The 144,179-nt window shown below is 45.1% G+C and overlaps 2 protein-coding genes across 3 annotated transcripts; one reads left to right on the forward strand and one right to left on the reverse strand.

Moving 5' to 3' along the window:
• Window positions 1-1,528: 1,528 nt before the first annotated feature.
• On the reverse strand, window positions 1,529-27,750 carry epdr1 (ependymin related 1). 2 transcript variants are annotated; one of them, XM_041190071.1, is made up of 3 exons: window positions 27,385-27,750; window positions 5,304-5,512; window positions 1,529-1,796 (listed from the first exon to the last, which is right to left on the reverse strand). In XM_041190071.1, exons 1-3 carry the CDS (start codon window positions 27,669-27,671, stop codon window positions 1,756-1,758), a joined length of 537 nt encoding a protein of 178 aa, XP_041046005.1. In that variant the 5' UTR covers window positions 27,672-27,750; the 3' UTR covers window positions 1,529-1,755. The 2 variants fall into 2 exon arrangements, with proteins under 2 accessions (XP_041046005.1, XP_041046004.1); XM_041190070.1 differs by having other exon boundaries at window positions 1,529-2,551.
• A 29,262-nt stretch (window positions 27,751-57,012) lies between these two features.
• On the forward strand, window positions 57,013-114,450 carry LOC121279198 (secreted frizzled-related protein 4-like). The gene is given in 7 exon segments (XM_041190220.1): window positions 57,013-57,045; window positions 57,613-58,054; window positions 58,376-58,447; window positions 59,361-59,426; window positions 61,408-61,606; window positions 71,953-72,016; window positions 113,559-114,450. Coding segments are annotated over 7 exon segments (1,050 nt in total). The 3' UTR covers window positions 113,733-114,450.
• The last annotated feature ends 29,729 nt before the right edge of the window (window positions 114,451-144,179 follow it).

Consider the following 144,179-nt stretch of genomic DNA (forward strand, 5'->3'; position numbering starts at 1 on the left):
CAGGTAGTAGCCCACGGCACTGTCTGCATTCGAGGGAAATTGACATATCTGCACAGCACCGCTTGAAATGCCGTGACGCAAATTTCCCCCTTTTTAATAATTAATGTACAGCATTCAAGCTGCAAATGCAATTTTTTACATTGAAAAACAACTAAATATCTATTCTCCCTCAAGCAAGAAAAAGGCCAGAGATTTCATTTGTCCCTCAAGGCTAAAAGGATTTTTTTGTTTGAATGAAAGCTTTACCCTTTCCAAATATAGCCGTTTGGTAGTACAGAATTTGAGTATTGCTGTAAAAAGACATTTTGAAGTTTTTTTGTCTTGCACTCATCAGGGCAATCGCAAGAATACCAATGTCAGGGAAAGCAACAACTATATACCGTATGAGAAGAGAGCTGATTGGTTGGCAAGTGGACTCTGATTGGCAGAGGCGTTGCCATGGAGAATGCACTAGTTAATAGTGACTGACAGTTAACTGCCAAATCTTGTTTGAAATTTTAAACCAGGCAGCTCGGCTGATCAGTCAAGTTATTGCCCAGAGGAATGAACCAGTGAACGCCTCTCTCTTATTTTGTTTTAGTTGCAATGTGTACACGTTATTTCTGTCTGCAAAGCACATGGCCCTGTGTATTAATATATGTAGCTTCCAGTACACGTAAATGCAGCACTCTGTGAGCCTGACTGAATCTTAAATTGGTTGTCACCATGCAAGCTTGATGCTGAAATAGGGCACAAAGACATCCTGCGGGATTACAGCTACCCTGATCAGATCATATCATGCTGTATATCATGCAAACTCACGAATGGGCTTAAAGTAATCACTTTCGGTCCTGAAAAGTACCCAGTCTACCTCCAATTACCCTGGAAGGGCAAGGTACCTCAAAAACATGAGCAACAGGTGAAGCTGTTTCACGCTGCTACTGTACAGTAATAATGAGTGGTATTCCCCACTAACAGGATGCTGCCGTCAAGCCAAAAAGACGTTCTGCCTATCATACAAACGATTAATGTGGTATATGAATGTCACTGCCATTGTGATGCTAGGTATGTCGGTCGTACATCCCAAAGACCGATGGATAACATCAAACAGCATGCCCCTTCTGCTGTTCACAACAGGCAAGGTACAGACCATACCCAAACAGTGCATGTTTGCAAAACTCAAAAGACAGGTGTCCAACATTAAATGTGATTCTGTGACTGGACAACATTTGCTAAGTAATCCTCACTGTGCGAAAAATTACACTGACAACCAATTTAGGATAGTCAGTCTGGCTCATAGTGTAGTGCACTTGCTTGTACTGAAAGCTACGCATATTAATGCACAGGATCCTGTTCTTTGCAGACAGAAAGAACATGCATACACATTGCACCTGTTTCAGCTAAACAAAATAAGAGAGAGGCGTTCGCTGGTCATTCCTCTGGGCAATAACTTGACTGATCAGCCAACCTGCCTGGTTTAAAATTTCAAACAAGGTTTAGCAGTTAACTGTCAGTCACCATTAACTGGTGCATACTCTATGGCAATGCCTCTACCACTCTTGTCATACAGTATAAAATTGTTGCTTCCCCTGACATTGGTATTTGTGAGATTGCCCTGATGAGTGCAAGATTAAAAAGCTTTTAAAAAATGCCTTATTCCAGCAATACTTTCTAAATGTACTAAAACAGTGCTTGTAATACACCCAAATGCTACAAGACCACCTCAGGCAATATATATTGACATTCATTCATCTGTGAATAAGTAGATAGGACAATTTACACAAAGTGCTGGAAAGCATCAGCAGTTCTGGCACCATCTGTGGAGAGAGTAACAGAGTTAATGTTTTGAGTACAATATGAATCTTCTTCGGAGTTATATTGGATATGAAACAAACTCTTTCTCTCGCCCAGATGCTAATAGACCTGCTGACATTTTCTGACTGTTTTTATTTCAGATCTCCAACCTCTGCAGTATTTTGCTTTTATTTTAGGGCTATTTGTAACCGGTTACTTTTCCTTGGGATTAATGCTTGCCCAAAAAATTAAAAGGATATAAAGAGACAACTATATTTAGTAACTTGTAGAAGTCTGCAGCAGTGCTGTTATTATGTGGCAGATAATTAAGATAGATTTAGCCATGCTAATCACTAAGGCATGTTTACACACAAACGACAGAAGCTGCAGGCAGAAACTTTTTTTTCCTTGGAAGCAACACATCAATCAGCAGACATATGGAGGAACTCCAACTCCCACAGAGGGAAGTGAACTGAAAGCTTCCTGAGACACCAAAAAGAGGTGACAACTCTTAAAAAAGAGAAAAGGTTGTTAGTGGCAGGTGCACTTGATAACCAATGTTGTGTTCCCTAAGCCAGCACCTACAGTTAGCAGTCGCTGCTCTTCTCTTCTGAGCTGGCTACCTGACAGGTGCTGGGTGGGGTGAACACAGATGGGTCACTGATCCCCAGCTGCAGATCAAAAAACCGTGTGGATGTTGTTACGTTATAGCTTTTCGTGTATGTCTCTTGCACTGGATAACAATCCTTAACTGTGTAGACTCCAACCCATCTTTCAACTGTGAAAAAAGCAGAAATAAATATGAAAATGTTCCCAGGGTGGAGAAAGATTACTCAATTTGCCCATTAAAAATTGAAATTTGAGGATAACACAGCAATCATGAAATTATAAATAGGATTAAAATACTGGATGTTACTTTGCACTGTTTCAGTAATGGTAATTTGGAGCTCCTAAAAATTTATTGGTAAAGTATTTGGTCCTGCTCTGCTGGCAGAGGTACATTGACAGAGGTGAGGTGCTGAAAGGAGAAGGTGCCAAAGGAGTTGGGGAAGAGAGACCAAGTTGAGATTTGGTGATAAGGGTCGTAGTTTGTAACTAGTGGGTTGGGGCTGGTGGTACCCATTATGCAGGGAGAGTTGACTAAAGGGCAAGCTGGAATCATCTCTTTGAGAAGGCCATGCAATCTTCCACAATAAGGTCACAATGACAAGGGTCTTGTTCTTGATCCACCATCAGAGTTCAAGGGATGAGCAGCGGGAGATCAGCAAAAAGGGAGGATGAGGCAGTTAGGGCTGCTGCTTGTAACAAGCCAGTGACAAGTACCCCAATAGATTTGGAGAATATCAGAAAGCAGAGGGAGGCTGTGGGCTTCACCAGAGCAATTGAAGCCAGGGAAAGCAGCAAGGGAATTTGATGATAGAGGAATAATGAAGAATTGAGGTAGGAAATAGGGAATACAAACTTTTATTTATTTGTTCATGTGATGTGGGCATCACCAGCTAGGCCAGCATTTGTTGCCCATTCCTAACTGCCCCCAGATTGTGAGCTGCTTTCTTGAACTGCGGCAGTCGATGTGGTGTAGGTACACCCACAGTGTTGATAGTCACCGAGTGCTGTTAGGGAGGGAGTTCCAGGATTTTGACCCAGCAATAGTGAAGGAACAATAAATTTCCAAGTCAGGATGCTGAGTGGCTTGGAGGGGAACTTTCAAGTGTTGGTGTTCCCATGCATCTGCATGGCCTTGTCCTTCTAGATGGTAGCAGTCATGGGTTTGGAAGGTGCTGTCGAAGGAGCCTTGGCGAGTTACTGCAGCGCATCTTGTAGTGATACACACTGCTCTCGATGCAAGTCGGTGGTGGAGGGAGTGAATATTTAAGGTGGTAGATGTGATGCCAATCAAGCAGGCTACTTTGCCCTGGATGGTATCAGGCTTGAGTGTTGTGTGAGCTGCACTCATCCAGGAAAGTGGGGAGTATTCCATCACACTCCTGACTTGTGCCTTTAGATAGTGGACAGGCTTTGAGAAGTCAGGTGGTGAGTTACTCACTGTAGAATTCCCTGCTTCTGACTTGCTCTTGTAGCCACAGTATTTATATGGCTGGTCCAGTTCAGTTTCTGGTCAATGGTAACACCCCCATATGTTGATAGTGGGGCATTCAGTGATGTTAATACCATTGAATGTCACGGGGAGATGGTTAGATTCTGCCTTGTTGGGAGATGGAAATTGCTTAGCACTTGTGGCGTGAAGGTTACTAGCCACTTATCAGCCCAAACCTGAACGTTGTCCAGGTCTTACTGCATTCGGACATGTGCTGCTTCAGCATCTGAGTCGTGAATGGTGCTGAACGTTGCACAATCATCAGCGAACATCCCCACTTCTGGCCTTATGACGGAAGGAAGATCATTGATGAAGCAGCTGAAGATGGTTCAGCCTAGGACACTATTCTGAGGAATTCCTGCAGCAATCCAGTGAGTTCTGGAATATTTCGACCAATGCCTTCACTATCTCTGCAGCTACTTCCTTTAAACCTTTTGGATGCAGGCCATCAGGTCCTGGCGGCTTGTCTGCCTTTAGTTCCATTAGTTTGTCACATACTTTGTCCCTCGTGATAGAGACTGTTACAAGATCTTTTCTCCCATTAGCTCCTTGCTTATCTGATACCTTTGGGATGTTTATATAGTGTCCTCCACTGTGAAGACTGATGCAAGATTGGTTTATGCTATCCACCGTTTCCCGGTTATCAATTCTCCATCCGAATCCTCCAAGGGACTCACGCTCACTTTAGCCACGCTCTTTTTATGAACCCATAGAAGCTCTTGATGTTTGTTTGTATATTCCTTGCCAATTTTCTTTCATAATCAATTTCCTCCCTCTTTATTAGCTTTTTAATCTTCCGGTGCTGGTTCCTAAAAAATTCCCAATCCTCTGGCCTACTACTAGTTTTTGCCACTTTGTATGCCTTCGTTTTTGTTGGTGTTAAATGATAAGGTGTTAACCCGGTTCCTACTTGTAAAACAAAATTGTATTGTGACTGGAGAAATCCATAGCTCAGCAACTTTTTAAAAAATTAATTTCCAGAATGTGTGCATCGCTAGTAAACCAACATTTGTTGCCCATTTTTAATTGCCTTTGAGAAAATGGTGGTGAGCCACTATCTTGCATACAACTGAATGGCTTGCTGGGCCAAGAGTCAACCACATTTCTCTAGATCTAAAGTCACAAATACCAGGCCAAGTAAGGATGGCAGTTTTCCCTTCCTAAAGGGCATTAGTGAACAAGATGGGTTTTTATGACAATCCAGCAGTTACATGGTAACCGTTACTCACATTTTACTCCAGATTGATTTAATTAATTGAAATTAAACTCCCCAGCTGCTGTGAGAGATTTGAACGCATGACTCCAGATTAAATGTAACATTACCACTTTGCTACCATACCCTAAAACTAAGTGCCCTTCATACTTCTGCACTGTATAAATCAGATTGAGTCATAACATTTTATTGCAACTGTACAAAATGTATGCTACTTACATTTACGAGCAGGTTTTCGATCTGACCATTCTTGGACCTTAATCTGATCTCCTGGTCCACCAATGTTGTACTCATCTTCATAGGTAGAGTTGTCAGGGATGTCATATGGATCCCATGGCTGAATGAGGGGTAGTTTGGAGCAATGCTTTGTCACTTGCTCAATCTTGAAAAGGACTGGATTTTTAAATAGATAAATGTATTCATAAAATCTAGAAGGAACGAAAGAATGGAATATAATATAACCAGATCTCTGTAACTTAGTAAAAAAAAGAATTTTCATCTATATACCACCTTAAACATAACTCTTACTTTACTCAGCCCCTCCACTGCCTCTGTTTTGTCAGTCTGACATATAGGCCTGGATAATGTGCAACTTCCTCCAGTTAATATAAATCATTATCTTTAGCTGCTACCACAACATCTGGTCCCCTGTTACCAATGCCATCTCACTCCTGGCTACATTCTCAGGCTGAATCAGACTGCTCACAACCTCAGCATTTTACTTGACCCTGAACTGAGCTTCCATTCCATAATCTCCTAATCACAAAGACTGACATGTCCGTCATAAAATTCCTTCCTGTCTCAGCCCATCCATTACTCAAATATTCAAATATGCATTTCTATGCCAGACTTGATTATCCCAATGCTCCCCGACCTGTCTCCTTTTCCCACTCACCAATAATTTAAGCTCATCCTAAATTTTGCTATCTGCGTTTTAACCACACCATGTCCCTTTTCACTCATCACCCCTGTGCTCATTGACCTAGATTCATTCCTGGTTCACCATCACCTAGATTTAAAAATTCTTTCCCTTGTGTTCAAATATTTCTGTGGTGCTGTGGTACTTGTTCCCGTGTTGACCTTTCAGCCCATGGCCTGCTACAGTGTTCCGGTGAAACTCAACGCAAGCTCAAGGAACAGCACCATATCTTTTGACTCGGCACTTTATAACCTTCTGGGCTCAACATGGAGTTCAACAACTTCAGATCATAGCCTCTGCCGTCATCTTGCTCTGTGTTTTTTTTCTCTCACTGTTTTGTTGTGTTGGTCTTGTCTTGTTTCTTTCTTCACTACAGAACAGTCAGTTTAACTTCAGTAGTGGGGAAACTTACAAACATACGAATTAGGAGCAGGAGTAGCTCACTCAGCCCCTCCAGCCTGCTCTGCCATTCAATCAGAACCTCAACTCCACTTTCCTACCTACTCCCTGTAAGCTTTCACATCCTTGCTTATCAAGAATCTATCTACTTCTAGAAACTGTAATTTGGGACAGCATTCTTCGTCACATGGACAAATGAGAGTTCAATCATGAGAGCAGCATGGATCTCTTAAGGGAAAATCATGCTTAACTAACTTGGAGTTTTTTGAAGAGGTAACAGAGAGGGTTGATGCGGGAAATGCTGATGTGGTGTACATGGACTTCCAAAGAAATTTGATACAGTGCTGCACAACAGACTATAGAGAAGTTATAGCTCATGGAATAAAAGGAGCAGTAGCAACATGGATACAAAACTGGCTGAATGACAGAAAACAGAGTAATGGTTAATGGATGTTTTTCGGGCTGGAGGAGGATTTGTAGTGGAGTTTAATGATCTAGACTTGGTGTACAGGGAACAATTTCAAAATTTGCAGATGATACAAAACTTGGAAGCATTGTAAACTGCAAGGAGGACAGTGTAGAACTTCAAAAGGACATAGCCAAGTTGGTGGAATGGGCGGATAGGTGGCAGATGAAGTTCAATGTGGAGAAACATGAGGTGATACATTTTGGTAGGAAGAACATGGAGAGATAGTATAAAGGGTATGACTCTAAAGGGGGTGCAGGAGCAGAGGGACCTGGGTGCATATATGCATAAGTCTTTTAAGGTGGCAAGATAGGTTGAGTGTGGTTAAAAAAGCATATAGTACCAAGGCTTTATAATCAGGGACAGAGTACGAGATCTCAGCTGGAGTACTGCATAAAAGGTCTGGGCATCTCATTTTAGGAAAGATGTAAAGGCATTGAAAAATGCGCAAAGAGGTTTACGTGAATAATTGCACGAATAGGAAACTTCAGTTTTTAAGATAGATTGGAGAAGTTGGGACTCCTTTCCTTGGAGAAAAGAAAGCTGGGAGGAGATTAGATAGAAGTATTCAAAATCATGAAGGGCCTGGAGAGCGTACACAATGTTCTCATTGGTGGAAGGGTCCAGGACCAGAGGGCACAGATTTAAGGTGCTTGTTTGGAGAGCCGGTGCAAACATGATGGTCTGAATTGCCTCCTTCTGAGCTGTAACAATTCTGTGATTATCCCTTCATGTTGCATCCCTCCATGTAACAATTCACACCGCATTTGGGTGCAACCTTCGTTTCTTTACTAAACCCATTGTAAAGAACATATCTTTTTATTTGTGCTGGACTGTGGACTAAAATTACAATGGCTGCAGTTTGAAAGACATGTCTACTGGAACAGTGAGGGATATATATACAATGTTGTTGTCCTGGAACAGAGTGTGTCATGAAAGACAGGATGGTGCCGGAGGAAGAGTCTGGTCTAATGGGAAACTGCCTGGCAACAATGTTTTAATTGGCTCCTGACCAGGTGATCAGGGTTGGTGAGAACAGTGCAGGAGAACAGCTCCTGACCTGAAAGGCAAAAGAGCTAAAACCTCTCTCTCTTCTGTGTAAAATTCCAGTAATTCTACAATAATAGCTAGCTGACTTTTTCTCCTCATAACTCTATAACCTACCCTCTCTCAGGAAACCCCTGTCAAGAGGCAAAGGGGAAAATCACTGTTAGAGACATTAAAAGGCAAGTGCTCAACCAGTGAACTAAAGACAAGGTGCTGGAAAACCACCTTGTGTCATCAACAAAGAACTGAAAGGAATTTGGGAAGACATCGATCAAAATCAACCCATCAAATCTTGTACTCCGGAATTGGTGCTATTGAACTGTTTTTTTCCACCCTTAAAATCCATGTTTTTGTGTGCCTTATGTGTCTTGTATGTATAGGGATTTAAGAAGGGGGTACTGTAAAAGTTAGTGTTAGAAATTAGCAATTCATATTTGGTTACAACAGTTTGTTCAATAAACAGCTACCTATTAAGTTTACAAATCTGATGCTCGTATTCTGTTAACCTAAATTAAACAATTAGGTAGATTGCTCAAACTTTTTCACATTTGTCGCAGTTCTGGGAACAGTGGGGCTTGATATTGCAGCATACTATCCCAGTCAGTTGTGACACCATTACCATTCTTTGGCTGTTGCCTCATGAAATATTGTTGTTATTTAATCCTTTCTGCCCTCCATCATATCACAGAGCTTCTTTTTTGTTCTTCCTGCCACCAACCCCAACCTTTCTATTGGCTTAAAAACTCTTACATTTCTATCTTTCTTCACTTCTGATAAAAAGCTCACTCGACCTGAAAGATGACTTTTGTTTTTCTCCATAGATGCTGCTGACCTGCTGAGCTCTTCCAAGTTTTTCTTTTATTTCAGATTTCCAGCAAGTGCAGTGCTTTGCTTTTGTACTTCTGTGGTCCCACTTCTGTCTCTGTATCCTTCTCTAACCCCAAAATCCTCCCAAAAACTCCAAAGTTCCAACTCTGCCCTCTTAGATCAGAGAGAGTAAACATGATTTTATGAAAGGGAAATGGTGTTTGTTTGATAAGAAGTTAATACACAAAGGATTACAGAATTGGGGCAATATATTTGCATAGATGGAGGAATGGTTACCAGGCAGGAAGCATAGACTAGGGTTTGAATCATTGGTCACAGCACAAGAGGCCATTTGACCCATCGTATCCGTTCCAGCTCTCTGCAAGAGCAACTTACCTAGTCCCACTCACCCATCTTTCCCTGTAAGCCTACAAATGTCTTATCTTTAGATAAATGTCCAATTCTCTTTCAAAAGTCAGGAATAAATCTGTCTTCACCACTCTCAGGCAGTGCATTCCAGATTCTAACCACGTGCTGTGTAAAATCTTTTTCCTCATGTCACTGTTTCTTCTTCTGGTTCTCCAGCCACTAATGGGAACATTTTCTCTCTCTCTGCTCTGTCTGGGCCTCTTATGATTTTGGACACCTCTACCAAACCCCTTCTTAATATTGTCTTCTCTAAGGAGGTCAGCCCTAACTTCTCCAATTTACCCATGTAACTGAAGTTTCTCATCCTGAAACCATTCTTGTGTATCTTTTCTGCACTCTTTCTAATGATTGTGCCCAGACTGGGCACAATACCCCAGTTGAGGCAGAGTCATTGTTTCATACAAACTTCGCATATCTTCCTTGTTTCTGTACTCTATGCCCTACTTATAAAGCCCAGGATCTTGTAAGCTTTACTAACTGCTTTCTCGACCTGCCCTGCCACCTTCATTGATTTGTGCATATATAGCCCCAGTGCCAATGCTTTTTCGAGTTGGCAGGCAGTAACTAATGGAGTGCCGCAAAGATCAGTGTTGAGACCTCATCCATTTCAAATCTACGTTAATGACTTAGGTGAAGAGACTAAGGGTAACATATCCAAGTTTGCTGACAATACAAAGCTAGGTGGCTGTGAGGACTTAAAGAGGCTGCAAAAAGATATAGACAAGTTAAATGATTCAACAACAGGGTGGCAGATGGAGTATAATGTGGGGAAATGTAAGGTTATCCACTTTGGTAGAAGAATAGGAATATTTGATTGTATTCCTACAAGGAAAACAGAAAGTTAGCATGGAGGCACAGTAAGCAATTTAGATGATAAATGGCATGCAGATCTTTATTGCAAGGGAATTGGGGTACATGAATAAGGGAGTTTTGCTACTATTGCACAGGAATTTCCCTGGAGAAAGTGTGCACTGTTTTGGTTTCCGTGTTTAAGGAAGGCAGTACAGTGAATGTCTACTAGACTGCCTGTGGGATGAAGCTCTGAGGAAATTGGTCCTATACTCTTTGGAGTTTAGAAGTTTGAGAAGTGATCTCAATGACAGGTAAAAGATTCTGAAGGGCCCTGACAGGGTAGACACTGAAAGGCTGTTTCCCCTTGCTGAGAAATCTACAACACTTGAATTTTTTTTATATAGAGTATTTTAATTTAACTTAATTCTTAATTATGCAATTATCTGGCTTTAAATTAATCCAATAAAATCCAATAAATGTCCTGGTTCAAACAAGACATAACTGTAAGGCGAAGATGGACTCGAGTAGCAAATTAGAAGAGAAAGTTTATTTTAAAACGAAAAATAGACCTTACAGCTTCAAATGATCAGGTCATTGCAGTCGTAGGTTGTCCTCCAGTTCCTTCATTGGCAGCAATTCTTCAAATTCTGCCTCAGGAGCTAGCAAAGATGTTGTTCATAGCCTTTACTTTTATCCCCCTAAATTATCAATACTTTATCTCAGACCATGTCTGTGTAATTTCATAATTGGCTAATTTAATTATTCGTTTGTTCAAATTGCAGTTTGACTACCTACATGCATTATCCTTTCAAAGGGACAATATTTCTTTCTCAATGTTTTTGGTTATTTCACTTTGCACAATTGTCTATTGTCCATTTTGGTCAAGGCTTACACTGAGCTTAGCACAAAATATCTGATTTTATACTCATCCAAAGCAGAAATCTTACAGCCGCTTTTAAAACCAGCCTTAACATAACTACTTGATTAATTACTATTTCTTCAATTATGACTTAGTTGACGTAGACTACTTTGGCAATCATCTGTTTCTGGCTAGTTCCTGATTATATAATAATCAATCAAATTAATTGAGGGTTATCAAAGTAAGGGAGCTCAAAATGGCTTATCTCATTGTTAGCACAAAACTGCATTTTGACCTTGTTAGCTTATTAGAATGAATTTAACATGAAGTTAATCTAACAATGTCAAGTTACATTAAAACCTACTACCCAGGTCTACTTACACACTAGGCCACAATCTCAGTATAGAGAGTCAGTAATGAAAAAAATTCTCTTCATCTCAGTCCTAAATTGAGGATTGTAAGTCTTGGAATTCCCTACACCAGAGAGTCCTGGATGCTCTATCGGTGAGCATATTTAAGGCTGGGATAGACAGATTTTGGGTCTCCCAGAGAATCAAGGGATTTGGGGAGCGGGTAAGAAAGTGGATTTGAGGCTGAGAATCAGCCATGGTCGTGTTGAATGGCATAGCAGACTCAAGAGGCCACATGGTTTACTTCTGCATCTATTTATTATGCATCATTCCCTTCACCCAACCACTGGCATCCATGTCTTCATAGCCATCTTGGCCCAATGTTCTAATTCCTCCCTAACTCTCTCCATTCCTCCCTTCTCCTTTAAGGCCCTGCTTAAAACCTACTTCTTTAAACAAGCTTTTAATCAATAGTCAATAGCTTCTTCTTTGGTGGGGTTTCCAATTCTAATGATTTAGTGAATGCTTTGCAATGGAAAATGCCTGTGTGGACAGAGGGAGAGCAGGATTAAACCTAACTCCGATGTCATGCATGCATTAAACAATATTTAGGCCAGATGAAGGCTTTCTAACTGATCAACTGGGTTTTAGATTAGAATGGTAACAAGATGCCAGATCATATCCATCTTTTTTGTCTTATATTTCTCAAGAGCCCTGTTCTATCTGAAAACATTGGCCTGTTCAGTATCAGTACTGTTTGAAAGGTGGCTTAATTACTAATAGTATCAGGAAACCTGATTATTTATTGTGTGTGTGTGTGTGTGAGAGAGAGTGTGTGTGTGAGAGAGAGAAAAAAAGAGAAGGAAGGATAATACTTTTAAAATCGGTGTTGTTGAATTGGAAGCTAATGTAGGTCCGTGAGCTAATGGGTGAATGGGGGGCAACAATGGAAAAGGGTGATCAATAGATGTCAAGGGATTTGGGGATAGTGCAGGAAAATGGCGTTGAGGTAGAAGATCAGCCACGATCTGGTTGAATGACAGAAGCAGGCTCAAGGGCTGAATGGCCTACTCCTGCTCCAATTTTGCCTCATTATGCTCCTGCAAAGCATCTTGGGATATTTTCCTATAATAAAGAAGCTAGATAAATGTAAATTGCTGTTTGATACAAGGCTGCTCGGCAATTCAATTACTCTGCCTAGACTGGATATTTTCAGCCATTAGAGACATATGTCTCTAGAAGCAAGATGTTGCTCCAATCATTTATAAACAAAGCCTCCCCAAACATATTTGCTTATTTAACAATGAGTGTCTTTTGTCAAATAAGCCTTCAGCGATGCTGTGACTGACAAGGGCGTATATATCTATCTATCTATCTATCTATCAAGGGCAAAACAGTATTCAGAAGGGCATGACTTAAAATAATATTGGTACAAAAATATAACATTGTCACTGTTGAGAATTTTCCATTGCAGAGGAAAAAGGTCACTGCAATTTTAGATTACCCCATACTGCTAAAAACGGGACAAAAATAAGCGTGGTGTTCGTCTTTGATGTGAATCAGTGCAAAGTCTTTAGCTGACAGGTAGGAAACAAAAAGGATATTTTTAATCACAACCCTTTGGTAAGTGGCCTCCCCCACTCAAAACGATCTGGAATAGCTTCTAGTGCTACTATCCAATAACAGTGAAAAATTATCACACTGATTCCGATTTAAAACAATTACAAACTTTGATGTCTACAATATATAAATAAATCTTGGTTATACAACCTTGCAATATCTCCCTGTGGTAAATAATTTATAATTGTTTGCGACCATGATCAAGAGGAATCTAATTAGAAGCACCCTAAAAGGCATAAATAGCTGCATCCAAGTCAGTGCCTCCAAATAATAAAAAACAATGCAAGGACTTATTTGAGTATATCCTTGACCACATTGTTTAAATTTGAAAATCTCATCTTAAGAGGCATATTAATTAATTATAATTCCATAAACAGATATGATCATTACAAACATCTTTGCAAAATGTGCTTTCATCTTAGCAGCGTAGTAAACACTGTTCATGCAAACGTGTCTTGTGTCTACTTGCCTGGTAATAAAATACTTATTCCAGCAACAGCAACATAAGTGGTCTGCACAAGAGACTGCAAGGGTATGAGAAATCACAATGGAAGGAGGAGATACTGAAAGCTCGAAAAGTATGTCTTAGGCCCTTTTGCACTAGGCTGCTGCCACCAAGTAGCAAAAAGGTATGAGTAACGGTCTGGAGTTGCTTTAGTGCAGTTCAAAGAGTAAAGATGTAAACTAAGCTAACAAAAATGCTTCTACTTTGATGTTTAGCTGTACAAAGGGCAGATATCAAATTAAATTTAGTTATGAAAAGAGCGAACAACAGGAAAGAAAGTAGTGAATTAGAATCAAGTTAGATACAGGAAGTAAGACAGAGGGGAAAAACAGATTGGATCGAGAGCAATGTTCCCGCTAAGCTGCAGGGGAGAGAGAGGCTGCACAGCAGCCTTTCAGGTACCATGCAGGCCTTGTTCCTTGATAAATAATGCATATACATGGTTGCACAAAACAAAATTCAAAGGGACCATGCACAGAAAAAAAAAACTGGCAACACACTATACCCAAATTTTGAAGGGAACATTGATTCAGAGGGGATAAAGAGAGACAAAAAGGAAGGTAAGGAGAAAAATGTATAATTAAAATTTAAAAAGTCTCTAAGAGCAAATTACTACCTGCAGAGTTAAGACACCAGTTTCATTATTTTCTTTCTGGGCCTCCAAGGTTCAGTTTCATGACAGGATCATAGTGTCATTTTTAGAGTCCTTACAACACCAATCCTAAAGGTCTGCGACAAAATTCATTCATATTTACAGTGCAAATCTAGAAATTTTTTTGAAACTTGTGGGGTTCACCAGCGAGCTCCTGTTTTGCTGGTGGAAGGTGCATTTCACCCAACAATTTGTGGAGATTCACAACTCGTGGTGTATCTCTATTGGCACAAATTGCTGTTTCTCTTCATACATTAATAGGATACATCGCGAGCTTGCTATTACTTTTGCTCCAATTTCTAGATCTTGTAATTTTATCTGAGTTTCATCACATTAAGGGTTACAAATCTGGTGTCCTATTCATATTTGATCTTCCTAATATGTTTTGGCTTCATTCTGATCAATAGCACAAGCTGTTTGTTTGAAAGACAGTCAATACACATACGTTAGACTAAAAGGCACACTTTTGCTCTAGTACGAATTACCATAAAACCCAAATTGATTTTATTTGATTCTATTTTTTGTCAAGAATATTTGGACATTCCATAACCAGGTTACAGAGGCCGGTGCTGAACTGTTAGAAGGAGATGGAAGTATGAAACAAACGGGTGAGAGAATTCTAAATATGAAAAACAGACAAAACAAAGACTGATGGAAAAACAGATGGATAAGATTAATGGGTGAAACCTGGGTGATTGTCTTGTAACCTGTGGTCAGCTCAAATATCAAGTAGTGCTTTATTTAAGTGTGGGGGTGGGTTCATAAACAGAAAGGCATGTAGAAGTATTTTAAATTCCCACACAGCCAATTAATTGCAGCTGATAAACAGGCATTAGTTTCATATTTTGTATAGTAAATTTCTATTTACATATATAACCAGATGCAGACTTTGAAACTGAACATTAATGATAAACTTAAGACAAAACATATTTCAGCTAATTAAACTTCGAATTTTCTATGCAATTAAAAATCATTGTCTAAAGTCTTGCATAATATTGGCATTTTCAATTCAGTCATTATACATAAATGGCTGAAACCATGTACAGAAATCAGGTACCATCTTATTGTTGATATAACTGTATCAAGTTAAGTGGGTTCATGCAAACATACGAATTAGGAGCAGGAATCGGCCACTCGGCCCTTCGAGCCCGGTCCACCATTCAATAAGATCATGGCTGATCTGATTGTAACTTTAAATCCACATTTCCACCTACCACTGATATCCTTTCACATCCTTATGCATATATACACCCTCAGCTCCTGCGCCTCCATTAGAGTAGTACCCTTTCTTTATTTTACACTGTTTTTCCATGTTCTTCCTACTAAAATCTATCACGTTTCTCCACATTGAACTTCATCTGCCACCTATCTGCCCATCTCAACAACTTGTCTGTGTCCCTTTTAAGTTCTACACTGCCGTCCTCTCAGTTTACAATGCTTCCAAGTTTTGTATCATCTGCAAATTTTGAAATTGCTCCCTGTACACCAAGTCTAGATCATTAATTTAGATCAGGAAAAAAGTGAGGGCCCCAGTATCAATCCCTGGGGAACTCCACTACAACCCTTCCTCCAACCCAAAAAACATCCATTAACCATTACTTTATTTCCTGTCACTCAGCTAGTTCTGTATCCATGTTGCTACTGTCCTTTTTATTCCATGAGCTAGAATTTTTCTAAAGTCTGTTTTGCAGCAAGTATCAAATGCCTTTGGAAGTCCATGCACATCAGCATTTGCCTCATCAACCCTCTCTGTTACCTCTTCAAAAAGCTCCAGCAAGTTAGTTAAACATGATATTCCCTTAAGAAATCCATGCTGGCTCTCTTATTTAACCCACATTTGTTCATATGACAATGAATGCTGTCCCAAATTATAGTTTCTAGACGGAGATAGATTCTTAATAAGGATGTCAAAGGTTATTGGGGGTAGGCAGGGAAGCGGAGTTGAGGTTAAAATCAGATCAGCCATGATCTGATTGAATGGCAGAGCAGGCTCGAGGGACTAAGTGACATACTCCTGCTCCTAATTCATATGTTGCATCTTGCCAACCAGAAAAAGACCTATTTATGGCTACCCTCTGTTTTCAGTTAGCTAGCCAATCTTCTATCCATGCCAATATGTTACCCCCTACATGATGAGCCTTTATTTTTTGCAGTAACATTTGACGTGGCACCTAATCAAATGTTTTCTGGAATTCTAAGTACGGTACATCAACGGTTTCCCTTTATCCACAGCACGTTACTTTTTCAAAGAACTCCAATCAATTGGTCAAACATGATTTCTCTTTCACAAAACCACGTTGACTCTGCCTGATTATCTTGAATTTTTCCCAAGTGCCCTGCTATAACGTCTTTAATAATAGCTAACATTTTCCCTAAGACAGATGTTAAGCTAACTGGCCTGTAATTTCCTGTTTTTTGCTTCTCTCCCTTTATGAATAAAGGAGTTACATTTGCTATTTTCCAATCTAATGGAATCTGCCCAGAATCTAGGGAATTTTCAGAAATTAAAACAAACGCATCAACCATCTCACTAGCCACTTCTTTTAAGACCCTAGGGTGAAGTCCATCAGGACCCTGGGACCTATCAGCCCACAGTTCCAACAATTTGTTCAGTACCACTTCCCTGTTGATTGTATTTTTTTTTTGAGTTCCTCTTTCCTATTTCCTGATTTGTAGCCATTTCTAGAATGTTACTTGTATCCTCTATAGTGAAGACTGATGCAAAATACCTGTTCAGTTCATCTGCCATCTCTTCCTTTTCCCTTATTAATTCCCAGACTCACTTTCTATAGGACCAATGCTCACTTTGTTAATTATAGTTTCTATAGATATTTTAAAAATATCTGTCCTTATATTTCTAGCTAGCTTTCTTTCATATTCTGATTCTTCCCTCCTTATCAATCTTTGAGTCATTCTTTGCTGTTTTTTGCATTCTGTCCAAACTTCTGACCTGCTGCCCATCTTTGCATAATTATATGCTTTTGCTTTAAGTTTGATACTAACTTTTTTTTTTAAGTGAAGCATGGATGTTGGGTCCTCCCCTTGGAATTTTTCTTTGCTGAAATATATCCATTCTGTGTATTCTGAAAGATCCCAGTAATGTCTGCCACCATCTCTATTGACCTATCCCTTAACCTACTTTGCTAGTTCACTCTAGCTAGCTCTGCTTTCATGCCCTCATAATTGCTCTTATTTAAGTTTAAAATACCAGCCTTAGACAGTCTTCTCTCCCTCAAACAGAATGTAAAATTCAACCATATTATGATCTCTGCCACTTCAGGGAACCTTCGCTATGAGGTAATCAATTAATCCCATCTCAATACCAGGTCTAGTATAAGCCTGCTCTCTGGTTGGCTCCAGATCTTAAATACTCAACTGGCGACAATTTGCATTGGACCTTCTAAAATGAAGATCAATAAATTTACTTTTTTTGCATTTTATTTTTATGCCCAGTTAACTATATTTTTCTACCAAGGGCCTTCCGGTTACACCATTTATTTACCATATGCATAAAAATCTGGATTTAGAAATTGCTGACACCATTAAATTAGGAGTATGGCCAATCGTGTCGAAGATTTGTAAAAGTATGCCAGATGTAGACAGGCTAATATCCTAATCAATATCCCTTCCATTTCATTATGAAACTGAAATGGTAGAAAGACTTATATTTTCTATGCATCTGAAGAGCTACTAAAGTAGAAATGATAACAGAAGATGTCAAGAAAGATACGGCAACCAGGTAAAAGGAAAGGAGATACAAGATAAACTAGGCAAACCTGAGGACAAACTCCCAGGACAAGATGGACTGCAGCACCAAATAAACTGAGGAAATAATAGCAGAAGTACTAGTATATTTGTATAAAAATAATCAACAGGAAAAGCAATAGTGTCAGAGGATTGGTGAGCAGATTTAACTCCTACCTTCATAAGGGGAGTTACAAATAATTGAAGGAACCACACACCAGTTAACTCAGTGGAAAAGTATAATAAAAATAATCAGCAAGAATTTCTAATAGGAAGGTCATGCTTAATCAAATCTATTAGGACTTCTTCCAAAGAATTCAAAGAGTAGACAAAGGTAATGCTGTGGATTTGGTAAACATGGGGCAGCATCTTCCAGTCGGCGAGCAGGGGGCGGGGCCTGCTTGCCAACATGTAAAATGATGCAGGGATACGTCGGGCATGCATCCTGACGTCACCCTGCGTCATTTAGATTTTCAGTTCGGTGGGCGCGCGGCTGAACATTCAACGGCCTATTAAGGCCGTTAAAAAACTAATTAAGATGATTAATGAACCTGTCTGTCCAACCTTAAAGTTGGCAGGCAGGCTGGGAGCCCAGACGGACTTTGGAAAAAATATGAAACCTCATCCATTCGGGATGAAGTTTTATGAGGGTATTTAAATTTTTATGAAGTGTTTCAATAAAAGTTATGGACATGTCCCAACTCATGTGACAGTGTCATCACATGAGGGGACAAGGCAGGGAAATTTTTTAAAATTCACCTTTGTTTGAAGTTTTCAATTGGATCCAATCTCCCCAAGGCAGCACTATGCCTCAGGTAGTTGTGTGTGCTCTTTCTAATGCACGAAAGAGCAAACTCCCAGCTGAGGGAATTCTCTCCCCACACACCACCCCCCACCCCTTCCTGGCGGACGTCATGCTTGGCAGGCCTTAATTGGCCCACCCACGTAAAATGGCAGCACCCCCCCGACCAGAAGGCTGCCCACCCGCTCCCGCACATCCCCCCTTGATGGTTGGGGGGGGGACGTTACCCATGGATTTTCAACAAAGGTGCCATATGGTGTAAGGAGTCAAGGGGTAGATAGCCACCTTGCACTCTATTCCGCTGTGAAACAAAAAAATAGGGGTAAAAATGGCAGGAAGTAGGAAGTGGTGTAATACAAGGACCTGCACTAGTATCAATGTCGTTGACCATGTACATAAATGATTTGGAATCATGAATCAGGTGTATGGTGTTGAAATTTGGGGAGCAACTAATAATAAAAGGACTATACTAAAATACTGTAAAATGTAAAAGGCTTGCACAGTATATGGCTAAATGCCAAATAAAATTCAGCATAATTAAGTGTGAGGTGATTTCTTTTTTGGTAGAAAATGTCATTTATGCCGTGGAATTTTAAGAAACCAAATGGGATTATGAAGCAGAGGTCCAGGAATAAACCGTGAAATGTTTCCCCTTTTTTCTACATGCAGCAAATGGCAATTCTTTTATTTTATCCTCCTCCCAATGTCCCTGCCATTGATCCTCAAAGTTTTAGCCACAAATTATTTGGCACCATCACTGGTCATTTTTTTTTGTTAATAGTACTAAATTAATTGGGAAGTCTTTCCTAAAATCTGAATATACTCTAGGTTTTGGTTCAAAAATGGACAAAAGAGCTGAACTCCAGATAGGTGGTGAGAGTGACTGCCCTCAACATCAAGGCAGCATTTGACCAAATATGGCATCAAGGAGCCCTAGCAAAACTAAGTCAATGGGAATCAGATGAAAATCTCTGCTGGGTGGCGTCATACCCAGCACAAAGGAAGATGGTTGTGGTTGCTGGAGGTCAATCATCTCAGCTCCAGGACATCACTGCAGGGGTTCCTCAGGGTAGTGTCCTCAGCCCAACCATCTTCAGCTGCTTCATCGATATCTTCCTTCCATCATAAGGTCACAAGTGGGGATGTTCGCTGATAATTGCATAATGCTCAACACCATTCGTGACTCCTCAGATACTGAAGCAATCCATATCCAAATACAGCAAGACCTGGACAATATCCAGGCTGCGGCTGACAAGTGGCAAGTAATATTCGTGCCATGCAAGTGCCAGGCAATGACCATCTCCAACAAGAGAGAATCTAACCATTAGCCCTTGACATTCAATGGCATTAGCATCACTGAATCTCCCACTATCCTGGGGGCTTTCCATTAACCAGAAAATGAACTGGACTAACCATATAAATACCGTGGCTACAACAGCAGGTCAGAGGCTCGGAATAGTGTGTGAGTAAGTCATCTCCTGACTCCCCAAAGCCTGTCCATCATCCATAAGGCACAAGTCAGGAGCGTGATAGAATACTCTCCTGCAATCTCCTCCCTTGCCTCACAGAGCAGGGTCAAAATCCTGTAAGTCCCTCCCCAACAGCTCTGAGGGTGTACCGCCACCACATAGGCTGCAGCAGTTCAAGAAGGCAGCTCACCACCACCTTCCTAAGGTCAATAAAAATGCTGGGCCAGCCAGTGACGCCCACATACCATGAATGAATTAAAAAAAAAATACATACCCCGTAGCTAAACCTCACCGGTGGAAATCCTGTTGCTACAATGAAAGGCCATTCAACGTGGAAGCATGCATTTAAACACTGTCTGGCAGCAAACTGGGGTGCAAGCAGACATTTTAATCTTGATAATCAGGGAGGAACATACGAGTTAGACGCAGGAGTAGGCCATTCGGCCCTTCAAGCCTGCTCTGCCATTCAATAGGATCATGGCTGATCTGACTGTACCCTCGGTCTGTCCCCCAATAACCTTTCATCCTATCGTTTATCAAGAATCTGTCTACCTCGGTCGTTAAAACATTCAAAGACTCTGCTTCTGCTGCTCTTTGAGGAAGGGAGTTCCAAAGACACTCTGCCCTCAGAAAAAATGTCTTCCTTATCTCTGACCTAATTGGGTGGCCCCTTATTTTTAAACAGTGACCCCTAGATCTTGATTCTCCCACAAGAGGGAATATCTTCTCCACATCCACCCTGTCAATACCCCTGAGGATCTTAAAGATTTGGATCAAGTTGCTACTTACTCCAGCGCGTACAAGCCTAGCCTGCCCAAACTTTCTTCATAAAACAACCCACCCACTCCTGGTATTAGTTTAGTAAACCTTCTCTGAACTGCTTCGAATGCATTTACATCCTTCCTTAAATAAGGAGACCAATACTGTACACAGTATTCCAGATGTAGTCTCACCAGTGCCCTCTACAACTGAAGCATAACCTCTCTTTTATATTCCATTTCTCTCACAATAAACTGTTAGCTTTGCTAATTACTTGCTGCACCTGCATACTAATCTTTTGCAATTCATGCACTAGGACACCCAGATCCCTCTGCATCTCAGCTCTGCAATCTTTCACCATTTAGATAACATGCTTTTTTATTCTTCCTTCAAAAATGGACAATTTCACGTTTCCCACATTATACTCCATTTGCCAGAGATTTGCCCACCCAAATAACCTATACCCCTTCGTAGCTTTATGTTCTCTTCACAATTTCCTACCTATCTTTATGTCATGAGCAAATTTAGCAACCATATCTTCAGTCCTTTCACCTAAGTCTTTTATATAAATTGTAAAAGTTGAGGCCCCAGAACTGATCCTGTGGCACACCACTTGTTCCATCTTGCCAGCCAGAAAAAGACCCACTTAGGACTAACCTGCTTCCTGTTAGCTAGCCAATCTTCTATCCATACCAATGTGTCACCTCCTACACCATGAGCTTTTATTTTCTGCAAGGCTCCTTATACAGCACCTTCCAAACCCACAACCGTTACCATCCAGAAGGACAAGGGCAGCAGACACATGGGAACACCATGATCTGAAAGTTCCCCTCCAAGCCACACACCATCCTGACTTGGAAATATATCGCTGTTACTGGGTCAAAATCCTGGAACTCCCTCCCTCCCTAACAGCACTGTGGGTGTACCTACACCACATGGACTGAAGCGGTTCAACAAGGCAGTTCACGACCACCACCTTCTCAAGGGCATTTAGGGGTGGGCAATAAATGCTGGCCTAGCCAGTAATGCCACACCTCATGAATGAATAAAAAACAAGCATTTGATGTGACACCTTACCAAATGCTTTCTGGAAATCTATGTACAGTGCTTTGTAAAGAATATGCCTTTTTAGTTTCTGTTGGATTGTGGATTAAAATTACAATGGCTGCAGGTTGAAAGCCATGTCCACTGGGACAGGATAAGGGATATATACAATGTTGCAGTCCTGGAACGGAGTGTGCCACAAAAGACAGGATGGTGCCAGAAAGGAGTCCTGGACCAAGGGAGCTACCTGACAACAGCATTTTAATTGGCTCCTGACCAGGTTTTTTGTGCAAGGGCAGTGCAGCTGAACAGCTAGCCTGAAAGGAACAAGACCTAAAACCTCTCTCTCCCGTGTGTGGAAGATTCCAGTAATTCCACAATAGCAGCTAGCTGGCTTTTTCTTCTCATATCTCTTTAACTTGCTCTCTCTGAAAACCCCTGTCAAGAGGCAAAGGGGAAAATCATTGTTAGAGACATTGAAAGGCAAGTACTCAACCAGTGAACTAAATACTGAAAGTGCTGGAAGACCACCTCGTGTCATCAACAAAGGATTGCAAGGAATTTAGAAGACATGGATGAAAAATCAACCCATCGAATCCTGTACTCCGGAATTGGTGCTATTGAACTATTTTATCCCACCCTTAAAATCCATGTTTTTGTGTCTTATGTGTCTTGTATGTGTGTATAGGGATTTAAGAAGGGGGTAGAGTTTAAGTCATAGTGTTAGTAATTAGCAGGTCATATTTCTTTCTTTTGTCACTGGTAACAACTGTTTGTTCAATGAACAGTTATTTACTTATTTAGTTTACAAACCTGGTGCTCATATTCTGTTAACCTAAATTAAAGTTAGGTAGAATTGGAACAATCTGGTGGTTTGATCAAACTTTTTCACATTTGTCATGGCTCGGGGAACAGTGGGGCTTGGTATTACAGCGCACTATCCCCAGTGAGTCGTGACAACATCCACCAGTTCCCCTTTATCCACAGCAACATGTTACTTCTGCAAAGAATGCCAATAAATTGGTTACACATGATTTCCCTTTCACAAAACCACCTTGACTCTATCTGACTACCTTGAATTTTTTCAAGTGCCCTGCTATAATGTCCTTAATAATAGCTCTTAACATTTTCCCTAAGACAGATGTTAAGCTAACTGGCCCATAGTTTCCTGCTTTCTGTCTCCCTCCCTTTTTGAATAAAGGAGTTACATTTGCTATTTTTGAAACCAATGGAACCTTCTCCAAATCTCAGGAATTTTGATAATTAAAACCAATGCATCAATTTTCTCACTAGTCACTTCTTTTAAGACCCTAGGGTGAAGTCCTTCAAGACCCGGGGACTTGTTAGCCTGCAGCTCCACTTCCTGGTGACTGTAATTTTCTTGAGTTCTTCACTCCCTTCCATTTCCTGTGTTACGACCGGGATGGGAGGAGTGTGAGAATTATCAAGCCCCACTACTCTTCAGGCTTACCATAAATTTAAATGTTTTTCACATCAAAATGACCAACTGTGCACCTACACCTCCAGTACCCAGAAGAAAAGATACTCTGACCAGACTTTCAAAAATTCAATGATTAACTTATTTTAAAACAAAACTTCTTTTAGGGTCACGAGGACTCGAAACTTCAACTCTTTTCTTCTCCGCCGATGTTGCCAGACCTGCTGAGTTTTTCCAGGTAATTCTACTTCTTTTATCAAGTTGTAAGTACTGGTTAACACACAATTCTAATCCAGAAGTATATCTATCTATCTCTTCCTAAAGAATTCCCCCAGCACACACACAGACAAACAAAGGACAAACAGGTAGAATCTCTCTCCAGAGATGGACTTTGAGGGATTGGCGTTATAAAAAAGGATAAAGTCTGCAGGGTCTCGACGCAGTCGATCTGGAATTCTCTCGTGTAAAGGCAGGCAGCTGGTCCATGCGGATGTCTGAAAGTTCTCACCACTGGTCTAAGCTTTGCAGGTCCAAATTCAGACTAATCACACTCAGATGAGGGTTCTCTGGCTACACAATTTTAGGCAAGGAAGAGAGAGGGAGCCAGTCAAGGCAGCCCTCTTTCCTCAGCTTGTTTTCCAGCCAAGACTGCCTTCAAAACAAGCAGGTTCACAACCTTAAGTTTTTTTCCTCTGCCATGTGACTGCCTTTTTTTGTCTGCCAGCTTTTCATTAAGTAAGAAGCTTTGCAGTTCAACACAAACAACTCCTTCAAGTACCATATAGGTCATTTGAGTTCCAAGGTTAACTTATGACCTTTTAAAAAAAAAAATCCCAGTTTAGCATCCAGATGACCAGATCATTCCAGGTCCTTCCATTTTGTAAAACAAAAATTCAGTCATGGGAGATATGATTCTAACACCTGACTTACAGCTATTTCTTGCATGTTACTTATATTTTCTATAGCGAGGACCAGGGGATGTTGTTTGACTGATTAGTAGTAAATCCACTGTTTCTGTGGTCTTAACAAAACTATTTTATCATCTCAACTTTGGAAGCCTCCAGCATTGCATTTAGTAACAAAGTACTTGCTGTATGGTTTCTTCAAAGAAATATCCTCCACACAACATGTACTAATCATGCCAGCCCTCAGGTCTTATAAGGGAGAGCCATTTTTGTTCCCAAGTCTCTTCTATGTCAAAATAAACTAGGGCATAGGGAAGGTCACATATTTTATTTGATGCAATGAGTTGAGGGGAAATTCAGGGAAAACAAGGGTTTTTCAGCTTTAAGAGGTTTCTGTGAAGATCTTGGAGGACAAGAGTGTTAAGGTAATGGATATGGTAAATCCAGGATATTACTTTAAAACTGAGAACAGGACAAAGGGACACAGGTTTCTGGAATCAGACAATAGTATAGCACAGAAGGAAACTATTTGGCTTGTCGAATCTCAACTCGAACTTTCAAGGATCAAACCAGTTAGTCCCATTCACCCTATATTCCTGCATTTTTTCTCTTTCAAGTATTTATTCAATTTCCATTTGAAGGCTACTATTGACTCTTTATCCACCACCCTTGCAGGCTGTGCATTCAAAATCCTAACCATTTATTGCGTAATAAAATTTTTCCTCATGTTGTCTCTGGTTCTTTGGCCAAACACTTTAAATCTGTGCCTTTTGGACTCTTCAGCTACTGTAAACAGTTTTTGTTTGTTTAGTCTATCTAAACATGTCATGATTTTGACCATTATCAAATCTACTCTTAGCCTTCTCTGATGTATGCAGAACAAGACCAGCTTCTTCAAGCTGTCCATGTACCTGTAATTCCTCATCCATGGAACCATTCTAGTAAATCACTTTTATAACCCCTCCAAAGCCTTCATGTCCCTCCTAAATTGAAACTGGACATAATACACCAACTAGGGTCAAATCAGTGTTCTATGTAGGTTTAGTATACTTTCCTGACTTTTGCACTCATAGCTTCTACTTGTAAGGCTCAGGATTCCATATTTTTTTTTAAACAAAAGCTTTGTTAAACTGTCCTGGCACTTTTAAACATTTGCGCACAAACATCTCTAGATCTCTCTCTCTTCTTGCACCCTCTTGAAAATTATATCATTCAGCATGTCTTGTCGCTCCTCATTCTTTTATACCAAAATGTATCATCTCGCACTGATATAAAAAATAGCCATTTAAGCAATTTTTCCCCTCTCTCGGTGCAGTGATCAATGTGTGGAATGGCTCACAAGGATTTTGGGTGTGTGTGTGTGGGGGGGTGGTGAGGAATTAAAATCTACAATAATTTGAGAAAGTATTGGATGCTGCAGTAAGGGGAATGCGGGATTACTCTAGGAGGACAGGAACATAGCAAAAGGAATAGAACATTTAGTGCCTTCAGCCTGTTCTGTCATTCAGTGAAGTGATCTGCAACCTAACTTCATATACTGTCACCTTTTTGGCTAACAAAAATCAATTTTAAAATTAACAGATCCAGCATCAACTGTTATTCACAGAAGAGAGTTCCAAACTTCTGCCACATCTTGCATGAAGAAATGTTTCCTCATTAATCTCCCAAAAGGTCTTCAATTCTTTTGGAAAATATAGGACTTGGGGGCATAGCTAAATCAGTGAAAACAGTTTCTCTTTATCTATTCCCCTTAATATCATGAAAACTTTGATCAAATCACCTTTGACTTTCTAAATCCTTATTTGTGTGAACTCTCTTCATAACTTAACCCCTTGAAAGTCCAGGTAACTTCTATTAACCCCCTCCAAGGCTAATATTCCCTTTCTAAAGCAAAACCAAAAATTGCTAGAAAAACTCAGTAGGTCTGACAGCATCTGTGCAAAGGAAGACAGTTAATGTTTTGAGTCTGTATGACTCTTCATTAGAAGATGATTTTTGTTTCAGATTTCCAGCAGCCGCAGTATTTTGCTTTTACCCTTTCTAAGGTGTGGTGTCTAGAACTCTAGGTGTACTTGAACCAGGGCTTTGTATAGCTGAAACAAGACTTCTACCCCCATGAATCCTTGTCCTCCAGATATAAAAGCCAGCATTTCATTAACCTCCTTGATTATTTCCTGCATCCGTTCATGACATTTTAATGATCTTTGTACCTGGACACCCCACCCAATTTTCTTTATACTTCCATTATTTCTAACTATTCACAATTTCAAAAGTACCCTGTTCTATCAGTTTTTAGTCCAAAGTGAATGACTTCACATTTGCTCACAGGTTTGGCCATTCACTTAATCTTAACATCTCCAATGTTATGGTTCCTCCTGTGCTGCCTAAAAAATTGCTGTGTCATCAGCAAACTTAGATATAGGGCTCTCTCTCTCTCTATCCTCATCTGAGTCATCCCTTCATAGCAAATAGTTGAGGCTGAACTAAAATGGAGCAAATGGCCTTCCTGGATTTGTAATATCAGGATATTTATTGAGAGAGTGTGTGTGTGTGTGTGTGTGTGTGTGTGGGTAAGAGGGTGGGGGGGTAGAGGGTGGGGGTAGAGGGCGGGGGGTGTGGGGGTAGGGGGTAGAGGGTGGGGGCTGGGGGGGTGGGGTAGAGGGTGGGGGGTAGAGGTTGGAGGTTGCGGGGTCGGGGATAGAGGGTGAGGGGGGTAGAGGGTGAGGGGGGTAGAGGGTGAGGGGGGTAGAGGGTGAGGGGGGTAGAGGGTGAGGGGGGGTAGAGGGTGAGGGGGGTAGAGGGTGAGGGGGGTAGAGGGTGAGGGGGGTAGAGGGTGAGGGGGGTAGAGGGTGAGGGGGGTAGAGGGTGAGGGGGGGTAGAGGGTGAGGGGGGTAGAGGGTGAGGGGGGTAGAGGGTGAGGGGGGTAAAGGGTGAGGGGGGTAAAGGGTGGGGGGTAAAGGGTGGGGGGTAAAGGGTGGGGGGTTAGAGGGTGGGGGGTTAGAGGGTGGGGGGTTAGAGGGTGGGGGGTTAGAGGGTGGGGGGTTAGAGGGTGGGGGAGTAGAGGGTGGGGGAGTAGAGGGTGGGGGAGTAGAGGGTGGGGGAGTAGAGGGTGGGGGGGCTAGAGGGTGGGGGGGCTAGAGGGTGGGTAGAGGGTGGGGGGGCTAGAGGGTGGGGGGGCTAGAGGGTGGGGGGTAAAGGGTGGGGGTGGGGGGGGGGGGTAGAGGGTGAGGGAAATAGAAACCGGAGGAGGAGGCGGCGCCTGCAAACCGCAATAGGGAGGGAGTCAGCACCTACTTTTTGCAGGGGATGTGTCCTTTCTTCTCCTCCAGCACTCGGACCCGCTGGTTGTGGCCGTCGTACGAGAGGAGCACCCTGCTGTTCCTGCCCGTGCTGTGCTCGTACACCACGGCCCTGCCCTCCCACTGCTCGGGGGCCCGGCACGGCTTGGGCTGGAGGGAGAGCTCCCAGTCCCGGGCGATGCCGAAGACCGGGGCAAGGCAACAGCAGAGCAGCGGCAGGAACCGCACCGAGAGCGGGCCCGGGCCCGGGCCCGGACCCGAGCCTGTGCCGACAGCCGCCATCACCGACCGTTAGCCTCCAAAATCCCCCACCGGCTTCCCAATCCAACGGCCGCCCCGCGTGACCCGCGTCACCGGCCGCCCCGCGTGACCGGGGCCACGCGCCAGGTGGAGACGGTTGGCAGCTGAGGGCGGGAGGCTGACGGAGTCAGGGCGGCACTGGGCTGCTCTGAGGCAACGCGGTCTTTCCCTCTTAAATCTACCTTGGACCACTCCCAAATAATGGGCCATTCTTCTAATCACGATGTTTAATTCAAAGTAAATTTAAAAAACTCCCCCCTCCCCCCCCCCCCCCCCCCCCCCCCCCACAATTCCGATAACAATCTCATCTAACTTGTGTTTATTCATTCTCGGCGACTGAGTGTCAAGGACAACACTGGGTGTGGATTACCTGTCCCCCTGGCTGCCCCTTGAGAAAGTGGTGATGAGCTCCCGTGCGATGAAGGCTGCAGCTACATGATTAAAAAAAAAAACCTGCATCATATTATTAAACACCTTTTAGGTAAGGAGTTCCAGGATGTTGACCCAGTGATGTTGAAGGGATGGTGATAGATGCCCACATTGGGATACAGTGAAATTTAAGGTGGTGCTATTACCAAGTATTGGTGGCTGTTGTTGTTCATGGGCTTGGGTGGTCCAGTCAAGAAAGCTTAGCCGTTTTCTCCATTGCACTCTGTGTGTCCTGCTCATTGCAGTGGAGGGGGTGGATGTTGAGGCTAATAGATGAAGTGCTGGTCAAGCGGTCTGATTTTTTTTTTTTTTCCCTGGCTGGTGTCGAGCTTCCGGAGGGTTTTTGAAGCTGCATCCATTCTCCCAAGTGGATAGTGTTTCATCACACTCCTGACATGCTTTGCAGTGTTGTCGGAGAGGCTTTGGGGAATCAAGAGGTGAGTCACTCACCACAGAATGTCCAGCCTCTGACCTTACCTAATAGCCACAGTATTTACCGTAAATGCAGCATACGACCTAGCATAGAAGCCATTTTCCTGACTCCAAAAATTGTGTTTTTGCATATATTCAACATATAAGTCGACCCCCTCTTTGCGGCCAGTACATGGAATACTCACATTCGTAGTCAGTTTCAATTTTGCACTCCACAAATGCATGTTTTAATTCTGGTTATAACTGGGTACAAGTGATCAAGCAGGTGTTGTGAAGATACACGGGAGTTTAAGATGTGCCTGCATGGACTGCAGCGGTTCAAGACGGCAGCTCATCGTCACCTTCTCGAGGGCAACTAGGGATGAGCTAGAAATGCCCACCCAGCCAGCGAAGCCCACATCTTGTGAATGAATGAAAAAAAAACACAGAATAGACGCTGTGTGGCAACAATGAAGAGAAATAAGTCTTTCAACAAAATGAATGAAGCTGGCTTAAAACTAAAAGTTGTAACAGTTGGTCAAGTAACTGTGCTACAGTGAGGGGATTCATGGTAGTTAAAAACTGGTGTGAAAATGGAAGAAGGGATCTTCCCTGAAGAGGATCAAAGACCAAATCTGCCATGTGACCAGGGACCAGCCACTGATCTGATCTTGAGAAGAATGTTCTGGAATGGGTCCTGGAAAATCGTTAGAATGGTTTCATTGTCACCAAAAATGTAATGCATTTATATGAACTAAAGTGAGCCAAATCAAACCCTGAGTCCAACAAAGATTTCAGAGCAATAGCTAGTTGGTGGTTCCTCAGCTAGCTTACTTTATGGAATGAAAATATCTAGTTTTGCGGAAGTAAACAAAGATTGCTCACAGACTACCGGAAGACCTTGCCAAAATGATCAGTTTTCAGCAATTCGTCATCAGACAGCGACAAAAAACATGAGTACCCATCATACCACATCAACAGCATTGATGAAACGTTCATGAATTTTGGTATGCCCAGCAACTGAACTGTGGAGTGGAAAGGTTTCAAAACTGTTCTAGAGAAAACCACAGGACATGAGAAGACAAGATTCATGGTGACACTAGCCTGTATGGCCGATGGAACAAAATTAAATGGTCATTTTCAAACATAAAACCATACTGAAAATCATGTTCCTTGCAGGAATTGTTGTGCATAACCATGACAACAGTTGGCTAGATGAGGGTGGAGTGAAGTTATGGATCAATAATGTGTGGAATAGGCTCCTGGTGGTCTACATGAAGAATGCAGCTTATTAGTGTGGGACATGTTAGCTGATGAGATCAAGAGGCGCCTGTGAAGAAATAATACCCACATTGCAGTTATACCAGGGGGTCTAACATCCACAATTTAACCTTTAGATGTGTACCTCAACAAGCCATTCAGGGATCATGTTTGTGTCAAATGAAATAGGTTGATGATTGATAGAGAAAAAAACCTTTAGAAAGAGTGGAAATATGCACACTGCCTGGGCCTGGCTTGATGTTTTGTGTGATTTCATCATCAAATCATGGGAATGCTATTAGTGCACAAACTGTTGTCAGATCATTCAAAAAATGCAGAATATCCATTTCAATGGATGGAGAAGAAGATGATTTGTGATGTAGAGAGGATTCTGAAAGTGAAAGCACTCCCTTTGATCCAGAGTGCGATCTTTAGGATGATGCCATAGTCAAAGTGATTCAGAATTAATTCAATGAGCTCTTTGTGTCAGATGCCGAAGACAATGAATTTGACAGTTGTAAAACTCTTTGTGGTTACGAGTATCTTTTTACGATTAACTTATTCGATATACTGAGCCATGTTAATTTAGTATGAACTACTGATTTTTTTTTTACATATTTCAAAATGGTGACCACCTACACCTGTTGTTCACATTTGATACATAGCATATAAGTCGACCCCCATTTTTGGAATGATTTTTGGAGGCTTCAAAGGTCAACTTATACACCAACATCTACATTATGTAGCTGGTCCTGTTTTCTCATTTCTATAAAATCCAGTCAGACACCTCGTTTCCAGGCTCAAAATCCAAATTTCTCGAATTTTTCCACATTATTCAGTCTTTTGACTTGAAGGACCACCAAGGATCAACCTAGGTGCTTTTTTCCTCCATTCTTTGGTCTTTTCATCAACCTGAACTGAAATGTAAATATTTACAACACAGAATGAGGTGATCATGGCTGTGCACTCTTTGCTAAAGCAATCCAAAATGAATCCCAATGTACCACTCCCCATAGCCTTGTATCTTTCTCTGCTTAAAATATTTATCCAATTTTCCTTTAAAAGATGCAATGGTTTTTGCCTGACCCACTTCTGTTGTACTATATTTTGTGGTTCAGCACCCCTATGTGTAAAGAAAATTTTCCTGGCCTGCCTTGCTATTTTCTTAGAATTGGAAATTCATGGCTCCCCAACTTGAGAACATAGTTTATCCCTATTTACTCTCTCAAAACTCTTCCATAATTTAAAAACCCTCAATTTAAATTTCTCCTTAGCCTCTTCTGGTCCAGTGGAAATAGTGCCAGTGTTTTGAATCTCTCCTCATAATTATATTTCCCCATCCCTAGCATAATCCTGGTGAATCTATGCTTAATTTGTTTTAAGGTTTTTATAACCTTAAGTTGAAACCACAACCAGATCGGCCATAATCTTATTGAATGGTAGAGCAGGCTTGAAGGGCTGAATGGCCTACTCCAGCTCGTAAGTCCTATGTTCCTTTTTTTTCTGTAATGGCAGGCCAAATACTGTACACGGTACTCAGTTACCTAACCAAGGTTTTGGGCATGATATTAAGAGCATGCATCAAAGAATAGGGTTTCATGGATAAGTATAGAGATTAAAACTAAACTAAAATTTCAATGTAGGCATAAAAATAGGGCTAGTGGTAGGGTAAAAATCTTATGCATGCAGTTACTTCATAAACTTGTGGCAAAAGAACCTTAATGTACATAAATGTGATGTAGAATGGTTACAATGCAGAAGGAGGCCATTCAACCTGTTTTATCCATGCCAGCTCTGGAAGAGCAACTCAGCGAGTTGCACCCTTCCACCCTTTCCCTGTAGCACAATTTGTTCTTCTTAAGAGAATTATTGAATTCCTTTTTGAAAGCCGTAATTGAATCTGCCTCCACCACACTCCCAGACGCTGAATTTCAGATCCTAATCATGCACCGTGTAAAAAGGTTTTTCCTTATGTCTCCTTTCCTTCTTTTGCCATTCACCTTAAAGCTGCCCTTCCAGCAATGGGAACAGCTCCTCATTATCTGTCCAGACCCCTAGTGCAAAGACCAGGGGCAAATGTTGATGCTCCCTTGCAGGTCCTGGCAGCCTGCCCTAGGTATGGTCATGAAAGCACTCGCACAATTTGGGCAAGGGTCCTTAGTAGGCTTTATAGGCAGTTGGGAGATACCTTCCACCCCACCTCTGCAGAGTGGGCTTCCCCAAATTTCTTTGCCTGTTTTTTTTTTGGAGCTACCCTTGCTGGGAATGTTGGCAATTTGGCAGCACACCAGATCAATAAATATATATATATTGAAATGAATGGGTGTACTTTGGTAAGAAAAATAGAAATATAACCTATATCTTTGAAAATAAGCAACTGAATGAATAGCAGAACAAAGGGATCTAGCAATGCAAGTGAACAAATCAATTAAAAGCAACATCATTGAGCATCAAAGCAATTAAAAATATTATTAATGCACTGGGATTTATTTCTATGGTATAGAATACAAAAGTATGAAGTCATGTTAAACTTATGTAGGATCCTAATGAGGCTGCACGGTTCCGGTCTCCATACTATAAAAAGGACAGAAACACTGGAGAAAGTGATGCTGATAGGGTCTTTAAAATTATAAATGGATTGGACAAGGTTGATGTGAAGAGAATGTTTCCTCTTGTGGGAAAATCCAAAACCAGGGGCCATAAATACAAGATAATTATTAATAAAGCCAATACGAAAATAAGGAGAAATATCTTTTACTCAGTAATTTGGCTGTGGAACTCACTGCCACAATAAGTGGTTGAGGCAAATAATTTAGATGCATTTAAAGTGATATTAAATGAGCACGTGAGAGAAAAGGGAATACCAGGGTAAGCTAAAGGCTGAAATTAGGCAGATTGAATTGGGAGGTCTAATGTGGAGTATAAACACAAACACAGGCAAGTTACATTGAATGGCCTATTTCTGTGCTGTACAATCTATGTGATTATATGTTTAAAAAAAAATCAATGTAAGTTTGTCACTTGCTATTTACATCCTCCTATTAGTAACGAAACTTCCTACCTCCTCAACCTGCAGAGAAATGCTTCTGCTACAACCAGTTCTGTTGTTCAGATTGCCATAGCTTTTGCTATTGAACTATAAATAACATAGAACTTGCATTAATATAGCACCTCTCATGCTCTGAGGATGTCTCAAAGCACTCGAAAGCCAATTAATTACTTTTGAAGTATAATCACTTAGCAGAATTAGCAGTTTATTTGTTTTTCATGGGCCGGGATTTTCATGCTTGCTGGCGTCAGGCGTGTTTGGTGGCATCAGTGGACAATATGGCATGATTGGTTTCACAGTGGCGTGAAACCAGTTAGCGATCGTCTGCTCAGCCCACTGATGGCAAGCTGGATTTCCTGCCATCGGACGTTGGGAACCTCATTGTAATGCAACTGCATACCACTATTAGGCCAGCCTGCTGGAATCATTCCCCCCACCCCCGCTGGATCACGCGTCCACCTGTTTCACAACAGCACATAAAAGGCGTGCACTTGGTGGGCTGCACTTTGAGGGGAACTTGGAGGTGAGTACACAGCAATGATGTGCAGCACTCGTCAGGGTTGCTGGTTGGACTTCAAGCTTAAGGAGCATTATGGGGGGTGTCAAGGGCAGCCCTGCCGTTGAGGTGACTTGGAGGGCGGGGGTGGGGTGCAAGGGCTGCCTTGCGGTTGAATGCACAAGCATTCGGGGGGTGGTGGGGGCTGGGGGGGGGGGGGGGGGGGGGTTGCGGTGGGGGCGTGGTAGGGTGGTCGAGGAGCCATGCATTCGGTTAATCTGTATAAAGTGACCATTCCTCTGCAGCTGAGACAGTTCAGACACAGCCACATTGATACGATTGGAGTCAGGCTTCTAGCTTATCTGCTCACTCAAGCAACGCAGAGGCATCAAAGTGCCCCCAAGTGCTCCAAAGCCTTTCACCCCTCCCCAGCACAGACTGCAAAGTCATGAGCTTTTTAGTGGACTGCAGAACAGTTGGATGACCGCACACATTGTGCAATTTCCTTGCTAAAGCTGGCCATGGAGCAGTCACTGCTGGAGGCACTCACAACCCCTTGCTATGTCATCACCCCGGTTTGGACCAGTCTCCCCGATGATTCAAGCTAGCAGTGCAGCCTTGCAGCATGGGTTAGGAGAATACCTGTACCTGAGCTGAAAGCACAACATGCAGTTCAATGGGCAAAGCTGCCGCCAATTGGTCGGGTGGAGTGGGGCAGAGGTGGGTGGGGTTTCAGAGAGCCATGCAGTGCACTAAACTGTGGCCATCCAACTGGTAGCCAGCACGCTCCAGAAAGCGTTTAAGGCCTTCAGACATAACCAGGACAGGTTCTTAGTACACCCATGCTAACCACGTGTCTAACTTTCATCCTGCAGAAGGAGTATATCAGAATCATGGAGCCTGGTGAACTAGCTGTATACCTGATGGCCTGCAGAGAGCGAAGATGATGGAGGAGAGAGCGACTGGGGTGCCTGGCTGCGCAGAGGCAGGAGCAGCAAGCTTAGGAAGAAGGGGTAACCGGGCTTCTGCACATGCCACCAAAGGGTCACAGTGAGCTGTCGCTGGTCAGCGCCTAGCAACACCCAGGGTCTATAGGCGCCGCCTTTCATTCCTGCAGATGACCAAGAACCAGTATCGCCGAAAACTGCGCATGTCTAAGGAACTGGTTGGTCCCATCAGCTACTGCAGGATTTGGCGCCATGGAGGGCATCCATCGCTAGTGGCCATGAAAGTTACTGCGGCGCTCAATTTTTACGCCAGTGGCTCCTTTCAGGGTTCCACAGGTGACCTCTGGGATCTCACAGGCCTCCACCCACAAATGCATCCATGAGATCATGGATGTCATCTTTGCGAGGGCACACAACTTTGTGCACTTCGCCTGGGACCTGGACATCTAGGATGCAAGAGTGATTGGATTTGCCCAGATCTCGGGTTTCCCACAGGTGCAGGGAGCAATTGACTGCACTGATGTGGCTCTCAGATCTCTGTCGCAACAGCTGGTGTGCGACCACCAGAAACACATCCTGCAGGTGTGCGCAGTTTCCAGGGAGTGTCCACGACTCCTACATCCTCAGTTGGTCACAGATCCCTGAAGTCTTCCAGGGTCCGCAGAAGCTGCAGGGTTGGCTCCTTGGGGACAAGGGCTACCCGCAGAGGCCGTGGCTGATGACAGCCGTGCGGCGGCCTCAGACTGCAGCGGAGCACCGCTATAATGAGGCTCATACAGCAGCTCACAACTTGGTGGAGCAGACCATCGGGATGCTGAAGATGTGGTTCCGGTGCCTGGACTGGTCTGGTGGAGCCCTGTAATACAGTCTGCAGAGGGTGTCACGCATCATCATCGTCTGCTGCACCATTTACAACCTAGTGCTGCAACGGAGAGAGGAGCTGGATGAGGACAAGATGGGGGAGCTGCACGTCTCCTCCGATAAGGATGCCGACGGGGATGAGGGTGAGTAGGTCCTCGGAGGCGACGATGATAGGAATGAGGCCCTTGCTCTGGCTAGATGAGGCATGCGTGCTCAGGAGGCCCTCATAACTGCTAGATTTGTGGAGAATGATGACGACATGCAGTGAGGTGGCCCCATAAATCCTCACATTGTATCTGTGAACGTTTGACTCCAGTCTGGCTTATTGCAGCGCAAATACCCCATGTTAAAATGCTCCTGTCATGGAGATGCAGTGGAGACCCTAATGGTCGCTCGATTGTGGGAGGATTATGATGACATGCAGTGAGGACACTCCATTGACCTTCATATAGCCTCTGAGAATGTCTGACTCCTGTCTGGCCAAGGGCAGCTTGCTTGCACTCTGTGATCAGAATCATATCATAGAAACACAGCCATGAAACTTTAGAAGCATCTGATCCTGTGTCTGCCTTCAGCACCTGAACCCTTAAGGAGCACAGTGTCACTGGTCACAGATGCTGAAGAGATGGGGGCCAACTCCATCTTAAAGGAACTGAGAGCGCACAGAGAGAATGACAGAACTCTGTAACGCCTGCCCGTTACATCCTGGCAGCAATGACAAGCACCATCAGGTGCAGACATCAGTAATGTGTCCAGGGAACCTGAGGCCGGACCTTCACTTTGGTCTGAAGACCACACAGAGAACAGGGAAGAGGCACCTGCCTTTATCTTATGCAGAAAGGTTTCACACCTGAGTGACAAGAACACTGCTCATCAGAACAAGGAGCCATAGGCAGGGAGACATTCTTGGGAGTTTATTGACAATAGTGAATAGTATGTACAATTGATTAACACCCGTGCCCAGGCTGTTCAACTACATTTTCTTAACTTTCCTAACCCTGCCGCTACATCTTGGTACTCCCCGAACATCCAGAGCAGAGATGGAGGCAGCCTGCTGACTGCTACGCCCAGTCTGTGATGACCTTGGTGTGCGTTCTCTGGCGGGCTGAGCCTTGGAGGGCTCTGGCCTGTTTTTGCAGTCCCGCTGTGTGGCAGTGATACCCTCCTCGGCCTGTGAAGCTGTATCTGCTGGGTTGCAGGAAGAGGAGATTCGGATGGGCTAGACACTCATGGAGTCACCTGGATGGATGGCCCTGGGGGTGTGCACCTGCTGATCCTCCTCCCTATGGGTGCCCAAGGGCCCCTGGCTGACTCCTTGAGGAGAAGGGGCAGCTGGAGTGAGATCGAGCTACCCAGCACCCCTCTCACGTACACACTGTTGGAGGCCAACTGTGGCATCAGCGATGGAGTTGTGCCTGAGCATCAGTGCAGGACCAATGTCCTGGATCAAGGTCTCCATGGCAGCCGCCATCCTACCAGTGTTGACCTTAGTGCATAGATACATAGAAAATTAGAAGCAGGAGTAGGTCATTCGGCCTTTTCGAGCCTGCTCCACCATTCAATATGATCCTTGCTGATCAACTATCTCAACGCCATACGCCTGCTCTCTCCCCATACCACTTTATGCTTTTAGAGTCTAGAAATCTTTTTCCTTCCAAGTCAGTGACTTGGCCTCCACAGCCCTCTGTGGTAGATAGCCCTTGCTAATGTTTCAATGCAACTGATGACCCCACGCTGCATACAAAGACAATTCAGAACCCCTCCCTCCTAAAAGATAAAATTATTGCTATGGAATAATTTTCTATGACACGACTGAAATATAACATTGTAAACACATTGTTAACTAACTTACTCATCATCATTGTTGGCTACCCCTCAGTTTGAGGATGATGTCTATTCAGGGTTGTGAGTTTCTGCTGTAGGGCTTCATGTGATGGAATAGGCCAATTCGCGATCCACAGATCTTAGGGAACATGGGGCAGGATGTCCCACAAGGTAGTGGGATCTGGAATGCAGGATTTATTTCTTTTTCTTTTGTCTTCTGTCGCCACTCTGCCTCATTATAAGACATTGTGACTCAAAGAATGATGCAGGTGGACAAGTTGATGGACAAGTTGTTGGCATTTTGAATGATTGGTAGATAGTAAGATCCCCTCAGTCGTTGATGCCAATGCTGTTGCTGCACTTGAAGGAGAGCTTCAGAGTGTCTTTGAAGCATTTCCTGTGTTCCCCCTCCCCCCACCAGAATGTTGGACATTTGAGAGTTGAGTAAACAAGACCTAGTGGGGAAGACACTTTTCTGCCACCTGGACACAGTGTTCTGTCCATCAAAGTTAATTTTGCAGGAGTTTTGCCTGAATGCTTGTGGAACTGGCTTCAAGAAGAACACTAGGTTTTGCTCAATAGCCTTCCAGAGAATGTGGTGGAGCATTGCTGATGGAATTTCTCTCCTGCTCTGTGTCGCTGATACATAGTCCAGGCCTCACTGCAGTGCAGGGGTGTGGTGATGACAACTGTTCTGTATGCTAGGACTTTTGACGACTTGCTGGGGATTTTGTTGTCAAACACTTGCTGCCATAGTTTGTAATAGGCTGAACTGGCACAGCTGATCCCATGTTGGATCTCCTAGTCAGTGGTGGCCTTTTGCCAGATGTGACTGCTGAGGTATGGGAAGTGCTCAACATACTTTGGAGTCTTTCCTTCAGCATATATAGAAGGTGGAATATTTGAATGACCTGTTGTGGTTCGATATGAGTTTTATTTTGACACCAGTCATAGACAAGCCAAGATTTTTGTTATGACAGATGCAGTTGGTAAAGCAGAGTTATTTAAAAGCCCCAGAGGGAAACTTTAAACAACTGTCATAACCAATAATTTTAAGTATTATGTTTGAGATATGACTCTAAACTCAGGAATCAGACCACTAGTTCTCAAGGTTTTACATTAAACTAAATGAAACATTTTATTAAGTTACACAGGTTAAAATATTTGCACACATGGCTGCAAATTACTACTATCATAATTTTTAACAAATTCCCAAACTAATCTCTGTTAAGGCAACAGCAACCCATAGGCTTACCCAAACACTAGGCAAAGCATTTTCAACTTACCAATTCAAAATGAGATTCTTTTCACTGTGGAGCTGGTTGGAGGCTTGCAGCTGCCTTTTGATCTTACATTGCCTCTGCTCTGCACACCCGAAAACTACTGAAGCTATACCGACCACTACTGATTGAATTCAAATTCTCATTGTCTCACCTGTCTCTTTGAACGTTACCTTTTAACAATGAAACCCCATTTATTGTACCAATTTTATTAGTAATATAAACATATTGCATGGTATCTGTTAGGCATCAAGTTTGCACCCCACTTCTTGAATGCTCTATTCAGAAAATGCAAATGTATGATATCTCCCTCACATATCAAAACTAGTACACATCAAAGCACCCAGACTAGCTGGCTTCAATCCAATTAAGACACAGCCTATTTTAAAAGAAAAATATTTTCCAAAATATTATATACATTAATGGCTCCATGACATTCTTGTATGCAGAATTGAAGAGATCAAGACTACTTGCAAATTTGGTGCAGAGGGGACAATGGTACTGCAGTCATCCACAAACTGTAGATCATGTATGTCTGTGGTGGTTGGTTTTGTTTTGCATGGTGGTTAAAGAGTTTACCATCTAGGCTGTATTTAATACTAACACCAGAGGGCTGTTGATATTTGATGGGGTGAATGGCCATTGTCTGGTAGATTATAAATAGTATGGGGGCTGTTACATAGAAAATAGAAGCAGGAGTAGGTCATTTGGCCTTTCGAGTCTGCTCCGCCATTTAATATGATCATGGCTGATCCTCTACCTCAACACCATACTCACGCTCTCTCCCCATACCCCTCGACTGTTATACAGTCTGGCTTGACCCCGGTCTGGATTTTGAAGGCAAATGTTTCAGATTTCCCACTCAAGACAGTTGCAGTCACATCATCATGAAGCAGTTGCAGGATTTTGATGAAGTTTCTTGGACATCCAAAACTTTGGAGCACAATCCACAGAGCCTCATGATTTAATGAGTCAAATGCTTTGGTCAGGCCAATTCATGCATTGAAGAACACCTGGTATTCTCAACATTTTACTTAAGAACATAGGAACGTAACAACATAGAAAGATGGGTAGGCCATTCAGCCCATTGAACCTGCTCCATTCGATTAGATCATGGCTGACCATCTACCTCAATGCCACTTTCCTGTGTTATCTCTATATCCCTTGATTTCATTAGTCTCCAGAAATCTATTGATTCCTGTCTTGAACATGCTCAATGATTGAGCTTCCATAGCCCTCTGGGATAGGGAATTCCAAAGATTCACCACCCTCTGAGTGAAGAAATCCCTCCTCATTTCAGTCTTAAATGGCCTACCCCTTATTCTGAGATTATGTCCCCTGGTTCTAGACTCATTAGCTAGGAGAAACATCCTATCTACATCCACCCTGTCATGCCCTTTAAGAATCTTATAAGTTTCAATGAGATCACCTCTCATTCTTTGAAACTCTAGAGAATACAGGCCCCGTTTCCTCAATCTGTCCTCATAAGACAATCACTCCATTCCAGGGATAAGCCTGGTGAACCTCTATTGCACTCCCTCAATGACAAGTATATCCTTCCTTAAATAAGGAGATCAAAACTGTACACAATGCTTCACATGCAGTCTCACCAAGGCTCTGTGCAATTGCAGCAAGATATCTTCACTCCTGTACTCAAATCTCCTTGCAATGAAGGCCAACATACAATTTGCCTTCCTTCCTGATTGTTACACCTGCATGCTAGCTTTTAGTAACTCATGAAAAAGGACATCCAGGTCCCTTTGGACACCAACACTTCCCAACCTCTCACCATTTAACAAATATTCTGTTTTTTCCATCGAAGTGGATAACTTCATACTTCTTCACATTCTATTCCATTTGCCATGTTCTTGCCTATTCACTTAGTCTGTCTAAATCTGCTTGAAGCTTCCTTGCATCCTTCTCATAATTTACATTCCCACCTAGTTTTGTGTCATTAGCAAATTTGGAAATATTACAATCGGTCCCCAAATCCCAATCATTTATATAGATTGAGAGCACTGTGTCCCTAGCACTAGTCCTTGTGGTACCCCATTAGTAACAACCTGCTATCCTGAGAATAGCCCTTTATTCTTACTCTCTGCGTTTTGTCTCTTAACCAATTCTCAATCCATACTAGTATATTACACCCAATCCCATTTGCTCTAATTTTGTTTACTAACTTCCTGTGTGCTACCTTATCAAAAGCATTCTAAAAATCCAAATACACCACATCCACTGGTTCTCCTTTACGCTACAGGTAACATCCTCAAAAAACTCTAACAGGTTTGTCAAACATGATTTTCCTCCATAAATCCATGTTGATTCTGCCCAATTTTACGATCACATCCTTTATAATAGATTCTAACATTTTCCTTACTACTGACATCAAATTAACAGATCTCTACTTCTCCATTCTCTCTCTCTCCCTCCCTTCTTAAATAGTGGGATTACATTTGCTACTTTCCAGTCCACAGGAACCTTTCTAGAATCCATAGAATTTTGAAAGGTAACCACCAATGTATCCACCATCTCTATAGCCACCTCCTTCATCACTCTGGGATGTAGCTAATCTGGTCCGGGGGTTTATCAACCTTCAACCCAGTTAACTTTTCAAGTACTACCTCTTCACCAATATTCATTTCTTTCAGCGTCTCAGTTTCACAAGTCCTTTGATTGCCTAGTATTTCTGGGAAATTTTGTCTTTTTCCCTGAAGGCAGACACAAAGTAATTGTTTAGTTACTCCACCATTTCCCTATTCTCCACTATAAGTTCTCCTGTCTCCACCTGTATTGGGCCCATATTTGTCCTAATAATCTTTTTCTTTTCATATACCTAAAGAACCTTTTACAGTCTGCTTTTATGTTTCTCGCTAGCTTGCATACGTATTCTTTTCCCTTTCTTGATCAGGTTCTTGGTCATCCTTTGCTGGATTCTGAATTGCTCCCAATCCTTGGGTTTATCATTTTTTCTGGCATTTGTATAAGCCATTTTCTTTGATCTAATGAAATCTTTTAACTTCTTTTGTTAGCTGCAGTTGATTCACCCTTCCCTTTGGGTGTTTGTGCCTTAGAGGAATGTATACCTGTTGTAGACCATGTAGCACTTCTTTAAATACTAGCCGTTGCCTATCTACAGTCAAATCTTTTAGTGTATTTTCCCAATCCATCATAGCAACTTGCCCCTCGTACCTTTATAGTTTCCCTTGTTCAGATTTAAGAACCTAGTTTCATATTGAACTATATCACATTCAAACTTAATGTGAAAATCTATTAAATTATGGTCACTATTTCCCAAAAGCTCCTTTGCAGCAAAGTTATTAATTAGCCCTTTCTCATTGCATAACACTAAAACTAAAATAGCCCGACCCCTAGTTGGTTCATCAACATACTGCTCCAGAAACCTATCTCATACACGCTCTGATCGGGTTTACCCAGTCCATAGGTAAATTGAAGTCACCCATTATTACTGTATTACCCATGTTACATGCAGCCTATCCTTCCTAAATGTCACACTAGCCATGTCTCTATAATGAAAATTAAATCATACCCATTTACCTCAATTTGTGTCTTCAACAACCTTGTTGCGAATGCTGCGTGCGTTCAGATAGAGCGCCTTTAATTCGCCTTTATAACATTATTTGGCATTCTGATCCTATTTGATGTTTGCTTCTGCTACGCCTGTCTTCCAATTTTGCTTGCTACTTTTCTACTTCCTGTTACCAGTTTTGCTTCCCTTCAGTCTGAACTCCCTCTCAATTTCCCACCCCCTTGCCAATCTAGTTTAAATCCTCCCCAACAGCAGTAGCAAATCTCCCTGCAAGGACATTAGTCACGGTGCTGCTGAGGTGCAATCTGTTCATCTATTAGAGGTCCCAGAACCAGTCCCAGTGCCTCAGAAATCTGATGCCCTCCCTCCTGCATCAGTTTTCTGGCCACATGTTCAATCACTCAATCCTCTTATCCTTATGTTCACTAGCACGTAGCACTGGGAGTAATCCTGAGATTACTGCTTTTGAGGTCCTGCTTTTTAATCTTCCTAGTTCCCTAAAATCTGCTTTCAGAACATCATCCCTCTTCCTCCCTAGGTCGTTGGTAGCAATGTGGACCACGAGCTCCTGCTGTTCACCCTCCCCCAGAAGAATGTCCTGCAGCTGCTCTGTGACATCCTTGACCCTCGCACCAGGGAGGCAACATACCATCCTGGAATCACGTCTATGGCCGCAAAGACACCTGTCTGTTCCCCTAACTAACAAATCACCTATCACTACTGCTCTTCCACCTTCCTTCCTGTGCATTTAAGCCACCAGTGGCGCCATGGACTTGACTCTGACTACACTTCTCTAGGAACCATTGCTTTCACTGGCATCCGAAAGGAAAACTAATCAACAAGTGAGATCAGCTCCAGGGACTATCTGTCTGGTTCTCTTAGACTGCCTGGTGGTTACTCGTTCACTATCTGCCAGCATGCTTCTAACCTGCAGTGTGACCACCCCCCTAATGTGCTATCCACATAGTTAGGTGCCTCGCTGATGCACCACAGTGACTCCAGCTGCTACTTGAGTTCAGAAACATGGAGCTCAAGCTTGCACAGCTGGTGGCACTTTCTACAGATATGTTTGCCTAGGACACATGGTGCATCCATGACTTCCCACATGCCACAGGTTGTACATTCCACGCAGCCGAGCTGCCCTGCCATACCTTAACTTTACAGACAATTTGTTAAAAGTAGAATAGCTTACCAGTTACTTTGCAACCAGCTCCTGCTGCACCAAAGTTAGATAAAAGTTTTTAAAAAAGAGCATCTCTTCCTCCCTTAACCGAATGCTCCACTCACCAATTTCTGCTCACTCTGCTTGCAAGCCACACACTGTTTTTGTCTGACAACATAAACCATGTCAAAGGTTCCTCTGGAAGATCTAAAGCCACACCCTGTTCCTTTCAGGATTTCATCAGCCACAGGAAGCAGGCGATTCAGGACAATACATGTCAGGATTTTCCCCACAGTGGACAAAAGGGAAATAACATGATAGTTTTCACGGCCCAAATTATATCCCTTCTTAAAGATTATTACAATTGTCGCATTCCTGAAGTCAGGGGCGGGGCAGTGGAGGATTCTTTAAGCCCATCAGCTTTGAAGAACTTAGCTGGAATACCATTGGGGCCCGAAGCTTTGTTGTTTTTCATCCATTTGGTTGCTTGTTACAGCTCTCCCATCAATGCTGGTTTTACAACTTTTCCATGTCCTGGGTTAGAAAATTATGTGTCTGGTTTGGTCTGGTTAACTTTATCAAAAACATCATCGTTATCAGGGTGTTGGCCTTTAACACAGTCGTTGATCCACCTTGTTTAGGTTCTAACTCTGGATCTCCATGCCCTTTCATGACTGTAGGTTTTTTAATGTCCAAGTCTGTATAGAAAGTCTCATCCAACCATTAAACTGAATTGTCCTTCCCCTGTTTAAATGCAGGATTGCTGTTCTCTTTAAGTTTGTTCCCATGATTTAAACTTTCAGTGTTTATCTCCAGAAGATCTAGATTTAATACTGCCTCCTTCCAGGCAAGCAGTTTGTTCTTTTGCCAAATAACATCCTCCTTTGCCACTTTAATAACCTTGTTATTTTGATGATCAGACAAACAAATCCTAATACTCTTCTCAGCAGTTCACAAATACTTTTAAATTCTCTTTGTTTTTCATTTTCCCATTCAATACAGGCCTTGTCTAGTTCTTTTCTAGCAAGAGGGATTGCTTCTTCATTTTGAAGTTTTAATTTCTGTTCAAGAACATGTATCCTTCTTCATAGCTCCATGGCTTCATTATTAGTTACAGCAGAGTCAATTGATTTTAAAGCACTGCTTTCCTTGTTCCATCATCAGTTTTGAGTGCTGTTATTATCTGCTTTAATACCTGTTGCTTAGGTTCTGTCAGCAGGCTTAATTCAAACAGCTTTAATTCATTTCCAGATGCTTTCAATTCTTTGTTGTCAGTCTGATGTTCCACTTCTCTTTAATCTCAGCAGTCTGAGTTTTTGACTCATTGGACACATCTTTAGTTGAAACAGCAATCGCAATAGCAGGAGTACAAATCATCTTAGATTTTTGCATGCCACATGATTTCCCCTCTACAGTTTCTGTTTCAACAGCTTTGCTAGACTCTTCTGACATCAATGGAGATGGCGATACTTTATATCCAGCAAGGTCATTTCCTAGTATGAAATCCACACCATTAATAGGCAACTTACACATAACTCCCATAACTACAATGCTAAAAATTAAACTACATTTTAAATTAACTTCATGCAACAGAGCAGTTAAACAGCTTTCATTCATATCCTTAATCAAAACTTTCTTAAGTAGCATATCTTTGAGAGGAAGTTTTCTTCACCTACCACCATCAATGATTCAGCTGACTCTAGCTCTAAGAATATTCATTTGTTTGCCTGCTTTACTGTACAAAAATGTGGAGACTTCATTGTTGAACAGGACATCCTCTTAATTATCTATGCTCTGGTATTTTCTGATAGTAAACACATTCAAAACTACTGGTTTGTCACAAATGCCACCTACAGGGTACAACATTTTCTGCAATGACACCATACATACCTGCAAATACTACCATTTTGACTTTTAATTTCCAACAATCTGTCTTCTCTTTTATGGCAATAATAACATGTTGGTCCCCTTGAATTATACTTTTCCTCCATATGGTCTTTTTCACTACTCTGATTACACTATGAATGGTAGGACCCTGGAAAGTACTGAAGGTCAGAAGGATCTTGGTGTGCATATCCACAGATCCCTGAAGGTAGCAGGGCAGGTAGATAGGTGGTTAAGAAGTCATATGGGATCATTAGCTGAGGCATAGAATACAAGAGCAGGGAGGTTATGTTGGAACTGTATAAAATGCTGGTTAGGACACAACTGGAGTACTGTATGCAGTTCTGGTCACCACATTATAGGAAGGATGTGATTGCACTGGAAAGGGTGCAGAGGAGATTTAGCAGGATGCTGCCTGGGCTGGAGGGTCTGAATTGTAAGGGAAGATCGGATAGGATGGGGTTGTTTTCCTTGGAGCAGCAAAGATTGAGAGGGGACCTGACAGCGGTGTATAAGATTATGAGGGGCATTGATATGGTGGTTAAGAAGGCACTTTTTCTATTAGTAGAGGGGTCAATAATCAGGGGGCATAGATTTAAGGTAAGAGGCAGAAGGCTAAGAGGGGAGTTAAGGAGAAATTTTTTCATCCGGGGGTGGTGAGAGTCTGGAACTCACTGCCTGAAAGGGTGGTTGAGTCAGAAAGTGTCATAACATTTGAGAAGTATTTAGATGTTCACTTGTGTTGCCATTGCCTCCAGGGCTATGGGCCAAACGCTGGAAAATGGGTTTAGTGTAGTCAGATCTTAGTTGACTGGTGTGGATATGATGGGCTGAATGGCCTCCTTCTGGCTGTAAACATCTATGAGCCTGAGGAGTAGTCGTTTGGTAGCACAGAACTTGAGTATTGCTGAAAAAAGAGACATGCCTAAGCTTTTTGTCTTGCACTCATTAGGCCACTTGCAAGAATACCAATATAAGGGGGAAAACAACAACTGTCAACTATCCCGCCACAAACCAGCGTCCATTGAAGATACCGAAACCTTGAAAGCGCGCCTAGCTGTTCAGTAGCGCATGTATATTGCGGGATTCCGAACAAACTGTCCGACTTTCACATGCACCGCGAATGTCTTACAGCATTGCGAGGCCTTAAGACTAACTCAACATACACATCAGTAAACCTCACAAAGGGACAGGAATAGTCATTGAAACAAGTGTGACTATATCAACAAAATGCACGCCATTCTTAAGGACAGATCCAAATTCGTATCCGTTGGACTTGCCATTCAGCATGACCAGACAGCCTTGCTTGAAAGTAATCTAAAAAAAAATGCTGTTCTGAAGAAGTCATACAGACTCGAAAAATTAACTCTGTCTTCCTCTCCACAGGTGCTGTCAGACTTGCTGAGTTTTTCCAGCAATTTTTGTTTTGTGTTAAAAAAAATGCTTGTTGGACTTGTGTATGAGCGATGAGCTACCATGTGATACATATTACAGGGTTCATCCTCACATTTTGCTATGACCGCGTATTTATGGGCTGCCAAAGACACAAAATTGATGTCCCTCTACACCCCATCTCATCTATGACCAGCTCTGCACAAAATGAATTGGCCAAATAGTTGGACGAATTGTTACATACACAGTGAAGGATTCCTTCACATTTGCGAATGCCATACAGGACTTGCATATCAATGGCAATGCTGTATCCATATGCTCCTTTGATATTGCTAGCCTATTCACCAATGTTCCACTTAAGGAGACCATAGATATTTGCACAGCAGCAGTAAATCATGGCAATCTAGACCCCCCCACCCCCACCACCACCATTGCATGAATCAGTATTCATTGAACTTATGAACTTGGTAATTTGTGCAGTTGAGTTCAGTTTTAATGTTTGCCCAAATAGATGGTGTTGCCATGGGATCCCCTTTAGGCCCAGCTCTTACAAATATCTTTGTTGGGTTCCATGAGAAACATGTCTTCGATGGAATGATCTGGCCTCCTACCCCTCGTATATTTCTGATATCTGGATGATACGTTTGCTATATTTAAATCCGCAGCTGCATGTAACAATTTCCTAACATGTCTTAATGGGCTCCATCATGTGCTCAAATTCACCTATGAGATGGAGCAGTCACACAAACTCCCCTCTTTTGGCATACAAATTGAGAAATCTACCGCAAGCCTACCTTCACTGGTCAACATACATATTGAGATTCTTACAGTTCCACATGCTATTAGATTGGTGTAATCGACAACCTTGTGTATAGGGCCATTTGCTTACCATGCAAGCCTGATGCTGAAATAGGGTGAATCAAGGCATCCTGCAGTATAATGGCTACCCTGATCAGATCGTTTCGTGCTGTATATCACACAAACTCATGGACAGGTCTAAGGTCGTCACTTTTGGCCCTGAAAAGTGCCCAGTCTACCTCAGATTACCCTGAAAGAGCAAGGTAACACAAAAATTTGAGCAACAGGTGAAGCTAGCTGTTTCACAATGCTACTATGCAGTAACAACATGAGTGGTATTCGCCACTAACAGGGTGCTGCTGTCAAGTCAAAAGGACCTTCTGCCTATCACACAAATGAGTAATGTGGCATATGAATTTCAGTGCCAGTGTGATGCTATGTATGTAGGCTGTACGTCCCAAAGGCTGGCAGATCATATCAAACAGCTGGTCCCATCTTTTGTTTGCAATGGGCAGGATACAGATCATATCCAACTAGCCTGTAAAACTCAAAACATAGTGTCCAACATTAGATGTGATTCCACGATTGAACAACATTTGCTAAATAATCCTCAATGTGCTAAGAATTATGCTGACAGCCAATTTATGTTTATCAGTCAGGCTTGCAATGTGGCACATTTCTGTGTACTGGAAGCTACATATGTTAATACACAGGGCCCTGTTCTTTGCAGTTTACTATCAGTCACCATCAGTGGTGCATTCTCCATGGCACTTGCCAACCAATCAGCACTCTCTTCACATACAGTATAAAATGTTGTTTCCCCCTTATATTGGTGTTCTGACGAATGCAAGACAAAAAGTTTGACAGTCTAGTTTTTCAGCAATAGTCTGAGGTGTATCTGTTTTTCATTTCTGCTATCTTCCTCACTGTAACCATTATTCTGTTCATTATCAGATCCTTTAACACTTCAGTTTCTATATGGATTTGCTACTTACATGTTTGTGGGATAATTCATAGCCATCAGCCATAATTGCAGTGGTCCTTATCTTAGAAATTTTACAGTGATTAAGTTGGGACCTTATTCCAAAAGGGGCACTATTTTTAAATTCTTCCATTAAGATCATCCCTCTAAGATTTTCAAAATCTGGCTCATTCTTTGTAGCCCGATACTACCTATAAAATGTCATCTCCTTTTTCTATAGCAAGTTCCTTAAAAGTCGTACTCTGTTTCTCCTTCAGATCTCTAAACTTTTGTCTATAAGCTTCCAGCACTAACTCAAATGCATTGAGAACAGCATTCTTCACTGTATCATAATCCCTAGATCGCACATCTGAAAGCACTTCTACCCCATTCCCCGCGAATATGCTTTGCAATTAAACTGTCCAGCATTCCTGTAGACATTATAACTTTGTAGCAAATTTCTCAAATGACACAAAATACATTTCAGCTCCTTCCACACTGAATTTAAGAACTAGTCAAATATTCCTTGCCAAATCAAAACTAGGAATTCAACCAACTTCCTGTTCATGTAATCTAAGCTTTTCTTTGTCAATATCAAATTTCCTTTCTTCCTTTTTTCTTTGGAATTTAAGGTTTTCCATATCTAATTTTTCTCTTTTTCTTTCTCTTTGAAACTTAGTTTTCCTGTTCTTTACTCTTGAATTTAAGTTAAAGTTTTCACATTTCCATTTCTTTTTCAAGTTCAAGTTTTGAAATCTTTCTTTCTCAAATTCAATTTTTTACATTTCTTTCTCCAATTCCACCTGTTTCATTTGCAAATGAATCCTAGCTAAGCCAACCTGCATGCCTTCTGGATTACTCTTTTCTTCCTCAGGGTTCAGGTGTTAAGCTAATACCTCAACAATTTCTTCCCTTTTAGCATCTGTTAGGACATAAAGAGAGTTTAAGTAAGTTATATTTGTGTTTGTGGGTGTTAGGAATGGGTTTTACCTTTAATGTTTAAGTTGGATTTGTATTTCTGTATCCGTGTGTTAAGAAAGGTAAAATTGAGTTTTAGTTTCACTTTAAAGTTGCCTGCATTTCTAATGAGAGTTTTACGACTGTGGCAGCTAAATTAAACAAATAAGAGTAGAGAAACTGGGCTGTTGCCTAGGAACAGGGGCCCAGAGAGGCAGGTCCCTCCCACAGACACACATAGAAAAACTAAAGAAACAGCAGTTTTGAGTTGAGTTTGAAGACAGCTGCCAAACAGAAGCCACCTAGAAGGGACAGATAGCCAATCCCAAGCCAAAGTTGGTTGAAAATAGCTGCCAGAGAGATTCTGGAGCAAAAGAGACAGCAAGTCCCAAGCTAAAGAAAAGACCCCACAAATGCAGGAGAGTGGAACAGGAGAAAGTCCCATGCAGACTTTCTGGTTAAAGGAAGGACAGGAACTTGGAAAAGGTCCTGTGAATGAAGTTATGAGTGAGAACATAAGAAATAGGAGCAGGAGTAGGCCATTCTGTCCCTCAAACCTGTCCTGCCATTCAATAAGATCATGGCTGATCTTCCCCAGGCCTCAACTCCTCTTTCATGCCAGCTCCTCATAACCCTCAACTCCCCGATATTTCAAAAATCTATCTACCTCGTCTTTAAATACTTTCAGTGATCTAACCTCCACAATCCCTGTGGTAGAGAATTCCGGACATTCACTACCCTCTGAGAGAAGAAATTCCTTCACATCTCAGTTTTAAATGAGTGCCCCCTTATTCTGTAACTATGTCCCCTAGTTTGAGATTCCCCCACCAGTGGAAACATTTACTCAACTTTTATTCTGTCAAGCCCCCTCAGAATCTTGTATGTTTCAATAAGATCACCCCTCATTCTTCTAAACTCCAATGAATAAAGGCCTAACTTGTTTAACTGTTCTTGATAAGTCAACCCCTTCATCCCAGGAATCAGTCTCATGAATCTTTTTTGCACTGCCTCCAATGTCAGTATATCCTTTCTTAAATACGGGGACCAAAACTGTACACCGTACTCTAGATGTTACCTCACCAACACCCTGTACAGTTGTAACAAGACTTCCCTATTTTTAAATTCCAATCCCCTAGCAATTCAGGCCAAAATTCCATTTGCCTTCTCAATTACTTGCTGGACATGCATGCTAACTTCTTGTATTTCATGCACAAGAGCACCCAGATCCCTCTTTGCTTGGACTCTCTCTCTATTTAAGTAATAGTCTGCCTTTTGATTTTTCATACCAAAGTGCATGACCTCACACTTTTCTACATTAAACTCCATCTGCCAAGTTTTTGCCCAGGGGCAGAGAGAAAGGCTCCAAGCTTCAGATTTAAAGAGACAAAAGATGCAGAAAGCAGATTTAAAGCAAGAACAGCTTGTAAGAGGCCAGAAGGTCCAAAGAGACAACTGAAGATCTATAGCTCTTTGTTATGTGAAGCAGTGGTAGTGTTGACGGCTGAGTCGGTGAGAGAGAGTACATGGAAGACTGCTTGAATGCATGTGGTGACCCAAGGAGAGGAACATTGGAAGGAGAGCTCGAAACCCTAGAGGGGAACCCTTGCAGAAGGTGTCTGAGTGGAAGTGTCGGTTTGGGAGAAGATTCCAAAGCGAGTCCTAAGAAAATGGAGATTGGAAACCCTCGTGTGAAAGACGGAGTTCAGTGAGACCAGCTGACTGATGGTGTGACAAGCATATGCGGGGAGTTGATGAGAGATCCATAGCATCAGGCTGAGGTGGTATCTGTCACTTGGTTTCAGTGTGTGGTGTGTCTGACCACAGGATGCCTATCGGTTTACATGGAGGTGTACTTACTGTGAACATTAGAGTATAAGATAGCTTTATAACTTGTGTTATCCTTACAAATCTGTCTTTATCTGTAAAATATATAGTTGTGGGTGAAGGAGTATTGTAATATAGTTCATCTTTTCGTGTTTAATAAATGTTTTACGTTTTTGTTAAAAGTTCATTAGCTGACTCCGGCGACCCTGTTCAGTAGCCCCTCTCCACACATTTAAACAAGCAAAAATAAAAGTTAGAATCTATCAAGCTGGGATCACTCTATCACCCTAGGATCAGGCTTGTAACCTCAGCTGGGATCATAACACTCCCACTATTAAATCTAATTCCAGCTTCCCTCTGTTACCTCCTTCTAATTAATCTTTCTTAATTGTTGCAAGGCATTCACAGTTAGTTCTTCTCTTTCAAGAAGCGCTTCAGCAATAGACACAGCATGTTAACATATGACTTAGGAGCAGGAGCAGTCCTTTCAGCCCTTCAAGGCTGCTCCATCATTCATAAGGTCATGGTTGGTCTGGTTGTGGTCTCAACTCCAATTTCCTGTCTGTCCCGCATGCCCACTTAACCTATCACTTCCTTGTTGATCAAAAATCTATATAACTTGCCTTGAATAAATAAAGAGAATTCCACATACTAATAACCCTCTGAGAGAAAAGAAATTCTCATCACCATCTTAAAACGGAGACCTCTTGTTCTTAAACAGTGTTCCCTAGTTCTAGACTTCCCTACAGGAGGAAACATCCTCCCATTATCCACCCTATCAAGTTCCCTCAGGATCTTATATGTTTTAATAACATCACCTCCCATTCTTCCAAACTCCAATAAATATAGGCCCAACCAGTTCAACCTTTCTTCAAAAATAAGCTCTTCATCCCAGCAATCAGTCAAGTGAACCTTCTTTAAGCTGCTTCAAATGCAATTTTATCTTTTTTCAAATAAGGAGACCAAGACTGCAGACAGTACTCCGGAGCAGCATGTAGCTTCCATTATAAGGCATTGGTGAGACTACAGGCAGAATCTTCGCAGATTTGCACTAAATGCGGTAGCTGGTGAGAAAAGGAACATTTTACCCGCCGGCCACAATGGCAGTTTTTCACGCCGTATCATCCCAAACCTGCCTCATTAATCATGCATTCCCAGGAAACACGCCATTTGGATGGTGGGTGGGCTCTCATTCGCCTGCCACGCTGTCACCTCGCTGCTTCCTCACCGGGGTGCCATGTTTAAAGTGCAGCCATGCACACATTTCTCAGTGCCAGGACAGCTGCATAGAAGACTGCAGCCCCCTCCCGATTCATGATGCGTCCTTGGAACACCTTTTTGGATGCAACAGAGGCTCACCATAAGATCCTCTACCCCTGCTCTGGGTGAAGGCCAGCAAGCAAGGTCATCAATCTGGCTTGGGAGACAGTGGCAGCAGTGGTCAGTGCCAACTCCCTGCAAAAGAGGACAGCCACCCAGTGCCGAAAGGGGATGAATAATCTCCTCCACTCCGTCAGGGTAAGTCACTGTTCTCATCACTCCCAATTCACACACTCACAAACCCAACATATATCCACAGGGATCTCACTCACTGCCAGCTCAAGGACATCACTATTCACTCTCACACACACTTGCATTGTCCTCATCCCATCCATGGCAGCACTCGCCACCAACACATGCCAGGCATCCTTACCATCTGGCCTGGCAGGTGTCCTTCTTACGCTCTCTCCATCTCAACTGAACAAGAGGGACAGGTCACAGACTGGTGGAGGAATGCTCGATATTGAGGTTCTAACAGGCTTTGAAAATGAGTCGTACAGCTGGCCGGTGAAGTTCTGGACTGTTCCTGTGCTGACGGTGAGGTCAGCAGTGCTCTACCAAGCGAGGATCCAGAAGCGCAATATCCATCAGGCAACCATGCTGTGAGTGATGTGTGCTGTTTCACAGGCCACTGCCATGCACTAATTATCTCTCCTTGCTTTCACAGGCACATCTGGGAAACAGCTGAAGTCCTCGACTCAAGCCCTGAAGATGCCACAAAAGAGGAATCTGCTGAAACCCCAATTCAAGACCCATCACAGTGCTCACCCACACTCTCCACCAGCGCAGAGACACAAACCTTGGTGGGATCTAGTTCTAGAGTAGCCTTAGGGTCACAATCTGGTGAGCACATCGCACTGTCTGATCCACAACAGACAGTGGCAGGGACTTCACAGGTTTCTGGCCTTCAGAGGACTGATCGAAGGCAGAAACCTGCTAAGTCTGAGTCAGATGAAAAGCCTCTGGACTTGGTCATACCTCAGCTGCTGGAGCTGCAAAGGCAGACTCGGAAACATCAGGAAAGGAAATCTGCTGCACTCCTCAGATTGCAAGGCACGATGGAGAAGTCCGTCCACCTTCAGTCTGACATGATAGCGTCGGCATGCCAACACACCGAGCTGACATTCAGCAAGTGGAAGCCCTCATGGTTGACATAGTTGACCACTTGTTGCCTTGGAGATCTGAGTGCCACATCAGTGCAGTCAATGGCACCCTGCACCTGTGGGAAACCTGAAACCTGGGCAAATCCCAGTGCTCCTTCATCCTTGCATTCCTGGTCCCAAGCGAAATGCACTAGGTGTACCTTAGTGAAGTCCACGACCTCATGGATGCATTTGTGGGTGGAAGCTTGCAATATCCTACCTGTGGAGCCCTGAAAGGAGCCACTGGTGTAAAAATTGAGCACCACAGTCACTTTCACGGCCACTGACAGTGGATGCCATCCATGTCCCCATGGTGCCAAATTCTGCAGCAGGTGGCAGATGTGACTGACCAGTTCCCTGGACATACTGAATCTTCGGTGACACTGGTTGTTTGGTCACCTGCGGGAATGAAAGGCAGCGTCTATAGACTCTGGGTGTTGCTAGGCGCCAACCAGCAATGGCTTGCTGTGGCTCTTCAGCGGCGTGTCTGGGAGCCCCAGCTGCCCTTCCTTCCTGAGGGTGCTGCTCCTCCCTCTGCTCAGCCAGGCACCTCCATCGCTCTCTTCTGCTTCACCTCTGTTTTCTGTAAGCAATGAGACATACAGCTAGTTCACCAGGCTCCATGTTCCTGACGTACTCCTCCAGCAGGCTGAAAGAGAAAGAGAGAGAGAGAGACACATGGGTTAGCATGGGTGTATTAAGACCTCTCTTGGTAAGCCTGAAGGCTCCTTAATGCATCCCGGAAAGTGTTGGCCACCACTTGGGTGGCCAGAGTTTAGTGCGCTGCATGGCTGCTCAAAACCCCAACCATCTCTGCCCCACTCCACCTGACCGATTGGCAGCAGCTTTGCCCACTGGACTGCATGGTGTGCTCTCAGCTCAGGCACAGGCATTCTCCTAACCCACACTGCAAGGCTGCACTGTTAGCTTGAACCATGGGGGAGACTGGTCCAAACCGAGGTGATGACATTGCAGGGGGCTATGAGTGTCTCCACCAGTGACTGCTCCACGGCCCAGCTTTAGCAAGGAGATTGTACAATTGTTCTACAGTGCATTAAAATGCTCATTAGTTTGCAGTTTGTGCCCAGGCAGTGAAAAGCTCTGGGGCATTTGGTGGCACTTTCATGCCTCTGCATTGCTTGACTGGGCAGATAAGCTAGAGGCCTGACTCCAACCATGCCAATGTAGCTGCACTTGAACTGTTGCAGCTGCAGAGGAATGGTCGCTTTATACAAGGTTTCCCTAACGCGTGGCTGCTCCCCTCCACCGCCGCACCCCCCCCCCCCCCCCCCCCCCCCCCCCGCCCCCGGCCCTGCACGCACTTGTGTACTACCACCAAACGGAGTGCTGCCCTTGCCCCATCCCCAACTCGCCTCAACCACAGGGCAGCCCTTGCACTGGCACTGCACTGTCAGCCAGCCGGGAAAAAGCGACTTGCCTGTGCCCTCGCATGAATGCGCGGTACCTCAACCTTGAGGTCCAACAGGCAATCCTCGGAGCGCTGCACAACATTACAGTGCACTCACCTCCGAGTTCCCCACAAAGTGCAGCTCACCAACTCCATGCCTTATAAGTGCTGTTGTGACACAAATCAGTGTGCAATCATTCCGACCTGCTCAGATGATCCAGCATGGGGGGATGATTCTGGCGAGCTGGGCTTATAATGATGTGCAGATGTATTACAATGAAGTTCCTGATATCCGGTGGTGTGAAAACACGGCCCGCCATTGACAGGTGGAGCAGACAGTTGCAAGTGTGTTTCACGACGGCATGAAACTGGTTTTTGACCTTCCCTCCATATTGTCCGTTCACCCCCACCATGAAACCTGCCACCAAAAAGCATGGATGATTCCGCCCCACATCTCAAATACCATGCGCAGTTTTAATCTGCTTATTTATCAAAGGATGTAAATGTGTTAGAGGTGGTTCAAAAGAGGTTTACTAGATTGATACCTGGAATGAGTGGCTTGTCTTATGAGGAAAAGTTGGACAAACTGGGCTTGTTTCCACTGGAGTTTAGAAGAGAGAGGGGTGATTTGATTGAAGTATACAAAATCCTGAGTGGCCTTGACAAGGTCAAAAGGACATTTCCTCTTGTGTGTGAGTCCAGAACTAGGGGGCACTGTTTTAAAATTAGGGGTCGCCCTTTTAGGACAGAGATGAGGAGAATTTTTTTCTCTCAAGGTTGTGCAACTTTGGAATTCTCTGCCTCAGAAGGTGGTGGAGGCAGGGTCATTGAATATTTTTAAGACAGAGGTCGATAGATTCTCTGAAGAAAAGTCATACAGTCTCCAAACATTAACTCTATTTCTCTCTCTGCAGATGCTGCCAGACTTGCTGAGTTTTCCCAGCATTTTATGTTTTTATTTCAGATTCCCAGCATCTGCAGCATTTTGTTTTCATTTAGATAGATTCTTGTCAGGCAAGGGAATCAAAGGTTATTGGGGTGGGGGAGGGGGAATGTGCAGATGGGAATGTGGAATTCTAAGCACAAATAGATCAGCCATGATCTTATTGACTGGTGGAGCAGGCTCGAGGGGCCAAGTGGCCTCTTCCTGTTCCTATTTCTGTTCGTATTTTTTTAACATTGATGGAACCGGAAGGGGCCACTCAATCAGTCCTTCTGGCTGTTCTCTCCATCCCATTGTAATTATATCCATTTAGCAGGTTATCTGTCAGCTTTCCATATATTTGTCAGTTGCTCCTTGCTGCATTTTAACTCTAATGCTTCTTCAATATATTTCATTACAAGATTTAGATAGAACAATCCTCAACATGAAAACAATCCGACTATTATCAATACCCCGCCTTTATACAGAATGTTATTTCAATACAAATGTTCCTTTCTTTGTTCTTTATTGGGATGTGGGTGTCACTGACAAGCTCGCATTTGTTACCCACCCCAATTGCCCTTGAGAAGGAAAAAAATAAACATTTGTACTGAAATGTCATTTCTGTGTAAAGGCAGGTTACTGATAATAATCAGATTTTGAGTTTAGATTCTGCTGATACACCCCATCGGCAATGAAATTTGTGTTTAAATTTAGTTCAACCCTTGAAACATGTTTCTTTGAATCTATTGACTGGCACGTTAATCGAACCTTCGATAAGCATTATTTTAAAATCGTGAGAGCTCAAGGACCAGAATGTACTGGTATGCAAGTTTTAAAACACAGAGAGGTTTTTTTTGTTATGTTACAAGCAGCTGGTGTGACTGATAGAAGGACAGTAAAGGCCACCAAATGTTATATTGTCCAGGTCTTGGTGCATTTAGACATGGACTGCTTCAGTATCTGAGGAGTCACGAATGGTGCTGAACATTGTGCAATCATCAGTGAACATCTCCACTCCTGATCTTATGATGGAAGGAAGGTCATTGCTGAAGCAGCTGAAGATGGTTGAGCTGAGGACACTATCCTGAGGAACTCCTGCAGTGCTGTCCTGGAGTTGAGATGACACACCTCTAACAACCACAACCATCTTCCTTTGTGCTAGGTATGACTCCAACCATGGAGAGTTTTCCCCCTGATTCCCATTGACGCCAGTTTTACTAGGGCTTCTTGATGCAGGGTTGAACAGTGACGCTTAGTTTGTCTCTGCCTACCCTGTTCCATCCTCTTTTAATATTGATCCCCTTCTGATTCCATCACTCCGTTTGCGGAGTGTTTCTTGCTCAGTGTTATTCTTGCCAGTTTGATCATCACTGAAGCCTCTGCTTAGAAGACTTGTCCTTCTTTCCGGCAAGTCCCACCCCATCCAACGTTCTCCAAGTGTAAACCATGGATTAAGAATTCCGTAGTAATGCTTTATCAGTCATTCAGAGGAATCACTGCAGCTAAATCACTGCATCAATAAGATTCAATTTCACATTTAATTGTTCTGCATTGTAACATGTAAGGTCTACACTGCAGGTCAAATGGAATAAGTAGACATGTATCCCTCTGGGACCATATACAAACATTGCGTTTCAAAACATGGATTTAAAAAGTTTAGTGACGCGTAGGGAACAAGAAACAGATGCAGATGATGTCACTGCAAGTGGAAAAAAATTAAAGATACCAGCAAGAGACATAAGTGGAAAGAGAACACGTCATTTTTGTTATTCATTGCACGTCAGATACCGTCCCATCGTTTATTGCGGCTGTCGCATCGTTAATCTCCTGATAGCCCCCGATTACCGAAATCCGACAGGAACACCTCCTTCCACTTGTTATGAAGCTTTTAAGATCGTCAGCTCTTAATTGGCCGCTCGATTTAAATGCAAGTAACAGTTTATCATCTCCACCCATCCGAGCCTGTGATTTGACTTTTTTTTAACTTTTCTATGAAAAGGTATATATAGTGTGGCAGAGCTGGTGAATTGGTCCACATTTTCCAAGATGCTGCCAGTGATTGCTGCTGTCTGCTTTTGGCTCGGTCCAGCTGTCTTGGTGCAGGGAGCACCCTGCGAACATGTCAGGATCGCTATGTGTAAGACAATGCCCTGGAATCTCACTCGGATGCCCAACCATCTTCATCACAGCACCCAGGAGAATGCTATTCTCGCCTCGGAGCAGTATCAGGAATTGGTGGACACCAACTGCAGTCCAGTGCTGCGCTTCTTTCTGTGTGCAATGTACGCACCTATCTGTACCCTCGAGTTCCTTCATGACCCCATCAAGCCGTGTAAGTCAGTTTGCCAGAGGGCAAGAGACGGTTGTGAGCCGATTATGAGAAGGTACAACCACAGCTGGCCGGAGAGCCTGGCATGCAACGACTTACCTGTCTACGACCGGGGAGTTTGTATCGCTCCTGAGGCAATTGTCACCGATGTACATGCAGGTGAGACACGAAATACCACCACCTGACTCTCAGTGAAGAGCTTTGTTAATATTTACAACAGAACATCAATAACCCATAACAGAAGAATCAAATTGTGAGCTCCCTTTTTATATAGATGGGATTTTCTCTTAAATGATATTCGAGCAAAATGACAATGTTTTCAATTTCAGTCAGAAGGAATCATGACCTTAGACGAAAGCACCACCTGCGCGGCCAAGGGTTTACTTTAATTCACTATCCACTTATTAATATATAGGGATTGCAGTTTGTGGAATAGATTCAACCAGAACTGACCTTATGTTTTTTGTTTCAAATTTCCAGATGCAAAATGGATAGACTTCACCCGACATATGGTAGTACAGGAGCCTTCTAACTGCAGGAGCTGGAACTCAGGTAAGGCAGCCGGCGATGAGCTTTCACAGATTCGCAGTGTTCCCGGCCTCCCTCACAATGAATACAAATATCAACTGTGCAAAGTGCTGGTGGAGGGTTCACTGCCAGACGTTAGACTCTACGTGTAACAATGGGAAAGTTTTATTACAAAACACACCGACATTATTGTGCATAATAACGAGGGGGATAAAACTGATATAAAAACAGAAAGTGTTGGAAAACTCAGGAGTCATACTGGACTCGAAACGTTAATTGTTTCTGCTCACAGTAATAGTCAGCCGGTCTGACAGCATCTGTGGACAGAGAAAACAGTCAACCTTTCAGCCCAGTGACCTGGTTTCCAGCATCCACAGAATTTTGCTTTTGTATTTGGAATAAAACTGGGTCATGGATTACAGCAGGTGGGAAGCACAGAGAACAACAGACTGCAAGAATTGCTCGCTCCTCTAGCCGCTCCCGCCAACCCAAGGACAACCCTTAACGGGCACCAGAGAAAAACTTTCGCAGTTGATGCGGGTCCTTCCAGAAATCGTTCCTCAGCGAATCCACCCGCTACCTCAGTTTTGCATCGCTATTCTTATCTCAGTTGAGCACTTATGTTGTATTAACGATCGTTTGTACTCTAAGACGAAAATCAACGCGTTTCTGTGATTTGGGAAAGGCGCATATTAGTTTACAATTGGCTGTTTGTTATTTATTAGCGTCCCTCTGCCACTCTAAAAAACACTTGGGGCCATTATTGCCATCAACCCCTTTCCAGCAAAATGCCCAGATCACTACTGTAAACATTTGCTCTCTGGTCTTTAAGTTTGACAGACCAGCACTTTTGACAGCACTTTTTAGTTTCGGTTCAAATCTCCAGTATTTGCATTTGTTTGCTTTAAATTGTTTGCACTTCGTTATTTTTCGGCAGATCGTTGTAAATGCAGAAAAATTAAACCAACGCTTAAAACATACTTGGAAAAGAATTATAACTATGGTAAGTGATAGCTACTTATTGTCTGTCGGCGCTTTTAAAAAAAGATAAAGCAGCATCCGCATCGATCATATTTCACTTTAAAACAACTCCAAACTTTAAATAAAACTTTGTGCAAATATGTACAGCAATTGGGGATGAAGCGACGCCTTTTGATTGCAATGGCGTCCCAGACCATTTTGTAATCCCAGAATTTATAAATTGAAAGCATTTTCACAAACCTACAAGCACTTCTCTCATCTAACAGATAAACATCTTTCCACCCTTCAGCCTGTTTTGCTGTATTTTTACATATTTTAATATAAATTCATTTGCGTTGCACAGCTTGAATTTTGTTACCTCAACAGGCAGTATTCTTTCTACTGCCTTGTGAAATCTTCCCCGAATACTGATGTTATTCGCTGTAAGATGTTAATTAGCAGGTATGTTTAGCTGTGTTGCTGGCTTAGACTGGGTGCCTCTCAATCGGCCTTGATTTCTTTCCAAAGGTGTAAAATGTTTGCCTGAAGGAAGAAGCTAATTTTATGAAATGCTTTCTCTCAATGACAAAGTAAAGCAAGCCAAAATTGGAATATTGAACCTAAAGTAGTCAGGGCTGGGGGTTCATATGATCAATTGAAAAAAGTGCACCTGTAATTTGCTTTGTAATGATACTCTGGATTGCACCTTTTTAATGGTGGGAGCGGGGGTGGGGGGGGTGGTGGGCAGTGGGAGTGGGAGTGTGGGTGGGGAGTAGGTGTGGGAGTGCAGGTGGGGGTGGGGAGTGGGGGTGTGTGAAGAGGGGGTGGGGGGGTGGGAGTGCGGGTGGGGAATGGGGGTGGGGTGGGGGTGGGAAGTGGGGGTGGGGTGTGGGGAGTGGGGGAGGCATTGGGGGTGGGCAGTGGGGGTAGGGAGGGGGGGTGGGGAGTGGGAGTCGGGAGTAGGGGTGGCATGGGGGGGGCGCGGGGAGTGGGGTGGGGGGAGGTATGCAGGATTCATTACCTAGATGAAAATATCAACTTTATCAACTTTTTCTACATTTGGCACCCAAGTGTCAGCATTAAGTGCTTCCAGTTATAACATGGACTAAGTGTAAGTCAGAGCTCCTTTTTACTCTACCCAATGTTGTGCCTTAATCATAACATCAGACAACATCTTCTATTGCACCAATGTAATGCTTCCATTTTCCACACTATTTTTCTGTATGTTTTTTCAAAGTGGGATTTCCAATTAATGCCAAATTTGTGCTGAGAACTTCCAATAAAGGATTTGTTTGACTAAGTTCATTTCAAGTAAGAACTTTATAGACAACAAGAAAAAGAGCTAGTTATCACTATATCATCTAGACTAGTTTCAAACCCAAGTAAAAATTAGATTGTTTTAAAGTTCATTAGCCTCAGACACAAGCAATCTATAACAAAATATTACAAGAACATATAACATAACATAAAAAAATAGAAGCAGGAGTAGACCATTAAGCCCCTCAAGGCTGCTCCGCTATTCAATATGGTCATGACTGATCTTCTACTTCAACTCCAATTTCCTGCCCATTCGCCATATCCCTTGATTTCCTGAGAGATCAAAATCTATCAACCCGAGTCCTCAATATATTCAACTAATAAAGTTCAATATAAGTAGCTGATTGTGAAATCACAATGTAATGGTGATGTGCTGAATTTTTTAGCATCACAATTAAAGATAGCTTGCCTTTATTAATGTGACATCTATTGAGATATCAAATCACTTTGGGAGAAATTCCCACTTTGAAGGTGTTGGCAAGTTGAATGAATGTCAAAGGTGACTGACAAGTTTAGTACAAGTTTTTAACTAACATTCAATGACACCTAAGGTTGGGTAAAATACATGTTTAAATATTAATTTTCAAGCATTGAGTCAAATTCACTGAACAGAACCTTTAGGTAGTTTATTGATATAAACTCTTATTTGTCTTTAAGAATCAACTTTAAGTTTTCAATTTATTTTTGTCTTTTTATTTTTGCTACAGTTATCCGAGCCAAAGTAAAAGACGTGATCAGAAGTGGCTGTAATGAAATCACCACTGTGGTGGAGGTTATAGAGATACTTAAGTCTTTGGCACCCATCCTCCAGGCTCACACAACCCTCCTTACCAACTCTTCATGCTCATGTCCTCAACTGCCACATAACCAGGACTTGCTCATTATGTGCTATGTATTGCGCTCAAGGTAAGTGCCCTTGTTTTTCAGTTAAACTTGTACACATCAACAGAAGGTTTGATAGCCAGACTAGCAAACACCTTTGATACCATACCTCTATCAGCAGGTCATTCCATGCTTCAGCCACAAACCAGAATCAGCTCCCAGGATTAGGATTTGTTCACTATGTACCTTGTAAAGTCTAACAATCCTTCTGATATTTTAGACTATAAACTCCATAGGTGTACATTATATCTATAATTATATAGGAATGCAGGTTTTGAGTTGTTTATGCTGTTCATGCACTTAATCATTACAAATCTTTCCAAATTTGGGCAGCGCAAGACACCATCCTACACAATTAAATTTTAGGGACACCGAGAATGCAGTGTTCAATACTCATCCATTCAGGCAATGTGGTCTTAAGATTGTTCATTTTTAGAATGTATTAAATGTTTTTAATAACCTGTAAGATTTATTCCCAAATCTTTCATCTTTTGAGTTTCATATAATTTGCTTTTTGCCAGAGTTAAAAGGACTTAATCACACAAGTAAAAGCAGTGAACAGAAACACAACAGAAATATGTGAGCAGTAATGTATGAAACTAAGGTGATGACCAGGAGCTAATCTAAATCCTATTCATTCCAAATAACCAGTAAAAAAAAGAGAAATTGGGCTAAAATTGTACTTTGTAAAAGAAATGGAATTCTGCTATGTGATAGATTTGGAACAAAAACATACTTATCAAGACTGCCATATAATAAACCTATTGTTTTTATAATGCCCATTAATATGGCAATCTAATAACAACTTGATTATATCAGGAATCTGAAGTTCAGCCCCTTGCATTTATTCCACCATTCAATGAGATCATCACTGATCTGCAATCTAATTCCATATGCTTGCCTTCCCCCATACAGGTATCCCTTAATACCCTTGGATAACAAAAGTCCATCAATCTCAGATATAAAATTTACAATTGATCTAGCTTGAATTGTTACCTGTTGAAGAGAGTACCAAACTTCTACCACCCAGAAAGATTTTTTAATTTTGCTCCTGTGTAGTCTGGCTCTAATTCTGTGACCATGCCCCCTAGTCCTAGAGTCCCCAACCAGTGGAAATATTTTCTGTCTAGTTACCCTATATGTTCCCCATACTAACTTGAAATCTTCTATCAAATCATTCCATAACCTTTTAAATACCAGGATATACAACCCTAGTTTATGTAATCTCTCTTCATACTTTAATTCTTGGAGTCCAGGTATAATTCTGGTAAATCTGTTCTGCTCTCCTTCCAAGGCCAATATATCCTTCCAAAGGTGTGGTGCCCAGAACTGTTCACAGTATTCCATGTGCAATCTAACTAGGGCTTTGCATAACTGACTTCTGCCCCCTTGTACTCTTAACTCTGATCAGATGGAAGTAGATATTATGTAATTGACAACACAAACACAGGAAACTTAATCAGAAACCTTTAAGACCCTGGGAGGTCTTAACAGGGTGGATGTGGAAAGAATTATTTCCTCTTGTGGGAGAATCTAGGACTAGGGATCACTGTTTAAAAATAAGGAGCCACCCATTTACAAAAGAGATGAGGCGAAATTTTTTCACTCAAAAGGTCAAGAGTCTTTGGAATTCTTTTCCTGAAAAGATGGTAGAAGCAGAGTCTTTGAATATTTTTAAGGCAGGAGTGGATAGATTCTTGGTAAGCAAGGGGGTGATAGGTTATCGGTGGTAGGTGGGATGCAGATTTCAGGTTACTATCAGATCAGCCATGATCTTATTAAATGGCAAGCAGTCTCAAGGGGCTGAATGGTCTACTCCTGCTCCTTGTTCGTATGTTCGTACATAATTTTAAGGTTTTTTAAAATCCTTGTTAACTTTGTTGTCCTTGGCTGTCCCTTAATTCGAGGATAACGTTTACTCAGGGCTGTGAGCTTTTGCCACGGGTCTTTAGATGACTGAACAGGCTGTTTCTTGACCCACAGATCTTTGGGCAAATGGGCAGGATGTGCCCCGAGGTGGTGCAGGCTTTGCTTCCTTTTCTTTCCTTCGCTGCCACAGCTCTGTCTCATTGGTAAGACATTGTGAATCAAAGCATGATGCAACTCGATGGACAAGTTGTTGCCATTCTGAATGATTGACAGCAAAATCCTCTCAGTCATTAATATCAATGCTGTCACGCTTCAAGGTGAGCTCCAGACTGTCTTTGAATGGGAGGAGATGGCGTAGTGGTATTGTCACTGGATGAGTAATCCAGAGACCCAGGATAATGCTCTGGGCACCTGGGTTCAAATCCCACCATGGCAGATAGTGAAATTTGAATTCAATAAAAATCTGGAATTAAAAGTTTGATGATTACCATGGCCTGAATTTCACACTTGGTGTGCCTGACAATTCAGTGTGAGTGGAAGCAGATGTGGAATCTGCTCCTGGCTGCAGTCACATTGCAAGCGTGATTTCACGCTGGGTGGCCAAATAAGGTCCACCCAGCGAGAAACACATCTTTTTCCCTCACTGACTACCGGAAAGACCCAGAGGCATAGGGGTTGAGGGCCACTATGACCTTTCAGAGCCACTGGCATGGGGTGTCCATCCACACTGTTGGAGGTGATCTCAGGCTCAATCGTATGACAGTTGGAGGTCAAAGTCTCCCTGCAGAGGCGGAGCCTCCTTTGGCATTGCACCTCGGACATATTGTGGTAACTGTGTCGCTGCCTGTAAACCCTGACAGCAGGATAATGGTGTCTTCTGCAGCCCTTTCCGCTTTGGATACCTGCTGGCCCTGTGCACCTTGTGCCTGCATCTGTCCTCCCATGGGTCGCTGCCCTGGGACCTGCATTGGGATACCTGGCTTCCTCTCCCTTATGCCCCTCTCATTCTCCTCAGAAGAGGTACCACCAGCGGAGACCACAATCCCCATTACCAGGATTACAGAAGGCTGTCTGATACCTGGAAGGGTCCACATGGTCAAAATCCTCTGGGGGCCTTGGAGACACCAATGAACCCTGAAATGAAGCCTAGAAATGTTAAGACTGAAGCTCAGAACAGAGATGAAGCTGTTAAATTCAAATAAGCAACTAGCAGCAAACTATCTCCTAAACTCCTCACTACTCACAATAGCAATGCTGCTGACCCTTTCTATCCCTCCCTTGGATGGGGTTTCATTAAAAGTGAACTTCCTGCCTGCACGTTTTGCCAAAGCGACGAGAACAAAATCGCACAGGCAACGTAAAATCAGGATCAGTTGCCTATTTAATGCCCTTAAGTGGCCCTTTAATTGTTGGCAGGCATGGCTCCAACACCTGCACGTGCCTGCCGACCTGATGATTGCTCTCATGCGGGATGACATTGGGACGCTCGCCCGATGTCACCTTGCGTTATCTCACATCCATTCAGGTCAGGCGTGCGCCTCGATTGTCATAAAACCTGTCTGGTCACTAATGTCCTTTAGTGAAGGAAATCTGCTGTCCTTACCCGGTCTGCCCTACATATGACTCCAGACCTGCAGCAATGTGGTTTACTCTTAAATGCCCTTTGAAATGGCCTAGCAAGGCACTCAGTTGTATCAAACTGCTACGAAATCTATAAGGTATGAAACCGGATGGACTACTAGGCATCGACTTAGGCACCGGTACCAACAACAGCACACCCAGCCCTGTCGACCTTGTAAAGTCCTGCTTTCTAACATCTGGGGGCTAGTGCAAAAATTGGGAGAGCTGTTACACAGACTAGTCAAGCAACAGCCTGACATTGTAATACTCACACTGTCCCAGACAACACCATCACCATCCCTGGGTATGTCCTATCCCACCATCAGAGCAGATCCAGCGGAGGTGGTGGCACTGGCATACATTCGGGAAGGAGTTGCCCTGGGAGTCCTTAACATTGACTCCGGACCCCATGAAGTCTTTTGGCATCAGGTCATACATGGGCAAGGAAACTTCCTGTTGATTACCACGTACTGCCACCCCTCAGCCATTGAATCTGTGCTCCTCCATGTTGAACACCACTTGGAGGAAGCACTGAGGGTGGCAAGGGCATAGAATGTACTTTGGGTGGGGGGACTTCAATGTCCGTCACCAAGAGTGGCTCAGCAGCACCACTACTGACCAAGCTGGCAGAGTCCTAACGGACATAGCTGCTAACCTGGGTCTGCAGCAGGTGGTGAGGGAACCAACAAGAGGAAAAAACATACTTGACCTCATCCTCACCACCCTGTCTGTTGCAGATGCATCTGTCCATGACAGCAGTGGCAGGAATGACCACCTCACAGTCCTTGTGGAGACAAAGGCCCATCTTCACATTGTATGGCACTACCACTGTGCTAAATGGGATAGATTTCAAACAGATCTAGCAATTCAAGGCTGGGCATCCATGAGGCGCTGTGGACCATCAGCAACAGCAGAATTGTACTCATCCACAATCTGTAACCTCATGACCCGGCATATCCCCGACTCTATCATTACCACCAAGCCAGGGGATCAACCCTGGTTCAATGAAGAGTGCAGGAGGGCATGCCAGGAGCAGCACCAGGCATACCTAAAAATGAGGTGTCAACCTGGTGAAACTATAACACAGGACTCCTTGCGTGCCAAACAGCATAAGCAGCAAGTGATAGACAGAGCTAAGCAATTTCACAACCAATGGATCAGATCCAAGCTCCGCAGTCCTGCCACATCCAATCATGAATGATGGTTGATGATTAAACAATTCACTGGAGGAGGAGGCTCCACAAATATCCCCAGAGAATGAGAATATTTTGATGGGGGAGCCCAGCACATCAGTTCAAAAGATAAGGCTGAAGCATTTGCAACAATCTTCAGCCAGAGGTGCCAAGTGGAAGATTCACCTTGGCCTCCTCCAGAGGTCTCCAGGTCACAGATGCCACACTTCAGCCAATTCGATTCATTCCACATGATATCATGAAATGGCAGAAGGCACTGGATACTGCAAAGACTATGGGCTCTGACAATATTCTGGCAATAGTACTGAAGACTTGTGCTCCAGAACTTGCCGTATCCCTAGTCAAGCTGTTCCAGTGCAGGTACAAACTGGCATCTACCCGGCTATGTGAAAAATTGCCCAGGTATGTTCTGCACACAAAAAGCAGGACAAATCCAACCCAGCCAATTACCGCCCCATCAGTCTACTCTGCATCATCAGTAATATGATGGAAGGGGTCATCAACAATGCTATCATGAGGCACCTGCTTAGCAATAACCTGCTTACTGATGCTCAGTTTGGGTTCTGCCAGAGTCACTCAGCTCATTACAGCCTTGGTTAAAATATGTACAAAAGAGTTGAACTCCAGATGTAAGGTGAGAGTCAATACCCTTGTCATCAAGGCAGCGTTTGACTGAGTGTGGCATCAAGGAACCCTTGCAAACCTGGAGTCAATGGGAATCAGGGGAAAAATTCTCCTTTGGGTGGAGCCATACCTAACACAAAGGAAGATAGTTGTGGTTGTTGGAGGTCACTCATCTCAGTTCCAGGACATCACTGCAGGAGTTCCTCAGGGTAATGTTCTCGGCCCAACCATCTTCAGCTGCTTCATCAATGACCTTCCTTCCATCATAAGGTCAGAAGTGGGGATGTTCACTGATGATTGCACAATGTTCAGCACCATTCACGACTCCTCAGATACTGAAGCAGTCCATGTCCAAATGCAGCAGCACTTGGATAATATGCAGGCTTGCCTTGACAAGTGGCAAGTTAGATTCATGCCATGCAAGTGCCAGGCAATGACCATCTCCAACAAGAGAAAATCTAACCATCACCCCATGACATTCAATGGCATTACCGTCACTGAATCCCTCACTATCAACATCCTGTGGGTTGCCATTGACCAGAAACTGAACTGGACTAGCCGTATAAATACCGTGGTTACAAGAGCAGGTCAGGTTCTGGGAATCGTGTGACGAGTAACTCACCTCCTGACTCCCCAAATAATGTCCACCATTTACAAGACACAGGTCAGGAGTGTGATTGAATACTCTCCACTTGCCTGGATGAGTGCAGCTCCCACAACACTCAAGAAGCTTGACACCATCCAAGACAAAGCAGCCCGTTTGATTGGCACCCCATCCACAAACATTCGCTCCCTCCACCATCGATGCACAGTAGCAGCAATGTGTACCATCTACAAGATGCACTGCAGGAATACACCAAGGCTCCTTCGACAGCACCTTCCAAACCCACAACCACTACCATCTAGAAGGACAAGGGCAGCAGAAGGATGAGAACATCACCACCTGGAAGTTCCCCTCCAAGCCACTCACCATCCTGACTTGGAAATATATCGTTGTTCCTTCACTGTCACTGGGTCTAAATCCTGGAACTCCCTTCCTAACAGCACTGTGGGTGTAAGTACACCACATGGACTGCAGCGGTTCAAGAAGGCAGCTCACCACCACCTTCTCAAGGGCAACTAAGGATGGGCAATAAATGCTGGCCCAGCCAGCAATTCCCACATCCCATGAACAAATGAAAAAAAGCGTTTTCTTTTTCTCCTCTGGAACGTTGGCCATTTCAGTGTTGAGAAACAGAACCTGGTGAGAGAGTTGCTTTTTGGACATTCGCACACAGCGTCTATTCTATCGAAGTTGATACTACAGGAGTTTTGCCAGAATACTTGGGGATCATTCACTGCACTAATTTAAATAATGAAACATTTACCTGTTAAGACAAATTATAAAGCAATACTGAAAATGTTATACTATCGAGTAAATACGGAAGTGCATTTTTCTTTCATGTCATGGAAGATATAAAAGGCAGTCATGAAAGTATGAATCCACTAGAAATTCAGTCATATCTGCAATATATTATCCATCATTGAATAATAATTCAAACATCTTTGTGGATAACTCAGCACAATGATAATTTCACATACCTTTGCACAGCCAAAATTAGAAGAATTAGAAGAGAGAGAAAGTGAGTCTGGAAGACATAGAAATTATAGGCCAGTTAAGGCATGATGGAGTTTGACAAGGTTGGATGGTATTTATTTTAATGCAAGGAGTCTGACAAATGATGAGCTGAGGGCACAAGTTAACACATGAAGTATGATGTCATTGCTGTCAGAGATACATGGTTGAGAGAGGGGCAAGATTGGCAGCACAATATTCCAGGATATAGGGTCTTCAGGCAAGACAGGGAAGGAGGTGAAAGAGGAGGGGGTATCGCAATACTGATCAAGGAACCAATTTCAGCAGTAAGGAGGGGTGACATCTCAGAAGACTCCTCAAATGAAGCCATATGGGTAGAATGAAAAACAAAAAAGGAACAATCACATTGCTGGGAGTGTACTATAGGCCCCCAAACAGTCAGAGAGAAATAGAAGAGCAGATATGTAGGCAAACTTCACAGAAGTGTGAAAATAATAGGGTAGCAATAGTGGGAGATTTCAACTTCCCCAACATTAATTGGGTTAGTCATAGTGTGATAGGTTTAGAGGGAGCAAAATTATTAAAATGCATTGAGGAGAACTTTTTAGGCCAGTACGTGGAAGGTCCTACAAGAGAGGGTGTGGTCCTGGACTTAATTTTAGGGAATGAAGCCAGGCAAGTGAAAGAGGTATCAGTGGGGGAGCATTTCGTAGATAGTGATCATAACTCCGTTAGATTCAAGGTTGTTATGGAAAAGGACAAGGATGGGCCAGAAATCAGAGTTCTAAATTGGGGGGAGGCTGGTTTTAATAAAATCAGATGTGATTTGGCCAGAGTGGACTGGGAGCAGCTACTTTTAGGTAAATCTGCATCAGAGCAGTGGGACTCATTCAAAAAGTAAATAGGGAGAGTACAGGGCCAACATATTCTAGTAAAGATAAAGGGTGGGACCAACAAATCCAGGGAACCCTGGATGTCGAGACATTTACAGGATTGGATAGAGAAAAAGGGAGGCTTATGGTAGATACCGAGGGCTCAAAATAGCAGAAGCCCTAGAGGAGTGTAGAATGTATGGGGGGAAACTTAAAAAGGAAATTAGGAGAGCAAAAAGGGGGCATGAAAAAATATTGGCAAGTAAAATAAAGGAAAATCCAAAGTTATTTTAAGTACATTAAGAGTAAGAGAATGACTAGGGAATGAGTCAGGCCAATTTAGGACCATATTGGTAATTTGTGTGTAGAGCTGAAATATGTAGGTGGGATTCTAAATGAATACTTTGTGTCGGTGTTCATAAGTGAGAGGGAGGACGTGGGCATGGAAATCAGGCAGAAGGATGTGATATAATTAAAGAAATTAGCACAGAAAGGGAGGAGGTTGTAAGTGGTCTGGCAGGCTTAAAAGTAGAAAAATCTCCAGGCCTGGATGAAATGTATCCCAGGCTGTTGAGTGAGGCAAGGGGGAAGATAGAAGGGGCACTGGCAATAATTTTCAATACGTCTCTGGCCACAGGAGAGGTGCCAAAGGACTGGAGGACAGCCAATGTGGTACCGTTATTCAAGAAGGGAGAGAGGGATAAACCAGGGAACTACAGGCCAGTCAGTCTAACCTCAGTGGTGGGGAAACTATTGGAAGCAATTCTGAGGGACAGAATTGATCTGCACTTGGAGAGGCAGGGATTAATCAAGGACAGTCAGAGTGGTTTTGTTAAGGTGAGGTCATGTCTGATCAATTTGATTGAATTTTTCAAAGAGGTGACCAGGTGTGTAGATGAGGGCAATGCATTTGACGTAGTCTACTTGGACTTCAGCAAGGCTTTTGATAAGGTCCCACATGGGAGACTGATAACGAAGGTAAGAGCTTATGGGGTCCAAGGCAATTTGGCAAATTGGGTCCAGAATTGGCTGAATGGCAGGAAGCAGAGGGTGATGGTCAAGTGATGTTTTTGTGACTGGATGCTTGTGTCCAGTGGGGTTCCACAGGGATCGGTTTTGGGACCCTTGCTGTTTGTAGTGTATATAAACGATTTAGACTTGAATGTAGGAGGGTTGATCAATAATTTCGTGGATGACACGAAAATTGGTGGGGTCGTAAATCGTGAGGAGAATAGCCTTAGAAAACAGGAGGATATAGATGGGCTGGTCAGATGGGCTGATCAGTGGCAAATAGAATTTAATCCGGATAAATGTGAGTTGATGGACTTGGGCAGGACAAACAAGGCATCTGGATTTATTTTCTTAAAGTCAAACATCATGGGAAATTCATTAAATCTTATAAGTCGAATGGTATTTCTGGAGCTGATCTTGAGCCTTATGAATTTTGCTTAAGTTCAAGGTTGTGAATGCTATGTTCTTTTCCCACCTACCTATTTATTTGGGCAAACATATGGGGCAATATTTTGCCTCTGGGATTGGAACCCAATGTCAGAACTACTTCTGGTCCTGACCCTGCACAGGGTTGGGGTGGAGCAGTCACAGTCCATGATTTTCCTTGATGTCAACTGCAAATTGGCTGGAGAGCAGGTTTGGCAGCTAATTCATGGCACTGGCACGGGATGGAAGCAGGACTTGTAAAGTGCTGGCATGGGCATGACAACAGCTATTGTTGTCATAGCCATTTTCATTTACTTTGGAATCCCAAGCTCAATCAGAGAAGAGGCAGAGGCCTATCATGTGGACAGGACTTCCCATGCTTCACTGCTGCAGCTCCTCAGGTACATTGGAGGTAGTAGGAGAGAGGTGAGAGGTCTTGTTTTCAGAAGGCGATAGGGGAAGACCAACTAGCCAAACATAGCAGACCTGGCTGGAAGTCGCAGAAATTGTCATCAGCCCAAGTGTTGTTGGAGGAGCTGGGTGCAGTGCTGCAAGAGTTTTAGTGACCTTCTGACTTTGGCAAGGTGAGTGCAATGCAAGACTCAGAGGGCAGGTCTCCAGGTCTGCAGCCACCAGCAGCCACACCAGTTGAGCAGCCTGAGGGCACATGGCGTTCTTGGACATGGGATAACTGTGTGCCCTGGGTAATTAATGATCTTCAGCAATTCCCAGAGCCCTAGCACTGTTGAGAACCTGGCAGCAGGATTGAGAACCTGGATACATGCAGGATTTTAGTTAAGTGAACCATTGGCAATGGTGAGAGGAGATGAAACCAAAATAAAAAGTGTAATAAAAATTCTGAGGGTCAAAAGATATAATTTCTTATTATTATGAAGATGTTTGAGTCATCCTGCTAGTCACTTTCCCTCCTTTCTTGCTAATTTCCTCATCTCGGCTCCTCTCCTGAATCATTGGAAAATGCCAAGTTCTGTACGCAAAATATCAAAACTCTATCTAAATATTTGATGACATTTAAATTGGACGTTGCCTAAAAAGTATCCATTACATTTGTGAAATGAATAATAAATCAGGCCCAATCCTGTGAGACTCAAGAATATTTATTTGGACCACCTATTTTGTAAAGTTCAGCCTGATGCTTTCCTTTCTGAATTCTCACAGATTGATGCTTTTCAATGGATGTTTAGCTGAAAAATGGACAGATCAATGGGCTAAACGGTTCAAGGTAAGACACATGTAGAACAATAGCTTGTGTTGAAATTAAAAATGCTAAATGGAAGTTTGCTACCAACTTAATTCATTGAAAGTGAAAATGGATGGAAAGTAGTTTAATGTATTGCTTCAACAAAAAACAAAACATGCTGGAAAAGCTCAGCAGGTCTGACAGCACCTGTGGAGAGAGAAAAACAAAGTTAACGTTTCGACTTCATATGACCCTTCTTCAGAGCTGAAGAGAAGTGGAAATGTGATGAAATTTATACTGTTTATGGGAGGCAGGGCAGGTGGAGCTGGATAGAAGGCTAGCGATAGGTGGGGACAAAAGAGGGATTGGCAAAGACGTCATGACAGGGTCCTCAGCCATGTCCGACCTATCTCCCGTGCCTCTTCGCCCCCCTCCCAGAACCATGATAGGGTGCCCCTTGTCTTCACTTTTCACCCCACCAGCCTCTGCATTCAAAGGATCAACCTCCGCCATTTCCACCAACTCCAGCATGAAGCCATCACCAAACACATCTTCCCCTCACCCCCGCCAGCATTCAGCAGGGACCATTCCCTCCAGGACACCCTGGTCCACTCCTTCATCACCCTCAACGCCTCATCCCCTTCCCACAGCACCTTCCCATGCAATTGCAGAAGGTGCAACCCCTGGCCCTTTATCTCCTCCCTCCTCACCATCCAAGAGCCCAAACACTCCTTTCAGGTGAAGCAGTGCTTCACTTGCACCTCCTTCAATTTAGTCTACTGCATTCGCTGCTCCCAATATGGTCTCCTCTACATCAGGGAGACCAAACGCAGACTGGGTGACCGCTTTGCGGAACACCTTCGGTCTGTCCGCAAGCATGACCCAGACCTCCTGATCACTTACCATTTCAACACACTATCCTGCTCTCATACCCACATGTTCACCCTTGGCCTGCTGCAATGTTCCCAGTGGAGCCCAACGCAAACTGGAGGAACAGCACCTCATCTTCTGATTAGGCTCCTTACAGCCTTCTGGATTTAACATTGAGTTCAACAACTTCAGACTATGAACTCTCTTCTCCATCCTTACCCCCTTTTTTATCCCCTTTCTTCTAAATTCATTTTTATTTTTTATCCACTTTATTTTTTTTATTTATTTATTTATTTACTTTTAAATTCATTTATCTGAGGCTTTATCCCCTTTTTATCCCATTTTCTATACTTTTTCCCCCCACCACTGCCCCCTCCCCTAGAGGGCCATTTGTCGCTTGTTCCATGTTGTTCTTTCACACAATGCTACCCTTGTTCTGCTATAATCACATTCTGCTTTCTTACCTTTATGCCACTATTAGCACCTTTTTTAGCACTAACCACTACCATTAACAATCCCTTTGCCCTTTAGTTCATGACAACTTTGTCAATCCCTCCTTTGTCCCCACCTATCGCTGGCCTTCTATCCAGCCCCACCTGCCCTACCCCTCTGAAACAGTATAAATTTCACCACATTTTCACTTCTCTTCTGCTCTGAAGAAAAGTCATACAGACTTGAGACATTAACTTTGTTTTTCTCTCTTCCAAGATGCTGTCAGACCTGCTGAGTTTTTGCAGCATTTTCTGTTTTTGTTTCAGATTTCCAGCATCCACAGCATTTTGCTTTTATAATGTATTGCTTATTCCCAGCAGTGTGGTCACTTATTATAGTGCCAAAGATGACAAATACAGACGCAAAAGGTAAAGAGTTTTGTAGTGTTTTGTGGTGCGAGATGCTTTTAATTAAATTTTTCCCTGTATGTTATTTTTTGAACTTAAGTTCAATGGCACATGGAACCAAACCAAAGTTAGAAAAATGGACACTCATTTACTATAGGAAGCTTGTCAGTTTATGCAGTTGTTGGATAACTGGATAAAATTCAGCATGTAATGTGAACGTCAATGATAAGCCACAGCAACAACATAAATTATTATCGGAGACAGATTATATTGAAAGGAACACTATAATTTCTGCATTTGAGGCATTGACACTTTAGACAGAACTAAAACAAGAATTACCTGCATAAGAACTGGTCAGTTACACTTCTTCCAATATTTGTCCAGTTTTACGAAAGCTGTGTGGCACCCTCTTCATTACTTTTGTGCCACTGGCAATTTTAAAATCAACTTACAAAGCACTTCTGTAAACAATGAATACACACTCTTTACTGTTGTCATTAGTTATCTTGAATTATAAATAGTATTTACTGTACAGAAATAGGCTTTTTGACTTAGCAGGTCCATTTGGCTATTTATGTTTACAAGAGCCATATAAACTATACATTACCTGTACAGTTATTATTAGTTCATTATACTTTTTCTACTGCTATATTCTGCCTTGGGTATTCAGCCACTTACAATGCATTATATTTAATTCATAAATATGAAAGGGAGCTAAATCAGCCGAATTAATTACATTTTCTAGCACACTATTGGGTTATGGATTCTCATCTCATCCTAGAACCTCTGTCCATGATCTAGGCTGAGCCTGCAGTGCAGCACAGCACCAATAGAGGTGCTGTGTTTCAAACATGTTGATAAACTAAGGTCTTGTCTGCCTGTTCAGGTGAATGTAAAACTTGTATGGTATTATTCAAAGAAAATCAACTGGTTCTCCAAATGTCCTGGCCAACATTTTTTCCTTTACCAATAACATCAAATGCAGATGAACTACTCATTTATCCCATTACTATTTGCAAGGCTTTGCTGGTTACAAATCCAGTGCTGTACTTTCGTCCATCATAAGAATCAATGACTGCACTTTAAAAGTAATTCCTTAGCTGTGAAGCTTTTTTGCAATGTCTTGAGGTCATGAAAGATGCTATATATAAGTAAGTCGTCCTTGCTAAATTAAAGAGGCACTGTGCCCAGAAATCCTCAGCTAATCTGAGCTGATGTAAATGCAGCAGAGCAAGATCCACTCTATCACGGAAATCCAATTCATCATCCGGAGTCAAGGCAGGTTATCTCATGTAAACATTTCCACAGATGTCAATGTCAGTGTGAGGAAAAACTGCTATGGCTCCTGCCGTAGTCTGGCGTGAGCAGTACTGCCCAGAGAAATTAAACACTTTAAACCTATAAATTTGTTTGGCACAATTGAATACTCTGAAATAGGCTAGATGGCCCTTTAAAGTTCAAATCACCCATCACTGCCCTCATCCACTCAGGCATCTGTAGCACCCCTGGCCACTAGGAGCAAATGATATTCCCAGTGCCCATTATTCTGTTCCTATATCAACTTACACTTTGAGGGAGGGAAAACCCTTTCAATGCATGTATAAAGACATAAGAATGTAAGGAGTACGCCATATGGCATCTCAAGCCTACTTCACTATTCACTAAGATCATGGCTGTTCTTTGACCTCAACTCCACTTTCCTGCCCAATTCCTATATCCTTTGACTTCTTTAGAGTCCTAAAATCTATCTATCTTAGCCTTGATGATATGGAGTGGCTGAACATCCACAGTCCTCTAGGATAAAGAACTCCAAAGATTCACATCCCTCTGAGTGAAGAAATTCCTCCTCATCTCTGTCCTACATGGCTGACTCCTTATCCTGAAACAACGCCCCATAGTTCTAGACTTCTCTACGCTGTATCAATCTACTCTGTCAACCCTCAAACGCTTATATGTTTCAATGAGATTACCTCTCATTTTTCTAAACCCCAGAGAGTATAGACCCATCCTAATTAATCTGTTATCATAGGACAATTCTCTCATCCCAAGAATCAATCTAGTCAACTTCCACTGCACTGCTTTCTTCCTTGGATCAGGACCAAAATAGTACACATTACTCTAGATGTGGTCTCACCGAACCCTGTACAATTGTAGCTAGACCCCCTTATTCTTGTGCTCCAACCTCCTTGCTTTAAAGGCCAGCATGCCATTTGCCTTCATAATTGTTTGCTTTACTTGCATACTAACTTCCTGTGTTTCTCATCTGAGGACACTTACATCTTTCTGAACATCAACATTTAAGATTATCATCGTTAAAGAATATTCTTCCTACCGAAGTGCTTAACGTCCAATTTCCCAACACGATACTCCTGGGACCTTATTGCCCATTAATTTATATCTATATCACTTTGCAGCCACTTTATTTCCTCCTCACTGCTAACGTTGCCAATTAGCTTTGTATCATTAGTAAACTTAGATACATTCCATTACATTAATATAAATGTAAATCATTGACGCCCCAGCGCTGATCCTTGTGGCATCCCACAAGTTACAGCCTGCCAGCTTGAAAATCCACTATTTGTCCTTACTTTCTGCTTTCTGTGTGGTAGCCAACATCATTAGCCCTTATCTTGTGTAATAACCATTTTTGTGGCACTTATCAAATGCCTTTTGGAAATGCAAATATACTATATCTACAGGTTCTCCTTTATCTATCCGGCTGGTTACATCCTCATAAAGCGCAAATATATTTGTCTAACATGGGGCAGAATCATCCCAGATTTGCACTAAGTGTGGTAGCGGACAGGGAAAATGACGTTTTGCCCGCTGGCCGCAATGGCGGCTTCTCACCCCGTATTGTACTAAACCCACCGCATTAATTATGCACTCCCAGGAAACACGCTGTTTCCATGGCAGGCGGGCTGTCATTTGCCTGCCGCAACATCACCTTGCACAGGGAGCTCTGCCAAGCGACCGACACCCTCAGCCAGCCAGTCACTTCATCCATTGAAGGACTGGAATTAAGCAACTTGGAAGACCCATCACAGAGCTTACCCACACCCTCCACCAGCGCAGAGACACACACCTCGGTGGGACCTAGATCTAGAGCAGGCTCGGGTTCACAATCTGGTGATCACCACACGGACACGTGTCTGCAGCAGGAGGCAGGTTCAGCTGAGCTCCCCGGCATTCGGAGGCATCTTTGAGGTTCGAGCCAAATGACAAACCTCTGGATTCCCCCCCCTCTCATCGTGGAGTCAGCAGAAGGTGGGGAACATCACACAGAGCTGTTGGAAGCCCAAACAGAGTGGCATGTGAGTCAGAGGAGTGCATCTGCCTGCTCTCTGATGAAGTGGTGCCCACATGTGTGCGTTTGGAGGTCTCCATGGAGAGGATGGCAGACAACATGGAAACCCTGGTCCAGCAGAACATGGAGATGCGCGTAGACCCGCACTTCATCACGGGACCCATGGGTGAATTCCTGTAGTGGCAACACGAGAGGGAAACAGGGCATTTCAACGTCCTTTCAGGTGCTTCTTCCCCTCAAGGAGTCAGGCTGGTGCCCTTGGGCACCTGAAGGGAAGAGGACTAGCAGCTGGACACCCCTGGGTCATCCACTCAGTAATCTCAGAGGCTGTCCACTCCCTCCGAGTCCCCTTTGCCTGTGAGCCCCTCAACCTCATCCTCTGTCACTGCAGAGGGAGCAGCTGGCCAATGAGTGATTCTGGAGGGAGAAGCGTTTGTGTGTTTGTGTGTGTCTGTGTGTGTGTGTGTGTCAGGGCATTTTGGGGCCTTGTGCAAGCACTCTCCCACACACGCGGATCCTTCACGTATCGCACTTGCCTCAATGTCCTGAGCGTTTTTTCAATGCTACCTGCTGGGATTCTCTTTCAGTTGTCCATCTGAGCTGACCTGCATCTCCGCGTATCCACTGATCACCCTCCCATACAGCACCTAATCTCGCCCACCAGTACTCTCGTTTTCACTTTTGATTTAGACAGCATGGTGGCGGTTCAGTTTTTAATTCGCTCTCCAGTCTTTTCCCATCCCCCAGTAACCCATTCCCTTTTTCCCATCTTTGTTGAACTCCCTGGCATCACCTTCCACCTCTCCTCCATGACCTACCAGCCACAACACTTTTCCTTTGGGGATGTCCAGGTGAATGTTCCTTCCTGAAAATCCCACCCCCATCCACATTAACCTCCCCGACCTCCTCCTTCCTACCCCCAGAGTACGTGTCTGCATCCGAGTCCCCACCAACCACCCTCGCTGTCCCTTCTATCAATACTGTTAAACCCCTACCCTCCCATCCTACCCCCTCACTCTGCCCTCGGTCATTCTCACCATCCCCTCGTACCACCCCACCCTCAGTTCGCACCCCAGGAGGCAGTCATGGGCTCATCAGAGTCCTCCCTTGCACATTCACCTGGACATCTCCACCCTGCAGACCCCTTCCCCCCCTTGGAACCACTCCCAGATTTTACCACCCCCCCCCAGCTTAGCTCTTCCCCTTCCCTGACTCCTTCAGACACCCTTCCACCATCCTTAGTGCTTCCCCTCCTGACGCCTTCCTCCAGCCTTACTCCTTCCCCCTTACTGACTCCTCCAGATACCCTTCCTCCTTCCTTATGCTTTCCTCCACCCTTACTCCCTACCCTCTCTGCATTCCTTCCTCCACCCTTACTTCATCCCCTTTCCACACTCCTTCCTCCCCCCAGACTCCCTCCCCTCTCTGCACTCCTTCCTCACCCAGAACTCCATGCCCTCTCTGCACTTCCTCCCCTTGAACTACCTCCCCCTCCCTCCTCTCTTTACACTCCCTCCCCCTGGATTCCCCCAGTCTCTGCACTCCATCTTCCTTCTGGACTCCCTCCCCTCTCCGTACTCCTTCCCACCGAACTCCTTTCCTTACACCTTCCACCCCCCTTACACCTTCCACCCACCTTACACAGTGTTTTCCCACCGATGTGGGTGGACAATCCAGCAGTGGGGCGGGTGAGTCTGGCGGGCTGGCCTTATAATGAGATGCTGATGTATTACAATGAGGTTCCCGGTGTCTGATGGCCATCGATGGGCTGAGCGGATGATCACAAACTGGTTTAACAATGTCACGAAACTGATTTCCGGCCTTCTTACCATATTGGCCACTCACGAGCATGCCTGACGCCAGCGGGCATGGAAAATTCTGCCCATGCGTTCCCTTTCATAAAGCCATCTTGACTCTGCCTACTCATATTATGGTTTTCTAAGTGCATTTTTAAACACCTCCTTAATAATAGAGTTCAGCATTTTCCCCAGCGACTGGCCAAGCTAACTACTGGCCAGTAGCTTCCTGTTTGCTCACTCACTCCTTCCTTAAATAGGGACGTTACATTTGCTGTCTTCCAATCCACTGGGACCATTCTAGAATATAGGGAATTTTAGGAGATCATAACCAATGCATCCACTATCTCTGCAACCACCTCTTTTAGAACCCTAGGATGTAGCCCCTCAAGTCAGGGGATTTATCAGCTTTTAGTCCCTTAAGTTTCTCTAGTACTTTTTCTATACTGATATTTATTAGTTTTAAGTTCCTTACTCTCATTAGCCCCTTGGTTCCTCACTATTTCAGCATGTTCTTTGTGCTTTCTACTATGAAGACAGATATGATGTTTAATGTCACTCCTGTTTCCTTATTCCCCATCATAATTTCTTCTCTCAGCCTCTAAGGGACCAACATTTATTCTTGCTACCCTTTGGTTGTCCTTTGCTGGTTTATTGCTGAAAAAGGTGAAATGCTGTCGAAGATTTTTGTCTTGCACTCATCAGGACAGTCATGTAGTGCCGCAAGAGGATGAATGATCTCCTCCGTTCCGCCAGGGTAAGTCACTTTTCTCATCACTCTCAACTCACACACTCACAAACCCATCACACATCCACAGGGCCCTCACTCACTGCCAGTTCAAGGGACATCACCATTCACTCTCTCACACACACCTTCATTGTCCTCATCCCATCCATGGGACCACTCACCACCTGTACAGGCCAGGCATACTTATCATCTGGCTTGGCAGGCATCCTGCTTACATTCTCTCCATCTCTATTCATACAGGACAAGCTGGCACACAACAACAGGGAGAGGTCACAGACTGGTGGAGGAATGCCTGAAATCAAGGTCCTCACGGACTTTGAAAACAGAGCCATCCAGCTGGCTGCCCAGGATCTGGACTGTTCCTGAGCTTATGGTGAGGTTGGTGCTGCTCTACGAAGTGAGGATTCAGCAGTGCAACACCCATCAGACAACCATGCCGCTAGTGATGTGTTCTCTTTCACAGGCCACTGCTATGCGCTAATTATCCCCCCTTGTTTCCGCAGGCACATCTGGGAAATAGACGACGGAGTCCACGACCCAGGGTCTCCAATCAAGCCCCGAAGAAATCTCTGAAGAGGAACCTGGAGGTACCCTCCTTGAATTCCCGTCACAACGCTCACCTGCACCTTCCACCAGCGCAGGGACACACACCTCGTTGGCGCCTAGCTTTAGAGTAGCCTCGGATCACATTTTGGCTCTTTCTGATCCACAGCAGGTGGCGGCAGGGACTTCCCAGCTCCCCGGCACTTGGAGGACTGCTGGAGACCAGAAATTTGCTGAGCCCAAGTCAGATAATGAGCCTCTGGGCTTGGTTGCTGCAGCTGCAAAGGCAAGCTCAGGAACATCAGGAAGGGTGTCCGCTGCAATCCTCAGATTGCAAGGCATAATAGAGGAATCCGCCCACTGACAGCCTGAGGTGATATGTTGGCATTGCAACGCACCAAGGTCAACACTGGTAGGATGGCTGCCGCCATGGAGCCCTGTTCCAGGATGTCACTCCTGCACTGGTGCGCGGCCTGAGCTCCATTGCCGATGCCATTGTTGGCTTCCTATAGTGTGTACGCGAGATGGGTATGGGGCAGCTCGATCTCACTCCAGGTACCCCTTCTCCTCAAGGAGTCAGCCAGGGGCTGTCGGGTACCCATGGTTAGGAGGATCAGCAGGTGTACCCCCTGGGGCCATCCATCCAGGTGACTTTGGGGGTGTCTGGACCATCCGAATCTCATCTCCCTGTGACCTCTGCATCTCCAGCTTCACAGGCCGAGGAGGGTGTCACTGCCACACAGCAGGACCCTGAAAGCAGGCCAGGGCCCTTTAGATCTCAGCCCTCCAGAAGACGCCGGCCAAGGTCATTGCAGACAGTCAGCAGGTTGCCTCCACCTCCGCTATGGATATCCGGGAAGCACCAAGACGTAGCAGCAGAGTTAGGAAAGTTAAGAAGATGGGCTGCACAGCCTGGGCACGGGTGTTAATCACTTGTAATTAATGTTCACTATTGTAAATAAATTCCCAAGAATGGCTTTCTGCCTATGGGTCCTTGTTCTGATGAGCAGTGTTCGTGTCACTCAGATGTGAAACCTTTCTGCACAAGATAAAAGGCAGGTGTCTCAGCCTAGGGCCTCTTCCCTGTGCTCTGTGTGGCCTTCAGACCAAAGTGATGGTCCAGCCTCACACTCTCTGGACACATTACTGATGCCTGCACCTCGGCAGTGCTGGTCATTGCTGCCAGAATGTAGTGGGCAGGCACCACAGAGTTCCCTCATTCTCTCCGTGTGCTCTCAGCACCTTAAATGTGGGGCTGGCCCCCATTTTTCTAGCATCTGTGACCAGGGACCCTGTGCTCCTGAAGGGCTCAAATGCTGAAGGTGGGCATAGGATCAGGTGTTTTTAAAGTTTCATGTCTGCGTCTCTATGATATGACCCTGAACAGAGAGCGCAAGTGAGCTGCCCTCAGCCAGACAGGAGTCAGACATTCACAGAGACTATGTGAAGATCTATGGAGTGTCCTCACAGCATGTCGTCATCATCCTCCTGCAATCCAGCTACTATTAGGGCCTCCATTTCATCTCCATGACAGGAGCATTCTCACAGAGGGTATGTGCGCTGCCATTAACCAGACTGGAGTCAAACATTCATTGATGCAATGTGAGGATTCATGGTGTCTCTTCACTACATGTCATCATCACGTTCCACAAATCTAGCAGATATGAGGGCCTCCCAAATGCTCCTGCCTTGTCTAGCCAGTGCGAGGGCCTCATCGCCATCATCATCAGCTTTGAGGACTCCCTCACCCTCATTCCCATCGACGTCCTTATCATTGGAGAAGACCTCCTGCTCCTCCATCTCTTCCTCTCCCCGTTGTAGCACCAGTTTGTGAAGGACGCAGCAGGCGATGAAGATGCTTGACACCCTCTGCGGACTGTATTACAGGGCTCCAGCAGACCAGTCCAGACACCGGAGCCTCATCTTCAGCATCCCGATGGTCTGCTCCACCAAGTTGTGAGTTGCAGCATGAGCCTCGTTATACCTTTACTCTGCTGCAGTCTGAGGCCGCCACATGGGTGTCATCAGCCATGTCCTCTGCAGGAGCCCTTGTCCCCGAGATCTGAGCACCATGTGAGTGCAGTTGATGACACCCTATACCTGTGGGAAACCCGAGATCTGGGCAAATCCAATTACCCTCGCATCCTGGCTCTCCTGTTCCTGGGCAAAATGCAGAAAGTTGTGTGCCCTCACAAAGATGGCATCCATGACCTCATGGATGCATTTGTGGATGGAGGCTTGTGATATCACAGAGGTCACCTGTGGAGCCCTGAAAGGAGCCACTGAAATAAAAATTGTGCGCCGTGGTCACTTTCACAGCCACTGGCAGTGGATGCCCTCCATTGCACCATAGTGCCAAATCCTGCAGCAGATGGCAGATGTAACCGACCAGTTCCCTAGACATGCGCAGTCTTTGGCAACACTGGTTGTCGGTCATCTGCAGGAGTGAAAGGCGGCGTCTATAGACCCTGGGTCTAGCTAGGTGCCGACCAGTGACGGCTCACTGTGACTCTTCAGCAGTGTGTGCGGGAGCCCCAGTTGTCCCTTCTTCATGAGGGTGCTGCTCCTCCCTCTGCGCAGCTAGGTGCCTCCGTCTCTCTCTTCTCCATCGTCTTCACTCTCTGTTTGCCATGCAACATACAGCTAGTTCACCAGGCTCCATGCTCCTGATGTACTCCTCCTGCAGGCTGAAAGAGAGAGAGAGAGACGCGTGGGTTAGCATGGGTGTACTAACAACCTCTCTTGGTTCAGTCTGAAGGCCCCTTAACACATCCCGGAGAGTGTTGGCCACCACTTGTATGGCCAGAGTTTAGTGCACTGCATGGCTGCCCGAAATCCCACCCACCTCTGCCCCACTCCACCTGACCGATTAGCAGCAGCTTTGCCCACTGGACTGCATGTTGTGCTCTCAGCTCCAGGCATTCTCCTAACCCACACTGCAAGGCTGCACTGTTAGCTTGAACCATGGGGGAGACTGGTCCAAACCGGGGTGATGACATTGCAGGGGGCTGTGAGTGTCTCCACCAGTGACTGCTCCACGGCCCAGCTTTAGCAATGTACAATGTGCCCAGTCATCCAACTCTTCTGCAGTGCACTAAAATGTTCATTAGTTTGCAGCCTGTGCCCCAAGGTATGAAAAGCTCTGGAGCACTTGGTGGCACTTTCATGCCTTTGTGTTGCTTGAGTGGGCAGATAAGCTTGAGCCGACTCCAACCATGTCAATGTGGCTGCGCTGCAGCTGCAAAGGAATGGTTACTTTATACAAGGTTTCCCTAATGTGTGTCAGCTTCCTTCCCTCCCACACCGCACGTACTTGTGCACTACCTTCAATCGCACAGCAGCCCTTACCCCCACCCCCCAAGTCATAAGACCATAAGACGTAGGAGCAGAAGTAGGCCATTCGGCCCATTGAGTCTGCTCCGCCATTCAATGAGATCACGGCTGATCTGGTAATCCTCAGCTCCACTTTCCTGCCTTTTCCCCATAACCCTTGATTTCCTTACTGATTAAAAATCTGTCTATCTCAGCCTTGAATATACTTAACAGCCCAGCCTCTACAGCCCTCTGTGGTAAAGAATTCCACTGATTGACTACCCTCTGAGAGAAGAAATTCCTCCTCATCTCTGTTTTAAATGGGCAACCCCTTACTCTGAGATTATAGCCTCTGGTCCTAGACTCTCCCACAAGGGGAAACAACCTCTCAGCATCTACCCTGTCAAGCCCCCTAAGAATTTTATATGTTTCAATAAGGTCACCTCTCATTCTTCTAAACTCCAATGAGTACAGGCCCAACCTACTCAACCTCTTCTGATAAGAAAATCCCTCCATATCCTGTATCAACCTAATGAACCTTCTCTGGACTGCCTCCAATACCAGTATATCTTTCCTTAGATAAGGGGACCAAAACTGTTCACAGTATTCTAGGTGTGGTCTAACTAGTGCCTTGTATAGTTTTAGCAAGACTTCCCTATTTTTATACCTCATTCCTTTGAAATAAAAGCCAACATTCCATTTGCCTTCCCTATTACCTGCTGAACTTGAATGCTAGCTTTTTGTGATTCATGCACAAGGACCCCCAAATCCCTCTGTACGTTAATAAGTAATAAGTCGCCTCAACCACAGGGCAGCCGTTGCCCCCACCCCTCCAACGCCCCTCAACGTGGAAGTCCAACAGGTGACCCGTGTGAGTGCTGCACAAGTTTACTGTGCACTCACCCCTGAGTCCCCTCAAAATGCAGCCTGCCAAGTGCATGCCTTATACATGCTGTTGTGAAACACGTCGGTGTGTAATCATGCCGATGTGGGCAGATGATCCAGCAGGGGTTGCAGGGGGAATGATTCCGGCGGGATAGCCTTATAATGATCTGCTGATGTATTACAATGAGGCTCCCAGCGTCCGAAGGTGGAAAACACGGCCCATCATCAACGGGCTGAACGGATGATCACAAACTGGCTTCACAATGTTGTGAAACTGATTTCTGGCCTTCTCGCCATGCTGTCCGCTCACACTGCTGATCAGGCCTGATGCCAGCAGGCATGGAAAATTCCGCCCATGTTTTGAGCTTTGCAAGCACGGGCTACTTGGGTACAGTTAGTACTTTGCCTCTTGCGAACAGCTGAAGGGACATGCCTGTCATTGGCCTACATATCTGGCATCACACTGGCACTGAAAATCATGTGCCACATTATTCATTTGTGTGATAGGCAAAATGTCTTTTTGCCTTAATGGCAAATACCACTCGTGTTGCCAATGCCTAATAACAGTGTGAAATGACTATCTTCACCTGTTGCTCAAATTTTTAGAGCCCATAGAGTCATACAGCACAGAAACAGGTCCTTCGGCCCATCGTGTCCGTGCTGGCCATCAAGCACCTATCTATTCTAATCCCATTTTCTAGCACTTGGCTCGTAGCCCTGCATGCTATGGCCAGTGCTCATCTAAATACTTCTTAAAGCTTGTGAGGGTTCCCGCCTTTACCACCCCCTCAGGCAGTGTGTTCCAGATTCCAACCATCCTCTGGGTGAAAAACCTTTTCCTCAAATCCCCTCTAAACCTCCTGCCTCTTACCTTAAATCTATGCCCCCTGGTTATTGACTCCTCTGCTAAGGAGAAAAGTTTCTTCCTATCTACCCTATCTCTGCCCCTAATAATTTTGTATACCTCTATCTGGTCCCCCCCAGCCTTCTCCACTCTAAGGGAAACAACCCTAGCCTATCCATTCTGTTTTCATAGCTGAAACGCTTCATACCAGGCAACATCCTGGTGAATCTCCTCTGCACCCTCTCCAGTGCAATCACATCCTTCCAGTAGTGTGGTGACCAGAACTGCACACAATACTCCAGCTGTGGCCTAACTAATGTTTTATACAGCTCCAACATAACCTCACTGCTTTTGTATTCAATGCCTTGGCTAATAAAGGCAAGCATCCCATATGCCTTCTTAACTACCTTATCTATCTGTGCCACTGCCTTCAGGGATCTCTGGACATGTACACCAAGGTCCCTCTGACCCTCTGTACTTCCTAGGGTCCTACCATTCATTGTGTATTCCCTTGCCATGTTAGTCCTCCCAAAATGCATCACCTCACACTTCTCAGGATTAAATTCCATTTGCCATCGCTCTGCCCATCTTACCAGCCCATGGGTTCCCTGGACTTGTTGGTCCTACCCTTTACCTTTACAGGAACATGTTGGCCCTGAACTCTGACTATTTCCTTTTTGAATGATTCCCACTGGACTGATGAATACTTTCCTACATGGAGCTGCTCCCAGTGCACTTTAGCCAAATCCTGTCTTATCATATTGAAACCAGCCTTCCCCCAATTCAGGACCTTTATTTCCAGTCCATCTTCGTCCTTTTCCATAACGACCTGAAATCTTACAGAGTTATAGTCACTATCCCCAAAATGCTCCCCCACTGACACTTCTAGCACTTACCCGGCTTCATTCCCTAAGATTAGGTCCAGTATCGCCCCTTCTCTTGTCGGACTTTCTAAGTGCTGGCTCAAAAATCTCTCCTGGAAGCACTTTAAGAATTCCACCCCCTCTAAGCCTTTCACAATAAGACTATCCCAGTTAATATTGGGGAAATTGAAATCCTTACTATTATTACCCTATTATTTTTACACATCTCTGAGATTTGCCTATATATCTGCTCCTCTATTTCTCCCTGATAGTTTGGAGACCTACGGTACACTCCCAGCAAACTGATTGTCCCCTTTTTAAGTTCAACCCATATGAGTCATAGAGTTATAGAGGTCCACAGCACAGAAAAAGGCCCTTCGGCCCATCAAGTCTGCACCGGTCAAACAAGTACTAACTATTCTAATCCCATTTTCCAGCACTAGGTCCACAGCCTTGTATACCATGGCATCGCAAGTGCACATCCAAATACTTCTTAAATGTTATGAGAGTTTCTGCCTCTACCACCCTATCAGGCAGTGTGTTCCAGATTCCCAAAAATTCTTCCTCACATCCCCTCTAAACCTCCTGCCCCTTACCTTAAATCTATGCCCTGTGGTTATTGATCCCTCCACCAAGGGGAAAAGTTCCTTCCTGTCTACCCTATCTATGCCCCTCATAATTTTATACATCTCAATCATGTCCCCCCTCAATCTCCTCTGCTCCAAGGAAAATGACCCCAGTCTATCCAATCTTCCCTCATAACTAAAACTTCCCAGCCCAGGCAACACCCTGGTAAATCTCCTCTGCACTCTCTCTAGTGCAATCACATCCTTCCGAAAATGCTGATTCCAAAACTGCACACAATGCTCCAGCTGTGGCCTAACCAGCGTTTTATACAGTTCCAGCAAAATCTCCCTGTTCTTATATTCTATGCCTCGGCCAATAAAGGAAAGTATCCCATACGCCTTCTTAACCACCTTATCTACCTGTCCAGCTATCTTAAGGGATCGGTGGATATGCACACCAAGGTCCCTCTGATCCTCGTTACTTCCCAGGTTCTTACCATTTATCGTGTACTCCTGTGCCTTGTTTGTCCTGCCTAAGTCCATCACCTCACATTTATCCGGAATAAATTCCATTTGCCACTGATCAGCCCGTCTATATCCTCCTGTAATCTAAGGCTATCCTCCTCATTATTTACCACTACATCAATTTTCGTGTCATCCGCGAACTTACTGATCAACCCTCCTACATTCAAGTCTAAATTGTTTATATATACAACAAACAGCAAGGGACCCAACACCGATCCCTGGACACCGGCATCCAGTCACAAAAACACCACTTGACCATCAGCCTCTGCTTCCTGCCACTCAGCCAATTCTGGATATAATTTGCCAAACTGCCTTGGATCTCATGGGCTCTTACCTTCGTTATCAGTCTCCCATGCGGGACCTTATCAAAAGCCTTGCTGAAGTCCAAGCTGATTACATCCAATGCATTGCCCTCATCTACACACCTGGTCACCTCTGAAAAGTTCAATCAGATTGGCCAGACATGACCTCCCTTAACAAAACCACGCTGACTATGCTTGATTAATCCCTGCCTCTCCAAGTGTAGAATAATTCTGTCTCTCAGAATTGCTTCCAATTGTTTCCCCACCACTGAGGTTATACTGACTGGCTTGTAGTTCCCTGGTTTATCCCTTCCTCCCTTCTTGAATAACGATAACACATTGGCTGTCCTTCAGTCCTCTGGCACCTCTCCCGTGGCCAGAGAGGCATTGCCAGCGCCCCTGGTGTGCCGGGTTGTCACATGCTCCTTTTGCTGTTGGCACTTGGCTTCAGCTGGTCCTTGGCGATGAGACCTGAGGTGTTAAGCTTCTTCCTGGTTGCTTTCCCTCCATTTCAGGTGGTCTTGGGCCAGGGGTTACCAGAGGTCGGTGGGGATGTTGTACTTTTTCAAGGAAGCTTTAAGGGTCTCCTTGAAGTGTTCCCTCTGCCCTCCTGGGGCTCATATGCCATGTTGAAGTTCCGAGTAGAGCTCTTGGGCAGAATCTTGCCCTTGGTTGGCAGGCGGGCAGCCCACCCCTGCCACTGAAATGGGGCCCGCTGCCATTTTGAGTGTTTGGCCCGCCCAGCGGCATCCCCGATGGGAAGCGCTACGCACTCCCTGTGGGGGGGGGATTCCCCAACTGTCAAAGTGCACTCTTTCACGCATGCATGCGAAAGATCGCACTTCTCCCTGAGACTAAGTGCTGCCTCAGGGAGGCCAGTGACAGTCCGAAAAACTTTAAAAATACAAAAATTAAAAAATTATTAACATGGCCCCCTCATGTGACAATGTCACACAAGATGGGACGTGTTAATAAAGACCACATAAACTTTCTTAATTTTTAGAAATACGGACATGAAACTTCACCCCGCCAGTGGATGAAGTTTCATCAATAATCTGGAGCCCGCTGGGGCTCCTGGCCTGCCCACCAGCCTTAAGGTTGGGCGGGCAGGTCTTTAAGTACTTTAAATAGCCTGTCGATGGCCTCAATTGGCCATTGACAGGTCGGTGGGCGGACAGTTCCTCTCAACGTCATCCCGTGTCATTTTCCCGTCGGCAATCGGGCCCCAACCCCAAATCGCCGAGGGGAAATTCCTGGCCCTTGTTTCGGGAGTCTCGTGTCAGGCATGCGGACTATGTGGCCCACCCAGCAGAGCGGTCAATGCTTTGATGCTGGGGATGTTGGCCTGAGTGAGAACAGATGTTAGTGTGTCTATCCTGCCAATGGATTTGCAGGATCTTGCGGAGGTAGCGCTGCTGGTACTTCTCCAGAGTTTTGAGGTGTCTGCTGTACATAGTCCACATCTCTGAGCCATATAGGAGGGCGGGTATCACTATAGCTCTGTAGACTGTGAGCTTGGTGCCGGGTTTGAGATCCTGGTCTTCAAACACTTTCTTCCTCAGGTAGCCGAAGGCTGCATTGGCACCCTGAAGACAGTGTTGAACCTCGTCGTCGATGTCTGCTTTTGTTGGTAGTCGGCTTCCAAGGTATGGAAAGTGGTCTATATTGTCGAAGGCTTCGTCGTGGATTTTGATAATTGGGTTTGGGGGAGGTGGGGGGTGGACAGTGCTGTGTGGAGGGGCCAGGTTGGTAGAAGACCTTTGTCTTACGGATGTGTAGTCTAAGGCCCATGCTCTCATACGCCTCAGTGAAAATGTTGATGATGGCTTTGAGCTTGGCCTCCAAGTGTACATAGACGTAAGCATCATCTGCATCCTGTAGTTTAATGACAGAGGATGGGACGGCCTTGAATCTGGCCTGCAGGCGGCGGAGGTTGAACAGGTTCCCGCTTGTTCTGTAGTTTAGCTCCACTCCAACAGGGAACTTGCTGAGAGTGAGGTGGAGCATTGCAGCAAGGAAGATTGAGAAGAGCGTCAGTGCGATGACACAATTTTGCTTGACCCTAGTCCGAACGTGGATTGGGTGTGAGGTGGATCCATTGGCCAGGATCACAGCTTGCATGTCATCACAGCAGGTGGAGGTTGGTGACAAACTTTTGGGAGCAGCCAAAATGAAGGAGGATGCTCCATAATCCTTCATGGTTGATAGTGCCCAGGGCTTTTGTGAGGTCAAAGAGGCCATGTACAAGGGTTGGTGCTGTTCCCTGCATTTCCCTTGTAATTGCCGTGTGGCGAAGATCATGTCTGTTGTGCCCCTTAGTGGGTGGAATCTGCATTATCACTCTGGGAGGAGATCTTCAGCCACAGGGAGAAGGTGACTGAAGAGGATTCTTGTGATGATCTTCCCTGTAGCCGATAGCAGGGAGCTTTCTCTATAGTTGGCGCAGTCAGACTTGTCACCTTTCTTGGAGATGGTCATGATTATGGCATCCCTGAGATCTCCTGGCATGCTCTCCTCCTTTCAGACAAGGGAGATGAGACCATGTATTCACACTAATACTGCTTCTCCTCCATGCTTTAGTGCTTTGGCGGGGATTCCATCTGCTCCTGATGCCTTGTTGCTCTTTAGCTGTTGAATGGTCTTTTCTACCTTGTGCCAGGTTGGGGTTGTGCTGATATGGTGGCGGGTAGCAAGCTGCAGGATGAAGTCAAGGACATTCACGTTGAAGACAGAGTCTCTGTTAAGGTCTTCGAAGAGCTCCTTCCAGCGGGGGCAGACTGCCTCTCTGTCCTTGATGAGCACCTCTCTGTTCTTGGCCAGCAATGGATGCTTGGGCCATTGGTAGTCTTGACTGTGGGCTTGCAGTACACTGTGGTAGAGAGTCCATTGGCAGATTGATGAACAAGCACATCGAGGTAAGAGACTCATTTTGATTGCTCCATTTCAAAGGTGAATTTGAGCTCAGGAAGGAACCCACTAAGGTGTGTAAAGAAGTTCTTAATGCAGCTTCGGATTCAAATGTAGAAAACATATCATCTACACATCAGAAATATACAAGGGATAGGAGGTTAGTGTCTTCCATCGAAGATGCGTTTCTCACGGAAACCGATAAAGATGTTTGCGAGAGCTAGGCCTAGAGAGGATCCCATGGCAACACCATCAGAACTCCAAAGAAAAGTCACATTGGACTCAAAACGTTAACTCTTTCTCTCTTCAGAGATGCTGCCAGACCTGCTGAGTTTTTCCAACATTTTCTGTTTTTGTTTCTTACGACAGACATGTTTGCGTTGGAACACATGGGTGTTCATAAGCTCCCACATATTGAAGCTGCAGCACATCACCAACCCTGCCATCCTCATTGAATCATAAATGGTTCATTTAATTATTTTACTAATTAAATTTTAATTAATGCTTCTAGTCCTGCCTGAAATTATATTCTTATTTCGATTAATGTCTACCTACCCTGATTGAAATTCCCTAATTTAGATAAGAAAATTAAAAATATTCTCCAGCCAATCATTTACCAGCTTCCCTGTAATGTTACAACTTGATTTTGTTTGCTAAAAGCAGCTTTGCACCAACAGACTGGCTACAGGTGGCCCCGCTCTATCCTCCAAAATCTCACTGTTTATGGCCCCGCTCTATCCTCCAAAATCTCACTGTTTATGGCCCCGCTCTATCCTCCAAAATCTCACTGTTTATGGTCCCGCTCTATCCTCCAAAATCTCACTGTTTATGGTCCCGCTTTATCCTCCAAAATCTCACTGTTTATGGTCCCGCTCTATCCTCCAAAATCTCACTGTTTATGGCCCCACTCTATCCTCCAAAATCTCACTGTTTATGGCCCCGCTCTATCCTCCAAAATCTCACTGTTTTCAGGCCCCGCTCTATCCTCCAAAATCTCACTGTTTATGGTCCCGCTCTATCCTCCAAAATCTCACTGTTTATGGTCCCGCTCTATCCTCCAAAATCTCACTGTTTATGGTCCCGCTCTATCCTCCAAAATCTCACTGTTTATGGTCCCGCTCTATCGTCCAAAATCTCACTGTTTATGGTCCTGCTCTATCCTCCAAAATCTCACTGTTTTCAGGCCCCGCTCTATCCTCCAAAATCTCACTGTTTTCAGGCCCCGTTCTATCCTCCAAAATCTCTCTGTTTATGGTCCCGCTCTATCCTCCAAAATCTCACTGTTTATGGTCCCGCTTTATCCTCCAAAATCTCACTGTTTATGGTCCCACTCTATCCTCCAAAATCTCACTGTTTATGGTCCCACTCTATCCTCCAAAATCTCACTGTTTATGGTCCCGCTCTATCCTCCAAAATCTCACTGTTTATGGTCCCGCTTTATCCTCCAAAATCTCACTGTTTATGGTCCTGCTCTATCCTCCAAAATCTCACTGTTTTCAGGCCCCGCTCTATCCTCCAAAATCTCACTGTTTATGGCCCTGCTCTATCCTCCAAAATCTCACTGTTTATGGTCCCGCTCTATCCTCCAAAATCTCACTGTTTATGGTCCTGCTCTATCCTCCAAAATCTCACTGTTTTCAGGCCCCGCTCTATCCTCCAAAATCTCACTGTTTTCAGGCCCCGCTCTATCCTCCAAAATCTCACTGTTTATGGCCCCGCTCTATCCTCCAAAATCTCACTGTTTATGGCCCTGCTCTATCCTCCAAAATCTCACTGTTTATGGTCCCGCTCTATTCTCCAAAATCTCACTGTTTATGGTCCTGCTCTATCCTCCAAAATCTCACTGTTTTCAGGCCCCGCTCTATCCTCCAAAATCTCACTGTTTTCAGGCCCCGCTCTATCCTCCAAAATCTCACTGTTTATGGCCCTGCTCTATCCTCCAAAATCTCACTGTTTATGGCCCTGCTCTATCCTCCAAAATCTCACTGTTTATGGTCCCGCTCTATTCTCCAAAATCTCACTGTTTATGGTCCTGCTCTATCCTCCAAAATCTCACTGTTTTCAGGCCCCGCTCTATCCTCCAAAATCTCACTGTTTTCAGGCCCCGCTCTATCCTCCAAAATCTCACTGGGCAGAGTTTTCTGGATGGTGGGTAGGGTGAAGCGGGATCGGGTGTGCGCAGACCCAATTGCCTTTCGCAATTGAATCTGTGCCACCATTTTACTTGGGCTGACCAATTAAGGCTTGCCTCCGCCCTCCACACCACCCCCCCCCCCCCCCCCCCCCCCCCCCCTCCAAAGTCTGAGTGTAGTGACTGCATTGAATGATTGACAACATATGTCCTTCGCTGGGTGGGTCAGGAGATATTGCCCATGCCGAGGCCAGCCTGAGAGGGTGATGAAGAGGTGGGTTCTGCGCCCGCAGCAGGTGGTACACTGAGACCCACATGACTCTTTTGGGGACAGCCTGGAGGAGCTGCACCTAGTTGCTGTGCTTGAACTTCAGGACATGTCCAAGTCAGGGTGATGAGACGCTGGGAGGGGAGCTTCAAGGTGGTGTGGTAACAAACCATCTGCTGCCCTCTACACTGCACATGCTTGTGCTTCCTAGCTATGAAAGGTTTGACCGTGTGGTGCCTAATGTGATGTAGGCAGCAGGTGGCCAAGGGGATGGTGGGGGTGGTGAAGAGCAAGCTTGGCACCTTTGTGTGAATGTTCGGCAGCAGCGGGGTGAGGAGACACTGGAGCCCTGCAATGTCCCACTCTGGTTGGGGTGGGGCGTCCACGAAGAGAGTCCAGGTACAAGTAGCACTAATCAATGCTCTTCTCTCCTTTTCAGGAGAAGAATGTACATAATGATGCTGAGCGGGTGAGGACTGGCGGAGGGCCGGCACAGTTGGCGATTCTCAGCCACTTCGAGCAGGAGGCCCTGGATTTGGAGAGACGCCATGCACCCAAGTCCACTGGTGTCGGTGAGGCTGGGGTGCCATGCCCAGCAGTGAGATCACCATTGTTCTCCCAACAGCCATGACAGTGCTGAACGTTCAGTGATTGAGGTTTGCAACATGGGTTGACCATTGCTTATGGAAGGATGAGTGCATAATGATCTGGGGGACAGGGATGCACATTGACATTGTCTCCACGTTAACTGATCCAATGTCCTTGTTCTTCCTTTCTGCATCAGTGGTGCAGGGCCGGGAGGAGGAGCAGCAGAGGCCCCCTCTCACACCTGAGGGCCCTGAAGTCTCACCAGTGTCACACCATCTCTGCCAGGCAGGCACCAGCACAGATACTAGCACTTTGGAGTTAGAACATTGGCTAGTGTCCTGGGACACAGCAGTGAAGTCTCTTCACAGTCGCTGGAGTAGCTGGCAGAGACAGAGTGCCCATGGCACCAGCAGTCGGAGGTCTGCAGGGGACCAGGCACATGCTCAGTCGGTGCCTGATCTTGTGCCTCTGGAGTTGTCCACAATGCAGCAGGGGCATGAAATGCGGCTGGGTGTGTGGGAACATCTGGAGGAAATACATGAGGCTATGCTCGGCTTGGTGTCCGTGATGGAGGAGTCTAGCGGATGATCGCTGAAGCAATGAGCCACATGTCCGAGCGCCATGTGTCCTCCATGGAGAGAGTGGTGACTCTCGTGGAGAGCCTCCTCCAGGACACCCATCAGGGTTTCTTGGCGATGCACCCTGACCAGCAAGCCCTCACATCAGCATTGACCTCAGCTGGTCAGTGCCAATGTGAGAGATGGTCTGGGCACCAAGTTTCCCAGTTTGGTGCCCACCCAACCATGGTGAGCAGGGAGGCTCTTGGCGACCTCACCTCGGCACAGCAGCTGCCTGTCATCTCTGCGGGCTCCTCTCAGGGTGCTCCAGATGAGGGCGGCAGCTCCTTTGCCCCTCTGCCAGTGACCATTGCATCCGAAGAGGCTGCGACGACTGGGGAGATGCCAGCTATGGAACAGGCAGCTTCCTCCCAGGCGGGGCCAGCACAGGCTCAGTGGGTCAGAGGACATCCGCCAAGGTCATCAAGGCCAACAGGACAGCAGAGTCAGCAGGCTGTCTCAGGTGCCCCTCCCAGCAAGGGTGCAGCACCAAAACATAGCACCCAGAAACGTAAACGTAAGGCACCTTAGGCACACCATGGGTTTATCCCTTCCCACCTACATCCGTGATTCCTCTGACACCCTACATCATATCAACAACTTCCAGTTTCCTGGCCCCAACCGCCTCCTCTTCACCATGGACGTCCAATCCCTCTACACCTCCATCCCCCACCAGGATGGTCTGAGGGCTCTCCGCTTCTTCCTCGAACAGAGGCCCAAACAATCCCCATCCACCACTACTCTCCTCCGTCTGGCTGAATTTGTTCTCTCACTGAACAATTTCTCCTTAAGTTCCTCTCACTTCCTCCAAATAAAAGGTGTTGCTATGGGTACCCGCATGGGCCCCAGTTATGCTTGTTTCCTTATGGGGTATGTGCAACATTCCTTGTTCCAATCCTACTCCGGCCCCCTCCCACAACTCTTTCTCTGGTACATCGATGGTTGCTTTGGTGCTGCTTCATGCTCTCGTCTGGACCTGGAAAAATTTATTAATTTTGCTTCCAATCTCCACCCCTCCATCATTTTCACATGGTCCATCTCTGACACTTCCCTTCCCTTCCTTGACCTCTCTGTCTCAATATCTGGTGATAGACTGTCCACCAATATCCATTACAAGCCTACCAACTCCCACAGCTACCTCGACTACAGCTCCTCACACCCCACTTCCTGTAAGGACTCCATCCCATTCTCTCAGTTCCTTCACCTCCGTCGCATCTATTCTGATGATGCCACTTTCAAAAACAGTTCCTCTGACATGTCTTCCTTCTTCCTTAACCGAGGTTTTCCACCCACGGTCGTTGACAGGGCCCTCAACCGTGTCTGCCCCATCTCCCGCCCATCCGCCCTCACACCTTCCTCTCCCTCCCAGAAACATGATAGGGTGCCCCTTGTCCTCACTTATCACCCCACCAGCCTCCGCATTCAAAGGATCATCCTCCGCCATTTCCGCCAACTCCAGCATGATGCCACCACCAAACACATCTTCCCTACAACCCCCCGGCGGCATTCCGCAGGGATCGTTCCCTCCGGGACACCCTGGTCCACTCCTCCATCACCCCCACACCTCAACCCCCTCCCATGGCACCTTCCCATGCAACTGCAGAAGGTGCAACACCTGCCCCTTTACTTCCCCTCTCCTCACCATCCAAGGGCCCAAACACTCCTTTCAAGTGAAGCAGCATTTCACTTGCACTTCCCTCAATTTAGTCTACTACATTCACTGCTCCCAATGCGGTTTCCTCTACATTGGAGAGACCAAACGCAGACTGGGTGACCGCTTTGCAGAACACCTTCAGTCTGTCGGCAAGCATGACCCAGACCTCCCTGTCGCTTGCCATTTCAACACTCCACCCTGCTCTCTTACCCACATGTCTGTCCTTGGCTTGCTGCTTTGTTCCAGTGAAGCTCAACGCAAACTGGAGGAACAGCACCTCATCTTCCGACTAGGCACTTTACAGCCTTCCGGACTGAATATTGAGTTCAACAATTTTAGATCATGAACTCTCTCCTCCATCCCCAACCCCCCTTTCCGATCCCCCCCCCCCACTTTTATTCCAATAATTTTATATAGATTTTTCTTTTCCCACCTATTTCCATTATTTTTAAATGTATTTCTATCCATTGTTTTATCTCTACCTTTTAGCCTATTTCGATTCCTTCCCCCCATCCCACCCCCACCAGGGCTATCTATACCTTGTTTGTCCTGCTTTCTACCCTTAATTAGCACATTCCTTAGATAATATCACCACCTTCAACACCTCTTTGTCCTTTTGTCTGCGACATCTTTTGGTTATCTCCACCTATCACTGGTCCTCTATCCAGCTCTACCTGTCCCACCCCCCCCTTAAACCAGCTTATATTTTGACTCTCTTCTATTTTTACTTAGTTCTGTTGAAGAGTCATACAGACTCGAAACGTTAACTGTGTTCCTCTCTGCAGATGCTGCCAGACCTGCTGAGTTTTTCCAGGTATTTTTGTTTTTGTTATGGGTTTATCACTGGTGCCTTTGTGTTAGCCTGAGATGAGGTCTTTATGATTTGCTTTGAATTAGAACACCCTTGTCATTTTATTTCATTAAGTTTCTTTGCCTGTAATATTAAATTCAGACATGAGACCATGGCTGAGGGTGCCTCTTTTCTTCTGCATGTGTATAGTTTCCAAAAATGTTAGGAGTGCTTTGCTGGATATTCAGCTTTATTAACATGGCCCTTAGTTACTGTTCCTAACCTGGAAGATTTGGCACATAGGTATTGAGTATGGAGCCTACAACCCAAGTTTGTCCTGGAGGTCCATCTGTGGTGTGCTAGCTGAAGGTTCGTTGGATTAAAGCCTCCCTGGTGTCAATGCCTTTCTGCCGTAGGCCTGGGTCAGTGTCCAATCCCTTATCGTTTCCCTGTGTGTGCTCATCCTCGGACTCACTGCTGGACTCATCGTGTGCAGCTGCAGACACTGCGCGACGTCTTCATCGTCCACTGCGTCCCCCCTTTCCAGCACAAGATTGTGGAGAGTGCAGCATGCAACCACTATCACCGACACACGATCTGGGGGGTACTGGAGTGGGCCCCCTGAGCGGTCCTGGCATCGGATGCGCATCTTGAGAAGGCCAATGGTTCTCTCCACCTTGTGGAGCTGTGGCTCCCCAGCTTCTGTTCTTGGATGGCGGAGAGGCGTCATGAGCCACCTTCTGAGGGGATAGCCCTTGTCACCCAGCAGCCACCCATCCAGCCGGGCTGGAGCACTGAAGAGCCCCGGTACCTGGGAGTGTCTGAGGATGTAGGTGTGGTGGGAGCTGCCTGGGTACCTTGCACAGACTTGTAGAATCTGCATCCTGTGGTCATACACTATCTGCACGTTCATGGAGTGGAAGCCCTTCCTGTTGATGAAGGCACCGGGCTCACCTGCTGACACCTTGATGGCCACATGTGTACAGTCTATAGCACCCTGGACACGGGGGAAGCCAGCAATCGCCACAAAGCCTCTGGCTCACTGTGTCTGACTTGCCTGGTCCTAACGGAAGTGGATGAAGGTCAATGCCCGTCTGAACAGAGCGTCTGTGACCTGCTTGACACAAGTGTGGACAGCTGATTGGGAGACACCGCAAAGATCACCCACTGAGCCCTGGAAGGAGCCAGAGGCATAGAGGTTGAGGGCACAGCTGTGACCTTTAGAGCCACTGGCATGGGGTGTCCACCCACACAGTTTGCAGAGATCCCAGGCCCAATCATCTGACAGATATAGTTGACTATCTCCCTTGAGAAATGGAGCCTCCTTTGGCACTACACCTCAGACATATTGAGGTAGCTGCTTCGCTGCCTGTAAACCCTGGCAGCAGGATAGTGGCATCTTCTGTGGCTGCTTCTGCCTTGGTCTGCCTCTTGGCCCTGCTCCCCTTGTGCCTGTGCCTGGCCTCACAAAGGCGGCTCCCCTGGAGGCTAAATGTGCACTCCTGGCCTCCTCCCCCTTCTAGCCCTCCCTTCCTCCTCAGAGGAGGTGCCTCCAGTGGAGAGTTCAGCTCCCATTCCCAGGCTATGGGAAGGCTTCCAGAAACCTGCAGGCCCAAAAAAGATTCCTCACTGCGGAAAGCTGACCTGAAGATTGAGAGTCCAGACAAAGCAGCTGGGATGCGTTTTGAAGTATTGTAGATCACACAAGCAAGTATCAGTAACTTTGAAAAAACAATATTTGACAGAGAACACTTGCGACCCCACTGAGCCCTCTTATCTCACCCCTGGATGAGGTTTATATAAATGTGTCCTACCCGCCTGCCTGTTGAGCCCATGTGTCAACCTGAAGATTGCACAGGCCCCAAAAAATTGGCGTCGATTGGTGAGTCAAGGGCCTTAAGTGGCCCATTAATTAATGGCGGGTGCGCAGCAGATATCGCGATGGCGCACGGTGACATTGGGACGCTCGCCCGACGTCACCCTGCATCATTTTACGTGTGACCATGAGGCTCCCCCCCCCGCCCCGCACGCCAATGGGAAAATTCTGCCCCTTGTTTTCAGGCCCCGCTCTATCCTCCAAAATCTCACTGTTTATGGTCCTGCTCTATCCTCCAAAATCTCACTGTTTATGGTCCCGCGCTATCGTCCAAAATCTCACTGTTTATGGTCCCGCGCTATCGTCCAAAATCTCACTGTTTATGGTCCCGCTCTATCCTCCAAAATCTCCCTGTTTATGGCCCCGCTCTATCCTCCAAAATCTCATTGTTTATGGTCCCGCTCTATCCTCCAAAATCTCACTGTTTTCAGGCCCCGCTCTATCCTCCAAAATCTCACTGTTTATGGTCCCGCTCTATCCTCCAAAATCTCATTGTTTATGGTCCCGCTCTATCCTCCAAAATCTCACTGTTTATGGTCCCGCTCTATCCTCCAAAATCTCAGTGTTTTCAGGCCCCGTTCTATCCTCCAAAATCTCACTGTTTTCAGGCCCCGCTCTATCCTCCAAAATCTCACTGTTTATGGTCCCGCTCTATCCTCCAAAATCTCACTGTTTTCAGGCCCCGCTCTATCCTCCAAAATCTCACTGTTTATGGTCCCGCTCTATCCTCCAAAATCTCACTGTTTTCAGGCCCCGCTCTATCCTCCAAAATCTCACTGTTTATGGTCCCGCTCTATCCTCCAAAATCTCACTGTTTTCAGGCCCCGCTCTATCCTCCAAAATCTCACTGTTTTCAGGCAACACTCTATCCTCCAAAATCTCACTGTTTATGGTCCCGCGCTATCGTCCAAAATATCACTGTTTATGGTCCCGCTCTATCCTCCAAAATCTCACTGTTTATGGTCCCGCTCTATCGTCCAATATATCACTGTTTTCAGGCCCCGCTCTATCTTCCAAAATCTCACTGTTTATGGCCCCGCTCTATCCTCCAAAATCTCACTGTTTATGGTCCCGCTAAGCCCTCCAAAATCTCCCTGTTTTCAGTCCTCACTCTATCCTCCAAAATCTCACTGTTTATGGCCCCGCTCCATCCTCCAAAATCTCCCTGTTTATGGCTGCACTCTATCCTCTGAAAACTGAGTGTTTATGGCCCCAAAATGATGTCAAGAATTTATACTACTGGAGAGAATTGTGCTGATTGTTTGGCTCTGATTGGCTTAGACGTTACCATAGAGCAAGCAATCCCATGCTCCTGAGTAATTTGAAAAAAGTGCAATGCTTGAACATATTCCTTTGTTTTTGAAGAGAACCAGTACTTACGCATGAATACATGTTGCTTCCAGCAAGCATAAATAAGTTTTTGTGATCATTTGAAATTTGGCATTTAGTGCTTGTCCTGATGAGCGCAAAGACAGAGAACTTTGGCAACATGTCTCTCTTTGCAGCAATATTCAGGTTCTGTACTACCAAATGTTAGGGTGTGTTCTATAGGCCACCAACTAGTGGGAAAGATATGGAGGCACAAATTTCCAAGAAAATTACAGAGATATGAATGCTATATAGTAGTGATAAAGGGGAATTTTAATTATCTTAATATTGACTTGGATAATAATAGTGCAAAGAGCAGAGGGGGAGGAATTTCTGAAGTGTGTTTAGGACAGGCCACTATCCAGTTTGCCAGGCACCTCCATTTGGCCCACAGACCCCATGTTCAAAATGTTGGTAAGAGAATTCGAAGATTATGCAAAGAAATGCTCCTCCAATCACAGGCCACCTCTCTCCCGCATTTGCTGTTGCTTGGATCACTAGTGAGCCAATCAGCAGCAAATGTGGGACAGAACATCGCTCAATTGGAGGACCAGCTTTCTTAGCCTGAGGCCTGAAAATATGGCCTGTTGGCACCAGTGAGTCTGGTAGGGAGGGGGGAGAGAAACTGTCTAATGGTGGGGGAGGGGGGAGAGAACCTGGCTAATGGTGGGGGGGGGGAGAGAAACTGTCTAATGGTGGGGGAGGGGGGAGAGAAACTTTCTAATGGTGGGGGAGGGGGGAGAGAAACTGTCTAATGGTGGGGGAGGGGGGAGAGAACCTGGTTAATGGTGGGGGAGGGGGGAGAGAACCTGGCTAATGGTGGGGGAGGGGGGAGAGAAACTGTCTTATGGTGGGGGAGGGGGGAGAGAAACTGTCTTATGGTGGGGGAGGGGGGAGAGAAACTGTCTAATGGCGGGGGAGGGGGGAGAGAAACTGTCTAATGGCGGGGGAGGGGGGAGAGAAACTGTCTAATGTTGGGGGAGGGGGGAGAGAACCTGGCTAATGATGGGAGTGGGGGGAGAGAAACTGTCTAATGGTGGGGGAGGGGGGAGAGAAACCAGCTGCTGGTCGAGGAGGCCCAGAAGTGGATGGGAAACGTGCTTTCGTCTGCGATCGGCCCCCAACCCTGATCATACACTGGTTGGCTAATTAACGGCCAGCTAGCGTGAAACACACCCAGAGAAAGGCTCAGCATTGACAGTGAGGGCGGGAAGAAGGCAGGCGCCAACATCACTTTGGGTGCTGGTGATTGCTCCCAGCGAACTCCCTGAAGGCAGACAGATGCCGCAAGGAGCTGCAAACCTGCAAATAAGAAAATAAAACCCAAAAATGCTGCAAAACATATTCCGGCAGCATAATCAAGCACCTGAAAACAGAGCTCGTGAAAAAAAGTTCCCAAAGATTTATTTCTATTTTAAATCCTAACTGGGATTTCACCCTGTCCCTGGATGAGGTTTCATCAAAAGTGTAAAGTCCGCCTGGCCGATTTACACGTCCACCAACCATAAGGTTGGACAGGCCATGAAAAATCACTGACAATTGGGCTGTTACTGTACCTAATTGCCCTCCTAATTGTCGATGGGTGCTCCTCCGACTGTTGTGTGCACCCGCCGAGCAAAATATTGTGCGAGTGCATGATGTAAGCAAGGGAGTGTGTGTGAGCGAGAGTGTATGTGTGTGTGTGTGTGTGAATGAGTGAGTGTGTGTGAGCAAGAGTGTGTGTATATCTGAGAGTGAGTTTGTGTGTGTGTATGTGTGAGAGTGCCTGTGTGTGTGTGCCTCTGTGTGTGTGAGCGAGGGAATGTGTGTGAGCAAGAGTGTGTGTGAACAAGAATGTGTATGTGTGAATGTGTGTGTGTGTATGTGTGAGAGTGCCTGTTTGTGTGTGTGTGAGCGAGGGAATGTGTGTGAGCAAGACTGCGTGTGTGTGAGTGAAAGTGTGCGTGTGTGAGCAAGGGAGTGTGTGTGAGCAAGAGTGTGTGTGTGTGTGTGTGTGAGTGAGTGCGTGTGTGTGTGAGCGAGGGCGTGTGTGAGCAAGCGTGTGTATGTGTGAGTGAGTGTGTGTGTGTGAGCAAGAGTATGTGTGTTTGAGTGAGTGCGTGTGTGAGTGAGTGCGTGTGTGTGTGTGAGCGAGGCAGTGTGTGTGAGCAAGACTGTGTGTATGTGAGCGAGTGTGTATTTGCGCGAATGAATGAGTGCGTGAGTGAGAATGTGTGTGTGTGAGTGAGAGAGTGTGTGTGTGAGCAAGTGTGTGTGTGTGTGAGGGAGTGTGTATGAGCGAGGGAGTGTGTGTGAGAGTGTGTGTGTGTAAGTCTGGCTCACTCGCAGTCTCAGGGTTCGCACTCACCCTCACCCCCACAGACCAACACACTCACACCAACTCACACAGTGGATGTAGGTGAAGGTGAGTGAAACTGAGGGTGAGCCAGAAAAACACAATTTGACTCTTTCACACTCTAATGGTCATTATTTTAAATGATCCATTTTTTGCTTTGATGTTATTTTTGCACATCAAGTTGTTTCTTTTCTTCATACCTCAACATTTTATTGAAATTCATGTTTAATGTTTCGCCAAACCTTATCTTTTCAAAATGTGCTCATCAGCCCCTTGAGTGACCCCCTTGCAGTGACCCACACACACACTCTCACTCACACAAATGGTTCGGCGAGCCTGGTTTAGGAGTATTTTCTTGACCAGCGTCTTTCTGGCCAATGTGATAGGAGGCATAAAACAAAAACAGAATTACCTGGAAAAACTTAGCAGGTCTGGCAGCATCGGCGGAGAAGAAAAGAGTTGACGTTTCGAGTCCTCATGACCCTTCGACAGTTCTGTCGAAGGGTCATGAGGACTCGAAACGTCAACTCTTTTCTTCTCCGCCGATGCTGCCAGACCTGCTGAGTTTTTCCAGGTAATTCTGTTTTTGTTTTGGATTTCCAGCATCCGCAGTTTTTTTGTTTTTATCTCTGTGATAGGAGGCATTCCTGGATCTGGTTCTGTTGAATGAGATGGGTCAAGTGGATCAACTGTCAACAGTGATCATGGTATCATTAGATTTAGGTTAGCTATGGAAAAGAGTAAGAAGCAATTCAGAATAAGAATGCTGAACTGGAGGGGTGTCAATTTCAGTGGGGTGAGAGCAAACTTGGTTCAAGCAATTTGGAATCAAAATAGGCAGGCAAAAGTGCAATGGAAGATTGGGCTGTCTTTAAAGGTAAGATAGCTCAGATAAGGTAAACTAGAGGTACATTTCCACAAGGGGGAAAAGTAGGACAACTAAAGCCAGAGCTCTCTTGACAATGAAAGAGATAAATATGAAGTATAAAAAGGGTGTATATGACAAGAGCCAGGTTGTTAATACTAGTGAGAACCAGGCTGAATATAGAAAGTTCAGAGGAAAAATGAAAAAGGAAATATGAAATGCAAAGAGACAGAATAGGAGAGCATGGAAAGAGACTGGCAGCTAACTAATCCAAAAAGCTTCTTTAGGCATATAAATAGTAAAAGGGTAGCAAGGAGATGGGTGAGAATTATTAGGGACCAAAAAAGTGATTTATGCATGGAGGCAGAAGGAGTGGCTAAGATAGTAAATGACTACTTTGTATCTGTCTTTACCAAGGAGGAAGATGCTGCTGAAGTATAATGAAAGAGGAAGCAGTTGAGACACTGGATAGGCTAACAATTGATAATGAGGAGGTATTAGAAAAGTTGGTTGTACTTAAAGTTGATAAGTCAGAAGGACTGGATGAGATGCATCCGAGGCTACTGAGGGGAGTAAGGGTGGAAATTGTGGAGGCCCTGGCCATAACTTTCCAATCCTCCTTTGAGAGTGTGGTGGATGCAGATTCAATCATGGCTTTTGAAAGGGAATTGAAGCACCTGAAGAGAAAAGAAATTGCAGGCTACAGGGGAAGGGAGTGGGAGTGGGATTAGCTGGGTTACTCTTGCAGAGAGCTGGTAAAGACTTGAAAGGCCAAATGGCTTCTTCTGTGCTGTAACTATTCTGTGATTCTATCCTATTCTGTGATTCTCCTTCTTCAGTTTCATTGGCAGCCTGAGATGATGATTTTCCCTGAGGTATCAATCTGTGTTAAGCATCACCTGGTGCAGCTCAAGAGACCCACTCTGGCATGGCACCCTCTGCTGCATTGGCTGCTCAGGAAGACAGTGCTGAGAAGGTACAGGCCTCTGTTTTCTCTCTGCATTCTTCTCAGGCAGATGTGCTTTTTGTTTCTAATTGCCTCTTCCAATACCCCTCCAAACAGTCAGCCTTCAGAGGTTATGGCTGTTGGTTACTGTCTCCCAGTTGTCAGTATAAATGTCCACCATCTTCATATCTCAATTGTAGGTGTCTTGTAGCAGAAGCATGGACACCCAGGAGATAGTGACCCAATGGCCACTTCACCGTACAGAAGGTCTTTGGCTATATGGCTATTATCCATCCGATGAATGTGGCTGAGCCAGGATTTAACAATGAATGTATGCTGATGGAATTAGCATGCTATAGATCTTCTGAGTTTGTGACCTTGTTCTGCCAAGCAATGAAAAGGATACTTCTGAAACAACAGAGATGGAAACTGTTTATACCTTTCTCCCACCTAGCATTTGTTACTCAGGTTTCACTACTGCAGAGGAGTGTGTTTTGTGATTTGTCTCATGGTCTAATCTATACTGGGAAGATTTCCCTCTACTCTTAGGTAACTCTGGTCTAATGCAGGTGGGTTATTTCAAGACCACTTTATTTAAACTATATAGACTATATATATGGTGAGTTACTAGGTAAGTACATCTCTCTAGTGTGCAGACTACTCCATCTGCCCTACAGAGTCTCTAGCACATGACTGCTGATGTCAAAGTTAGTGATATGTATCATGACCTATGTCATTATCATAACTATTAACCCATTATACTACATCTCCCCCATGTATACTATCAACTTCTTTAATAACAATGTTAAACTATTTCTTAAACTATTTTTAAGACATTTACACTCCTGCCATCTCCCCACAAAGTCTGAAGTTCACAGGTTAAGCCTTTGCGGTGCCTTCACAACTCTCTCTGATCATGTTGTTGTGATTGTTGAGCGAGGGTGATGGTCTTAGACCGGTTCGTTGACTGGGTCAGCATTCTGTGAGTTGATTGATGTAATCGTTGGACCATCATCCCAAAGAGTGTGGTAATTAAACACATGTGGTCTGGCAGGCTCTAATAAGATTAGAGCTTTCCTGTTTCTTCTGAACATCTCTAATGGGGTTTAGACGAGATAAGAACGTGGTTGTTTCATTTGTTTAAGAACTGTGCCTTCAGATTTTCCATCTCAAATCCAGATATTCTGACCTGGTACTAAGGGGGCTAAAGTCTTGACCCTATGCCTGGAGTTATACCAGTTCTTCTGTTTTTCAATTAAGCCATTTTCCATATTACTCATTCATTTATGGTCATCTGCTGAAAAGTTGGGTTTGCAGATTCTGCTGCAGCAAAAGAATTTGTGTCTTCAGTCCTCAGCCCATGAGCAGCTCTGACAGTGAAAAGCCGTTATTTTGAGGTGTAGCTCTCTAATTCAGCAGGGCTGAATTCCAGTTGGTAATGTTGGTCATTTTAAAGGCTTTCACCTCTCGTTCAGCGTCTCCATTGGCCTGTGGATGGGGAGGAGAAGTAGGAACATGGGTGATCCCACAGTCATCTATAAATTTCTTGAAGTATTCATTCATGAACTGTGGTCCATGATCCAAAACAACTTCATCTGGAAACCCATGCGTGGAGAAGATATTCTGTAATGCCCTTATCACAGTCCCAGCCATTGTAGTGTGGAGTCTGGTAGCTTCTTACCACCTTGAATAATAATCTACTGTGATGAGATATGCTTTTTCTTGAAAATCGAAGAGGGCTAGTCCCAAACTCTTCCAAGGTCTATCTGGAAAACTAGATAGTAATAAAGGTAAAAGTAAAAAACTGTGGATGCTGGAAATCCAAATCAAAAACAAAAATACCTGGAAAAACTCAGCAGGTCTGGCAGCATCTGCGGAGAGGAACACAGTTAACGTTTCGAGTCCGAATGACCCTTCAACAGAACTAAGTGAAAATAGAAGAGAGGTGAAAGAGGTAATAAAGGCTCTGTGGGTGGGCTGGCTGTTGATTTCACAAATGTGGCATGACAAGACAAAGTCTGGAATTGCCTTTGAAATGCCTGGTCACCACATAGATTGATGTGCATAAGCCCCACAATTTGCTATTGTCAAATGCCCACCATAGATTGCAAGAAGAATCCTCTCCCTCATAGCCTTGGCTATTACCAGGCGATACTTGTACACTAGAAGATTGTCCATTGTTGTTACATGTTTCCTTTGTTCATGGTATTTCGTAGGAGCTGGTCATTTGGACCATATTTTGATCAACCCTCTTGGCAAAATTTCCTAACTCGGGTGTACTCCACATCTTCCTTTTGTGCTTTCTTGAGTTCTTGAAATTTTGTCTCAGAGATTGGTGGGGAATTTGTTATGATTGATGAAAATGCTTCGACCTCTGAAATGAGTACGAAACCTTGGGTTCCAGCATAATGAACTAGCTCTAGATGATTCACCAGCTGTGGTCTGCGATTTCTCCAGCACATAGACAGCTATGTACTGGTAAAGCATCAGCCTAAGTCTGAAATGTTGTATGAATAGAGGCATTTTGATGCTCTCTGTGGAATTCGGGAGGGTGACCAATGGTTTATGGCCTGTCTCAATTTGAAATGATAATCACATCAAATAATCTGAGAATCTCTCTGATGCCTAGGTTACTACCAATGCCTTTTTCTCTATAATTGCATAGCGTTGCTCTGTTTCTGTCAATGCCCTGGAGGCAATGTAGACTGGCTTTCTGTAACCATTCTTCTGGACCTGAATGAGTACAGCTCCAAGGCCTGATGAGGATGCATAGGTGGCCACCACTGTGGGCAATCTGGGATTATAATGCGGCAGCACATTGGAAGAGGTGAGCCTTTATTCGCTGAGATGTGTTGGTTTGCTCAATTCCCCAAAACCACTGTTGGCCCTTTCATAAAAGATCTCTCAAGGGTTTCAGTAGCTGCAGCTAAATTTGGAATGAACTTGCCAACCCTGATTGACCATCTCGAGGAACCTCTGCACATCAGTAACACATTTTGGCTGTGGAAAGTCACTGATGGCTTTCATTTATACCCTATTGTTGTATAATGTGTCCCAAGAATTTAGTGGTAGTTTTCACAAATTCACATTTCTTGTTTAAGGTGAGGCTTGCCTCTTATAACACTTTGAGAACTGCACTAACTCTATGATCATGCTCCTGTCTTGTGTCTCCATGGATAAGCATGTCATCTATATGACAAATTACTCCATTTTCCTTCCAGAATGTTTGACATGGTTCGCTGGAATATCTACAGAGCTGATGATACCCTGAAGGGAAGGCAGTTAAAACAGAACCATCCGAACAGTATAATAAATGTTGTTAACAGCCTGAACTCTTGATTGAGGGGGATTTGCCAAAACTCACTATTAGTGTCGAGTTTAGTGAAGAGGAGGCTGTTGTCAAGTTTTGCCAAGCTGTCATCCACTGACCCATAGGATGGATTTCTCTCTAAAGTGTCTTGTTTAATTGCATGAGGTCTACTCAAAGTCTGAGCTGGTCATTCGGCTTGGGGACTGTTACAAACCCCAAACACCACCTGATTGGCTCCGTGACAAGTGATTGACATCTCTATGTAACTTTTCAGTGAGTTCCTCTTTACCTTTTGACAGCAGTGGGTGTGATACCCCCCTGGGAGTGTATAGACATACAGGCTTGGCACCTAGAAGCAATGTACTATGGTATTCATGCTTGAGATAACCAACCTCCTGGAGGAGTTGTGAGAATTCTTGGCAAAATTCTGTCCTGTTGTCTTTTTGTAGGACTTTGTCCACTTTTTTCAGGAATGCCCAGTTGCATGCATGCATTTCTGCTTAGTAACAGAATGCTTTGTGCAAGATATAGAGGGTCTCTGTCACCCTTGTGCCAGTTATCTGACCTTTTACTTGAAGATTTGTACCCCCTGGACCTTGCAGTTTAACATTTGATGGCTGGATTGAACTGTGTTGAATCATTTCAAATGATCAGCCGGTATTGTAATACCAGCTTTGGTGTCAAATTTGAAGTCAGTTTTAAAGCCTTTAACTTTCAAAGTGACTGACCAAAAGCCTTGTTCATGATCCTTTACTTCTTCAAAGAAATACGTAACATCACTTCTGTGTTTATTTCCAATTTTTTGAATCACCTGCATGTCATAGATATTCTGTTGCTTTCTTCCTTTAATGAAATTTTAAAAATGCCAGAACGGCTTCATTGTCCTGTCTTTCTGTATTGGAAACAATCTGCGCCCCCTGCTGACCAATCTTGTCTTGGGTGGTGAGGTTCTTTTTCAGACTGAAATATGCATTGAACACTTTTAGGACAGTTTCAAGGTCTGCGAGGTCCCTTCTACCCCCTGTCTCAGGAGGACATCATCGGTGACAGGCCCAATGGCAAGGAAGAATAAACTAACCTGGTGCTTCTGCTCTTTGGTACACAAACCCAATGCTGCTTGATATATTAGGAGGTTTGTTTTTCACAGCCCCCAGAGCTGGCCGCTCTGTGTACCTTCCAGGTTTTCGAACGACTGCAGAAGGAGCAGTGACTGCTTGACTGGTGCTGACATCACTACTAATTCCCAGTGTGCCACTCACCAAAGCATGTCTTCAGATTTTTGCTACAAACAAGTCTTCTTCCACTTTCTCACTGTGGGTATAAGGACAGGAGAAGGGGCAGCAGCAGGAGGAGGGCCTCAAGAGGAGCAGGGGCAGGAAGGGCAGTATTTATTTATTTATTTCTTCATTCAGCAAATTCAGAAGCAACAACAAAAAAAAATTAAGGAGTGACATCACAGGGCAACAACCAGGTAAGTGGTTGATGAGTGTTTCAGGATGTTTGTCCTCTAAGCACCAAATCGTTGTTAGATTGGTGTCACCACTGCTGCTACCATATTTTGCAGTTTGTCTTATGGCCTAACCTATTCTGGGAATGTTTCCCTCTATTCATAAATAACTCTGGTCTGACACAGGTGGCTTACTGCAAAACTACTTTATTTACACTATTTACATGATGAGCTACTAGGTAAACACATCTCTTGTGTGCAGACTATGCCTTCTACCCTAAAGTCTCTAGCACATGACTGTTGATATCACTGTTACATCATGATAGACATTACTATCTCATTACCATAAGTATTAACCTACTATTCTACAGAATGCACTGAGTACATAGGCATTGTAGGCTTGCTGTTTGGTGTTCTCACAGATAAGTAACATTTGTGTCACACAAGTGCCAGGCAACAACTGTCTTTAACAAGGGAGAATCTAACCATCTCCCCTTGATATTCAAAGGCTTTACCATCGCTGAATCCCTAACTATCAACATCCTGGGGGTTACCATTGACCAGAAACTAAACTGGACTAGCCATACAGCAAAGTCTATGGGTCCTGAAAACTTCCCAGCTGTAGTAATGAAGTCTTGTGCTCCAGAACTAACCATGCCACTAGTCAGGATAACTGCAATTCCCTTTTCAAAGCCACATCTGAGTCCGTCTGCACCATACTCTTAGGGTGGAATCGGCGGGTCCCATTGGCAGCAGGAGGAGACAATTCAGCATGAGAGGCAGAAATTGGTTTCATGCCGGCGTGAAAGCACAGCGGGATTATCCGATGATGTCATCCATGGTGGAACGCGAATCCTGCTGGAGGCAGAAGCCCAATTTCCATCCTGGTAATGGGATGCAAAGTAAAGCCCGACTGGAATCGGCCCCCCATGCCCAATTTACCATTACACCAGCAGGAAAACACACTGGCCCAGAAAACATCTCAACAAGTTTGAGGTGCTAAAGTCGGGACTTACCATTTGGGCCTTGCTCAGATCGCGGACATTTAAGGAGAGGAAGATACTGGAGCCCTACAACTACTGGACGCTGGAGGAAGACGTGCACCTTGTGCTCATGGTTCTGCCTCAAAGCAGCTCACAGAAGGTGGGAGGCCTGAGTTGATGCTATAGGTCTGCTTCGGAATATCATGGCCCTGGCCATGGGCTGCTACCGATGATCGGGCGTCGGTGGGGGGTGTGGGGTAGGGTGAGGTGGGGTGGAAGAGGAAGGTTTACCTTGGACAGGAGGTGGTGAAGTTGGGAGGTGGGGGAACAAAGGTGTCATGGGGGAGTGAGGTTTGGTGGGGGGAACGAAGGTGTTGAGGGAGTGAGGTTGGAGAGGGGGGCAAATGTCAGGGGCTGAGTTTGGGAGGGGTGGGACAAAGTTGTTGGGAGTGAGGTTGCGGGGTGGAGTGAGAACAGGGGAGGAGGGTGTAATGAGAGAATGCAGCAAGTGGGGAGGTAGGTGTAAGTGGGGGAGGAATGTGTAAGGGAGGGATTAAAGCAAAATACTGCGAGTGCTAGAAATCTGAAGTAAAAACAGAAAATGCTGGAAAACCTCAGCAGGTCTAACAACATCCATGGAGAGAAAAACAGGGTTAACGCTTTGAGTGCACATGACTTCTTCAGAGCTCTGCCATCCTTCCCATGAAGACCCCTATACGCACACATGTGGGCACCACTTCAAAGAGCAGGCGGACGCACTCCTCCAACTCAACGTGCTACTCTGTTGAGGGCTTCCAACAGCTCTGCATGATGTTCTCCTCGCCTTCTGCTGACTCTCCATGATGAGTTGGAAGACTGAATCCAGAGGTTTGTCACAGGACCTCACAGGTTCCTCTTCCCCAGCAGCCCCCCCGGAGAGCTGGGCTGAACCTGCCTCCTCCTGCTGTGGACACGTGTCCGTACGGTGACCACCAGATGGTGAACTCAAGCCTGCTCTAGATCGAGGCCCCACCGAGGTATGTGTCTCTGCGCTGGTGCAGGGTGTGGGTAAGCACTGTGACGGGTCTTCCAGGCTGCTTAGTTCCTTTAATGAAGGTGGTGTTCCCTCTTGGCTGGAGGTGAGGACCTGGATGGAGCTGAGGGACTGGCTGGCTGAGGCTGTCGGTTGCTTGGCAGAGCTCCCTGTGAACCAAAGTAGAGATAATTAGTGCATGTCAACAGAGTCAAAAGCAGGAGAGAGAGCACTCACAGTTGCGTTGAGAGAGGGATGATGTGGCGCAGGATCCTCATGTGGGTGTTTGCCACTGACTTCACCATCACCACAGGCAGGATCCACGTCCTCACCAGTCAGTACGATGGCACACTCCTCAAAGTGAGTGAGGGGCCTAATGTGGGCCACTCCACCCCCTGGTCTGGGACCTCTCCCTGATGCTGTGAGCCAGATCTCCTGCGTGAAAACAGATGGAGAGAGTGTGAGCAGGACACATGCATGGAATGTTTGTGTGGTGAGCGGAGCCATGGACAGTATGAGGATGCCACCTCCAGAGGATATGAGCCAGATGGAGATGTGAGGGTGTGTGTGTGTGTGAGTGGTGTTGTCCCTTGAGGTACGAGATCCCTGTGGATGTGTGATGGGTTTGTGAGTGTATGAGTTGAGAGTGATGAGGTGGTTGACTTACCCTGGGGAACGGATGAGATCATTCATCCTCTTCCTGCATTGGATGGCTGACCTCCTCTGTGCTCCAGTGGTGCTGATCGCTGCTGCCACTGCCTCCCAGGCCAGATTGGTCACTCTGGTGGACCTCCTGTGGCCAGAATGGTGGTCTTCCACTGCATCCAGCAGCCGTCCCAGAGAGGCATCACTAAATTTGGGGGCTGCCGTCTTCTTTGCTTTTGGGGCCATCTGTCACCTGGAGCGGTCCTGGTCTGGAGACATGAAGCAGGCATGCGCTGTAAAGATGTGGTGCCCGGAGCAAGGAGACGCTGAGGTCATGGCGTGGCAGGCAAATCCGAGCCTTCCCGCCAACGCTCTGGAGTGTTTCCCGTGAATGCCTTATTAATGAGGCGTCAGGCAGGGGACAACACGACCTGAAAAGCCACCATTTCAGCCGGCAGGTAAAATGTCTTTTCTCACGCTCGATACTGCACTTATTGCAAATCTGGGACAATTCTGCCCTTAGGCAGTGCATTCCAGATTCTAACTATTCCCTGAGCAGTTCTCCACAAGAATTTGGCACACAATTGGATCTCAGAGAAGCAAGCGAGAACAATTTTATGCCAGTTCTGTCACTGTGGCTGCTAACTATATTTATTTATTTATTTAATTAAAAAATTTCAATCAATCAATTATTTTAGTTTTATTAATGAAATTAGTTTATCTCATTTAAGCTTAACCACTTGCCTAGCTCAGAGAGCAAAAATCCTGTGACACTAATTAACCATTTACCTGGTTGCTGCCCTGTGATGTCACTCCTTAATTTTTGTTGTTGTTGTTTCTGAATTTGCTGAATAAATAAATAAATAAAATACTGCCCGTCTTCGTGCCGCTGCTCCTCTTGACCTCATCATCCTGCTCCTGCCCCTCCTCCTGTCTCTGTTCCTTCTTCCCTGTCCTGCTCCCGCCACTCCTGTCCCTAACTCTGCTCCTCCTCCTGCTGCTTCTCCTCCCACCCTCTTTCTCCCAGTCCACCTCCTGTCACTTCTCCTCCTGCCACCACTCTGTTCTAGGGCTGTGATTCCCCATTATCAAAGAACCTGCCAACATCCACTGTCAGGGCTAATCAATTAATAGAGCAGTTCCAGACAAAAGCATGCTGTCAGTGCCTCAGCAAGGAGCCTTCAAAAGAATGCAGAAAAGGGGAGATAATAAGTTACACAGATTGATCACCAATGTTCTGTAAAATTTATTTTAAATGATGCTATGACACGGCAGATCAAATCCACAAGGGAAACTTGATCACGCTGTCACAACGGTTTTGCAGTTTATATTTATTTCAAGATACGTGCCCTGAATTCAGAAGTAATAAGTCCACCAAAACTTTAGAGATCTTTTTAAAAACTAAAATTAAATTATTTATTAAAAAAAGAAAAGATTTCAAGCACATGCATAGGTCTACAAATTACTATTATAATTACTTCTAAAATTCCTAATTACCCTGGCTCTCAGTTACACCCTCATTAAGGCAACGGTCCAAAAATAGATATTTTAGATTTTAAACAGATTCAACAAATTAACACAATACCCTATATACAGTGGAATTCAAAATGGCTTTCTCCAGCTTCAGTTTCTGTAGACAGCAAGTTTATGCACAAATGCTGGATGGTTCTTGGAGGTTTCTCACACCTTTGTTAGATCTTACAATGCCTTCTCCTGATACATAGCCTCATTCTCCTTTATACATGCTTCTCCCTTTTTTAATATGTAAATTCCATTGTTTCCATATGTCTTTGGAACTTTACCTTTCTCATAATATAAATCTTTTCATATTGCCACTATACGTTATCAGTAACCCTTGAGAAAAATAAACACATTCCTTACCTTGCCTGCCTGGCTATTTGTAAACAGACAGAGATCCTTTTAAAAACCAAATCCCCCTTCATCTATCTAACAATGCAAATTCCCTTCATACCTTACATGCTAAGACCTCAACCACATTTACTCATTAACATATTAAAGCCACTTCTACATCTTACTCCTTTTGATAACTTCAACTTGCAGCCTGCTTGGCTAAAAAATGTAATTAAATCACACACACAGTCAGAACAACATGACCCCCCCATAAACCTACTTTGTAAAAAAACTAAAAAATATCATGAAAATTATTATACTCTCATGATAATGAGCACAACCTTCCATGCTTAGAAGACAGTGCTAAAAGATCCAAATGTAGTTTTCATTATGATAACGTCACACATTACTGATAAAGTAGCGTGAGGTAATGACATGTCTTGACCCAAATGCATTGTTGCCCTGGTGCTCTCTCCAATGGCAGACACAAAAAGCCTTTTGTCGTATTTGAAAAGTAGTTGATGCTTATTTAAAGCTGACTATTCCATACTGTTTCCTTTCACTGGCATCTTGTTATTTTGTGTTCATTAGCAATGGGAACAAAGATTAGGCCAGCAACAGCAGATGCGTATCAGGCAAGAAAGAAATCAAAATGCAGGACGTAGTGAGCGCAGTGGTGGTCCAAAGTCAAGATCAAAGAACAAAAATCAAGCTCTTGGCAATCCAAGGAAGATCAACAAAACTAAAGGCAAGAAGAAAGTATGAATTAAGAAGTTTCTGTAACTACAATCATCTCATACTCTGGAAGTCATATCTTGGCTCAGTGCCAGGTAACAGACTGCAGACCATTTCTACCCATATGCTATCTGATAATTATTGCACTAATGCATTTCAAAATTACTGTGTAGCATCATCATTGCTCAAAAACTTTAAATTTTCATATGCAGGCACTGCTAACCATATTCATTGGTCTGCGCTACAAATGGTGGACATCTTTGTATGCCTTCATCTTTCTAACTTGTCATTTTTCAATGCAAGACTATATGTGATATCAATCTCTCCTGTGCAGCTAATGCTCCTAAGTATTTGGACATCTGTGTACTGACATTGTTTTGTTGTACTGTGTGTGTTGACAAAATGCCCTCTGTAAGCTAATCTCTACATCTGAATTAGGTCTTCACATATAGAGTGTCACTGCGAGGCATGATATTTTGCATGACTTATTTAAAATGTTATTCTTATCACAGGCCAGTTGAATATATAAAACTGCAGATTTTTAGATTAAATTCTCTCTTCATTTTTTAACTAATAGCTTTACAAAGTTCATATCATTCAGACGAGTTTTTATTTCTTCAGGAAGGCGCCTTAATGAACATCTATTCGATGTGTTTACTTCCTGTAAGTTGTATAAAACTATTATATCATTTCAGATAATGTTTAAACTAATTGTGACATTTACAAATAAAAGAATTTTGTAAAAGTTGCTAAGTCTGAGGTGAAAACTACACACACAAAAATAGATGAAGTGACCCCTAAGAAATGAAATTTTGATTGTAGTGGTTTTATTGGGAACGATTATGGTTTGTTTGCTGGAATTGCTGGAACAGATCTTTAGAAATGTAGATTATCTGCTTGTGATGGGTAGCAAGTGCAATAAATAACATTTATAACATATAACAACATTTTTACATAAATGACAAAATGACTGTCCCACTTAAGGCAGCATTCTTTCAACTTTTACATTCCTAAAACTCATCATTCCTCTTGCACAGAAATATGAAATAAACTTTTATGGTAGATTTATGCCTTTACATTCCTTTTGTGCTTTCTTTTTAGATAATATAATAACTGTCATCAAAACAATACTTCTTCAGACTGTTTAGCAATTGTTCTGTTTTTAATAGTGTGCAACTAATAAATGCAGATTTGTTCTTTGAATTGCAAGAATATAGTTTGATAAAATAATTTAAAAAGGAATCTTGAGGGTCTCCACTTAGAGACTATCAGCAGCTAGCATGGAATACATAATAAATATATCAGCCATGTGTACACAACATATTCTTATACTTATCTTTTTCAAATAAAGTTGAAGAATTAGTAATGACTTGGAGGGCTGCAGTAGTATTTCTGTCCCAAAGTTATTGATAGAAGAAAAGTGATGTAAGACTAAGTCCATAATAAAAGGAAATAAAAAACTGTAATAATTAGTTTAATGGTCCAGAAAAATTTCCAGGCCCGAATTCCTGAGGCTGTGGAGCGCATAGGTCACAGTTACATTAGTACAAGGATGCTGAAATATGAGCTGGTTCCTGACTTACTGAGGATTTCATGTCACTTGGACCAGCCTTTAGGACATATCTCTACTCTACCCCAACTGTATTCCCCCCAAGCACCCTAATCAATATCAAAGGGGCACTTCTGGGGAAATCCTGAGCTTCTCTGGGAAATTCTGCATGCAAACATTCGCATCATTTGCGAATGTGTTTAAGACATTCTAAGGAGTAAGTTATCAATCCCATAAGAGACCATTATAGGACATAGGAACATAGGACTTAGGATCAAGAATAGGCCATTCAGTAAGGGGCGTGTGAGGAGACAGGTGACTATGCCAGAGTGAGATGAAGACTGAGTGAGTGGCAAATTAGGTTCATGTGGTAAGTTCTGGTAAATCCTTTTCAAGCTTTAACTATAGATTAAGAATCAAGATCTGACATAGTAACTGACCTTTGAGTAACTTAGGTTAGCATGTTAAATAGAGAACTGCCTGGAGTGACAGTTCTCTGTCAATCACCTGAAAGCAGTTGGTTCAAGTGGTGTGAATTACTGTATCAGGAATCTAAACTAATAACTCATCAGAGGGTCTATAAAAGAGACAGGCACAATCAGTAAGGGGCACGTGAGGAGATAGGCGATTGCACCCGAAGGAGAGGGAGACTGAGTGAGTAGAGAATTAGGTTCACGTGGGAGTTCGGTGCACAGGGGAAAGAGGTGAGGTACATATAGGAATTATTTGAAGTTAGTTCAGAACGTAGTTAAATTAAGCTAACTAGACAACATAAGAGACCCCACAAAGCAGCAGGAGTTTGGGGAGAGAGAGAGACCATAAAGCAGTGGAGAAAGAGAACTAGGAGTTTACAGATAAAATCTAAAAGTGATGTCACAGGAGTCCCATAAGTTGATTGGTTGGTAAGTATAGGCCTTTCTGGACTTGGCACAGAGAAGACGATTAGTGAGTGACGGGTGAGTTATTATATTATACTATGCTGTAATAAACGCTTTATATAAAGTTTAAGGAATGTCAGTGCAGCTCGGCCATGTGGAATGTGCAACCTGCGGGATGTGGGAAGTCGTGCAGGCACAAAGTGCCCTTGATGACTATATCTGCAGGAGGCTTCACCAGCCGCGGAACTTGAGCGGCGACTGGAGTCACTCTGGTGCATCTGCAAGGCTGAAGATTACATGGATAGCACATTTAGAGAGGTGGTCACACAGCAGATAAGAAGGACACATGCAGAGAGGAATGGATGACCGCCAGAGTATCTAAGAGAAACAGGCAGGTAATACAGGAATCCCCTGAGGCTATCTTGCTCTCTATTTTTCCATTTTGTTTACTGGTGAGTGAGATGGTTCCTCAGAGGACTGTAGCAAGAGCCGAGTTCATGGCACCACGGGTGGCTCAGCTGCTCAGGATGGGAGGATGAAGAGTGCAAGTGCCACAGTGGTAGGGGATTCCATAGTTAGAGGAGCAGACAGGCACTTCTGCAATTGTAGGCATGACTCCAGGATGTTGTGTTGCCTCCCTGGTGTAAGGGTCAAGGATGTCACCGAGTGGCTGCAGCACATTCTTTTGGGGGAGGATGAACAGCCAGAGGTCATGGTTCATATTGGGACCAATGACATAGGTAGGAAAAGGGATGAGGTCCTGAAAGCAGGTTTTAGGGAGCTAGGAAGGGAATTAAAAAGCAGGACCTCAAGAGCAATAATCTCAGGATAATTCCCAATGCCACATGCTAGTGAGCGCAAGAATAGGAAGATGGAGCAGTTCAATACATGGCTGGAGAAATGGAGTAGGAGGGAGGACTTTAGGTTTCTGAAGGATTGGGACAGGTTCTGGAGCAGGTGGGACCTGTAGACGATGGACAGGTTACACTTTAACAGGACTGGGACTAATGTCCTCGTGAGGATGTATGCTATTGCTATTGGACAGGGTTTAAACTAGATTGGCAGGGGGATGGGAACCTGGGGAGAAATTCAGAGAGGAGAGGAGAAAAACTGGCAGTGGGATGTAGAGAAGTATTAACTGATAAGGAGGATATATCAGAGAGTAGTTTCAAGGTAAATAAAGTATTTGGTGAGTTTGATAGAATTAGAGTATGTAATAATAAGCCATTAGATGGGGTCAGAATAAAGGGGAAAATAAAAAGCCTAAATCAGGGTTAATGTGCATGTATGTAAATGCACAGAGTGTGGGTTAATAAGTTTGGTGTACTACAGGCACAGATTGACAAATGGAATTATGATATTATTGCTATAACAGAGACCTGGCTCAAAGAAGGGCAGGACTAGGTGTTAAATATTCTTGGGTACAAGGTGTTAGGAAAGACAGGGAAGGAAGAAAAGGGGAGGGAGTAGCAGTATTGATTAAAGATGGCATTACAGTACTGGAGAGAGAGAATGTTCCAGAGGGGTCATACATAGAATCTCTCTGGCTAGAGTTAATGAACAGAAAAGGTGCGATAACATTGATTGGTAACTATTGGAAGGGATGTAGGGCATTGGTGAGACCACACCTTGAATATTGTATGCAGTTTTGGTCTCCTTATTTAAGGAAGGATGTAACTGCATTGGAGGTGGTTCAAAGGAGGTTCACTAGGTTGATACCTAGGATAGTGGGTTGTCTTATGAGGAAAGGTTGGACACACTGGGCTTGTTTCCCCTGGAGTTTAGAAGAGAGAGGGGTGATTTGATTGAAGTATACAAAATCCTGAACGGCCTTGACAAAGTTGACGTCAAAAGGATGTTTCCTCTTGTGGGTGAGTCCAGAACTAGGGGGCACTGTTTTAAAAGTAGGGGTCACCCTTTTAGGACAGAGATTAGGAAAACTAATTCTCTCAGAAGGTTGTGCGACTTTGGAATTCTCTGCCTCAGAAGATGGTGGAAGTGGGTCGTTGAATATTTTTAAGGCAGAGGTGGATAGATTCTTAGGCGGAATCAAAGATTATCGGGGTTCGATGGGAATGTGGAAATCAAAACGCAAGATCAGCCATGATCTTATTGAATGGCAGAGTAGGCTCGAGGGTCTACTCCTGTTCCTATTTCTTATGTTCTTATGTTCTAATGTTAAATCTACAAAAGATATTACAGAGAGGTGCAAGAATTATAGAGTAATTATAATGGGGGTCTTCAATTATCCAAATACAGAATGGGATAGGAACAGTGCAAAGGGACAAGAGGAGCGAGAGTTCCTGGAATGTGTTCAAGATAATTTTCTGCAGCAGTCCAATGAGAGGGCAAGCACTGTTGGACCTGGTTCTGGGGAATGAGTTGGCCCAAGTGGATCAAATATCAGTGGGAGAGCATTTAGGGGTCAATGACTATTGTATCATAAGGTATAGGTTGGCCATGGAAAAGGACAAGGGATAATCCAGAGCAGGGATAATTAATTGCAGGAAAGCCAACTTTGATGGGATGAGAATGTATCTGAGTCATGTGAGTTGGAATCAAATGCTGGCAGAAAAGACGGTGGCTGAACAATGGGCCACCTTCAAAGAGAAAGTATTTCAGGCAGTGTCAAGGTATATTCCCTTGAAGGGGAAAAGGTAGGACAAATAAATCCAGAGCACCCTGGATGATGGGAGCAATAGAAGTGAAAATGAAAAGGAAGAAGTGCGTGTACAACAGATGTCAGGTAGAAAATACAATGGAGAATCAGGCTGAATATAGAAGGATCAGAGAGGAAATGAAAACATTAATAAGAAAAGCAAGGAGAGAACATGAAAAAAGACTGGAAGCTAATATAAAAGGGAATCCCAAGGTCTTTCATTAGCATATAAATAATAAAAGGGTGGTAAAAGAAAGAGTATGGCCGATTAGGAATAAAAAAGGGGACCTCCATGTGGAAGCAGAGGTATTAAACGAGTACTTTGCATCTGTCTTTACAAAGGAAGAAGATGCTACCTAGGCCAAGGTGAGAGAGAAACTAACTGGTACTCTAGAAGAATTTACAATTAAGAAGGAGGTGGTTTTAGAAAGGCTATCTTTACTTAAAATTGATAAGGTACCAGGACCAGATGAGATCCATCCATGGGTACTGAGAGAAGTGAGTGGAAATTGCAGAGGCACTAGTGATAATCCTCCAATTTTCCTTAGACACAGGGGTGGTGCCAGAGGACTGGGGAATTGTGAATGTTATGAATTTGTTCAAGAAGGGGTGTAAAGATAAAGCCAGCGAATATAGACAGGGCAGTTTGACCTCAGTGGTAGGGAAACTTCTGGAAACTATAGTTTGGGACAAAATTAATAGTCACTTAGCCAAGTGCAGGATAATTAAGAAAAGCCAGCATGGATTCATTAAAGGAAAATCATGGTTAATTAACTTGCTGGAGTTTTTTTGAGGAGGTAACGGAGAAGATTGATAAGGGCAACACTGTTGATGCAGTATATATAGATTTTCATAAGGCATCTGATATAGTGCCACACAACAGACTTGTGAGCAAAATTCTATCTCATGAAATAAAAGGGAGAGTAGGCATTTGGATGAGAAATTGGCGGACAGGAAACAAAGAGTAGTAGTTAATGGATATTTTTCAGGTTGGAGGAAGATTTGTAGTGGAGTTCTTCAGGGGTCAGTGTTGGGACACTTACTCTTCCTGATATATATTAATGATCTAGACTCTGGTGTTCAGGGCATGATTTCAAAATTTGCAGGCGATTCGAAGATTGGAAGCATTGTCAACTGTGATGAGGATAGTCTTGAACTTCAAAAGAACATGGATATTAGGCAAACAAGTGGCAGGTGAAGTTTAGTGTGAAGAAGCGTGAAATGATTCATTTGGCAGGAGAATATGGAGAGGCAGTATAAAATAAAGGGAGAAACTCTAAAGGAGGTGCAGGGATAGAGGAACCTATATGTGCAAAAGTCATTGAAGATGGCAGGGCATGTTGAGAGAACAGTTCATAAAGTGTATAGTATCTTAGGCTTTATTAATAGGGGCATTGAGTACAAGAGTAAGGAGGTTGAATAAGACACTAGTTAGGCCTCATCTGGAATACTGTGGCTAGTTCTGGGCGCCATACTTGAAGAAGGATGTGAAGGCATTGGCGAGAGTACAGAGAAGATTCACAAGAATGATTCCCGGGAAGAAGAATTGTAACTATGAGGATAGATTAGAGAGGTTGGGACTGTTTTCCTTGGAGAAAAGAATGTTGAGAGGAGACTTGATAGAGGTATTTAAGATCCTGAGGTGTCTGGACAAGGTAAATAGTGAGAAACTGTTCCCACTCAAGGGAGCCTTAAGAACTAGAGGGCATAGATTCAAAATAATTGGCAAAAGCTGTAAAAGTGATGTGAGGAGGGCGTTGGAGTCTGGAACAAAGTTCCTGAGAGGGTGGTGGAGGCAGGTTCGATCAAGGTATTCAAATGGGAATTAGATTGCTATCTGAAAAGAGAGAAATTGCAAGGTTATGGGGATAAGGCAGGGGAATGGGACTAGGTAGAATGCACTTACAGAAAGTCAGTACAGACTCGATAGGCCGAATGGCCTCCTTCTGAATTGTAAGTATTCTGTGATTGTGTGTGTGTGTGATTCAGCTCTTCCAGCTTGCTCCACCATTCAATAAAATCGCAGCTGATCTGGTTGTGTCTCAACTTCAATTTGCCGTCTGCATTCCCCCCCCCCCCCCCCCGCCCCCACGTATCCCTTGACTCCTTTGTAAATCAAAAATTTGTCCAATTTTACCTTGAATAAATTCAATGACCCAGCCTCCACTGCTTCCTGGGGAAAAGAATTGTATATACTACCAGCCCTTTGAGAGAAAAAAATTCTCCTCATCTCCGTCTTAAGCAGTAGACCTCTTGGTTAACCAATCCTCTATCCATGTAAATATGTTAGCCCACTACTCCATGCAATCTTATTTTATGTAATAACCTTTGATGGAGCACCTTATCAAATCCCTTCTGAAAATCCAAGTACACATCTACAGGTTCCCCTTTATCCATCTTGCTTGTTACTTCTTCAGAAAGCTCTAGTAAATTATTTAAACAAAATTTTCCTTTCAGAAACCCATGTTGACTCTGCCTAATCAAATTATGATTTAACCCTAAGTATCCTGCTATGATTCCCTTCATAATGGATTCTATCAATTTCTGTAGTTTTTTTATTTATTCACTGGATGTGGGCTTCGCTGGCTGGGCCAGCATTTATTGCCCATCCCTAGTTGCCCTTGAGAAGGTGGTGGTGAGCTGCCTTCTTGAACTGCTGCAGTCCATGTGGTGTAGGTACACCCACAGTGCTGTTAGGGAGGGAGTTCCAGGATTTAGACCCAGCGACAGTGAAGGAACGGCGATATATTTCCAACTCAGGATGGTGAGTGACTTGGAGGGGAACTTCCAGGTGGTGGTGTTCCCATCTATCTGCTGCCCTTGTCCTTCTAGGTTTCAGTGGTCATTTAGCTGCTCCTGACATGCCCTTCTGTACTCTTCATTGAACCAGGGTTGATCCCCAGACTTGATGGTAATGGTAGAGTGGGGGGATATGCCAGGCCATGAGGTTACAGATTGTGTTCAAGTAGATTTCTGCTGCTGCCCCTCAGCGCCTCATGGATGCCCAGTCTGGAGTTGCTAGATCTGTTTGAAATCTATCCCATTTAGCACAGTGGTAGTGTCACACAACACCATGGAGGGTATCCTCAATGTGAAGGTGGGACTTCGTCTCCATAATGACTGTGCGGTGGTCACTCCTACCGATACTGTCATGGACAGATGCATCTGTGACAGGCAGGTTGGTGAGGATGAGGTCAAATATGTTTTTCCCTCACCACCTGCTGCAGACTCAGTCTAGAAGCTATGTCATTTAGGACTCGGCCAGCTCGGTCAGTAGTGGTGCTACCGAGCCACTCTTGGTGGTGGACATTGAAGTCCTCCCACCCAGAGATCATTCTGCACCCTTGGCACCCTCAGTGCTTCGCAACATGAAGGAGCACTGATTCATCAGCTGAGGGAGGGCAGTACATGGTAATCAGCAGGAGGTTTCCTCGCCCATGTTTTACCTGATGCCAAGAAACTTCATTAGGCCTGGAGTTGATGTTGAGGACTCCCAGGGCACCTCCCTCCCACCTGTATACCACTGTGCCGCCACCCTGCCAATGGGACATACCCAGGGATGGTAATGATGGAGTCTGGGACATTATCTGTCAGGTATGATTCCATGAGGATGACTATGTCAGGCTGTTGCTTGACTAGTCTGTGAGACAGTGCTCCCAATTTTGGTACTAGCCCCCAGGTGTTAGTAAGGTGGACTTTGCAGGATTGACAGGGCTGAGGTTGCTGTTGTCGTTTCCGGTGCCTGGGTCGATGCCGGGTGATCTGTTCAATTTAATTCCTTTTTTGTGTCTTTGTAGAAGCTGAGTGGCTTGCTAGGCCAGGCCATTTCAGAGTCAATCACATTGCTGTGGGTCTGGAATCGCATGTAGGCCAGACCACAGAAGGATGATAGATTTCATTCCCTAAAGGGCATGAGTGAACCAGATGGGTTTTAATTCCAGATTTTTATTGAATTCAAATTCCACCATCTGCAGTGGTGGGATTCAAACCCGGGTCCCCAGAAAATTACCCTGGGTCACCTGGCCAGGGACAATACCACTTCGCCATCGCCTAATAATTTCTGTATGACAGATATTATGGCAAACTGGCCTGTAGTTTCCTGCTTTCTGTCTTTCTTTTTTCTTGAATAAAGATGTTACATTCACTATTTTCCAATGCATTGGGACCCTTCCAGAATCTAGGGAATTTTGGAAGATTATAACCAATGCCTCCACCATCTCTGCAGCCATTTCTTTTAAGACTCTAGGATGCAGCTGTCTGGTCCTGGGGGCTTGTCAACCTTTCGTTCTCATACTTCTCCCAGCACCTTTTCCACCGTGAAGGGGCAGAATTTTGCCCTCGTCGGATGGGCTCGGCAGGGTGGGAATGGTTGGGAAGCTGCCTGTCGCCTGCGATCAGGGCCCAACAATGATTTCACGCTGGGGCGTGGAACGTGCTCATCACTGGCCAGGAGGTGCCGAGCGGGGGTGGGGCCTGTCGGCTGCTGGGTCCGATGGAGACCCAGCGGCCTCTTTAAAAATGACCCAGGCAGTCTCAGAAAGGCTGCCAGGGAAGGACGTCTGTCTGCCATTGTGAAGAGGGACTCGAGGGCAGCAGCAAATGCCAGCTAGGAGGACAGGTTGGGTGGGCACTCGGCATCCCACTTTTCCAACATGTGCCTCGCTGTCCTCCTGGCGGAGGTGGCTGCCAGGAGGGACACCCTTGTCCCCAGAGATGGGAGGAGCAGGCCACTGCACCTCTCAAAGAGGGCCTGGGAGGAGGGGGAAGCCTGGGTGAGCAGCAGTGCCGGAAGCGCTTCAGTGACCTGCTGCGCTCAGGAAGGGTGAGTACCGTGTTGCCATTGGTCAGTGGGTTGAATTGTTTTGGGCTGGCCATCCCCCTGTGGAGCTCAGGGGTGTTAGAGTCTGAGTGCCAACTGTCAATCACACTGGAGCTGGCCAAGGGGGTGAGCCCTGGCTGCTTGGACTGAGTGCCTTGCGGCTCGAGGGCTACGACTCAGATCTACCCTGCAAGGTGCTCCTCAGCTGAGGTTGGCCAGGCTGCAATGGGGTGCGGGTACAGAGTGGACTATTCAGTGCTTCTGCCCTTTCAGGAGAAGACATCCCATAACAATATTGAGAGGTCACGGACTGGCAGAGATCCCCCACACCACCTCATCCTCTCCTGGTATGAGCAGGAGGCGTTGGAGTTTGAGAGGCACCATTCATCCTGATCAACTGGCCGCAGTGAGACTGGGGTGTCAGACGAAGGTAAGAGTGCAGTGCACTGCGGTGAGAGTTTCGGATGCTGCAAACAATCTTGTGCAGTCTCATTATTGATGGGAGCCTCCAGACTGGATTCCTCATTGATCATTGAAAGACGATGGCACTGTGATGCAGATCTCCATTGTCTCACCAAGGTGCCTGGCTTACACGGTAACAGTGTGATGACTTAAACTAATGACATGTCTTCCTTTTAGGTTTGCCAGCAGGTGTTTGCTCTGTGAGGGGCCACCCCTGATCCTGGAGATCCACCATGCTCCCCAAGCACCTGCATCACACCCACTCTCTGAACCAGGCACCAGTGCAGATACCAGCACTTCGGTGGGCATTATTTCGTCAGCTAGGATCTCGGTGCACATTGATGAGGGCACTTCACGCCCACCTTAGGTGCAGGCGGAGTCAGAGATTGCCCAGGGCGCTGGCTGTAGGAGGACTGCTGGAGACCAGGGCGATGCTCAGTCGTAGGCTGATCATGGGCCTCTGGAGTTGTCCATTAGCCAGCAGATGCTGGAAGTCCAGCAGGGTGTGCAGGAGGATCTGGTGGAGATCCATGAGGGAATGTGTGCCATGGTCTCTGTTTGAAAGGAGTCCCTGTGGAGCATGACCACTGGGTTGACCCTCATGGCTGAACGCAATGCCTCCTCCATGGACAGAGTGGAGACTGTCATGGAGAAGCCACTCCAGAGGTGTAATGAGGGGTTCCTGAGGTTGCGCTTGGACCTGCAAGCCCTCACACAGGCACTGACCTTAGGTGGTCAGTGTTCATGTGGGAGATGTATGATGCACCCAGCATCCCAACTAAGTGCCCGTCCATCAATGGCAAGCAAGGAGGTCCCCAGCAACCTCCCGTTGGGGCACAGGCTATCTGTCGTCTCTGCAGGCTCCTCTCAGGGTGCAATGAATGACGGCAGAAGCTCCTCCACCCCTCTGCCAGTGACCGTGGCTTCAGATGAGACTGCAGAGACTGGGGAGATGCCAGCCGTGGCACTGGCCGCGCCCTCCCAGGTGGGGTCAGCACATGCCCCACTGGCCAGAGGATGACAACCAAAGGTCCTCAAGGCCAACAGGACAGCAGAGTCAGCAGGCTGGCTCCAATGTTGGTGCCAGCGAGGGAGGGGCACCGAGACAAAGCACCGTAAATGTAAGTTTAAAACACCTTTAAGCACAAGAGGAACTGGTGACAGGTGATCTTTTGTTACCCCATTTTGTTTTTCTCTTTTTTTGATGGTATGACCAACAACACTGTTTTTTTTCCATTCAAGACGATGAGAGTTCCAACATTAAATTACATTTGCTTTTGTGTGATTGGCCTGAGTATGCTTCATTTGTTTTGTAGGTGCAGCGTAGGCCAGTGTGTAATGCTGGACGTGGGTGGCTTGAAACTTTATTGCACAGGCACTGAATATATCTTGGGGGCAAAGGAAAGGGTCATTTCTGTGACCCAGGATGGAGGTGGCAGCAGCCCTGGCATCAGGTGGTAACTTATCTAGCAGCCTAGCTGGAGGAGTGTTGGATCAGGGCGTCCCCGGTGTCCCTGCCTCCCTGGAGGTTACCGAGGTCTGGCTTCACACCCTCAGCGTTCTCCTCACCGTGCTCCTCTTATGACTCACCACTGGACTCATCAACTGTGGCCTGTGCAGCTGCATCAAGATCCTCTTCCTCCAGGGGGCTCCTGCCAGATTGTGGACAGTGCAGCATGTAACCATTATCAGTGACGCCCACTCTGGGGGGCATTGCAGCGTAGCCCCTGAGCGGTCCAGGCATCGGAAGCGCATCTTGAGAAGACCTAGGGTTCTCTCTATCACCGCCCTTGTGGAGGCATGACTCGTATTGTAACTCTTCTCTGCCTCTGTTCTTGAATGGCAGGGAGACGCCATGAGCCACCTTCTGAGGGGATAGCCCTTGTCACCCAGCAGCCACCCATCCAGCCGGGCTGGGGCACTGAAGAGCCCTGGCACCTGGGAGTGTCTGAGGATGTAGGTGTCGTGGGAGCTGCCTGGGTACCTTGCACAGACTTGTAGAATCAGCATCCTGTGGTCACACACTATCTGCACGTTCATGGAGTGGAAGCCCTTCCTGTTGACGAAGGTACCTGGCTGACCCGTTGGTGCCTTGATGATTTATTGCACCTCGGACATGGGTGAACCCAGCAATCGCAGCAAAGCCTCCGGCTCGCTCAGCCTGGCTGGCCTCATCCATACAGAAATGAATGAAAGTCAATGCCCACCTGAACAGAGCTTCCGTCACCAGTTTGACACAACTGTGGACAGCTGATTGGGAGACTCCACACAGATCCCCTATTGAGCCCTGGAAAGAGCCAGAGGCATAGAAGTTGAGGGTCACTGTGACCTTCCGAGCCACTGGCATGGGGTGTCCACCCACACAGTCGGAGCTGCTCTCAGGCCCAATCATCTGACAAATGGAGGTCACTGCCTCCCTTGAGAGGTGAAGCTTCCTTCGGAATTGCCCCTCGGACATATTGAGGTAGCTGCATCACTGCCTGTAAACCCTGGCAGCAGGATAGTGGCATCTTCTGCAGCCCCTTCTGCCTTGGACTACCTGCTGGACCTGCCCCCCTTGTGCCTGCGCCTCTCCTCCCACAGGACCCTCCCCTGAAAACTGCATTGGAACACCTGGCCTCCTCTTCCTTCTGCCCTTCTCTTCCTCCTGAGAGGAGGTGCCTCCAGCAGAGACCACAATCCCCATTACCAGGGAAAGGGAAGGCTGTCTGATACCTGGAAGGATCCACACTGTCTGAATCCTCCGAGGGCCTGGAAGACAGCAATGAGTCCAGAAATGAAGCCTGGAAATGCTAATAATGAAGCCCCAAACAGAGATGAAGCTGCCAAGTACCAATAAGCAACCAGCAGCAAACTATCTCCAAAACTCCTCACTACTCACACTGACAATGCTGCTGACCATTTTTATCCCACCTGTGGATGAGGTGTTGCAAATTGCTGCCTGCCCATTTTGCCCATTTTGCCCATGCAACAAGTGAAAAATTGCACGGACAACATTAAATTGCTATCAGCTGGTGTGTCAAGGGCCTTAACTGGCCTGTGAATTAATGGTGGTTGTGGTTCTGACTCCCGCGTGTGCCTGCCGGGTGGAATATCGCGCAAGTGTGCGATGATGTCAGGACACTCAACTGATGTCATCGCGCGTCATTTTATGCTAGAGTGGGTTGGGCACCTGCCCACCTGCTGAGTGAAAAATTCTACCCATGGTTTTAAGTTCTTCCCTACTGTTCACTCTTGATTCTTGGGATGTTTCCTAAGGCCAGAATTTTAGGTCTTGCAGGCGGGCACGCATCCAACCCAAACGGGCATGAGATAGAGAGAGATGGCACCAGGCGAGTGTCCCCATGTCATCCCGCACATGAGCAATCTTCAGGTCGGCGGGTGTGCGTGGGTGTCAGAGCCGCACACGCGAACAATTAAAGTGCCACATCAAGTCCGTTAAAAAGCCATTGTACATGATTTTACGTTGCTCATACGATTTCATTCTCATCATACGGGCAAAAGGTGCAGGCGGGCAGCCCACTTTTAACAAAACCCCATCCAAGGGAGGGATAGAAAGGGTCAGCAGCATTGCCATTGTGAGTAGTGAGGAGTTTAGGAGATAATTTGCTGCTGGTTGCTTATTTGAATTTGACAGCTTCACCTCTGTTCCGAACTTCAGTCTTAACATTTCTAGGCTTCATTTCAGGACTTATTAGTGTCTCCAAGGTCCCCGGAGGATTCAGACAGTGTGGACCCTTCCAGCCACCAGTCAGCCTTCTGTTACCCAATAATGGGGATAGTGGTCTCCTCTCAGGAGGAACAAATGGGGCAAAAGGGAGACAAGGCCAGCTGTCCCTGTGCAGCTTCCAGGGGAGGGTCCTGTGGGAGGAGAGGCGCAGGCACAAGGGGCACAGGCCAGCAGGTAGTCCAAGGCGGAAGGGGCTGCAGAAGACACCACTATCCTGCTGCCAGTGTTAACAGGCAGTGATGCAGCTACCTCAACATGTCCGAGGTGCAATTCTGAAGGAGGATCTGCCTCTCCAGAGAAACTGTGGCCTCCAACTGTCAAATGATTGGGCCTGAGGTCACCTCCAACTGTGGGGTGGACACCCCATGCCAGTGGCTCTGAAGGTCACAGTGGCCTTCAACTCCTATGCCTTTGGGCCTTTCCATGGGTCAGTGAGGGAATCTTTGTGGAGTGTCCCGATCAGCTGTCCACAGTTGCAACAAGCTGGTCACTGATGCTCAGGTCAGGTGGGTAATGACATTTATTCATTTTTGTGCGGACGCGGCCAGCCAGGCTGAGCGAGCCAGAGGGTTTGCAGCGATGGCTGGGTTCTCCCAATCGACTGCACACATGTAGCTGTCAAGGTGCCAGCAGTTCAGCTGGGTGCCTTTGTCAACAGGAAGGAATTTCACTCGATGAATGTCCAGATAGTTTGTGACTACAAGATGCAGATTGTGCAAGTCTGTGCAAGGTACCCTCACAGCTCCCATGACACTTATATCCTCAGACACTTACAGGTGCCAAGGCTATTCACACTGCTCCAGCCCAACTGGATGGATGGCTGCTGGGTGACAAGGGCTATCTGTTGAAAAGGTGGCTCTTGACACCTCTCCGCTACCCAAGAACAGAAGCAGAGCAGCGTTATAATAGGAGTCATACCTCCACAAGGGTAGTGATAGGCAGGACCATAGGTCTTTGAAGATGCACTTCCGATGTCTGGACTGTACAGGGGGAGCACTACAATACCCCCCAGAGCAGGTGTCACTGATAGTGGTTGCATTCCGTGCTATCCACAATCTGGCACTGGCAAGGAGAGACCCACTGGAAGAAGCGAATCTTGATGCAGCTCCACAGGCCACACAGGATTAATGCAGTGGTGAGTCAGAAGAGGAGCATGGTGAAGAGCATGGTAAGGTTGTGGAGGCAGACCTCTGGATCCTTCATTGAGGCAGGGACACCAGGGACGCCTTGATCCAATGATCCTTCAGCTACGCTGCCAAAGATCTGTTTCCACCTCTTACCAGGGCTGCCACCTCCATCCCAGATGTTTGAAATGACCCTTTCCTTTGAACCCAAAATCCACTCAATGCCTGTGCAATAAAGCTTAGTGCCACATGCGTCCAGCATTAGATACTGGTGTGTCCTGCACCTACAAAACAAGTGAAGCTGTTAAGACAAATGAAAATTTATATCATGTTGACACTCACATCAAATGTACATAACAATATAGGGTGTTAATGGTGACACCAGTAAACATATTAACAAAACATAGTAGAGCAGAAGCCTCCTTGCCTAACATTAATCTCACAGTTGAAATCTTGAATCTTTACCAAGAGATGTTACAATCTTGGTGATGCACAGGTCAATGGTTTTCACCAAATCATCTTCAATGGCTTGTGGTTTGTCTCTACCACAAATCTTTCGCCAGTTAGATCGGTATGAAAATGCATGATTCCAAACACTAAAGCTAATGTTTTGCACTCAATGTTACAGGCAGAGATTTTGAAGCAAATGCAATCATTTTTTTTTTGTAGCATTGTTGCTCCCTACTTTTCTGTGAAGCAACTATTTCCAGAGTAGTTGTTTCCCTTGGATTGTAAGTGCTTGCATTAATGACTGTTTTGGCACTTTGAAGAGGTGTTGGTGGTCTTTCTGCCACAGGAAAGGCGCATCCTTTCCCAACAATTCCCTTAGTGATGAGGATTTTTGAGCAAAATCGGGAACGTTTGGAGACAAGAAATTAGAGACCTCGACATCTGCGAAGATCGTCCTTATCTTGAAATGCTGGCATGACCTTAACATCCCCTATTTTACTTGGATCGGGATGTATGCCAGCACTGGAATAAATAGAACCAAAGAAATTGATCTGCTTCATATCAACACCAATCCTTCATTACACCGCTTGCATCAATAAGTGCAGATTATAGTCATGTTTTTACTTTGTTGTTCCCACAGTGGCAATATCATTGGCAATGTGAATGCATCCTGGCACAGTGCAAGAAATGTGGTCCATGTGAGCGTGGAAGATATCCTGCCTAAGAGATTTGTTAAAAACAGTCTTGTTCAAATGGGGTATGAAATGGGGCATCTCCATGAAAGTTACTGATCAATGGCCACACTTGGCATCAAGCTTTAAGAAGAATTTTGCACCTGAAAATCTCAGATTTCACTCTTATAATGTAGCTATTTTTTAAGGATAACATTTCAAAGCTGTGCTTAAATGTCATGGTTCTCAATGATCTGTCCTTCTTTATGACACGTAATTCAGCTGCACCAGTCTGTGTGTTCTTGTACTCTCCTGATGATTCTGTCTTGCTCCATTTTGTCCAGTTCAACCTTCAATTTGTCTTGTAAGTTGATGCTACACCTACTTGGTGGATCAATGGACAGACTTGCAGTCTCCCACAGGTATAATGTTGCAGCTCCTTGAAACTGCCAATTGTTTTGAAACATACTGGATATTTTGATGATGGATCATGAACTGAGGTGACAGAGGTAGTTTCTGAGGTTGATCTGTCTTGTAATGTTTGACTAATTCCATGGATTGTCACTAGTGTGAGGTCACAGCATGCTGGTAGACCTACGAGTGCTGGTCCTTTAGTGTCCACAATGTAGAACACCCAGGAGGATTCATTGTACTTGCACTCCAGCAATATGGAACCTGTGCTTAGAAGTAGTGAACTGTTGTTTGCTGAGTCTCACAGCAGTAAGTTTCGCCATGGCCCTTCATGTCTCTGGATACAATGTCTTTTAGAATTAGTAGGGGTACTACATTGGCATTTTCTCCTGTGCCAATCTTGGCCAATAACAAATTGTTGCCAACTTTCTTAGGACAAATAATTTTTATCCTGGCAAACATTTCAGATGTGACAGTGTCTATGTTTTCCATGAGATTGACAGTGTGAAACATGTTCACTGCTCTATGTCTCATTGTGCACATCATCGTCTTTTTCTGGTTTGTCAGACATCTCATGCGTATGTTTCTGATGGGATACTGGATGGTCACTCTTATTAGTTGAAGGTATCCATTGTGTATGGTCTGTTTTGATCCGTGCATGGCTCTTTGTAGCTGCATCTGCCTTTGCTCTAGTGCACTTGTGCTGCCAATGGTTTTCTCTGCCACATGCTTTGCAGAGTTGTAGGAAAGCTTGGCATTTCCTTGATGCGGGCAGAAGCCCACACCTTCCACATGTCTTGCTGAGTTTAGACGTTCCTGCATGTTTGTCTACCACTGGGGCTGTGCTTAGGACCTGTAAGCTTCATCAACCTGCAAGGATTGTTTCATACTTACATCCAACCTTGAGTCATTCTTTGATGCCATACGATTTGGTTTTGTCCAGCAGATCATTCTGGAATGCTTCCATAGGAGTGGATGTAATCACCAAGTCAACAATTCTGTCTGCTAGCTCTGCATTTGAAAAATCAAAGTACGTGCCCTTTTGTCTGCATCTGCTGATGAAGTGGTCTATGGATTCTGTAGACTGTTGTCATGAACTTGAGACAATGAATATGGAAGTTTAGCCTGATTCTGAACCGGTCTTCCATAGACTCATAGATGTCTAAAGCACAGAAGGGGGCCATTCAGCCCATCGTGCCCACCCTGGTCAACAAAGATCTGACTACACTAGTCCCATTTTCCAGCGCTTGGCCCAAAGCCCTGGAGGCTATGATAATGCAAGTGAATATCCAAATGCTTCATAAATGTTACAAGAGTTTCTGACTCAACCATCCTTTCAGGCAGTGAATTCTAGACTCCCACCACCCTCTGGGCAAAACAATTTCTTCTCAATTCCCCTCTTAGCATTCTACCTCTTACCTTAAATCTATGCCCCCTGGTTAGTGACCCCTCCACTAATGGAAAAAAGTGCTGTCCTATCCACCCTATGTGCTTCATAATCTTATACACCTCAATCAGGTCCCCTCTCAACCTTCGCAGCTCCAAGGAAAACCTTGCTAAAGCCCATGTAGACCACATCAAATGCACTACCCTCATCAACACTCCTGGTTACCTCCTCAAAAAATTCAATCAAATTTGACACTCATGACCTTCTTTTAACAAATCCATGCTGACTATCCCTGATTAATCCGTGTTTCTCCAAGTGCAGATATATTCTGTCCCTCAGAATTCTTTCTAGTAACTTCCCCACCACCGAGGTTAGACTGACTGGACTGTAATTTCCTGGTCTATCCCTTCCTCCCTTTTTTAATAATGGGACAACGTTAGCGGTCTTCCAGTCCTCTGGCACCTCACCTGTGGCCAGAGACGAGTGAAAGTTACTGCCAGGGCCCCCACATCTCTGCCCCATGAAACTCATTTCTTGCTATCTTGACTCCATTCTCTCTCCCCTTGTCCAGTTCCTTCCCACCTACATCCGTGATTCCTCTGACACCCTACATCATATCAACAACTTCCAGTTCCCTGGCCCCAACCGCTTCCTCTTCACCATGGACGTCCAATCCCTCTACATCTCCATCCCCCACTGGGCTCTCCACTTCTTCCTCGAATAGAGGCCTGAACAATCCCCATCCACCACTACTCTCCTCCGTCTGGCTGACCTTGTTCTCACAATGAACAATTTCTCCTTAAATTCCTCTCACTTCCTCCAAATAAAAGGTGTGGCTATGGGTACCCACATGGGCCCCAGTTATGCCTGTCTCTTTATGGGGTATGTGGAACATTCCTTGTTCCAGTCCTACTCCAGTCCCCTCCCACAACTCTTTCTCCGGTACATCGATGATTACTTCGGTGCTGCTTCATGCTCTCGTCGGGACTTGGAAAAATTTATTAGTTTTGCTTCCAATTTCCACCCCTCCATCATTTTCACATGGTTCATCTCTGACACTTCCCTTCCCTTCCTTGACCTCTCTGTCTCAATCTCTGATGATAGCCTGTCCACCAATATCCATTACAAGCCTGCCGACTCCCACAGCTACCTTGACTACAGCTCCTCACACCCCGCTTCCTGTAAGGACTCCATCCCATTCTCTCAGTTCCTTCACCTCCGTCACGTCTGTTCTGATGATGCCACTTTCAAAAACGGTTCCTCTGACATGTCTTCCTCCTTCCTTAACCGAGGTTTTCCACCCATGGTGGTTGACAGGATTCTAGCATTTTCTGTTTTTGTTTCAATCAACAGGTCAGTCAACATCTGTGACCCCAGTTAAGTCATACTATAGAAACCAAAATCACTCCAACTTCAGTCCAGCCCATCTCCCATGCATCCGCCCTCACACCTTCCTCTCCCTCCCAGAAACATGATAGGGTCCCCCTTGTCCTCACTTATCACCCCACCAGCCTCCGCATTCAAAGGATCATCCTCCGCCATTTCTGCCAACTCCAGCATGATGCCACTACCAAACACTTCTTCCCTTCACCCCCCCGGCGGCATTCCGCAGGGATCGTTCCCTCCGGGACACCCTGGTCCACTCCTCCATCACTCCCTACACCTCAACCCCCTCCCATGGCACCTTCCCATGCAACCACAGAAGGTGCAACACCTGCCCCTTTACTTCCCCTCTCCTCACCGTCCAAGGGCCCAAACACTCCTTTCAGGTGAAGCATGCTTCACTTGCACTTCCCTCAATTTAGTCTACTGCATTCGCTGCTCCCAATGCGGCTTCCTCTACATTGGAGAGACCAAACGCAGACTGGGTGACCGCTTTGCTGAACACCTTCGGTCTGTCCGCAAGCATTACCCAGACCTCCCTGTCGCTTGCCATTTCAACACTCCACCCTGCTCTCATGCTCACATGTCCGTCCTTGGCCTGCTGTATTGTTCCAGTGAAGCTCAACGCAAACTGGAGGAACAGCACCTCATCTTCCGACTAGGCACTTTACAGCCTTCTGGATTGAATAATGATTCAACAATTTTAGATCATCAACTCTCTCCTCCATCCCCACCCCCTTTCTGATCCCCCCTTTTTTCCAATAATTTACATAGATTTTTCTTTTCCCACCTATTTCCATTATTTTTAAATGTATTTCCATCCATTGTTTTATCTCTACCTTTTAGCCTATTTTGATCCCTTCCCCCCACCCACCCCCACTAGGGCTATCTGTACCTTGCTCGTCCTGCTTTCTATCCTTAATGTCACCTATTAGCACATTCCTTAGATAATAACACCACCATCAACACTTCTTTGTCCTTTTGTCTAAGACATCTTTTGGCTATCTCCACCTGTCACTGGCCCTGCATGCAGTTCTACCTGTCCCACCCCGCCCCCTTAAACCAGATTATATTTCACCTCTTTTCTATTTTTCCTTAGTTCTGTTGAAGAGTCATACAGACTTGAAACGTTAGCCGTGTTCCTCTCCGCAGATGCTGTCAGACCTGCTGAGTTTTTCCAGGTATTTTTGTTTTTGTTTTGGATTTCCAGCATCCGCAGTTTTTTTTGCTTTTATCCCCGACATCTCTTCCCTTGCTTCCCTCAACAGCCTGGGATATATCTCATCCAGGCCTGCGGACTTATCCACTTTTAAGGCCCCTAATAGCGCTAGTACCTCCTCTTTCTCTATGTTAATTTCCTCTAATATTTCACTGTCCTCCATCTTGATTTTTATACCTGCCTTATCCTTTTCCATTGTGAAGATCAATGCAAAGTATTCATTGATGTACCCACGTCTTCCGGCTCCACCAATAGATTACCTCTGTGGTCCCTAATTGGCCCATTTCTTTCCCTAGTTATTCTCTTGTTCATTATATATTTAAAAAAACCCTTTGGGTTTTCCTTTATTCTAGCCACCAATGCTTTCTCATGCACTCTCTTAGCTTTCCTAATTTCCTTTTTATACTGCTCTAGAGACTCTGCTGCATTGAGCCGTCGGCCTCTTTTTCCTTAATCCTAACCTTTATGTCCCTTGACATCTAGGGTCCCCCACTTTGTCTTTACGGGAACATATTTGCCCTGTACTCTCGCTATTTCCTACTTGAATGCCTCCCACTGCTCTCACACAGTTTTATCTGCAAGTAGCTGCTCCCAGTCCACTCTGGCCAAATTGCATCGTATCTTAGTAAAATTAGCCTTTCCCCAGTTTAGAACTTTTATTCCCGGCCCAACTTTGTCCTTTTCCATAACTGTCCTAAATCTAACTGAGTTATGATCACTATCTCCAAAATGCTCCCTTACTGATATGCCTTCCACCTGCCTGGGCTCCTTTCTAAATATTAGGTCCAGTACTGCCCCCTCTCTTGTTGGGCTTTCTACGTACTGGCTAAAAAAGTTCTCCTGGATGCAATTTAAGAATTTTGCTGCCTCCCTACCTTGCACACTAAAACTATCCCAGTTAACATTTGGGTAGTTAAAATCCCCCACTATTACTGCCCTATTATTCTTATACTTCTCTGAAATTTGATTACATATTTGATCCTCTATCTCTCCCTGACTGTTTGGGGGCCTATAGTACACACCCAACAGCGTGCTTGCCCCTTTTGTGCTTTTTACTTCTACCCACATGTCTTCATTTAATGATCCTTCCAAGATATCATCCCTCCTCACAGCTATAATAGATTCCTCAATCAATATTGTTAAGATATGTCTGGGGAGCTCAGTACCATGATTTGCGCATCCTGCGCTATGTGGGAAATCCTAGATGCTCCTGGAGCTCTGGATGACCATGTGTGCAAGAGGTGTCTCTGACTGCAGCAACTCGAGCTCTGGGTTTTGGAGCTGGAGCAGCAGCTGGGGGCACCACGGTGCATTCATGAGGCTGAGAGGTTCATGGATAGAACGTTTCAGAACGTGGCCACCCCGCAGTTCAAGGAACTGCAAGCAGAGAGGGAATGGGTGACCACCAGACAGAAGAAGGGGACCAGGCAGGTCACGAGGGAATCCCCCGAGTGCATCTCGCTCGCAAAGCTCCCCAGACACATCTTAACTAAATAGAATATGGACCCTTGCTTCTATTTTACCCTTGCTCCTACTTGAGTATGGACTAGATGCTAGATACTCTAGATGGACTAGATTCTCTAGGTGTTGCCAATGTAGTCCACATCTTTTGGGGATCCTTTAGCTCTTCTTGTGTTAATCCTGTTGTGTTCAGCAATTGTAGACCTTCATTCCCAATTGCAAAGTGCATTTTTATGGATTGCTACAAAAACAGAAAATATTGAAAAAACTCAGCAGTTTTAACAGCATCTGTGGCGAGAGAAACAGAGTTAACGTTTTGAGTCCGTATGACTCTTCTTTGGAGATAAAGAGTAGAAATGTGATGACATTTATGCTGTTTAAGGGGGGTGGAGCAGGTAAAGTTGTAGAGAAGGCAACCAGTAGGAAGGGGCAAAGGAGAGATTGACAAAGATGTCATGAACAGAAAGACAAAGGCAGTGCTAATAGTAGTGGTAAGGGCTAAAAAAGGTGTTGATAGTGGCAAAGGTAAGAAAGCAGAATGTGATAATGTCAGAACAAGGGTGAGCACTCTGAAAAGAACAACATGAACAAGTAATAGATGGCCCTTGTGGGGGTGGGATGGGGAGGGGCAGTGGTGGGGGGAGTTGGGGAATGACCAAAATGGGATAAAAACGGGGTGATAAAAAAGGTGTTAAAACAATGAATAAATGAATGAAACAAAGATAAATTTAAAACATTTAAAATATAAGTGCATAAAAATAAAAATGAATATTGAAAAAAGGGTTGAAAAAGGGGTGAAGATTATTGAGAGAGTTCATGGTCTGAGGTTGTTGAGCTCAATGTTAAGTCTGGAAGGCTGTAAAGTGCCTAATCAGAAGATGAGATGCTGTTCCCCCAGTTTGCATTGGGCTTCACTGGAACATTGCAGCAGGCCAAGGACAGACATCAAGGCACAAGATCAGGATGGTGTGTTGAAATGGCAAGCGACAGGAATGTCTGGGTCATGCTTGCGGACAGACCTTGTTGTTGTCTGGCATACTGACCTCTACCTTGCAGAACCTGAGCGCCAACTCTCAGACAATTGTTCCTACCTCCCGGACAGTCCGCTTCTACCTCCTTCCCAAACTCCACAAACAGGACTGTCCCAGTAGACCGATCACGTCAACCTGTTCCTGCCCCATGGAACTCATTTCTTCCTATCTTGGCTCTGTTTTCTTTCCCCTTGCCTAGAGTCTTCCCACCTACATTCACAATTCCTCTGATGCCCTCCATCAGATCAACAATTTCCACTTCCCTGGTCCTAACTGCCTCCTCTTCATCATGGACGTTCAATCCTTCTACCCCCCCCATCCCCCACTAGGATGGTCTGAGGGCTCTCCGCTTCTTCCTCGAACAGAGGCCCGAACAATCATCATCCACCACTACTCTCCTCCATCTGGTTGAACTTTTCTCTCACTGAACAATTTCTCATTTAACTTGTCTTTTTCCAAATAAAAGGTGTGGCTATGGGTACCCGCATGGGTCTCAGTTATGCCTGTCTCTTTATGGGGTATGTGGAACATTCATAGCTCCAGTCCCACTCAGGCCCCTTCCCATAACTCTGTTTTCGGTACATTGATGACTGCTTCGGTACCTCTTCATGCTAACATCTGGACCTGGAAAAATGTATTAATTTTACTCCCAATTTCCACTCTTTTATCACCTCCACATGGTCCATTTCTGACACTTCCCTTCCCCACCTTGACCTCTCTGTCTCCATTTCTGGTGATAGACTGTCCATCAATATTCATCACAAGCCCACTGACTCCCACAGCTACCTCGACTACAAGTCCGCAAACCCAGCTCCCTGTAAGGACTCCATCCCATTCTCCCAGTTCCTTCACCTCCATCGCATCTGTTCTGATGATGCCACTTTCCAAAACGACGCTTCTGACATGTCTTTCCTCCTCCTTAGCTGAGGTTTCCCACCCACTGTAGTTGACAGGGCCCTCAATCGTATCTGACCCATCTCCCGCGCCTCTGCCTCACACTCTCCTCTCCCTCCCGGAACCATGATAGAGTTCTTCTTGTCCTCACTTTTCACCCCACCAGCCTCCATATTCAAAGGATCATCTTCCGCCATTTCTGCCAACTCCAGCATGATGCCACCACCAAAAACATCTTCCCCTCAACCCCCGTCAGCAGTCCTTAGGGATTGTTCCCCCGGGACACACTGGTCCACTCCTCCATCATCCCCAACTCTTCATCCCCTTCCCACGGCACCTTCCCATGCAATCGCAGAAGGTGCAACACCTGCCTCTTTACCTCCTCACTGTCCAAGGGCCCAAACACTCCTTTCAGGTGAAGCAGTGCTTCACTTCCACCTCCTTCAATATGGTCTCCTCTACATTGGAGAGCCCAAACGCAGACTGGGTGACCACTTTGCGGAACACCTTCGGTCTGTCTGCAAGCATGACTCAGAACTTCCTGTCGCTTGCCATTTCAACTCACCATCCTGTTCTCATGCCCACATGTCTGTCCTTGGCCTGCTGCAATGTTCTGGTGGATTCCAACGCAAACTGGAGGAACAGCACCTCATCTTCCGACTAGGCACTTTATAGCCTTCCGGACTTAATATTGAGTTCAACAACTTCAGACTATGAACTCTCTCCTCTATCTTCACCCTTTTTTTATCCCTTTTTCAATATTCATTTTTATTTTTTATCCACTTATTTTTAAATTTTCTTAAATTTATTTTTATTCATTGTTTTATCTACCTTTTTCATCCCCCTTTTATCCCATTTTGATCCCTTTCTCCCCAATACCATCCTGTCCCCCCATCCCACCCTCACAAGGGCCATCTATTACTCGTTCATGTTGTTTTTTTCAGAGTGCTCACCCTTGTTCTGACATTATCACATTCTGCTTTCTTACCTTTGCCGCTATCAGCACATCTTTAGTCCTTACCACTACCATTAGCACTGCCTTTGTCTTTTTGTTCATGACATCTTTGTCAATCTCTCCTTTGTTCCCACCAATTGCTGGCCCACTATCCAGTCGCGCCCCCCCCCCCCCCAAACAGTGTAAATTTCATCACATTTCAACTTCTCGAAGAGTCATATGGACTTGAAACGCTAACTCTGTTTCTCTCTCCAAAGATGCTGTCAGACCTGCTTAGTTTTTCCAGCATTTTCTCTTGTTTCATATTTCCAGCATCCACAGTATTTTGCTTTTATCTTTATGGCTTGCTTGTCTGGGTCAGACACACCCGGTTCAAGACAGCATAGCCCTGTACACTGCTTAAACATTTTGAATTCGGATATCAAGTCAGCTGCATCCCAAATTAAACTGGGGAATTTTGTGGACATTCTGTTCCTTGTTTTATTCAATTCATTGTTCAGCAACTCCTGAAGCCACCTGTTATAATGACAACCTTTACTGGCCTGATTTTTAGGTGGTTTTGTCTTGTTTTTCTTTTTGGTTGACTCTCCCTCGCTTGCTATCAAACCGGCCCACACCCTGCTCACTTGCCTTTCCCGACTGAGTTAGCCTGGTGCTGTCCTCTTGACATGCTATCCCACTCACTATGAGGGATCCAGCTGCTTACCAGATCTTTACTTGAGCACTAACTGAGTGCTGTGTCTTCACAGCTTTTCTGCGCAGTCAGCAAATTGTGGTTTCAACACTCTCTGATACTGCAGCTTTGTTGCAGCCTGACTAAAACATCGAGCATCATCTCGTGCCATGTAACATGATCTAAAACTGTTCACCATGTTGTACCTGTATTTAATCTTGCTGCCAGGCTGAACACCAGGTTGTTTAGAAAGAACCATTCCTGTACAGCATGTTGTGTTTTTATGATATAAAAAGCATCAATCACTCATAAGAGATTGTGTAAACATGTTGATGGGTTCATTTATTGAGACTGGGCACATGGGAACATTGATACAGAGGTATTAAGTTTGAAGACATTAGAGCTGCAGAGCTATGTGTGTGTGCTCTGTTGAAAAGCAAAAGTGAAACTAGAACTGGATCACATGACACATTTCCTTTCTAGTATTGTCACGCTGCAATCCCTTCTAGGCATATTACAACACCATGTAACCACTGTTAGGAGGCCTATAGACTTACTCCCACAAGTGACTTTCTACCTTTACTATTTCTTATCTCTAGCCAAATTGATTTTACATCTTGCTTTTTTGAGCCAAGGTCATCTCTCACGACTGTACTAATGACATCATTAATTAATGGAGCCACCCTACCACCTTTTTCTAGCTTCCTATCTTTCTGAAATGTCAAATACCCTTCAATTTTAGGTCCCAAGCTTGGTCACCTTGCAACCATGTCTCTGAATGGCTATCAGGTCGCACAGTGGGGGCAGGGCCCTAAATATGGTGAGTTGTTCAAAAGTCCATTGACTTCAGCGGGACCTGCCCTTGTAAAATTCTGCACTTTTTTGCACCCTCCGACCTTATCTGCTGGTGCACGCTTAAGCTTGTACTCTGTCCCTTTTTGCTACACTATGATTATCATTACCTAAATTGCTACTCTGATGTATTATCTTATTGTTTCCCTTTGATTTACTATATCTCCTCTCACATGGTCCCTTCCACTCCCACTATTTAATTTAAAGACCTCAGTACCACCCTCGTTATCTGACCCGTCAGAACACTGGTCCCAGCACTGGTTCAGATGAAGACTATCCCAACAGTACAGCTCCCACTTTCCCTAGTACAGGTGCCAGCCCTCCATGATTCGCAACCCATTTCTCCAGCACAAGTCCTTGAGACACATATTCACTTCTCTAATTTTATTTACCCTATACCAATTTGCTTGTGGTTCAGGTAATAATTCAGCAATTATTACCTTTGAGGTTCTGCTTTTTAATTTGGCCCCTAGCTGCTCATAATCCTTAAGTAGAACATCTTTCCTAGTCCTATCTATGTCATTGGTACCAACATGGGCCATGACAACAGGATCCTCCCCCTCCCACTGCAACTTCCTCTCCAGCCCTGAGCAGATGTCCTGAACCCTGGAATGGGACAGGCAACACAGCCGTCTGAATCCATGCTCTCGGCTGCAGAGAACTATGTCCAGCCTTCTGACTATACTGTTCCCTCCATTTGAATGTCTTCCTGTAGTATGCCATGGTCAGTTTGCTTATCCACCTTACAGCTCTCGCTTTCATCCATGCAGCCTGCAAGCACTTTGAACCTGTTGGATAACTGCAAAGGCTGAGGCTCCTCTATTTCTAATGTCTTATTATCTTTTCTAGTTGAAAATTAAAATAAAATGGTGAAAAAAAATCAGCAGGTCAGGTAGCATTTTTGGAGAGAGAAACAGAATTAATGGGTGGAATCTTGTTCAGGTATCGATGGGTCTCACTTGCTGGCTGGAGAGGCAGCAAGAGATCTGCATCGCCTCTTTTTGAGAAGGCCCACCAAACCACAAGCCAAGTACAAGTCCATTTGATTCTGTGCAAATGGTAATCAGAATGCAGAATGTCCTGATCTTCCAGTAAGGATCTCTGTTTTGTGTCTTATGCTTCATTACTGCCTCTGAGGGTGAAATTTTCTGAGCCCGCTGGTGGTGGGTGTGATAGGCAGCGTGCCTGGAAAATATGGCATGGAGGCAGGTCGCAATCTTCCGCTCAGCCTGCCGACAGTGGGCCATGTTTCCCGTCATCGGTCAGCAGGGAGCTAACTGTAATACATCAGCATATAATTAAAAGGCCTTTCCACCAGGTTCTTGGAACCCGCCGTATCGTGCGTCCACGTGGGTGGGAAAGCACACCGACGTGTTTCACAACAACACACAGGCAACATGCACTTGGCAGCCTTCACTTTGTGGGAACTGAGGTGAGTGAGCAGCGGCGTTCTCCACAGCTCGCACGGGACACCGGTGTGGGGGGGACTGATGCCTGGTCCCATAGGCGACTGTGAGGGGCGGGGGTGTCTGGGGGCAAGTGCTGACGGGCCTCAGAGGTGACTGCTGAGGTGGGTGGGGGGGCGTGGGGGGGTGGTCAAGTGCTGCCCTGGCGCTGCATCCCCCGCAGAAGCAAATGAGATGGGGGGCAGGGTAAGCGGGGGAAGTGACCACATATTAGGGACACCTGTATAAACTGACCAGGCCTCTGCAACTGAGACAGATCAGGTGCAACCACAGTGATATAACTGGGGTCAGGTTCCTAGCCAGCCCACCCATGCAAGTGTCACAGAGGCATCGAAGTACCCTCAAGCGCTCCATACTTCACCCCCTCACCCTCCGCCAGCCCCCCGCTTCCCCCCTCCACAGCACAGACTTCGAGTCCCCCACCACTTTATTGGACCGCGGAGCAGTTGGACTGCACATGTTGTACAATCTCCTCGCCGACACTGGCCATGTAGCAGTCACTGCTGGAGGTGCTCACAGCCTCTCGCAATCTCAGCATCCTGGTTTGGACCACAGTTCCCCAGGTCGCAGGTTGACAGGGCAGCCATGCAGCGCACTCATCTCTGGCCATCCGAGGAGTGACCAGCTCTCTCCGGGAAGCATTAAGGGGGGGGGGGTCACACAGGGCCAGGAAAGGTGCTAAGTACAGCCTTGATAACCACGTCTCTCTCTCTCTCTTTCATGCTGCAGGAGGGCCATGTCAGGATCATGAATCCTGGTGACCTAGCTGTATGCCTGACGACCTACAGAGAACATAGAAGACGGGGGAGAGAGCGACTGAGGCTCCTGGCCGCACAAAGGCAGGAGCAGCAGCCTTAGGAAGAAGGGGTAGCAGGGGCTCCCGCACACACTGCCCAGGAGTGACAGTGAGCCGTGGCTGGTCAGCTCCTAGCGACACCCAGGGTCTATAGACACTGCCTGCCATTCCTGCAGATGACTGAGAACCAGTGTCGCCGGTGACTGCGCATGTCTAGGGAGCTGGTGGCTCATATCTACCACTTACTGCAGGACTTGGTGCCAAGGGGACGTGGAGGGCATTCACTGCCAGTGGCTGTGAAAGTGACTATGGCGCTCAATTTCTATGCCAGTGGCTCCTTTCAGGGCTCCACAGGTGACCCCTGTGGGATTTCACAATCCGCTACCCACAAATACATCCATGAGGTCACAGATGCATCTTCTCCATGGCAACAACTTTCTGCATTTAGCCAGGACCGGGACAGCCAGGATGCAAGGGCCATTGGATTCACCCTGATCTCGGGATTCCCACAGCTGCAGGGTGTGAACGACTGCGCTCATGTGGCACTCAGGTCTCCATCGCTACACTCGGTGCACTTCATCAACCACAAGGGCTTCCACTCGCTGAATGTGCAGCTGGTGTGTGACCACCAGAAACGCATCCTGCAGGTAAGCACACGGTTTCCAGGGAGTGTGCACAACGCCTAAATCCTGAGTCACTCACAGATCCCTGCAGTCTTCCAGGGTCCACAGAGGCTGCAGGGTTGGCTCCTTGGGGACAAGGGCTCCTGCAGAGGCCATTGGCTGATGACACCCGTGTGGCAGCCTCAGACTGCAGCAGAGCGACGCTATAATGAGGCTAATGCAGCAGCTCACAACTTGGTGGAGCAGACCATCGGGATGCTGGAGATGTGATTCAGGTGCCTGGACCGGTCTGGTGGAGCCCTGTAATACAGTCTGCAGAGGGTGTCACGCATCATCATCGTCTGCTGCGTCCTTTACAACCTGGCGCTGCAACGGGGTGAAGAACTGGCTGATGAGGAGCTGCACATCTCCTCTGATGAGGAGGACGCGGATGAGGGTGAGGGGGTTCTCGGTGGCGACGATGATGGGGATGAGGCTCTCGCACTGGCTGGACGAGGCAGGTGCACTCAGGAGGCCCTCATAGCTGCCAGTTTGTGGAGGATGATGATGACATGCAGTGAGGTGTCCCCATAGATCCTCACATCACAGTTGTGAACGTTTGACTCCAGTCTGGCTTATCTCAGCACCAATATCCTCAGTGAGAATGCTCCTATCAAAGAGATGCAGTGGAGACCCTAATAGTCGCTCGATCGCAGGAGGATGATGACAACAGGTAGTGAGGACACTCCACAGATTTTCACATAGAGAATGTCTGACTCCTGTCTGGCCAAGGGCAGCTTGCTTGCGCTCCATGATCAGGACCATCACAGAGACACGGCCATGAAACTTTAGATGCATCTGATGCTGTGTCTGCCTTCAACACCTCAGCCCTTCAGGAGCTGATGCATCACTGGTCTCAGATGTTGGTGTGATGGGGGCCAGCCCCACCTTAAGGGTGCTGAGAGCACACAGAGAGTATGAGGGAACTCTGTGGTGCCCGCCCGC

This window comes from Carcharodon carcharias, chromosome 6 (genome assembly GCF_017639515.1).
Source record: "Carcharodon carcharias isolate sCarCar2 chromosome 6, sCarCar2.pri, whole genome shotgun sequence".
Taxonomy (NCBI): domain Eukaryota; kingdom Metazoa; phylum Chordata; class Chondrichthyes; order Lamniformes; family Lamnidae; genus Carcharodon; species Carcharodon carcharias.

Bases quoted from the DNA above. Each gene is read 5' to 3' on its own strand.
- epdr1 (XM_041190070.1), bottom strand. From the start codon at position 27,671: ATGGCGGCTGTCGGCACAGGCTCGGGTCCGGGCCCGGGCCCGGGCCCG. The intron at 5,513-27,384 runs GTAGGTGCTGAC...CGTTCCTTCTAG, and splicing joins GGACACATCCCCTGCAAAAA to ATTTTATGAATACATTTATC. The intron at 2,552-5,303 runs GTAAGTAGCATA...CTTTTTTCACAG, and splicing joins TCGAAAACCTGCTCGTAAAT to TTGAAAGATGGGTTGGAGTC.